General features: G+C 53.9%; 4 protein-coding genes, 1 long non-coding RNA gene and 1 other non-coding gene across 11 annotated transcripts; 3 read left to right on the top strand and 3 right to left on the bottom strand.

Annotated features, from left to right (window-relative positions):
• Window positions 1-3,407: 3,407 nt before the first annotated feature.
• On the top strand, window positions 3,408-14,634 carry Uqcc2 (ubiquinol-cytochrome c reductase complex assembly factor 2). Of its 3 annotated transcripts, none has more exons than NM_001364944.1 (4): window positions 3,408-3,559; window positions 11,368-11,415; window positions 12,083-12,152; window positions 14,459-14,634. In NM_001364944.1, the coding sequence occupies exons 1-4, from the start codon at window positions 3,422-3,424 to the stop codon at window positions 14,584-14,586; spliced, it is 384 nt and encodes a 127-aa protein (NP_001351873.1). In that variant the 5' UTR covers window positions 3,408-3,421; the 3' UTR covers window positions 14,587-14,634. The 3 variants fall into 3 exon arrangements, with proteins under 3 accessions (NP_001351873.1, NP_080339.1, XP_006524884.1); NM_026063.2 differs by having other exon boundaries at window positions 11,341-11,415; XM_006524821.4 differs by lacking the exon at window positions 3,408-3,559 and adding an exon at window positions 3,620-3,909 and having other exon boundaries at window positions 11,341-11,415; window positions 14,459-14,632.
• Window positions 14,635-15,075: 441 nt separating this feature from the next.
• Itpr3 (inositol 1,4,5-triphosphate receptor 3) lies at window positions 15,076-80,297 on the bottom strand. Of its 2 annotated transcripts, NM_080553.3 has the most exons (58): window positions 79,625-79,995; window positions 64,131-64,201; window positions 53,648-53,769; window positions 52,124-52,210; window positions 50,302-50,460; window positions 50,055-50,153; window positions 49,625-49,708; window positions 48,201-48,347; window positions 47,942-48,037; window positions 47,633-47,683; window positions 47,327-47,469; window positions 45,889-45,988; window positions 45,646-45,806; window positions 45,344-45,485; window positions 43,963-44,124; window positions 42,332-42,504; window positions 41,716-41,835; window positions 41,230-41,412; window positions 39,086-39,337; window positions 38,841-38,985; window positions 38,184-38,325; window positions 37,500-37,699; window positions 36,065-36,194; window positions 35,659-35,716; window positions 34,367-34,532; window positions 33,302-33,466; window positions 33,151-33,225; window positions 32,649-32,774; window positions 31,683-31,805; window positions 30,893-31,093; window positions 29,818-30,069; window positions 29,564-29,689; window positions 29,357-29,482; window positions 26,699-26,819; window positions 26,278-26,468; window positions 25,953-26,101; window positions 25,727-25,835; window positions 25,544-25,634; window positions 25,273-25,442; window positions 23,634-23,808; window positions 23,374-23,555; window positions 23,019-23,219; window positions 22,794-22,904; window positions 22,357-22,452; window positions 22,170-22,271; window positions 21,998-22,084; window positions 21,516-21,626; window positions 21,221-21,413; window positions 21,002-21,127; window positions 20,518-20,690; window positions 19,969-20,133; window positions 19,374-19,566; window positions 18,838-18,942; window positions 18,627-18,754; window positions 17,919-18,084; window positions 17,271-17,431; window positions 16,207-16,368; window positions 15,076-15,839 (listed from the first exon to the last, which is right to left on the bottom strand). In NM_080553.3, the coding sequence occupies exons 1-58, from the start codon at window positions 79,711-79,713 to the stop codon at window positions 15,771-15,773; spliced, it is 8,013 nt and encodes a 2,670-aa protein (NP_542120.2). In that variant the 5' UTR covers window positions 79,714-79,995; the 3' UTR covers window positions 15,076-15,770. The 2 variants fall into 2 exon arrangements, with proteins under 2 accessions (NP_542120.2, XP_006523775.1); XM_006523712.4 differs by having other exon boundaries at window positions 23,374-23,808; window positions 79,625-80,297.
• On the top strand, window positions 35,849-37,645 carry Itpr3os (inositol 1,4,5-triphosphate receptor 3, opposite strand). Its single transcript, NR_168269.1, has 2 exons — window positions 35,849-36,155; window positions 37,145-37,645. It is a non-coding gene; the product is annotated as an inositol 1,4,5-triphosphate receptor 3, opposite strand (long non-coding RNA).
• On the bottom strand, window positions 45,988-46,054 carry Mir7677 (microRNA 7677). Its single transcript, NR_106142.1, has one exon. It is a non-coding gene; the product is annotated as a microRNA 7677 (primary transcript).
• Window positions 80,298-100,920: 20,623 nt separating the features above from the next.
• Ggnbp1 (gametogenetin binding protein 1) lies at window positions 100,921-119,264 on the bottom strand. 2 transcript variants are annotated; one of them, NM_001251881.1, is made up of 7 exons: window positions 119,129-119,264; window positions 111,840-111,962; window positions 106,499-106,623; window positions 104,642-104,736; window positions 104,328-104,538; window positions 102,395-102,534; window positions 100,922-101,186 (listed from the first exon to the last, which is right to left on the bottom strand). In NM_001251881.1, exons 1-7 carry the CDS (start codon window positions 119,167-119,169, stop codon window positions 101,133-101,135), a joined length of 789 nt encoding a protein of 262 aa, NP_001238810.1. In that variant the 5' UTR covers window positions 119,170-119,264; the 3' UTR covers window positions 100,922-101,132. The 2 variants fall into 2 exon arrangements, with proteins under 2 accessions (NP_081820.2, NP_001238810.1); NM_027544.2 differs by lacking the exons at window positions 111,840-111,962; window positions 119,129-119,264 and adding an exon at window positions 107,353-108,040 and having other exon boundaries at window positions 100,921-101,186.
• Bak1 (BCL2-antagonist/killer 1) lies at window positions 108,672-117,487 on the top strand. Of its 2 annotated transcripts, NR_149749.1 has the most exons (7): window positions 108,672-108,888; window positions 111,406-111,506; window positions 114,422-114,557; window positions 114,717-114,860; window positions 115,617-115,636; window positions 115,952-116,132; window positions 116,264-117,487. NR_149749.1 is itself a non-coding variant. In NM_007523.3 (6 exons), the coding sequence occupies exons 2-6, from the start codon at window positions 111,443-111,445 to the stop codon at window positions 116,366-116,368; spliced, it is 630 nt and encodes a 209-aa protein (NP_031549.2). In that variant the 5' UTR covers window positions 108,672-108,888; window positions 111,406-111,442; the 3' UTR covers window positions 116,369-117,487. The 2 variants fall into 2 exon arrangements, 1 of the variants encoding a protein (NP_031549.2); NM_007523.3 differs by lacking the exon at window positions 115,617-115,636.
• Window positions 119,265-123,991: the final 4,727 nt, after the last annotated feature.

Genomic DNA, 123,991 nt, shown 5'->3' with positions numbered 1-123,991 from the left:
CATGAGACTGGGTCTCAGAACAAGAAATAAAGGTAAAAGCGTTAGCTGCCATGCCTAAGGAACTCAGTTTGATGTACAGAACCCATGTGGTGGGAGGAGAAATTGGACTCCTGCTAGCAGAGTTCTGACTCCTTGGCTGGTCCTCCCACAAGGCAAACAAAGGAAAAAAGAATCTCAGGGCAACTTAAAAAGCAAAGGGCATAAACACCCAAGGTTGTTTGCGCCGAGTCTCTGCTGCCCCTTTGCCTGGCAGCCTGCCTTAGCCACCCTCAGGTGGTTTCCTGGAGTGACATGGGACTGTGCCAACAACAGCCCCTCGGGGTCCGACCCAATTTCAGAGGTTAATCCGTTATCATCATGGCGGGGCAGATCTGGTAATGAGAGGAGAGCTGAGAGTTCCACATCTCCTCCAGCAAGGCCACACCCCTACTCCTTCTAATCCTTTCAAACAGTTTTACCCCCTGCTGACTAAACACCCTGATATCTGAACCTAGGAGGGGGGGGGGCCCTTCCTATTCAAACTACCACACCCATCTTGACTTTTCCTGAACTTACCACGCACTTTCAGCCTGTGCTTCTAACAAGCTAATATGAGGAGAGTGCCATGGCCAGCGCTGTTTTTATCATAGGTTAGCTTGGTGCTTGCCTGTCTCGTCATACTGTATGAAATGCACAGGGAAGGGGCCTTCAGCTGTCCCCTGTGGCCCATGACAGTGTGTACAGTCACAACCACAACTTCCATATTTATTGATACTGTTTTCTTTGTCTTTATTTTATTTTATTTTTGAGACAGGGTTTCTCCATGTAACCCTGGCTATCCTGAAACTCTCTTCGTAGACCAGGATGGCTTCAAACTCAGAGATCCACCTGCCTCTGCCTCTGGAGCACTGGGATGAAAGGTGTGTGCCACCACTTCCCAGCCTGTCACCATTTAAAAATCCTTGATAACTTAAAAAAAAAAAAAAAAAGTCTTACATTTAGCTCAGCATGGTAGTATGTGCCTTAAACCCCAGCATTCAGGAGGCAGAGGTAGCCAGATCTCTGTGAGTTCAAGGATAGCCTGGTCTACTTTAGTAATCTGCAGTGTGTACCCTGGCAGCTGCACAGCCTTGTATTGCCGTACTTGAGAGGCAGAGGCAGAAGCAGAAGGTTCTCAAGTTTGAGGCCAGCCTGAGCTACATAACCAAAACATGGGGACAGGAAAGGAGATGGAATTGGGCATGGTGGCCCATGCCTTTAATAGCCAGCACTTGGGAGACAAGAACAGGCAGATCTCTGTGAGTTCCAAGCCAGCTGGGTTTACATAGCAAGTCCCAGGACCTCCAGGGCTATACAGAGAGACCCTGTCTCAACCTCCTCCCTTACCACCACCACCAAACCAAACCACATTTAATTCCCTGGCATTCACATGGCCGCTCACAACCACCTATAACTCTCTAAGGGATCTGATGCACCAGGCACACACGTTATACCAGCAGCCAAAACACCTAGACTGATAAATAAGAACAGATTAATAAAGTCAAAATGAAATGGAAGAAAAGAAAGGATGGTTCTCTATACTGCCTAGCCACACATCCCGTGCTAGTGTGTGATCTCTGATGTTCTCCTGGCAAAATTACCAGAGAGCTCTCTTCTCATTTTCCCCACCCCACGGTGGGGAAAGAAGCAGAGCTTGGCTGTGTCAGGCAGCACTGTGGAATACAGAGAAAGAAATATTACCCAGCTGTAGAGGGAAATGGGGGAGGAAGATCAGGGGTGGCTCAGTAGCAATAGGAGGCAGGTCTTGGGCGGAGGTGGGAAGGAGGCGGAGGGAGGGGTTTAATCTGAGCAGATCAGTGGGTGGTTTAAACAGGGAACACTCTCCACAGTTCCCGAGGTAAGGAAAGGGAACCTTGGCTGGAGTGCCATGCCAAGGTGAGGCGCTTGGTAGGCATGCCCCTAGAAAATTTCCCTGATCACCCCATTATGTTCCAAGCCCCAACACAGCCTCACCTTAGCTGTGTTAGCCATGAAGCTGGGTGGCTTTCCTGAGGTTCATTTACTCCCTACTTCCAGGCATTGAGGGCCCCGGGTGGGCTGGAAGCCACAAGGGCCCACCCAGGTATGGCTTTAAAGAGCACTCGCCTGGCCACAGCCAACTTGGGAGTCAGGGGTGGCGAGACCCCTTGCCCTGTCTTGGGCTGTAGGGGGAGTAACTTGATGGCAGCAAATGGTTCTCCCTTCCACCTGAGGTACAAGTGTGGTAAGAGGTTGAGAAAGGTGCCAGGGTGCCAGGGAAAGTTCGTGCCCACTGCCTCCTTCTGTGGTCTCCCTTCCTCTACCGGCTACACTGCAAGGGCTGGCCAGACAGACAGTCCCGTGAGCTGCCCCACCCCCACCCCAGGAATTGCTCCCTAGGTTGTGAATGTTGAGAGACATTAGGGTCTGACAGACCTAGTTTGGAATGTGGCTTTGTTCATTCATTCATTCATTGAGCACTAATTTACAGAGTGAGTTCCAGGACACCTGGGGCTGCACAGAGAAACCTTCTTTCTCAAAAGAAAAATCACACACACACACACACACACACACACACACATATGATACCCATGTGATATATATATTATGTTAAATTTTGCCATAATAAAAACACTCATTCTTAGAGCTAGAGAAATTAGTTATTAAGAGCATTTATTGCTCTTACAGAGAATCAGGTTCGGTCCCCAGAACTGACACATGTACATGGTGCAGGTAAACACTCATACATATTAGAATAAAGAAAACACACTATAAAAAAATTGTTTTAAAGATTTCCAGGCTGCAACAATGTTTTTGGTTCTTCATAAGAAACCGCTCCATGTGGTGAGCAATGTGACCGGGAGGCTGGAGATGTAGCTAAAGAACTCTATCAGAGGTCCATGTGGTAGAGATAAGTACAGGGTGATGAGTGTGAGTGGGGCAGCTGTGTGTGTGTGTGTGTGTGTGTGTGTGTGTGTGTGTGTGTGTGTGTGTGTGTGTACACGACGGACGGTGTGTGTGTGTGTGTGTGTGTATGTGTACACGACGGACGTTAAGATCAAACACATATCCATCCAATAACAACCTGTATTTACATGCAAATGTTTCGTTTATGCAAAACAGCAGAGGTCTCGGGGGAAGCTTTTTCAGTCTCGAGCTTGTGAAGTCATTGAAAACGAAGAGCAAAGCTTTCCCCAGGGTACACCGCGTTAGCTTTGCCCCTGGGAGCTGGGCGAGTACCAGAACCAAGAAGCTGAAGAGCTCAGACCTCGCTCTCAAAGGTGAGCAGCGCCGCTGCCTGGAGGGGTGTGGGCCGTTGGTAGAACTGCGCATGTCCACGGGGAAGGCCAGTGCGCCTTAGTGCGCACGCGCCCTCTGCGGTCTTGACTACTCCCCCCCAGGGGCGGGGCAAGCGGGGCCCAAGATGGCCGCTCTCCGCTACCGGCGTTTCCTTAAGCTCTGTGAGGAATGGCCAGTGGACGAGACCAAACGGGGCCGGGACTTGGGCGCTTACCTGCGGCAGCGGGTAGCGCAGGCCTTCCGGGAGGGAGAGAACACCCAGGTGACCGGAGGGGAGGAGGGTGGGCACGTCGAAGCGATGGGCGGCAAGGGTGGGGGATCTGCGCATGCGTCGGCCGCTGCCAGGCTGCACGTGCGCGAGGTACCCATCTTGCAGTTAGCTGCGGAGTGCGACGCCTTCTGCGCAGTTTCCTTCCTTGTCTGCACAGTGTAGTAGTCAGTGAAGCGGCCCTGAGGTCCAGATGCCACTAAAGAGTCAAATTGTAAGGCGGGGTTGTTTCTTCCTTACCATCGTTAATGTGTCTGCGAGCCCAGCCTATCCCCAGACACCTCCAGCTAAGCCTCACTGCCTTCCGTCACTGTGAAACTGAGTCTCCCACACAGGTCCCTTGTGTGAGTAGTAGACCTTCTCGCCCCACTCAGGTTTAGGTTACCTTACCAAGCACGGCCATGTGCATGCATAGAACTAGGTTAGTTTCCAGGGAAATCGCAGTGAATTAGATGAGGTCTTTCTCCTTTTGCCTTTGGATTCTTATTCAGGACACGAGGAACAAATAGACTCATAAGACAGTTCCAATGAGTACTCTGATCGTGGTAAATGTAACATTAGTCGGGTTCCTGAGGCTTGCCTGAGGAAGTTACACATAGGTCGGTCTCGAGGCAGGGAGACAGTGAACACTGACTGCACTTCGGGAAGGGTGGCCAGGCACTTCAGAGGAAACCAAACTGACATATTACAGAAAAGAAAGCAAGCCTACGGGTAGTGAGTGGCATGTCTACAGCTAAGATTTGAAGCTGAAGGAAGGCAGGAGCCAGGCACAATACAGATTTTTTTTTTTTTTTTTTTACCAACAGATATGTCTCTGTACCCTGTTAATGCAGTGCCCACTGGGGCCAGAGGAGGGCATTGGATCCCCTGGAACTGAAGTTAGAAGTGGTTGTGAGCCACCATGTGGGTACTAGGAATCAAACCTAGGTTCTTTTTAACTGCCCAGCCACCTGCACTAGGGGTCAGATCTTACCAGGAAGCAAGGGAGAAGCCACCGGGGACATTTAGTCAGGGGACTGACGTGCCCTGATTTTCAAAGGTTCCTCTGGTGCTCTGGCATTGGGGAACAAGGAGCTGCAGAGAGCCTGCCGTGGTAGCACCGGAAGAGAGAGATGCCGGTGGTGGTTTGGATAATGGTAGTGGCACAGGAGACAGAAGTAACAGAAAGCAGACCATAATGTGCGGGTCACATCAGCAGCGCGGGTGTCCTGGATGTGGGGTGAAGGAGAGGAACCAAGGACAGCTCCCAGATTTCCCCTTTTCTTTTTTTGGCTTGAGCAGCTGGTTGCTGAAACGGGAAAGACTTAGATGGAGCAGGTGGGGTGTGGGAAGTGCATCGCACATTTGACGTTGGAGGCTTTAAACTCCCAAGTGGAATGTCAAGTAGGCAGGAGGTTATTTGAGCACAGGGCTTAGGTAAGAGGTCAGAGGTGAGGAGTGTGATGCCCAGCACAGGTAGGTGGCCAGATGGATGACCCGTGAGATGGACCACGACCTGCCAAAGCAGGAACCAGCTAAACCAGCCTGCCTCAGGAGTGAGACGCTCCATCAGTGGCCACCTCATGCCTGCACTGCTGATTGTCACATGGATGGCAGGTCAGGCCCAGGGTCCCCACGTTGCGCTGGAGGTCTTCACTGACCCATACCTTACGGATCACAAGGCAAACCCTGTGGGCTTTCTAGGGCTGTGCTCCCTAATTTCCAGTATGAGCTTCCTGCGAACAGAGATGAAGCCCCCACTCTGACTCTCACACCCTGTCTAATGTGGTTCTTGGTACACAAGAGCGTCTCCAGATGTAGAGGAAGTTTCTGGGGCAGTGGTGAGGTGAGAGGGCAGACTGTGCCCTGTGTGGACACCCGCTCCTCACTCACAGTCCTTGGTCCGAAGCGTCTGTGTATGTGCAGTCCCAGGCCCTGCTGACAGAGGCAGGCAGTCCTCGGGCTGGAGTAGCTTAGAGTTGGGCAGCCAGGGGCTAGATGCCAGAGGCGGAGAGACTGGTGCTCACCAATTTGATTGTTAGGGTAAGACAGCCAGCGGGGAGGGGAGAGCTTTTTCTTTGAGAGTTGTCATCCTTTGTCACCACCTAGGGACGCAGTTTCTGATCAGTCGAGGCCCACACAGACTTGAGTCATAGCTGCACCAGAGGTTCTGCAGCGGCTGATGGATGTGTTCGGGGTGGAGTGAGCCAGGGCGTCATGGTGGCAGCGGGCACATTACTCAGGACCTCTGTCGTAGCTCATCCTGATGTCACCTGAAATTGAGCCTGCTTGGGCTTAGTAAATCTTGGTGATAATTTTTGGAAGGAGTAGTCCTTGGCTGGGATGGAGAACAGAGTGAGTCACTCCCTCCACCACCCCCGCATCACTTAGGAAAGACCTTGAGAAGGGAAGGTAGCTCTGAGAGACGCTTCATTAAACCCACAGTCTCGGGATGAGACCAGGGGGTGGCTGATGGCTGTGACCCCCACCTTTCTGCCACTTGTCCAGAAAGTGGAACTGGAGGGGGTGGAGGCTGCTGTGCTGAGCGGCCTTGCTGAGACCTGCATCCTCCTGGCCTCTTGGCTTCCTGTGGCCCAACATCCACCGTACAGTATCCATGTACAAGAGTGTAGAACACTTGGCCCATCTCATCTGATTTTAGCCTTTGGGCCCCCAGGTGAAGAAGCTATCACTGTCCTGATTTTTACAGATATTGAAATTAAATCAGAAAAGTAAAACCTTTGGCTCGGGTTCCTTGACAGTAAGAGACAGTAGACAGCCCAGCCTCTGTGCTGAGGTCTCAGCAGGTGCCCTGTCATCCGGTTCTCTTGAGAGACCTCCTGTTAAGTTTCTTCTGTAAGCATCAAGTCCTCCCTCCCTTGATTCAGACCTTTAGGATCACAGCAGTTGGGGCAAGGAATTAAATACTTGAGGCCCACTTCCTTTTCTGTGCCAGCCACCACCTCCCCAGTGCGACCAGAAGCTAGGTGGCCCTCAGTGGGACACCAGTGCAGAAAGGCCAGGCTTGCTGGGAGGCCAGTTAATAATTCAGACTACAGACCAGAGCACAGAACCCTCTGCCTCCATGTGAGCCAGAGGTTGGCCTCTGGGGCAACTCTCGGCCCACCCTAACCCCAGCAGGAGGGGGTAGCAGTGGGGAGCCGGAACACAGGGAACACCCCTACCACCTCGTGCTTCTTGTTGCCTTTTGAAGTTCATGGCCGTGGGTCTGCTCTATTCTGAATACAGCTTTCTTAAGGGTTCTCACTCCCTGCTGCACCTCCAGCTTCAGTGTGGGGGCAGGGCAAACAGCTGTGCTTATTGACTTAACTGCAGGCAAAGAGCAGATCCCACTAATGAGTTGTCAGGTGCGGGCTGGCTGGCTGAAAGCTCTGCTCTGCCAGCCCAGTCAGCTCCCACCATGGCCCGGTTTGGAAATACTACTGCCTTGGGTGAAGGCTGCCTGTCCAGCCGTGCAGGCGGTGGCCGGTGTGTCTTACAGAGGGTTAGGTGATGGTCCAAGGAGGTTTCTAGCAAGGAACAGTGCCGGCATCTCATAAGGGATCCGAGGTGTGAGTGTAGTCGTCCAGGTGAGGCCTGGGCTCAGCACCTCAGTGGGGCTGCCTGGCAAGTGGCAGCCACAGAGAAGGCATCTCATTGTGACTCAGACTTTGGGGACATGGTCTAAGGACAGCATGTACTCTCTGTATGCTGCAGGCACTACAAAACTGGGGGTGAGGAGAACGGTGTCTAGGATGGGCTGAGTGCCATTGTCGTTCTTACCCTCGCTTTGGAGTGTGTGTGTATAAAAGTGTAGTGCAGCTTGCTCCTCTCAGGCAAATGGCTGCATCCAGTAGTAGTCCCCACTTCGTCAACTCCAGGCCTTCAGTGCCTGCCAACCTTGGTGTCCAGGCCTCCCAGCCTGCCTCAGTACCCTGCTCTGCCCTGTCGGTGTGATTCTCCACCCTCACACCCACACCTGTCCTGTTGAGCTCTGCAATGTTGCCATGCCCTGACTGCCACTCAGCTCCACACAGCTCGAAGCCAGGTTGGTTTTCAGTGTGCTCGTTTCTTGTCCCATCCTTGACTGCTGGCTGCTCCTTTATGTCCCTCACAGTCTGGTTCTCTAGCAGTGCACCTTCCATAGTAGGGGCTGAAGAAATAGACACCTAGTTTCATTGACAGGAAAGCACTCCAGGTCAGCATGGTTCCTGTCGGAAGTTCGTTACGGAGTCCTGGAACCCTGAGCCTCCTGGACCGGATCCAGCCCCGCCTTCATTAGCAGAGCAGTCTGCAGCGCCTCCCCAGTGTGCTCAGGCTTCCCTCGTGCCGCCGGAATAGGGTCCCCAGTACAAATTGCTGTCACCACCAAAAATTCAATTTTGAGAATCGAAATCAGCGCCTGTGGCACCGATGTAGATTTGTATGTATAAAAGTTTAATATGGTAAAGAGAAATTTACTGACGGCTGAGCAGAGAAACACGGAGGGAATGAGATGGAGCTGTGAAGGGCGCTCGTCTCCGAGCCTCCATTTCATTCACGTGTGGGGAACCGCGTTGAATTTTTCATAACGCCCATGTGCAGCTCTTTGTCCCAAAATGTCTTTAATCTCATTAGGTGCAAATGCAAGTCCAGGTAATGTGAAGCTTTGCATGTAGGAATCTTTGCTAAAACCCATAGATTTCATGAGAAATGCTGGTGTCCCAGCTTCCAGAGTATTTGTGCTAGTCTGTGAATGGAGGTAAGGTGTAGGTAGGTACAGGACAAGGCTGGAGTCTCACTGGGAGCAGTCAAGTAGCAAACAAGACTGGAGTTAGATACAACAGGGATCCTGAAATGGGGCTTGTTGCTTGCTGTCTCTCCCTAGGCAGTAAGAATTTACTAGAAATTGGCATGTTGCAAGCTCCCTTTACCTTTGCTGGGCTGCTTTCCAGCCTTTTGTAGACACTTGACCTAGTAGAAAATTAGATGACAGGTAATTTTGCATTGTGTTATCTAGACTCCGAGGCTGACCTTGAACTCGCCACCCTCCTGCTTCCTGAGTTCTGAGATGATAGACCTGTGCCACCATCACTGCCTACAAAGCTCCATGAGCACCGGGGACAGAGAACACCTGTCCTCCGTGCTCATCCTGTGGGGTGGCCTCTGCAGGGGCTCAGGTCTGATTGCTGTGCAGGCTGCCCCTGCTTCGCACTAGGGTGGCAGCCTGATGGTGGGAGGCGGGGTGCAGGTATGAGAATAGCCTTTGGCAGAGCCCCCTGCCTGACCATGGGATGCTTAGTGGCTGCCCAGAGATGTCTAGGTCAGGTCCAGTTCTCACTGCATTGCCTCCGACCCCAGTAGCAGTCCTAGCTGAGTGGCACTAGCCACTCATGCACACTGCTTGGACCTTCCTGGCTGTGTTCCAGCTGGTGTCTGCTGGGATGTTTCTCCAGTCTTCCCTGGCTCCCCTGCACAGGCTACAGCACACCACACACCCAGTGTGCTGTGTTGGTCTGAGCAGTGCTCTCTTACCTGTTTGTATTGAAACGCAGGCCCCAGCACTGTGCTTCATCGCAGCACATGCGGGCTCTGGTACCTCATGGTCCTGGCCAGGAGCGGCCATGCCATCTCCTTCAACTTCACACTATCGCTTCCTTTAAAGTCAGGTTCACCGGTAACCCTATAAAGTGGCAGTGCATGAAAGATGGAAACAGAACGAGGCATAGGATAAAAGGTGACCATGACATAGTACGGTGTACCACAGTGGATGGTGCTCTGCCCTGTGAGGGTTTCCCCAGACAGTGCCCAGGATTGGAACGTGGACACAGATTATTAGACAATGGCATTCTGTTAGCGTTAGCTGTCCTGAATGGTCCCATGAGAGAACATTAGGAATCTCAGCAAACACATAGTCAGATATTCATAAGAGTCCTCTCGTACCAAGGCGGTACAGGCAGGTGCCTTGTGCAGGTTGTGGAGTTTGTAAGTGGACGGTTGGCCCAGTGTGGAGAGCACAAGCAAAAGAAGTGACCTTCCTTTTGGTGTTAGACACCGTGTGACTGCTGTTTGTGAGTGCAGCTGCGTATGTGCAGCTGTGTGTGCATGCACGTCTGCAAGAACACATGCAGAGGACAGCTTCTGCTGTCAGTCCTCAAATACTGTCTACCCTTTTGTTCCTCCCACCCTCCCTCCCTTTTTTAAAAGATAGGTTCTCTCTCTGCCCTGTAGGCTCTAAGTAGGCTGGGCAGGCCAGCCAGTGAGCCAAGGAGCAACTGTCCCCATGTGCCCAGCACTGCAGCTAGGAGTGGGAGCCCCTGTGTCCTGACATTTGAGTGGACATGATGCATTCTGTGTCCGTGGCTGAGAGCTTGGGGTTTGTGTGCTCTGCCTCTGTGCTGTGTGGCTTGTTACCCACACTTGCTCAAGAAGCAGTGTGCTTGGTAGCTCACCTTTAATCCAGCATTCAGAGGGCAGGGGCCGGAGGACTGCAGAGACCCTGACCACACACGCACGCACGCACGAACACACACCTAAAGGAAGCAGCATCAGCAGTGTGCCACACATACCCTCCTTGGAGGACATGGCTGCCACCCTTTGTCCTGCCAGCCCTTGTCAGGGAGATGCCAGCCCCATGCATCTTCCTGTTTTAATGTCTTAGTTATGTAGCTCACCTGTATCAACCCACAGACCCCCCGCCCCCGCTGGCCTCCTGGACAGCCCCTGCCGACCCCGAGCAGGGGGACCATCTGTAGAAAGGCAAACAGGGCTGGGGCTGTGCCGGCTGAGAACTGGGACCTTGTTTGACATGCAGGCAGAAGACACACAGGCTGCCTCGCTGCAATGCTTAACCCCTGATTTATTTATATGCTCACTCTTCAAGAAAGGGCTTAAGTGAGGGAAGCAAAAAGCCGTCGTTTGAATTCTGGGAAAACTATAAAAGATTTTTGTTCTGAGAGCCTTAAGAAATCCTGGCAGAGAAATGTAATGAGGTTCATAGGCAAACGGCAAGGGTGGAGAAAAGGAAGGGCTGAAGAGTAAAGGTCTGAAGGACAGAAAAACCTGGCTTCCCACAGGTTCGTGCGCTTGCTCTGGGCTTTCTTCCTGGTCTTGGCTTTGCAACACCGTCTCCTTTACTCTTGAGCTGTGTATCCACTATAGGCCAGGGTCTGCTGGAGCTCTCTGTGTAGCCCAGGCTGACACCACACTCCATCCTGTCCAAGTGCTGGGGTTGCAGGTGTGTGTTTGTTTTTCTGGTTGGCTCTCTCCCCTGCAGTCTCAGAGCTCCTTGCTTAGAGATGGACGTGCTGCAGGTTCCCTCGGCTCATTTGTTGTTGGGTCTTTCATAAAGAATATTTAATGCACTTCACACTGATCTCGGGTCACAAAGCTTGCTTGCTTTCCGAGCAGGCTTTCTTGTGCCCCTGGGCCTCCATGGCAGCACCTTGTGTCCTTCCCTGGGAGGGCCTTCGTCCCTGACATCACTTGAGCTGCTTTGTGGGTCCCTGGAGCCCACACTGCCCCCAGAATTTCTACCCACGCATGATGTGCTGTTCCCAAGGTGCAAAGAGCTGCTGAACGCTTTTGTTGGTTTGTTGAGGGCTCAGGGATCCTACAGGTCAGGGGCGGGTGAGATGGGGCTTTTCATCCCTGGAGGTGACTTTTTTCTCAAGAGCTACAGGGGGTTTGCTTCCCGCACACCAGGACACCAGTGCCCTCCTCTGAATACATTGTGTGCATAGCCCCCCATCAAAGTATGGGTGCATCGTGGGGGCCCACCTCCTCCGCTCACTTCCCAGGGACACGCTGTCTTTCAGATTGCAGAACCCGAGGCCTGTGATCAGATGTACGAGAGCTTAGCACGACTGCATTCAAACTACTACAAGCACAAGGTGAGTGGGTGCAGGCCTTTGTATCCCAGCCTCCGAGGGGAGGGCCAGGCATAATGGGGGAGACCTGGTTATACAGTGTCTGCAAAGAATTGTGGTTGCCACTTTGAGATGTAACCCAGTACTTTCAGCTAAGCCAACAATGGTGCCCAGCAGAGGCCTTTAAAGGTTCTCTGAATAAAAACCATGCTTGTGTGTGTGCTAGCGCACACTCCTGCTAGTATTTCTCACTCAGTTGGACCTGGTGTGGCACGCTGATCAAGATGGAGTACTAGGACGATCCTGTCACACCAAGGCTCACTCCTCCTCAGCCTTAGCGAGCTTACTGTCCAATTCCACGGAGGGTAGTTCTTCCCAGACTTGAAAAGTATGTCAGGAGCTCCACAAATAGACATGGCCAAATGGAAGAGGCTGTGTGCCGAAGGATTCCTTCCAAACACCAGCTCCCAGACACGAGTGTGTGCTCCACCTGGTCGCTGCTGCTTAGAGCACGGAGGCCTGGGCCTGCTGAGATCGCCACAGCTGTGGCTCCTTCGGGGCCTGGCCTCCAGGTGGCGCTGTTCCCTTCATTGTCGGGTCTCGGGCCTGGGCACCTGGTAAACTGCCTCCATCCAGAGGAAGGCTAGTGTGTGGGAAACTAACATGTCCCTTCTCTCCTCCCCTGTGCCAGTACCCTCGCCCCAGAGACACCAGCTTCAGTGGCCTGTCCGTGGAAGAGTACAAGCTGATCCTGTCCACAGGTATGTAGGCATGGCTGCCCTCTCTGGTTGGTTTGCTTTCACCAGCCAGGATAGAGGCTTGCCTACTAAGACAGTTTTGCATGATGGAAAGCCTTGAGTGGCCCCGAGGAAACCCTGAGTTACAGGGCTCAGATACTTGAGCCACAGAGTATGGGAGGTCAAAGGCATTACTTAGAAGACAAGACCATCTTTAGTGCTTTTAGTTCAAGGCTGCTGGCTGGGAACAGATTAGCCAAATTGGAAGTCATTGGATTCAGTTTGGAAGGAAAATAATTTTATTTTTATGGTCCTAAGGGGGCTTTGTAAACAATGAGGCTTTTAATTAAAACAAAAAGCCATTCAGTGAATGAGTATGGGGATATCCGTCTGTGAGTTATCTGTCCCCGGAGATGTGGTCTGCAGGTTTGATATGCGTCTAACGAGGTCTGTTTGGGAGCCATGGCTAGAACCCAGCTCATAGGAAGGAAGCCCCTGCCAGCCACCCCTCCTCACTTCCCCATTTCTATTGTCACTGAAAGGGTCAGAGCGGGTAGGTACTGGAAAACTGCTATTTTTATTGCCCAAGGATATTGTATATAAAAATAGGCTAACCTTTTCTGGGAGGGTAGGGCCCTAAATGTTGGCTGTCTGGTACTCTAGAAATTTCTCCTTCCTTTTGGCCGTGAAGATTCGACCTTCCAGAATTCTTGTCCTTCTGGGCAGATGGGAATCTGGGAATGTCACCTGGTGTGTCAGTGGAGCAGGTCTTTGAGGTGTTTGTCTCGCTGACATATAATTTACTCCCACACCCCTGAGCATGCATGACCAGCAGTGTCTATGAGGGATAGGAGAGTGGGCTCAGCATGGACTCAGCTTCCCGCCATCTTGTCCTTGCCCCTTCTGCTCAGAAAGCCTCTGGGCGGGCAGCAGGGGACATGGAGACTGTTGGTCTGGCTTCCCGTCAGCCCCGGAAACCCTGACAATGTGTGCACAGCAGGCCTTGTGTTTTTGTTGCAATTGTGTGAAACCAGTACCACCCAAATAAGGCTCTCCACACCCCCAGGAGCAGGCAGGCCTGCAGTGTGGCCCCTGGCCTGTGGACCTTAGTGTAGAGGAGAGAAGAGCAGAGCAGCCATCCCTGTGTGTGACCCTTGGCACCTTGTATGGGAATGTGGACTTGGGAAAGTCCCAGGGTGGGAGGCACTGCTGTGGTGGCCACACGGTGAGTGCTCCAGGCTGGTGTGAGCCACTGCCCACAAACAGTAATTGCAGCTAGCGCTTGTGCTAAAATGGGCCTAAAAGCTAAACGGTATTGTGACAGTGTCTGAGTTTAATATCTAGGGTATAAAACAAGAGGTCTGCTAAGCAATGCCTTGAGCCCACATGCAGGGTAGGGCCGTGTTGGCCTTGGTGAAAAGAGGTGAGAAGGCTGACAGAGGGCCACTCCAGGGGAAAGCACCCAGCCACAGCGTCAGTGTAGGGAAGGGCTGACCATGTCATTGCATGCGTGCAAGGGGAGCTGGGACGTTACAAGGTATTGATTCTCTGCTTAGCCTTGGCCATCTTGGAACTTAACTCTGTAGACCAGGCTGGTCTCAGACTTAGAGATCCACCTGCCTCTGCCTTGAGTGCTGTGATTAAAGGTGTGTGCCACCACCCCCACCTGGCTTGTGTGGTTCTTAAACATGGCTCTCTGCACACATGCATGAACACAGACACCCTGCCACCATGTGAAGGTGTGACCTTTCTTTCCATCTAGTGCTAGCTACATTACCCTGACTGCCACACACCCAGCCTGGGAAGTTTGTAGTCTAATCCTGGTTTCACAGATGAACAGAAGGTTGCAAGGGTTCAGGGATTTGGTGGGGTAGGGTGGGGGTGTCCACGTCCTTCCCCTCCAGCCTACAGGGTCCACACTGCTGACAGCTCCTTATCTCGATGTGCTCCCACAGCCAGGACCTTGCCTCCCTCTACCTGGTTCCTACTGATGTAGACATTAGGAGGCCATTTCTTGGTGTGTGCATATGTGGGGCAGAAAGAGTGCCTTGGCAGTGCTGAGGAGAGCGCAGTCAGGTTGGGAAGGAGAAGGCCATGGCCTTGCAGGTGCATATGGAGTGGGGCAGGAACGTATATATCTGTGGGGTTGAGGGGGGCGGGCAGTAACTCTCGGGCTTGTGCCCTCACCACCAGCCCTGTCACCTATAACCAGAGAGGACCCACTGCCTGGGTCACAGAAAGCAGAGCATGCTCTTTTTGGGGACAGCCCCATGCGGCGTCCCCATGAGCAAGTGTAAGACGACATCTGCCTGTTCTCTCTCCCTGTGCAGACACTTTGGAAGAGTTCCAAGAGATGAATAAGAGCATGTGGAAGAAACTGCAGGAGAAGTTTGCGCCCACCAGGCCTGAGGAGAAGCACAAGGCCTGGACTCGGGTCCTGTCCCGCCCACGGACCTGACCGTGGGGTCTGATACTCATCAATAAAACTGCCTGGTTTCTCCCACCCTCCTGGTTTGGAACTCATTCATCTGCCTCAGGTGCTTCAGCCTGAGCAGGGGTGCTGTAGAGCATACAGCCCAGGGCATCCCTCCCAGCCCCAGGGAGGATTGTCAGCCCCCTGTCGTGTGTGTGTGTGTGTGTGTGTGTGTGTGTGTGTGTGGAGAGGGCATCCTGTGGCCAACAGCAAAGGGAAGGGAGGCCAGCATGAGCACCCTGCCTGGCCCTCCCACTCAGGCTACTCCAGCCCACCACAAACGCACATGCCCAAGTACACAGCCACCTTACTGTAACTGCTTAGAGCCTCACTTCTGTCAGGTGCTCAAATCCCACTGGGATGTCCTACAGGTGAGCAAAGGGACCAAGCAGGGTGCGGTAGGTGACAGGGCCAGCAGGGTGTTGGCCTCTGTGGCCTCCAGCTGTGCGGGAGACAGAAGTATGACCCTGTGGATGGACTTGGAGTCTATTAATTTATTTAAGGCAATTAACACATTAGTCCCCAGGACACAGGACATGTAAAACATTACACCAAAAAGAGAGAAGCTGTCAAAAGCCACTTTCACACAGCCCGGTCCTGTCCCTCGGCTTGTGAGGCTTGCCTACAAAGCCTGGGGAGAGACAAGTCCTGGGAGCAAGGTCCACCCTGAGTCATCAAGCTACTGGGACAGGGCCACACTGTCCCCAGCAGGCGCAGGCACAGGCACTGGGAACTGTGCAGGCACAGCAGGGTGGGACGGCCCCTGGGAATAAGTTAAACATAAAAGCCCTGTGAAGCTACTAACAGCAGGCTACCATCTTCCTGATCCAGGACAGAAGGCGGGCAGGCGGGCAGGGGACAGCCACAATGTAGTGCTCGGAGGTGAGAGGCAGCCCCCCTATAACCACCTGTGAGGACCACTGAGGAATGTCAGTCAGAGGACCTAGCATCCTCTAAGGCACTAAGGTAAACTGAGTCTCTTCAACGGTACTAAGCAGGACTGCTGTGAAGCACTCCTGCTGGCCAGTTTGCCTTGGGGGAGGGAGATTGCCAGCAGAGCTGGAGGTGGGGTGGGCACCTGGCTTCCAGAGGGTGGTGGGCCACCTGACCTGAAGGAAGGGCAGTGCCATCTGCAGCGGACCTCCTGCAGGGGGCCTCGGTGGCTCTGCTCAGCGGCTCATGCAGTTCTGCACATCCACAAAGCCCAGACGCTGCCTCCGTTTCCGCTGCTCCGTCATCTGAGTTAAACAAGACGTCAGGTGGCCTAGCTGCCTTCCCCACAGCCCCGGGAAAGTCTGCATCCTCCCCAAAGGGCCCAGCTACCATTAAGCTCTGATGGCAGATGGTCAGCCCCAGTCGCCCCCAGTCACCCTCAGTTGGCAAGTCAAACGCTTGATCGGGTGCAGTCGGGAGACCACAGCGAGGGGCTAGGGAGCTGCACTGGGTAGCTGCTGCTACAGGCGGAGGAGGTTCCCACCACCGCAGGCCTTGGAGGCTCTTCCAGGCTGCTGCACAAGACTCCACCTGAACCAGGGTTCCCTGTGACTTGGATGGCTCTCACCCTGCATGGTACAGAAGCTTAGGACACTGAGACTGGGAACACACCTGCTCCTTGAGTTCATTGAGCTGGGAGGTGAGGTGCGACACCAGCTTCATGGTGGAGCCGAGCTTCTCCTGCAGGATGCGGATCTCATTCTGCTCCCCCTCCCCCTCGCCGCTCACCAGGGACATGGCACGCATCCGCGGGAACCAGTCCAGGTTCTTGTTCTGGAACAGAGTGCCGCGGTGAGAGAGGGCCATGCCCTTTACCAGACGGCCAGCAGGGGGCGTAACATGGGAAAATCTGAACTGGCTTGGGTCCTCCCAGGTGGGCTGCCTTCCGTGAGATGGCTCCATCCTCCTGTGGGCCATCTGCTCACTCCCCGCCACAGCCACGGAGCAGGAAGGCCAAGACCCAGACTTGCTCCCTTCCTTTCCGCTGCTGCAGACGAGCATGTCCCGTGCTCAGGGAACAGGAGAGTCACACAGATGGCAGTCTGGGAGGGGGAGCCTCTGAAAGAAGGGAAGCCATGCTTCCCGAGATAGAGAAGCAGGGGAGAAGGGCTCGAGCCAAGCAGTTTGCTGGTTCCCTGTCACAACTGTGAATTCTCAGACCAACAGTTAAACCTCTCTAGACCAAACTCGGCACTGCCACAGTGACTAGAAATTAGGAGGATTATGTTTTAATTCCTCTAAGCCTGGTATTTTTAAGCTGCTCCAGGCTTTCTCTCTGACTGGGACAATGTTGACTTTAGGAAGCTGTTCTCCCATGCTGTGCTTTCTAAAAGAGGTCCTGTGGGGAATCTACATCCCTCAGTGGGGTCTCCCCACTCCACTGCCCAACCCCCCAACTGCTGCTGTGCAGGGGTGAGGGGGGAAGCTGGTTCACCACGCTTCTCTGGGGCTGACAGATTCATTGCATGTTTGCTTTCTCCATATAGCAGGAGTGTGGGTCCACCCACGGGTGGTGGTGGCCAGCAGGGCTTTGCACAGTGAGGGCTGGCCCCAGCTGCTCCTCACTCCTTGGCTGACCCCACAAGCCACTGCAGCTGCCACCCCTCAGGCCAAGGCCAGCAGCTGTTGTGCCTCCTCCCAGGTGTCAATGAGCCCGGGCGCACGGACACCCTCACCTTGATCATCTGAGCCACATAGCTCTCGGGGCCGGTGTAGTCTGTCTTGTTCTTGACTCGGACCAGTACAATGAAGTACAGGTAGTTCCACATGTTATGCTCCAGTTTGATGTGCTCCTCGAAGGACACTGTCTTGTTGTCAAACTTGTCCCTCTCCAGACCTGGGGGCAGAAGGAGGGCCACCACTGAGGACCACCATGGGGACTGCTCCTAACAGCTCTCCTGGGTGATGCGGGTCACTGTTCAAGCTCCAATGCTTAGTGGTGGGGACACCACCGCACGTGGCTGCAGCCCTCCTGCAGAGAAAGCGCTAGGGACTCTGGGAACATCAGGATTACCTGAGCCCAGCAGTGACAGTGACAGCTGGGTCAACAGCATGGCCTGCCAGGTGAGCCCTGCTCTCTGGGCCCTGGCCACTGGTGAGGACATGACTGGATTCAGAAGGAGCAATGGACTAAAACCAGAAGCCTGAGACCACAGTGGCATCAAGTTCCTCTCCTGGAAGGCCGAGGGCTCAAAGCAGTGGCTTCTTGGGCCCCAGTGATCCACCTCAGGCCAGGTCAGCAAGGGTGGGACTGGGTGCCATGGCTCAGATGCCTCCAGCCATGCAGTGGGAAGCCAACAGCCGAGCTAGGAAGTGAGCCTCACCACAGATGAAGCACGTGGTCTTAAGGATTTCCTCTTTCTTCTGCTTCTCGCTGCGCAGATCGGCAAAGGTGTCGATGATCACCCCAAAGATGAGGTTCAACACGATGATGATGACGATAAAGAAGAACAGAAGGTCATACACCACTCTGGCTGGGAAGAGCGACTCCTGCAGAGCACGGGGACACCGTGAGGACAGAATCACCGCAAGCCCCCGAGAGAGACAACAGACAACAGTGACCCCCAGCTGCCAACCAGAAAGATGCCACCAGCTAACATTTAGAAACGGCTGACCAGGAGGAAGCCCTTACAAGTTTGTTGCGTGTGGCAAGTCCTGCTACAAAACAGGGCTTGTTTCTGCCTCTAACTTGGTTAAGGGGGATGGGGGGCAGCTGCGAGCTCCCGGATCAGCAGCCCGGATGCCGCGCCTCTCACATTCCAGAACCTTGGTCTAAGCCAGAGATCAGTGATGGACACAGCTTGGCCGCCCAAGCCAAACTGAGGCTCCACCTTGTCCTCCCTCTCTAGGCTGAGGAAGCCACTGACTGCTGATGGCCCACACCTCCCCAAGCCTCAGAGCCAAGACTGGTTGCCGTGGTGACCCTTGTAGCCTCTACAGTGTGCTGGGGTGGGAAGCTGATAGCTCTGGACAGTGTCACAGAAACTGGCTGGGTGTGGGAGCATCCACGGGACGGGTGGGAAGGTGCTCACATCTTTGGAGGGCTTGCGGAGGATGTCGCCCACGCCACCACCGTTCCTCAGTCCGTGGTTCATGACGGTCACGATACACATAAGTAGAGTGTCACAGGCCCGCTCCGTGCTATCGGGCTCCTCGTCCTCTGCGGGTGGTCAGTATGTTCGGACCCGGGGCTGCCCATTCCACCCCACCCACCCCATCCTATCCTGTAGACGCCGGTCTCACCTTCTAGGATCTCAGGCACTGAGACCTCAGAGACACAGTCCATCTTGTCCCCACTACATGTGCCCATAAATGTGGCAGCTCCGTGTGGCATCCCCAGGGGGCTGGCTAGAGAAGACAGCAACAAGGTCACAAGGATCCCAATGTCTGTCTGACCATAGTGTTTCTCTAGTCTGTCCCAGGAAGCCGCTCCTGGCCCTGCTGGCTCACACAGAGACTGTCACACAGATAGTAGGGTCTCTGACTCTGGACCCAACACCCAGGCAGCCCCTGCAGACACCAAGCTCTGCACGAATGACAGATGCAAATCAAGCCAGAGGCTGTCAAGGCTCTGCCCACCCTTCTGACTGCATCGAGCTCACAGGCATGCATGGGGGTGCAGGTTGACGTAGGCTAGACCTCCCCAAAATCCAACAGGAAGAAGGCAGGAGCTTGGAGGACTAAGCACGCCCTGTCGCCCTATCTGGTGTCGCCACCAGTCACCTGTGCGTGTCCACTGTCACCCCACACACCCACCCCAGAAAGGAAGTCCCCAAGACCTCTGGAGTGGTTCCCGGGCAGCCGGTCCACCTCCAGGATGAAGTCGTCCTTGAGGAAGAGGAAGCCCACGATGGAGAAGAGGTACACAAGGATGAGGGCCAGCAGGGCGGTCAGTAGGATGGAGCGGCCATTGCGGGTCACACTCTTGATGACATTAAACAGCGTCTCCTCTCGGTAGATGAGGTCAAAGAGCTGCAAGGATAGCACCTCCATGAGCCAGGCCCCCCGGCAGTGCCCACGAGCTCCGCCGATGGGGCTGGCAGTGCCCAGGCTGCAATGGAGCAAAGAGAGACTTCTAGGAGAACCCGGTCCTGAGACCCGGGGAGGTTCGAGAATTGTCCCAGGAGGATGGACACCAGCCACTCCCAGTGAAGTGTTTTGTACTCTAGCTCCCACCACCCCGGGCTTCGGGCTTCGAGAACATGGAGTCGTCAAGAGGCACAGGGCAGATAAGAAACACGCCTGCAAGCCGTTACACATGAGGGTTCGGGTCGTCCGATCTGGCCGATCTCTCCTCCTGTACCGGAGAGCTGGAGGCTCTCGGGAGACTAGGGTTTAGAAGCCCCCTCGGTCCCAGCCCAGCCACAGGCTCACCAGGATGCTGTAGAAGAGCTCATGGGCAAAGAGGCCCAGGACGCTTGTCAGGATGTAGCCCACATGGTACAGGAACTCCATGTCCATGACCATGGCCTTATAGCCTCGGATGAAGGTGCCACGGTTGCCCACGAAGCTCACCACAAACACGATCTTGTTGGTCAGCTGGGTGGAAAGGGCAGGGCAAGGAGGTTAGCACCCCACCCTCCAACCTGACCCTCAGGCCTGCCAGTCCAGCCCAGGGCAACGAGAGGTATTGATCTCACTCATCCCGAGAGACAGAGAATCAGTGGGACTCAGAGAAGCCCCAGGAGGAACAGAAAAGCCCCCAGCCTTACAGCTCCTGGTTAGGAAAAGATTTCTCTCCCGTATCCCAGGGCACCACCCTGCCCTTGAAGCAGCTCCTTTTTGTTGTCTGAATCCTGGCTGCCTTGGTTGTGGGAGGGAGGAACACAGAACAGGCTCAACCTCTGACTACAAGGAGCTGGGACAGAGAGTGGGAGGGACCGGGAGGTGAGCAGGGTGGCCACAGGGCCCCGCCGCACTCACATTGAGAGCACCCAGGATGTTGAGCGTGGGCCCAATGCCCAGGTAGTAGATGGACCGAAGGATCAGCGCCACGATGAGGGGACGGACGCTGTAGCGCTTGGTGAACAGTGCAGCGATGGAGAAGCAGATGAGGATCCAGAAGAGTAGCGAGATGAGCGGCGAGCCCAGCACGCCTGGGGGCGGCAGGCAGGAGACTCGAGCTTGCACCGGCCCAGTGTGAGTTCCAGAGCCTTCCCCATCCCATCTCCCTTTCCCAGGAGCCTTCCTTAGGGATCTGATGCATCTGCTGCACCCTACCAGCTGCTGCAGACATCTCAAGTGTCTGGATCACATCTGCATGTGTGCGCGCACACACACACTCACTCAGGCTGTCTCCATGAGGCCAGAGTGTGTCTGTCCCTTGACCCCTACAGCATGCATCAAGCCCACAGGGCGGCATAGGGGTGTGTCTCCCCACCAGGCAAGGGCAGGAGGGCAGCCTCACCTGTGGAAGCGCCCTCCACATAGGGGTAGAAGAAGGCAATGATGATATTGATGAACACAGCCAGGTTGAAGGAGATGCTGCCCCACAGCGTCATGCGGCGGGAGAACCAGTAGATGAGCGGCATGCCTGGGTGGGGACACAGAGTGGCATGAGGGGTCCCTGACGAACCCTCTGCCCAGGGGAGCCCAGGAAGGGGAGGAGGCGCCCGCTGGTCCTCACTGCGAAGCCGGCGCTGCCACTCCATCTCGTTGTGCAGGAAGGAGGACTGGTCGAAGAAGTCGCTCACTTTGCTGCCCTGCTCGTCCTGCTCAGTGGTGGTGAAGAGCCGGTGCTTCGTCTCCTCTGTCAGGAACTGGCAGATGGCAGGTACCGGGAACACGATCTGCTCCATGCTTCGGTCTTGCCGCACAATCTGATTGGCCCGGTGACACCCGGTCACACTGGGCAGAGGCCCTCACCGCGCCCCTCCACCCCTGCCCCAGCTCACACCCAGTGAGTGTCTCTCCCACCTCACCTCAATCTGCGAGGTGTGATTCTCATAGTAGGCCAGCGGGTCCTCTTCCTCCTCCTGGGCGGGGGCCGAGGACTTGAGCATCTGGGACAGCTGCTTATTGTTGAGGCTGAGCTGGGGGCGGGGTGGGGCAGGGGGCACTGGGTCAGCCCTGCAGCCAGCCCAGCCCAATCCCACCCAACCAGATCTGCCCAGGTCCTGCTAGAATATTCCAGACCTGCTCCAGACCCAAGAAGGTCTTGCTTTCATTTCTCTGTCAGGGTTCCACCACTGCACCCCAGGCCTGCTGCAACCCCACCCCCAGACCCCAGCTTGTTTCTCAGGTCCCAGCTCACTCGGTGACAGGCTGGCCTCACAGGACAGTGGCTTTCTGTCTCCATCTGTCCTTGCTCACCTCAGATCCCCACAGAGCCCCATTCCTACCCTCGGGTCCCAGCTGCTCCTCCACATCCAACTCCACCCCCGAACTCTCACCCCTGCCGTACCATGGAAGAGATGCCCTCGGCCTCCTCCTCCTGGATGCGCCTCACTGGCTTCAGCAGGTGCTGCAGCTGCTTGTTGTGCCTGGAAAGCTACAGAAGACGGGATGGGAGAGTTCTGGGCACTGCCTCAGGGGGCGTGGCCACAGAGGGGCAGGGCCTCGGGCAGACTGGGTACCTGCAGTGCTAGGATGTAGATGTTGTGGCCCACTTCACGTGGGCTCACTTCTGAATTCTCCCTCTCCTCCTCCTGCAGGTAGGCCTTCTTGATCACGTCCACCTGAGGGGGTGGGGGACAGCATTTGCTGTTACACACTGAGCACCATCTCTGCACTCGACCCCACCTGCTGCCAGCCCGTCCTCACCAGCTCCTGAGGCCGAAGGCTGATGAGGATGCGCTCTGCATTCTCACTGTCATGTCGGCTCTCCATCAGAGCCAGGAGCAGCTTGGAGGCATTGTCCTGGGGGTAGGAGGGGATGCAGGAAGCAAGCCAGGTCTGAGGGCCCCCATGTGACCCTCCAACCTCCTTACGGCTCTGCTATGCTGAGACGCATCCGGTGTGTTAACCCCATAGGCCTACCTCACCTACCCTGCCCGCTACCCGCCAACACACAGAGGAAGTTCTCTCAGGGATACAAGAAGAGGGTGACGTCTTCACACCCATACACCTACATAGCCAGTGCAACCTGCACACCTCACCAAATGCACACGTGCAGAAGAGGCACCATCGAGGACAGCACAACATGGCGGCACACACGCCAAGTACCCTTGTCACTCACGCACATCTCACAGGCTCCCCACCTTGAGCTGCAGCACCAGGTCCATGCGGTACTTGCAAAGCGGGCTGATGTCATTGAGGATCAGCGCCGTGATGATGTCGATGCCGTTGGATTCGTGAGTCACAATGCAGGTCTGACGGGGTGGTGGGAGACACAAGCGCCAGACCTGTCAGTCATGGTGGCCCCGCAGCCCCACTCCCACCAGCTCCGCCTCTGCACAAGCACACGCCATCCTGAGGCTGCTCACCTGGTTCTCATGACATGGGCCCTGGCAGTACTCTGTGAGGGTCTCCAAGGTCTGGATGACCAGGCCCACGTTGTCCTCGTTGATGTAGAGCCCCAGCAGCCCCAGGCCCCCTGTGGTGCTGCCACACATGATGTCCAGGAACTGCAGGGTCTCACACACCAGGTTGTAGTTGGTCTTGTTGTTCTGACAGCGCAGGAAGTTCTGTGGAGCACAGGTGGGGTGGGTGAAACGGAGCACAGTCACACCCACCAGGAGAAGGACACCAGTCCCAGCAGCCGGCCCTGCCCAGTGACAGTCAGGGATGCCAGCTGATCAGATGCGGCAGCGGACAGGCAGGGACGAGCAAGGCGCTCACTTGCAGGTCACGGTTGTGGTTCTCACACAGCAGCTGCAGGAAGCGCAGGATGGGCCGCATGATCAGCACCGAGGTCCCCATCTCGTTGTTCTGCGCCCGCTCGCTCATGTCGTGCCCTCGGTGCAAGCCGAGGCCCAGCAAATAGCGGGAGGAGCTGGGCATGGAGAAGGAGGACACGCGGCCTGTGGGGAGAGCCTTGATGAGGTCGGGGTCACCTGTGAGGTACCCCATACCCTGTATATATCTGCCCGGAGCTCCACCTTTGGTGGCAGGATCTGCCGGCTCCCGGTCCTCACGAGGCTGGCTGCCCAGGTCGCTCATGTTGACAGCGACCGTGGACTTGGTCTCCTGCTGGGCGCGCTTCATGCGGTCATGAAGCACCTTGAAGAAGCGCTCCGACTTCTTGTCACTTGTCATCAGGTTGTAGAAAGACTTCTGGGGAAGGACAGGAGGTGGAGAGCGGTGTCAGCGCCGTGCCTGGCTCTGGGTATGGTTAAGTGGGTGTCACGCTAGCCCTAGGAGGTGGCAGCAGGAGGGTCAAGGATTTAGGGTCATCTTGGCTACAGTTGGAGTTTGAGAACAACACTCAGTGCAGGAAGTCTGGGAGACATATGCACTCCCAGAGGGGCTAGGGATGGGCTTCGAGGCCCAGCAGTTACCTGGAAGGCCAGCCTGCCCTGACCACAATGCTGGGGGTGGGGGTGGGGGTGCTGCCTCTGCCCAGACCCTGCTGGCCACCTGGCCACCGGCTTCAGTAGCTGCTTACACTGCGGCCAGAGGGATCCCTTGGAAACCCAAGTCCTGTCTTCACACTGCAGGAAGCCTTAGGTGGCTCCATCTCCCTTGAGGAAAAGCCTCAGGCGCCCAGTGCCAGGAAGCTACCCGAGAGCCTGCTGCCTAAGACGCCAGCCCCTTCAGGCTGCGCTGCACACTCTTCCCACACAGCTCCAGCATCTACAGGGTCTACGACCCTGTCGCCTAGGCTTGCCCTTTGCGTGTTTGCCATCCCATCTGTGCAGGGATGAAGCCTAAGGCACTGGGAATGCTAAGTGAGTGCCACCACGCCCACCACCAGGAATGGGGCTTATTTTTGTTTTGTTGTTTTTGTTTGTTTTGAGACAGAATCTTTCTACATAGTTCTGGCTGTCCTGAAACTTACCATGTAATAGCAGGCTGGCCTCCAACTCTCGGGAGATCCACCTGCCTCTGCTTCCCAAATGCTGGGATTAAAGGCCTGCCCCACCCCTTCTCTCTTTTTACTAAGACAAGGCGAATGACAGTACCCAAGCTGGCCTTGAACCTGGGATCCCCCAAACCCCGACTTAGCATGCCGAGTGACTGAGACAGCAAACCCAAGTCACGAGGCCAGCCTGTTGCTCCTTTTAACTTATGTGCCCTGCGTTCCTCATCTCTTGTCTTGGATCCCGGTTCCCAGACTGTGTCTATACTCTGCCTATGTCCCTTACAAAACACAGGTATCAAGAGAACAGAGAGCACGTCTGTCTTTCAGAGCTGAGCACTTGGTGCCTACATCATTGTCAGTGACACAGTTTAGTGTTGAGTGCTGATTGGGAAATGTGAATGGAGGAATGAGTGAGTGAGTGAATGAATGAATGAGTGAATGAACAGAATTAATGAGTGAATGAATGAATGAATGAATGGGGAGGTTAGAGGAGTTAGGGCTTTGGAATAATGGAGAGAAGGCAAGGAAGATCAGACTCTGAAATGCCAGAAGAGTAGACCTAGGGGGACAGGACAGAGGGTACAGGGCAGGCACAGGGTCACGGACACGGGCACAGGTATAGAATGTGCAATCACCCGTGGTTCGGCCCCAGTACCACAGCTCCTCGCGAGCAGGTAGTGCCCTGAGCTGGAGGACCTCTGCCCTGACCCCCGCACCTGGATCTCGGTGTTGCCCCCGTCCAGCAGGCGGATGGCCAGGCCAATGCTCTCCTGGAAGATCTTCTCGTTCTTGGTGCTGGTGATAAGATCACACACCAGCTTGGTGGCCCCCTCCTTGTCCAGCCGGCACTGGGTGGCGGCGATGGCTGACCAGTCCTGATCCAGGCCTTGGGGAGAAGCTCGGGTGAGAGACAGCGGTTTGAAGCAAGAGCCAGCCATGCGGGGCAGGGCAGGGTGGGATGGGGTGGGGTGGGGCCGTGGCACTGACCAGAGCCCGTGGGGTCAGTGAGCTCGCCCCGGGCGCCAGACTTGCGGTTCTGGAGATAATTCTGCAGCAGCATTTTCCGCAGCTGGTTGCCCTGGGTGGGTAAGATGAGGCTTTTGGTGAGCAAGGTCCTGCCTGCCTCCCGAGCACCTGCTCTGGCCGTGATGCTATGTGTGGGACACTCACCCGGTCCCCGAACTTGCTCTTCTTCAGCAGCATCTGCTGCAGCGTCCGCAGCACCTTCACGCACAACTTCTCCTCGGACTCCATGAGACCCTTAGTGTGACGGATGAGCCTGGGACAGAAGCGGGGATGTAGGGGGGCCACCTGCCTCGATGTGGCCCCAACCCCTCCCATCTCTGACACCAGGTTACCCTGCCCAGACCCAGGTCACCATGGCTGCCCGGCTCACTTAGACAGGAAGCCCCCGCTCTCGCAGCGCTGGTAGGCCTCACTGCCCTCTGGAAAAAGCAGCTCAGGCCAGTGCAGCATGTCCACAAGGACAGAGAGCTCAGCCTGTACCAGAGGCTTCAGCCGCTCTTCTAGGGCCATGATGATATCCTGGGACAGAGGGCAAGGTCACCACCTGGCCCACGATGGCCAGGGCATGACCATATCCCTCCCACCCACTCAACACTAAACAGTGTCCAACCAAGAAGCAGCAACTCTGCCCCCCGCCCCCAACCCCCAACACCGTGTATCGGGCCTTCCCTAGGTGGCTGGGCAGCCACGCCCACCTGTAACTTCTCAATGATGTTCTTGTAGTCCCACTGGTTGGCAGTGGGGATGACCCGAGGGAAGGTCCTGGTGGCCGTCTTGTAGTTGGCAGCGCTGCGCTGGGCAGCGGCGGAACAGCTGCCCCCACTGCTGAGCAGGGCGCTCATGTGGGCATCCAGATCCATTGGCAGCAAGATGGCTCTACTCTTGGCTGCAAGAGAGGGCAGTGCTGGTACGGGGCAGGGAAGAGATAGGCAGACCAACGGGGACAGGGGTGAGTGCCATCCAAGCCCCTGGTAGGCACACAAGGAATCTAGCACCCGCTTCCTGCCTGATCCTTTGCAGTCAGCAAAAGGAGATGAGACACCAGGAAGGACAGATCACCCCGAGGGACATTCAGGGATAAGGCTGGTGTTCCCCGCAAGCGGCACGGTTACTCACCCACCATGGCGAGGGTGCGGACACAGGCCTCCACGGAGCCCTTATGCTGCTGCTGCAGCCAAGGACACTCGAGCAGCCGCGTGGTGGACTGCAGCAGCTGGACCACAATTGTCTGGTGCGTCTGCAGGAGACACAGAACCCCAGAGGTGGCTCAGCCACCCCAGCCAGGGCATGGGCCCAGGGCCCTCACTACCCACAGCACACCTTTGGTCCAGATAGAAAGTCACTAAGTTTAGCAGTGAACCACCTCCCCTGACTGTACACAGGTCTAGCCTGGGCTCACAGCCACGCTAATCGCCTTTTCCTTCCTTCAGAATGATGTGAGGAAAAGCGTGTTTACACGGTTCAAAAACAAAGTCTGGCTCAGAGCCTAGAGCACTGGCTGTTCTTTGGAGGGCCGGAGTTCAGCTCCTAGCACCCATGTCTGACACATGGCGTGCTTTAACCCCAGCCGCAGGAGACCCAGCACCCTCTTCTTGCCTCCTCAGGTACCCACACACCCACTGAAAATGGTGACCCACATCTGCTCTCAGGAAGCAGAGGCAAGCAGAACTCAGTGAGTTCCAGGCCCATCCATGGCCAGTCAGAGCTACAGAGTGAGATCCAGCCCCCAAAATCAAAATAATAAAGTACAATTTAAAACCAAACAAAAAATAACGAGAGGAAAGGCAGACTTCGGGCCAGCCAGCAAGGGTAACATAAAGGCATGTGTCTCACAAGCCGGCAGCCTCTGTCCAGTTTCTACAATGCAGGGAAGGGTAGACAAAGAAGGGTTTGACTCTGCAACATTGTGTCCCGACCTACACCTGCTCACCCCATGTGTGTGTGTGTGTGTGTGTGTGTGTGTGTGTATGTGTGTGTCTCTCTCTCTCACACACACAACAATGCATTTTAAAGGTTTATTTTAAATTCTACTTTATCCAGTCTGAGGCTGGGGAAATAATTTTTTTTTTTTTTTTTTTGAGACAGGCTGGCCTTGAACTCGGAGAGACCCACCTGCCTCTGCCTCTTCAGGGCTGGGACTACCAGGCCCAGGCCCAGGCACCGATAAAAATTTCCAGAGTCTCCTTGTCCCAAATGTATACAAATGTATATCAAAACAACTCACCCTTCCTAGATCTAACCTTGCATTTTTCCCCCTTTGTTTTTTTTTTTTTTTTTGATGGGGTCTGTACTGGCTGGTTTTGGGTGTCAACTTGACACAGTTGGAGTTATCACAGAGAAAGGAGCTTCAGTTGAGGAAATGCCTCCATGAGATCCAGCTGTAAGGCATTTTCTCAATGAGTGATCAAGGGAGGAGGGCCCCTTGTGGGTGATACCATCCCTGGGCTGGTAGTTCTTGGGTTAAGAAAGCAGTCTGAGCAAGCCAGGGGAAGCCAGCCACTAAGGAACATCCCTCCATGCCCTCTGCATCATCTCCTGCTTCCTGACCTGCTTGAGTTCCAGTCCTGACTTCCTTGGTAATGAACAGCAGTATGGAAGTGTAAGGCGAATAAACCCTTTCCTCCCCAATTTGCTTCTTGGTCATGATGTTTGTGCAGGAATAGAAACCCTGACTAAGCCGGGCGTGGTGGCACACGCCTTTAATCCCAGCACTCGGGAGGCAGAAGCAGGCGGATTTCTGAGTTCGAGGCCAGCCTGGTCTACAAAGTGAGCTCCAGGACAGCCTGGGCTATACAGAGAAACCCTGTCTTGAAAAAAACAAAACAAAAAAACAAAAAAAAAAGAAACCCTGACTAAGACAAATTGGTACCAGGAGTGGTACTATCTCACTATGGAGCTCTGGCTTTGTAGACCAGGCTAGCCTTGAACTCACAGAGATCCACCTGCCTCTAGCTCTGGAGTGCTGGGATTAAAGGCATGCACCACCATGCCAGGTGCACCTAACCTATTTACTCTTCTCAGAGTTAGCCTGGTGCCAGCACTGGCCCGAGCATCCACAGGAGCACTTCTGTTGGTTTCTTCTCCATCTTCTGTATTTATAACTTAGGCAGTGTCTCGGGCTCGGGCCTTCCACAGAGACCTGGGTCTCAAGGCCTGGCTCTCAGTGACCCCGGTCAGGCCCCTGTGAGTCACAGTGCTGCCTGCCCACCCAGCACCTGAGAGCTGTGTAAGGCTCTGCAAAATGTGTGGTCATGCCGGTCATCATGGCTCTGCTGTCCTGGGCAGCTGCCACACCCACCTCACCACCCCAGGACCTGCACACCCGCTAGACGAAGCCTTAATCTTGTCAATCCTATGAGACCTAAGTCAGTGTGGGGTGTGTCTATGAGGGTGTTTCCAGAAAGATAGAAGACCCATCTTACACATACCCTGTACCTGCCCATGGGCCAGGGCCCCAGCATGGATTAAAATAGGAGGAAGTGCACCGAGCACCAGTATTCATTGTTCTGTGACTGACTGTGGATGAAGCGTGACCCTTGCTCCTGCTGTGAGAATGGACTGCACTCCTCAAACAGTAAGCCCCGCCCCCCAGATCCTTAACTTGTTTCTTGTCGGTTACTTTGTATCATTCCCTCAGAAGTTCCGGATCCACATCTGGGGCCGAATGTTATATAGTAGATGACCAATACCCTGTGTTCTGTTGCATCTTCCTGTGCTCATGTAAGCAATTCACCACATGAGCCAGCTAGAGCCATTGACTGTAGGGCTGCTCACCTGTAGGGATGTGCTGTTCTCTGAAAACGGGGAGCTGAAGAAGGCACTGATGGTGTCCAGGACCACGGTGAGCACGTACTTCTCAAGGGTGGGGTCTGACAGGCGCTTCTCCCGCTTGTTACAGACCTACAGAGGAGGAAACTCGTATGGGGAGATCTGTAGGTCCTCCCTCCACCCCAAAAGCCCACCCTGGCCCCCAGGACAGACCAGAGCCATGTCCAGGGTGAAGTTCTCGAAGAGCGTCCAGATGTGGTTGCTGGTGTAGATCTCCTTCATCTCCACCTCCGTGTCTACGTAGCAGTGATTCACGAAGTTCACATAAGCCATTTTAACCTGGGCAGCAGGCACAGAAGAGGCATGTCCACGGGGCCTGCTTCACCCCTGTCATCTTCCCCACTGTGCCTCTGCCTGTCCCCTCCACGTGGCTACACCACAGCCTTCTCCCAGCCGGAGCCACACACCTCCGTGATACAATCCTCGTGGGTGACCACAGTCACCACGTCCTCTAGAGGCAAGAGGGAGGTGCACTTGATCTCTGTGTAGACGTTCTTGCCCTCTGCACAGGCAGCCAGCAGGTCCACCAGGGAGATGTGATACATGAGAGGGCTGTGGTCCTCCACGCCATCTCTGGCTGCCTTCATCATGTCCAACAGATGAGCCAGAGAGGCCTTGTCGTTGTAGAACACCACCACGTCGTCACCTGCATTGGTCAGCTGTGACAGGAGGCAGGCAGGAGTCAGAGCCCTCGTCCAACAGCCCCAGGCACCACCTCTCTCCTAGGCTTGTCAGGAAAAGAAGACCGTGACCCCAGCTAGGACCTCATACCCATGCTTAAAGTTTGGGACTTCTGAAACAGATTCATTCATCAAAATACTGCGTAGCTGAGGATAACCTTGAACTCTTCCTTTAATTATTGGTTTTTATTTTACGTGTACGGGTGTTTTGCTTGCATGTAGGTCTGTTCACGGCACGTGTGCAATACCCATAGAGGTCAGAAGAGGGCATCAGATCCCTTGAACTTAGAGCTATAGATAGTCATGGGCCATTCACAGATGTGAGCCAACACGCCTGAATTCCTGCCTGAGTTTTGGGGTTCCTTGGCTGATGTGTCCTGGCCTCTTCCATCGGAGACCTTGACGCTGGATCCAAAAAGTGTCTGAATGTCCTCAGCCTCCAGAGTGTGCACTGAACCTGAGGTGTGTCCTCCCTTCCTCCCTCTCATAGCCAGCCAATGAATGACACAGGTCAGTGGTGACATGCCCAAGGTGACGGCTGCAGCTGTAGTATCTCCCTGACGTCACTGCCTCTGCCCCCGCCCTCCCCGGCCCTCCCTGAGATGCTCCCAGGAACAGACCTCCTAGACTGCCACTAAGGCTCACCCCACTCTCAGTGTTTTGCAGGTACGGACATTTGTGCATTACCACTGGCCCTAACCAGTTCTATGAGCCCAGCATCCCAAGTCCTCCTGGCTCTCTCCCTTCCCAGGTTCTCCCTGGACCCCACCACCCAGATCCCTGTGGCCCAGGCAGCCCTCACCTCGGTCATAATCATGTCCTGGCACTTCTTCACGTACTTGCCCTCAGCCTTGATGACAGTGTGCAGGAAGTCCAAGTACTGCACATGGCGCCCGTGTGTGGCCAGCAGGTGCACAAAGTGTTGCAACACCGGCTCGCTGATCTCAGAGCACAGCTGGTAGTTGTTGAGGAAAATGTGCTGCATGGTCTCAGCCTCCAGGAGCTGTGGTAGGCAGAGCGGTGGGGGCATCAGTGAGGGTGGGGGCATCAGAGGGGCGGGGCAGAGAGGTGGGGCAAAGAGAGGGGCGGGGCAGAGAGAGGCGGGACAAAGAGAGGGGAGAACATCAGAGAGAGGGGCGGGGCATCAGAGAGAGGAGAGGCCCATCAGAAAGAAGGGCGGGGCAACAGAAAGGGGCAGGGCAAAGAGAGGGGCAGGGCAGAGAGAGGCAGGACAAAGAGGGGAGGGCATCAGAGAGAGGGGCGGGGCATCAGAGAGAGGGGAGGCCCATCAGAAAGAAGGGCGGGGCAACAGAGAGGGGCAGGGCAAAGAGAGGGGCGGGGCAGAGAGAGGAGGGACAAAGAGAGGGGAGGGCATCAGAAAGAGGAGAGGCCCATCAGAAGGGCGGGGCAACAGAGAGGGGCAGGGCAAAGAGAGGGGCGGGGCAGAGAGAGGCGGGACAAAGAGAGGGGAGGGCATCAGAAAAAGGAGAGGCCCATCAGAGAGAGGGTGGGGCATCAGAGAGGGGGTGGGGCATCAGAGAGGGGAGGGGCATCAGAAAGGGCCACTAGGAATCCTGCCCAGTGTGCCTCACCCCAGGCGTGAGGAAGAGCTGCAAGTGTTTGTGCAGAAGGGCCTGGTTGCCAGGGTTCCCAGCACAGAACTTCTGTAGGAACTGGTGTGTGTAGCGCAGTATCTCCAGCATCTTGTTGTCGCTCTGTGTGCAGAGAGAGGTCAATGGGCCAGCAGGGAAGGACAGGCCTGATACACACATACACACACACACACACACACAGAGGCACACACACACATACACACATTAATTAAAAAATCATCTAAGCGTTTAAAGCAGCTCCCAGAAGTTCAGAGCACATGCAGCCCCTGCACGGGACCCAGAATCCACCCATAGCACTCAGACCAGGAGGCTCTCGAGCGCCTATAAATTCTATCTCCAGTCGGACACCCTCTTCTGAACTCTGCACATGCGCAGACAGACGCAAGTACTCAAAAAAAAGAAAAAAGGTCAGTGTCAGGTGAGGGGCTTAGGGTCAAAGGTTGAGAGAGGCTGAACAGAGGGAGGGGATCTAGGGGACAAAGGACAAGGTGCCGTGGACCCACTGGGATAAGGAGCTCAGGGTCAAAGGTCAGAATCTGGATTTCCCCCTCAATGCTTCAACCCTGGAATACAGTTCCTCGTGAATCTTAATGTAAATATCTGTGACCTCTGATGACCTTAGGCGACCTTAGGGTACAGGAGGTCATGACCCACAGGTTAAAAACCTCTGGTCCAGATGGAGCTAACAGGCAAGGTTAGCCCAGGGAGAGGAGGCTGGGTCAAATCAAATTCAAGGGCCGTGTGGCTCAGACAAAGAATGCTTGCTTTGTGTGAGCAGGGCTCTGGGTTCCATGCCCAGCATCACCGTAAGAGAGAGAGATACACAGAGAGAATTACAACATATCCAATTCAAGTCAAATCAATCTGAGCAAGGGGGGGGGGTCAAAGATTGGGGTGCAACGAGGTAGTCTCAAAGAGGAGGTGGGTGCAGATGACACGGGTCACCTTGTCGTAAGGGATCTGCAGTAGGTCCAGCATGACCTTGTGGGCGTCCATGTTCTTCAGCAACCTTTGTTGCTTCTTCCTCATCTGCTCCCCCACCCCACACATCTTGTTCAGCCTCTCCAGGATCTGCAGAGGAGAGGGTATGGATGGGAGCTTATGCCTCCTCCTCAGGGTCCCCTCCCCATCTCTCCCCTGGCCAGTTGCAGCCACACCCGTATCCCACTGGGACCAGAGAGGGGAAAGAGATGGCTGCTGAATCAGGCCGTCCAGGCAAATCAGCGAGGGACTAAAGTCCCATCCCGACCATAAAGTGGAATCTCATTAAACCCCTTCAGCTTTAAAATAACTCTGTCAGGGCCTCAGTGGGGCTGTTTGGGAGATGCTTGGCCAGTGAGAGGCCTGACTGAGTCAGGTCTAAGCCAGTCGCAGAACACCCCTCACCCCCTGCCACTCATGCAGGACACCTCTCACCCGCAGGACAGCCCCCACCCCGGCCACTCACGCCTTTCACAATCTGGTAGTTCTCGCTGCTCTTCTCCCCGTGTGGCTGCAGAAATCCCTCCTCGTCCGAGGGTCTCTGAGGACACAGAAGACAGTGTCATCCATGCACCCTCAATTGGGGCACCCTGTTTGGCTCCCAGAAGCCGGCTCACCTCCTTCTTATCCTTGGTGGCGCCTGCCTCAACCTCCTCGCCCTTGACGCTGCCTTTCTTGTCCACCCACAGCTCTGACTTCTCCACCATCGTCCGCAGTCGGTCCAGCTCTGACTTGATCACCTTGTAGTTCTCCACATCCTGGGCTGAGATCAGCAACTGGACCTGTGCGGGGGTGGGGTAATGGGCTCAAGGAGGCGCACGTCCCCAGATCTGTAGTCATTCGGGGATTGGCAGTGCCCTCCCTGGACCAGAACCCCCACCCCCCACCCGATGTCACTCAGTATTTACAGCCCCTTCCTCCAGGAAGCCCTCCCTGTACACCAGCCCTGAGTCAACACATAACCCAGCTGCAGTCTCAGACTCATGGTGCACTCTGCCACCTGATTGGTCCACTCAGATGCCAAACAGGCACAGAAAGCATGGGAGGGACACTGGACTCTGAGGGAAGGAGCGACCTGAACTCTAAGGAGTAGGGCCTACATGTAGTGCCTCCTTCCTCTCCCCCTCCTCCCCTCTTTCTTCTTCCCTCCTCCCCCTCCTCCTCTTCTCCCTCTCCCTCCCCCTCCCTCCTCCCCTCTCCCTACTTCCTCTCATTGCCTAGGCCTTGTGTCCTCCTCTCACAGGGGGCTGTGAGTGGTGTCACATACTGAGGGAGCTGGGGGAATTCTGGGGAACCAATGCAAGGTGGTGTCAAAAACCAGCACATTGTGGGCACTTGCTAAATACCAGCCCTGATCATCAGGCATCTCACAGGAAGCTGTCAAAGAGACATGATGCCACAGTGAAGACACCCAGTGAGTGAGCCTGTAGGCCACACCTGGTTCAGAATGGTGAGCAAAGGTCGTGCATAGCTGACCACTCTCAAGCATCGCCCACAGTGCAAGAAATGAGTCAGGCCAGGAGGGTGGCAAAGGCAGCAGAGACTAGATCCCTGCCCTGCCCCACCCCCACCCCCAATAAGAAAGGCCTAAGTGAGGCCCAACATCCCTGTCAAGCTGTGAGAGACTAGATCCCCGTATGCCCGGGGCTCCAAGCAGGCCCAAGGCTGTGGGCCCCTCTCACCTGCTTGAAAGTGTGCATGGCTTCCTGGCGCTGGCTGAAGTGTTTGAAGAGCAGCTGCAGCGCACCGGAGACAAGAGACGGGTAGTCGTGCATGGTCAGGTGCAGCAGCACTCGCAGGAACATGCGGCCACCTTCATCGTCCACCTCCAGCATGCTGCTGGTCTTCCTGCCAGCACGGGTGGGCACAAGCGAAAGCCGTGAATGAGGGAGGGCAACTGCACCCAGGGTCCCACTGTGCAGGGAACCACTGCCCCAGATAGTCCTCAGCCGCCAAGCCCCGATGCAGGACCCCTTCATGTGGGATGGGAAGACGCTTGTTCCACAGTGAGGGAACCACGGAGCCTGAGGGCTGTCACCAGTAAAAACCAGACGCATTCACAGCAGCTCCGGTTTGTTAGTGGAAATTGTGAAATGCCATTTACACTTGCCACTAGCTGGAGTCGGGGTGCTAATTACACCCACCCTGCAGCTGCCATCTAATGTGCTAATAAAGAGCCCCATTTGTAGCAGGTTACTTCCGATGTATTTTCTTCAGGGGTTTGATAGCTATTTCAATGCACGGTTTCCCTGTGAGTTTGTGGGCTTTGTCTTACAGGATTTATTCAGTACTTCTCTGTTCTGGTTTATTCTTGAGACAATATCTCATGTAGCCCAAATCGGCCTCGAACTCTCAATGCAGCAAATGACCAGGTACCCTTGAACTCTGACCTTTCTGCCTCCCTCCAGTGCTGGGAGTAGCAGGTGGCCTCTGAGGTTCTGGAGAATCGAACCCAGGACTCATGAATGCTAGATAAGCTGTCTGCTGCCAACTAACCTACATCCCCACTGACCTACACCCCCAGCCCTCCCCAATGTCAAAATTCACAATGGGGTTCTGAGGAGAGACCCCCTGGGTGTGCTAGACACCCAGGAAAGCTGGACACTCCATGGCAGAGAAGAATCTTCCCCTCGGGCACAGAGGGCTGGTGGGGGAGGGACACCATACTACCACCCTCCTCTTCCATGTCTCCTGCTGTGAGACAGGGAACAGTTGCCAGGTCAGCTGCCCCAGCTCTGCTGAGCACAGAGGCACAGCTGCCCTGCACAAAGGTGGGGCAGGAGGAGGAGCATCTGGATTTACTCTCTACTATGAGGGCTGGGCAAGACAGGAAGGGCCAGTGCATGCGCTTGGTGAGGGGCTTCCGGGCGACACAGTGGAGGGCACGGCCAGCCTTCAGCCTTAGGAAACTCAGGTTGTCCAAAGACAGGGTGTGAGCCTTATGTTGACAGCCTGCCCCCAAACCCGGCCTCACCCTACTCCAAACATGGCCTCTGCCTGCTCTCCGATGCGGTCCAGATTCATGGTGGCAGCTGTGGGGAAGCAAGAGTGACAGAGAGATGGGGTAGCCAGAGACTCAAGCAGAGGATGCCCCAGCAAGCCCTCACCTGCCCGGCCTTTGTGAGGACACAGAGCCTCCAGGCTGAGAGCAGGGCAGGGAGCTCAGAAGCTCAGGAAGCTAGGCCCTGGCCAGCTCCTGGTAGGATGTGAGTTTACCCCAGCCCTGGCTTCCCTATGGACCCCATTCCCTGTTGAGGAAGGGTCCCCGCCCTGCTCCTCATGGTGGTGACCAGGGAGACAACAGACATGCTTTTTGGGCGTGGAAAGGACAGGTTAGGGCAGTGGAGTGGTGGCAGTAGATGCTAGGGGTCAAGGCTTACTGGAGGAATCAAAGGCAGGTGCCGTGCCGTCCGCCCCGCTGTCCTGCATGGGAAACACCTCCACAAACTCCTTCTTGAAGACCGACAACAGGTAGGAGATGCGGTAGTCTAAGCGTACGTTCAGGATGAACTAGACAAACAGAGGTGATGTGAAGAACAGTCTCCATCAGGAGCCCTGCTGCTCCAAGATGGGTGAAGGAACCCTTAAATGGGCTCTAGCATCCAGCCACTCAGGATGCTCCAAGGCATTGGAACAAAACAGAACAGTCAGTCCTCTCCCCCCCCCCCCCCCCCCCGGCTCCTGGCCCAGTGATGGTGGCTGGTGCTCCTCTCAGCATAGGCAGTGAGCCCTGCATCTGTGGTTGCCCACCTCCCCCCAACACACCCAGGCTAGACAGTAACAGGAAACGCATAGACTTCCCAGGTCAGCAGGCCAACCTGTCTTTATAGCTACCCTGCCAACAGCCCTCTCCGGGAAGGAAAACTGAGGTGCCTAGAGCCAGAGTTTAGGGACGCCCATAACTAACCTTTATCTTCACAGGACAAAAGTCTCACCTCTGACTTCCCCGTGGTAACTCTGTCACCCTCATGCCCTCTGGACCAATCCCTCTTCAGGATTCCCCCTCCCCCACTAATCCCTCTCCAGGAAGCCGCATGTCTGTGTAGGGCTCTGGTCCCTCCCCCAAGGAGTGTCAGTGGTGCTGCTCCAAGAACCATGAAGGTTGAGCTAGAGAATCTGGCAAAGCCCTGTGACCTTGTGACACCTGTCTTGGGACCTCCCACCCACCTGTCCAACACCTTGCAGCATCTCCAGGATCTCCAGCTGTGACCCTGTGACCCTCCCCGACCCCATACCTCCCACCCACCTGCCCAGCACCTGCAGAATCTCCAGCTGTGACCCCCCCACCCCACCCCAGGACCTCCCACCCATCTGCCCAGCACCTGCAGGATCTCCAAGATCTTTAGCTCTGACCCTAAGATCACCCACCCTGGACCTCCCACCCACCTGCCCAGCACCTGCAGGATCTCAAGCTGTGACCCTGTGACCCCAGCCCTGGAACCTCCTACCCACCTGCCCAGCACCTGCAGGATCTCGAGCTGTGACCCTGTGACCCCAGCCCCAGGACCTCCTACCCACCTGCCCAGCATCTGCAGGATCTCCAAGATCTTCAGCTCTGACCCTAAGATCACCCACCCTGGACCTCCCACCCACCTGCCCAGCACCTGCAGGATCTCGAGCTGTGACCCTGTGACCCCAGCCCCAGGACCTCCTACCCACCTGCCCAGCACCTGCAGGATCTCGAGCTGTGACTCTGTGACCCCGACCCTGGAACCTCCCACCCAGCTGACCAGCACCTGCAGTATCCCAGGATCTCAGCTGTGACCCTGTGACCCCCACCCCCACCCCGGGACCTCCCACCCACCTGACCAGCACCTGCAGAATCTCCAGGATCTTCAGTTTGGTCTCCATCACCACAGTGTGCTCATTGTCCTCAAATTTGCTTCTGTCTAGCTGCTCAGGGACACCCACTCCAGCAGGCAGGCTGGAGGCACCAAATACAGACTGCTTGCGGCTCAGCACCATGGTGGACATCATGTGCCCCACCCCCTGGATGGACCTCCGCACATTCTTGCCTGTGGGTCACAGAAGTGGAGTCACTGAGAGATGCGCACCAGGGGTTCCCAATCTCTGACCTCTGTGAGGCTTGCTGAGAAGGAACAGGGCTAACTCAGGCAGCTTTGCGGGGTGGGAGGGTACAAGCTGGGGGTGGGGTGGGGGGGCGAGCTTTATGCCAAGACTGGGAAAACAACGGACCAAAGGCAAAGCGGGCAGGGAGTGTGGAGAGAGGTGCACATCCTCTGTGGGTAGGCTCTCCAGAATCTGAGGGAAGCTGAATAAGGGATGGAGGGGACCCTGTGCCAGCAATGCTGAAATCAGGGGCCAGACCCCAGCTCAGTTTGGAAGAGCATGGCTTCTTGGGTATCAGGGAGGACTGGAGCCTGACAGCCCTTATCCTTTAAGACAAGCCAGACTCGAGGGCTTCCCAGCCCCTGAGCTACTAGGTTGGAGGGGGCTGAGGCGGGGCCAGGAAGGAACTGAGGAGGGGCCAAGCCTCACCACCAGGCTCCTCATAGGCCTGCAGCATGGCTGCCGGTGCCTGGATGCAGTCTATGATGCCCAGTAGCGTGCGTGTGAGCCTCAGCAGCTCGCTGAAGCTGTAGAACCCGAAGTAGATGAGATTGTGCGCCAGGCTCACCACCTGCAAAGGGGGTGGGCCCAAGGGAAGTGAGTGGGTGGGGCTGACCTACGCAGAGGTGTGGCTGTGAAGGGTGACTGGAGCTGGTAGTGGGATGTGTACGGATGGCACGCATGTGCGCCCTGCTTGGTTTTTGAGGGGGTGGGGGGTGGGGGTGGGACACCAACACATAGAGTTGCAGCTTTGCGGAGTTAGACCAATGTACTTGGTGGGGCCCTAGGTCATGATTGTTCAGGGGGAGACTGAGGCTCTGTTGGGGTCCAAATAGGGCAGAGAAAACCAGGATGAAGGCAGGACCCTGGTTGATGGGTTCAGTGGATTCAGCCAAGTACTGAACCGGGGGAAACTGTCCATTGGGGGAGATCTTAGCTATCTCAAGGATAACTGGGCTGAAGGCACCAGAAAAAGGGGATCATGGATCCTACAATCCATCCCTGACCGACAAGGTCGGGTGGGGAGGTAGGGAGGGGCAGGACCATGGCCCCACTCCCCTCCAGCCCCAAGGATCCACAGCCCACCTCAAAGGTGAGTATGTTCTTCTCGTCGTTGGCAAAGGGCACGGCCTCGCTGACCACGTTGTTGAGGTAATCTTCTACGAACTCCATGGTGCTGGCAAACTTGTTTTTTTTGTCATCTCTCGACGCGTTGAGATTGGAATCATAGCTAAAAATGGAAGCAGGAGGCATGAGGGTCCCCATGCCCCGCCCCGCCCCACCCCACCCCCGCCCCACATTGACTAGCCTCCCACCCTCCAGACTCTCACTCTTTAATGGTGATGGCCGTGGGGATCTCTGTCCAGAGGCGGGCAAACTTGACAGGGGTCACCAGCTCCTGAGGGTCGCGGTCCACGTGCACATGTAGCATCAGATGGCAGAATGAGGCGCGGAGGTCAAAGGGCAGCATCTCGTCAGCCATGCACAGGAAAAGCAGCTCGACACCCAGCTGCTTGGAGATCTCATCAATGGCCAAGTACTGGCGGTCCAGGCACATGCGGGCAAACAGCTTCAACTGGTACCTGTAGGTAGCCCTGAGTCAGAGGCAGCAGGTAACCGGCATGGCCCTGGTGAGGACCAACGCTTCACAGAGAGGATGTGACCCCTCCTGGTAAAGGAGGGTAGATGTTTTCTGGCTGGGCTGGGACAGGTCCTTACAGGAAGCAGGTAGCTGGGAGAGAGGGAAGAGCCAGCTGGTGAAAGGCGTGAGGCTCAGATGAGAGCGATAACAGAGGCTTCTCTGTGAGTGACGTCATGTCTCTCCCTCCTCCACACACTTCAGGGTTACCCATCAGGGTCCTGGAGCCAGGCCACCCTGGGTAGGAACGGTGGCTTAGCCCTGAAACACCAGGCAAGCTCTTCCACTCCATGCTGGTTCCCCAGCTTTGCAGGAGACAGTGTGACCTACTTCCCAGGGTTGCTATGAGGTGTGAGAGAGCTACCTGGAGCACAGCTGTGGTTAGCAAGAGCCTTCTATACAACCCATATAGGACATGTCTCAGCCAGGTGTGGTCACCCACACCCATAATCCCAGCCCTTAGAAGAATGAGGCAGGGGGAGCACCTTGATTTCAAGACTAGCCTGGGCTAAAGTGTGAGAGGCTGCCTCAAAATCAAATAAGCTGGGCAGTGGTGGCATAATCCTTCAATCCCAGCACTCAGGAGGCAGAGGCAGGTGGATCCCTATGAGTTCAAGGCCAGCCTGGTCTACACAGTGGGTTCCAGGACAGCCAGGGCTACACAGAGAAACCCTGTCTCAAACAAACAAACAAACAAAAAAAAAAAAACAAAAACAAACAAAAATCAAAAAACACAAAACCAAACTAAATCAAAACAAAAATAAGAAGTCAGAACAAAACAGAAAACAACTGAGGCCAGCTGTGATGACCCCTGCTGAGGCCACAGCACTGCCGTGACTTAGCAGGCGACTTAGCAGGTGGCCTAGTCTACACAGTGAGATTTTTTTTATATATACTTTTTATTAGGTATTTTCCTCATTTACATTTCCAATGCTATCCCAAAAGTCCCCCATACCCTCCCACCCACTCCCACTTTTTGGCCCTGGTGTTCCCCTGTACTGGGCATATAAAGTTTACAAGTCCAATGGGCCTCTCTTTCCAGTGATGGCTGACTAGGTCATCTTTTGATACATATGCAACTAGAGTCAAGAGCTCCGGGGTACTGGTTAGTTCATAATGTTGTCCCACCTATAGGGTTGCAGATCCCTTTAGCTCCTTGGGTACTTTCTCTAGCTCCTCCATTGGGGGCCCTGTGATCCATCCAATAGCTGACTGTGAGCATCCACTTCTGTGTTTGCTAGGCCCCCACAGTGAGATCTTATCTCAAAAAAAGGGAAGGGGCTGGAGAGAAGGCTCAGTGCTTCAGAATACCAGCTGCTCTTCCAGAGCACCCAGGTTCAAGTCCGAGCACCCACATGATGGCTCACACTGTAACTCCAGTCCCAGGGCATCTGATGCCCTCTTCTGGCCTCTACAGGCAGCGGGCATGCACATGGCGCATCTCTCTCTCTCTCTCCATGTATATATATATAATGTAAAACATCCACACGGGGAAAAAAATAAAAAGTAGACAAGAGTCAGTCAAATGGCTCAGCCAGTAAAGGGCGTTTGCCGCCAAAGCCCTGGGAACCACACCACCACCGTGGGGGGGAAAAAAAATCAACCCTGAGTCATGGCACATACATGGCCATACAAATACATGCACACATGTGTGCACACACAAATACACACATACATGTGCATATACACACACACACTCTCTCTCTCACAAACACACACACACACACACACACACACACGAACACACACGAACACACACGCAAGTATGAGGACAAGGAGCAGGAGGCTGTTGACAACGGTGGGACTCTAGGGGAGGTGGGGAGTGGTCGGGGGCACCTGTAGTAGCTGAGCACGTTCTCATCGTGTGCGTTGCCAGCCCTCGCCTCCTGGGCCAGCTGCCTCACGCTCTTCTCGTGGTGCTCATTGTTCCTGTCCGTCCATGTGAGCCACACCTCCTCCTCTGAGTACTCGATGCTGAGGTACTCGTGAGACTGAGCCATCTCCTTCACTGGCCGCAGCCTGCAGGTGGCAGCAATGTCAGGAGATTGTCCCAGTGCTCCGAGTCTCACTATGGACACACACACACACACACACACACACACACACACACCCCCGGTAGGAGGAGCACAGCCCAGGTCTCTAAGCTGCTGTACTTCCCAGAATGAGGCTGTGGCTCATTTCCCACTCAGTGTCCCCAACCCTCCATCCACCCCACCCCACCCCACTCTTAAAGCTGGGCACTACAGGCACTGCGCACACACCTACAAATAAAAAGAAAGTCAGGACTAACCCGAGCCGCAGCAGGATGGGGCTGCTACTCACTCAGTCTGGATAAGAATGTCACTGTTCTTAGGGTCCAGCACACATTTGCAAATCAGCTCTTGGGTGACAGGGATGGCGATACGGTTGGACACGCACAGGTCGGAGAGGTAGTCCAGGAATCTGGTGAATCAATAGGGCCAGCAACAGACTCAGAAGCTGCCGCAAGCCAGAAGCTTCACCCACCCTCCTTCCCAGATGTCCAGGGGGCAGCAGCTCCTGACACCCCCGTGGGACAGGGCCAAGAGATGGAGTCAGGGGTCAGAGCAGGCACCGGCTCAGTCGCCAGCAGAGGGCTTGGGGCTCACCATGGAATGGGAATTTGCATCTCTTATGGCTACACTGAGCCACATACACACACACACCCCCAAGCACTGGAAAGGAAGCGATACACCATGCAGTTAACAAGCAGCATCAGAAACCCAGCACAGTAGCGCACGCCTTTAATCCTAGCACTCTGGAGGCAGAGGCAGGGGTATCTGTGAATTCGAGGCCAGCCTGGTCTACAAAGTGAGTTTCAGGACAGCCAGGGTTGCACAGTGAGACCCTGTCTCAAAACAAAGCCAGCACCAGAGGCTGGAAGGGGGCAGAGGGCAGGCAGAGAGTGTGCAGCGGGCACCTGGGCTCCCTGTTCTTGCGCACGAGACTGACAAAGGTCTCCACCTCCGTCTTGGTGATGTGTTTCTCTAGAAGCTTCCGGTTGTTGTGCAGCAGGGCAGTGATGGTGTCTTCAGCCAGGATGTCATAGCCAATCTGTGACTGCATCATCCCAAACTGCTTGGCTATGTGCTCCTGGGGGGGAGAGGGGAGCAGGGGGGGGGGGGATGTCACGGGATGGGCCATGGAGCCTTGACCCCAGGTCAGGACCAACACAGTACTAACTGAACCTGGTGATGCTGCTGCCTTCATTCCCGGTCTGTCTCCTATGGAGCTGAGATGACATCTGATCCTCCTGCCCCCTACTTTGAGAATGCTGAGATTACAGGCCATTACCACCCAGGCCCTGTTTAGCTGGCACTTGGGAAAGAACCTAGGGGGTGTCTGTGCATGCTAGGCAAGCAATCTACCAACTGAGTCACATCCCTAGCCTGCCTTGCCTGTCTCCTCTGCGGAGGCTCAGACTCTCACTTGCCTCTCCCCACCTGACCTCTTAGCCTCTGGAGCCATCCTGCAATTCAGGAACACCAGACCCATCTTTGTGACTGGACTGAAAGGGTCCCCAAGCAACAGTGAGCCTGCAGGATAAGGTACCCCCACGATGTTAGCAATCATCTACATGGCTAAGGCTATACCCTAACCAGATGGTCTTGTAGTCTATTGTAGGACCTGGGGTGAGATCCTGGGATGCTTCACTCTGACCCCGTCCCAGTCACTCATCTGTTTAAACCTAGAACACAGGTCGGTGCCCAGAGACAGACTTGGGGGGGGGTCACTAAACCCCATTAAATATCTTTCTTACTAATGAGGCCACATTGAATAAGTGTCTGTCTGTCTGTCTCTCTCTCTTCCCTTCCCTCCCTCTCCCTCTCCTTCCCCCAGCTTTTCACCACTATTGGTGTCTTTAATAATAGAATAGGCGGTTGAACCAAGCATTTCTTCCAGTTAGAGAACTGGACAGAATCTGAGCCAAAGAGGGGTACAGTTAAGGCCATGAGGCCAGGCTTCCGTCCCGTGTTCAGTTATTTTGTGGGCCCAGGAGAGGAGTTTACACTGGAGAGAAAGCAGCCTTGAAAAGCTCACTTCAGGGGGAGATGCAAATGCAGCCGCCAGGGCTAAAGGGCGGCGGCTTTACCTTACACCGATTCCCTTACACAGATTCTAAGCTGTGATCCGGCCCTACCAGGGCCTTGCCTGCTTAGCAAGACTGGCTAAATGGTATAAAATAAATAGTGAAACCTTGGTTCAAAAGTGACGAATTTTACACTAGGAGGTGGCACACACCTTTAATCCCAGCACTCGGGAGGCAGAGACAGGTGGATCTCTCTGTAGTTTGCATAGCGAGTTCCAGGCCAGCCTGGTCTACACCGTGAGACACTCTCAATTCAATGAACCAGAAGAAGATGAGGAGAAAGATGCAGTATTTTAAGATAGTAACACCAGAGCCTAGGGCAGGCTCTGTGCACCCCAGAAATCAGTCCCACCATCTGGTGCCCTCCTGTACTTGGTGCCAGGCTGCCCTCTGTGCCCACAGGGACCCTGCTGAGGAGAAAAGACAGGGCTCACGCCCAGCAGGGACTGCGCAGTGCCCACCTGATTCTTGCGGTAGTCCTCCTGAGAATGCCGCAACACCCGGTAGCAGAGACGGAACATGTACTGGTAGGGGGCGTTCTTCTGGTCAGACAGTTCCTCCAGCCGCACTAGTGGTCCTTCACCCCCCTTGTCACGGAATGGAGCCTTCAGGATGCCAAAGATCTGAGGGGTGTAGAGAGTAAGAGGGACTCTCCCGTCCTGCTGTACCCCTCGTCGTCCCAGGAGTCCTGACCCTAACTCCAGAGCTTCCCTTCACAGAAGCCCGGAGCTGTCTTACTCAGCAGGATCCCAGCCTCTGTGGGCTTCAGGGTCCTCCCTCCATAATGAAGTCCACAGTTCTCCCGCAGGAGGAGTCAAAATGAGGTGAATCCTGCCGGGTACTTAAGGAAGTGCCTGGCACGTGGTCATGGCTCAGATACATTTTCCTCCAATGCTTGGGACAGCACCTCGGCCCCTGCCTTGCTTGCATGCTTGCTGCAACTGCTCTATTCCTGATCTACATCCTTGGCTCCTCATTGGTAGGTTCTCATGTGCTCTACAGTGGACCCAAATCCCTACCTCTACCAATGGCTGGATCTAGGCAAGGACTCTACCCCTGATCCACACCCTGAGCCCCACATTGATCAATTCTAGCATCTATGATTGAGCCATGTTCCCAGACCCCTGATAGAAAATTCTAGGCAGGCATCTACCAGTGATCCATGCCCCTAGCTCTTTACTGATGTATTCTAGGCAGGTACTCTAACCTAGCCATGCCCCAGACCATGCCTGGAGGATTCCAGGAAGGTTATCTCCCACTGAGCCACACCCCCTCCACTACACCTTCAATAAGAGGCCTGAACCCCATTAGAGAACCATGAGCCCCACTGGAGAGCCATGAGCCCCGCTGGAGAGCCATGAGCCCCACTGGAGAGCCATGAACACTGCGGGAGAGCCATGAGTCCCACTGGAGAGCCATGAGCCCCACTGGAGAGCTATGAACACTGCAGGAGAGCCATGAGCCCCGCTGGAGAGCCATGAACACCGCGGGAGAGCCATGAGCCCCACTGGAGAGCCATGAGCCCCACTGGAGAGCCATGAACACTGTGGGAGAGCCATGAGTCCCGCTGGAGAGCCATGAGTCCCTCTGGAGAGCCATGAGCCCCACTGGAGAGCTATGAACACTGCAGGAGAGCCATGAGCCCCGCTGGGGAGCCATGAGCCCCACTGGAGAGCCATGAACACCGCGGGAGAGCCATGAGCCCCACTGGAGAGCCATGAACACTGCGGGAGAGCCATGAGTCCCGCTGGAGAGCCATGAGCCCCACTGGAGAGCTATGAACACTGCAGGAGAGCCATGAGCCCCACTGGAGAGCTATAAGCCCCTGAAGAGCACACACACCTGCTTAAGTATGTTCTGCTCCCGCATCAGCTTCTGCCGCTCCCGGTTGGGCTTGGTGACCATGATGTCCAGGACATTCTGCCCATTGTTGGGAACATCGCTGACAAAAAACACCAAGTCCTCCAACAGCTGGATGACAAACCTGGCGAAGGGTAACACCAGAAGCATGAAGAACTGAGGGGCCAGCTCCCAGGGGGCCTGCCAGCATGTGCTCACATAGGCAGGCAGACTCACTCTGACCCTGCCAGCCTGCCCTCCCTGGACTCCACACTGCCCACAACTCCATCCCTATCCCAGTGCACCTGCGGTCGTTCTGGCTGATGAAGCCTTCGTTGAGTTTCTCCACGGCGCTGGCCAGCATGGAGCTGGCGTCGTTGGCAAAGTCCAGGTCGCGGATCTCCGACACAGGAACCGACACAATGGCAAAGGCCTCTTTGTCCTCCTTGGTGGGGCATGTGCCCAACTGCAGAGACAAGGGTCAGCGGGATGCCAGGGCCATGATGCAGCCTAGGCCCCAGCCCCACATATAGCACAAGGGCTCTCACCATGAGCCGGATAGGCCGTTCCTCCTCCACGTCGATGGGCGCGTTGGTACTCTGGATCCAGGTGTTGGTGCAGAGGTGCCGCAGCCGCACGTAGGAGTTCCTAGGTGAGAGGACACAGCCGGTGAGCGACGGTGCCACACACCGCGGCTGCTTTCTGCTCACCACTCCCCATAGCATCCTCTTCCTCTGCACCCCACACCTCCACAGTATGGGTACCAAGAATGGGGGCCCCGCCTCTACTGCTATGCTCTGAGGCACACAGACCTTGGTGCACCCTTAAACTAATGCTCGCTGGTGTACATGGGGCGAGAATGCACCCGGACAAAGCAAGCCCCAAGAGTGTCAGGTAAGAGACCAGGGGCTAAGAGTTCATGAATTCCCAGGAATCCTAGTGACAGACACTTGATTTACAGATGACAGACCAAGGCAGTGAGGTCTTATGGCTAGAAGACACTAAGGCTAGGATGACACAAAATTCTGTTTTGAGTTATGCACGTGTGTGTGTGTGTGTGTGTGTGTGTGTGTGTGTGTGTGTGTGAGAGAGAGAGAGAGAGAGAGGGAGAGAGAGAGAGAGAGAGAGCATGCGCGTGCATGTGTGTGTACCTGCATGTTCCCACGTGTTCACAGGTATACAGAGATTTGAGTGCATGTATGTGCTCATGGCTGGGGGCTGGCATTGGGTCACTTCCTCCATTGCCCTCCACCTTGTATAGAGAGGCAGGGTCTCTGTTGAACTAGGAACTTAACACACTGCAGCGTCTAGTTAGCCATGCTGGCCACAAAAGTTCCCAGTCTCTGCCCCATGCTGGGCGGCAGGCCCCCCCCTCCCACCTGGCTTTCGAGTGCGTTCTGAAACATCCAGACAGATGTTCATCCTTGGACAGAAAATGGTTCATTTGCAGAATCATCTTCGCAACCCTGTTATATTTCCTTTCCTTTATTTCTTTCTACGTAAAGACAAAGTCTCCTGAAGGCCTGGCTGGCTTCACATTCACTACGCAGTGGAGGATAACCTCCACCTCCTGCGTGCTGGAATTGCAGGCATGAGCCACCTCCCTGGCTTACATACTGATAGATATGGAACCCAGACCTTTGTGCCTGAAGCCCAAGCACTCTACCAAGCAAGCTGCAGCTCTAGGTGTGATATCCTACATTCTTGGGTTGGCGGGACCTTACAGGCATAGGACTCTGACCTCCCCAGCCAGTGTCTGGGTTCTCCAGGCCGCCTGGCTGAGAACAAACGTTCACGCCTTGTGCCTGAGCACCTAGCTGGGCCGGGCCAAGAGGCTGAGAAACATCTGTATAATAAGCACAGGGCAGACCTGGGGGCAGCCCACGGAGCTGGTCCTGCACACAGGCCAGCTGGGAATGGATCTCAAAACTGAGGCTCCCAGGGGCCCCAGAGACAAATGGCCTCAGGCAGGCGGCACACACCCACCGGGGCACGAAGGAGTCGGTTTTCTGCAGCGTGGTGGGGTCCAGCTCGAAGAGAGACGCGATGTCATTCCCATGTGGCACAGCCACCAGACGGTACTTGATCTTCTCGCCTGCGTTCCTGCGGCCAGTGCGGCCCTGGGCCCCCTGGGATGAGGCCACCATGTCAGACTAGGTCCAGTCCTTCCTTTCAGGCCCCAGAGCAGCCTTCTCCCTCCACTCTACCTATTTCCCAGGTTCCTTGGCCTCCCTTCCGGTCTCCACACCACTTCCTCCCCATCCTCTCAAGCCCCTTGGCCCTGCTCCTTACCAGTCCAGCTGCCTTAGGATCTGAGACATCACCCTTGTAGCTGGGGTTTTCCTAAACAGGTGTACAAGGTGAGGGGTGGTTACCAGACACTATCAGCACACACACACACACACACACACCAACCAAACACAGGGTCACCCCAGAAGGTATTTTCCAACAAGGTGTCTACCCCAGTCCACATGACTCCCAGGAGAACTGTACAGGGGAGCCCACCATGGTCCCTTCTTTATAGGCCCATGCATGAGCAAGCATACACGAGTGAGCTGCGTCCCCTGCACACACAGATGCCCCATGCACCGCCCCACTCACCTCAGCGGCCAGATAGTTGCCCGTGGCCAGGTGCTTGAACCTGTACAGACCGTTCCAGTGTCCGGCTCCCCCGCGGCAGGGGTCGTGGTGGACCACCTGGGGGCACGCAAGATTGAGGAGGAGAAGAAAGACCCCAGGAGGCCTGTGGGGGTCAAAGTGCCCGGGTCCTCCCTGGCCATTTGGCTATAGAGGGTTCTCTAGGATGCTGGGAGAGGGGGTTGGTGGAGGGATGGTGGTGGTGGTGGGGCACTGTTCTCACCTCCACCTCCCAGAGTGCGTTGGAGCTGGTGGCCGAGGTGGCGGACTGGCGGAGCGTGGTCCGCAGGAACACCTGCAGCTTGCCCCTGTACTCATCACAGGTCAGGAACTTCTCCTGCTCCGCGTGGAACAGTCGCACCACGTCTCCCTGAGGGTGGGTGGGGTTAGAACATGGAGTCAGATGTTCACAGATATACCTTTAGGCACAGGGACCCTGATCCCTCAGACGTGGCCGGCAGCACTCCTGTTGCTTATCCAGGAAGGTGAGCAGAGAGGGAGAAACTTCTGGCCACAGGACAGCAGGGTGCTGTGATAGCCCTCTATGCCAGCTTCCCAAATTCCAACCTGCCTGGCACCTCCCACCCTTACCAACTTCCAAGCCCCTCTAATAACCAAGTCCAGGAAGGTGGCATGGACTCTCCTTCCCCCTCCTCCTCCTCCTCCTTCTTCTTCTTTTTTTTAACATTCTCTCTCTCTTCTTTTTTAAGATTTATTTATTTTATGTATATGAGTACACTGTAGCTGTCTTCAGACACATCAGAAGAGGGAATCAGATCCCATTACAGATGGTTGTGAGCCACCATGTGGTTGCTGGGAATTGAACTCAGGATCTCTGGAAGAACAGTGGACATGGCACAGAGCTGAGCCTGAGGGCTGGTTTTATTTGTGCTGAAATGCGCCACAGGGAGGCTTTGGGGGGGGGGGGGATGGGGAGTTCTGACTGATGCTGGGACAATATGAAGGCCTAGTGGACAGAGAGGGGAAGCACTTGAACAACACAGTCTGCTGGGCAGAGCTGGGACCATCAGAGGGACAAGGGAGGCAGACCCCTGGAACCACAACCAGGAAAAAGCAAACTGTGTGCCTGCGGCTTCTGGGCAGGATGGCCCCCCCTCAAGGAACCTGCTTTGAGGCCCAGCATCCTCAGGGATCCCCAGACTAATCCAACTGGAGTGCCTCACACTCTACCCTACCCCTAACCTGCCTCTCCACCAGAAACTTGGGTTTTAGGCTTCATAAACATCCCCTGCCTCAATATGTATTCACTGCAGGTGTAGCAAGCTGCCCTCCCCCAGCCCTTCCTCCTCTCCCAAGTGCACATACTGGCCTGTCGCCTGTTGGGGACAGAGAAGAGGCCCTGACCCCTGACGGCAGGCAGGAGCAGCCTCTCCCTGCCAAAGCTCAGGGCACAACGTGGGGCCCACAGAACAAAAACTAGAGACAGGAAAGGCTGCTCAAGGGATCTGGGCACCCTGAGGTGGAGGACTGGGCAGGGAGGACTCCGAAGAAGAAAATGAGGCAGAAGAGACAGCGGGGACACGTTGGGACGTGCTGGAGGTAGAGGGAAGCTGAAGGGGTTACACAGCTGAGGTGGTCATTTCCCGGAAGAGGAAGGGGCCTGAGGGGGAGGGGCTCCGGACTTACCCCCTTCAGCACCTCCTCCAGGTGGTCCCGGAACTGCATGAATAAGTTGATCTTCCAGCTGGTGTTGCAGTTGACAGAGTTGACCTGCGGGGGGCAGCAGGCTGGTGGCACGGCTGGCAGAGCCAGTTGCCTACTGTGGACAGTGCTGAAGACCAAGGAGGGGAAGGGCGAAAGGGGAAGCCATCCCAGCTTCCTGTCGTAGGTGGCTCAGGGTGCTCCCCGCAGCCAAGGTTAGGCCAGACCCTTGTGGCAGCCAGAGAGTGGGGCAAAGATGAAATCAAACACACCCACCCCCAGGTCAGGGGCAAGGTTGGGAAACAGTGAGGCTCAGGGTCCCGGAACATTTGAGGGAGGGGCACCCACACAGCCAGGGGTCTGTGACCAGCCCTCAGCCCCAGGACCTGCCCCACACACCCCCAACCCCACTCACCTCTTTGCAGCCAGCATTATCACTAAGCTCATAGTTGCTGGCATGTAAGGGCTGCCCGGCATTGACAGGATTCAGGATCACCTTGTCCCCCACGACCACCTTTGGGGGACAGACGGGCCATGGTAAGGTGAGAACAGAGGCACATTTCCTTCCAGGGTCTTCTTCCTCTGCTCTGTGTCCCTTCTAAGAAAAGACTAGAACCTCTGGAGTATGGTCCACACCTCCGCCCGGGCCCCTCTGTGCTCACATTATCCCCATTGCTCCGAAGCTTCCAGAAGGGCTGGATGAAGAGCCAGGAGCCCTCATTGCCCGTAGCATCCAGCGTCACCCGCATGGCATTCTTCTCCAGCAGGGCTGGCAGCCGCTTGTTCACAGTTAAGTATTTGTTGCTCTTCATATGCAGAAGCTAAGGCACAGGTGGGGCTGGAGTGAGGTCACCAGGCCTGAGAGGCCAGGCCCTTGGGGAGGAGAAGGACACTGGGCCCTTGGTCACACAGGGTATCAGACATATTATCACAGGAGGATACACGGCATCACAAACAGTCACAAGCACGCACACCTTGTCACAGGGGAGCAGTCAGTCTCAACACTGCACACCAGGTCTGGGTGCAGCTCAGCGGGAGACGACCTGCCAAGCATGCACAGGTTCTGGCTCATCCTGCACCTCCACGAAGAAACACAAATTATGCACACCTTAGCTCCTGTCATCTTGTCCCCAAACATAGTCCAGGATGACCCGAGACTTCTCACCCTCCTCCCCACACTTCCTGAGCGAGCGCTGGGATCACAGGCGAGTACCACCTGGCCTATTTATGAGATGCTAGGGATAAGCCCAGTGCTTTGCATACACCAGGCAAGCACTCTACCCATTAAACTACATCCCCAGCCCTGATTAATCAAACACAGAATCTTCCAACAATCCCCAGGGGCAAGGGTTAAAGCCTTAGGTGGGCTAAGAAGCTTTGCCCTGGAAAGTTGACTCCATAGATAATGCTGGTGGGCTGCTAGGGTTCAGAAGCTTCTAGTCAGAGGATGGACTATCTCCGAGAAGCATCTCTGAGGTGGCAGGGGAACGGACCCACTAAAGCCCTAAGCACGCCACATGTCTCCTTCCTGAAAGACTTAAGATTGCTCTTATTAAAGCAACAATTATGCTTCTGAAGATGCCTGTCTGCCTTCATTCCCACATCACCTCCATCAAACCTGATCTAGCAAATGCTATCACTAGCTGGCTTTAAGATTTATTTTCACTTTATGTGTATAAAGGTTTTTCTTGCATGGATGTATGGCCACTGTGTGCATGCAGTACCCACAGCAGCCAGAAGGGGGCAGTGGATCCCCTGGAACTTGAGTTACAGATACTTGTAAGCAGTTCTATGTGAGCTGCTGGAAGGGTCCTTTGAAAGAGCAGCAAGTGCTCTTAGGCACGGAGCCATCTCTCCAGTCCCTGCTGGGTGGCTTACAAATGAGTAAATGAGGCATAGGGAGTTAAGGAATTTGTCTGAGGTCACAGCACTTTAGGAATGGCAGGGCCACACTGAGATGAGACCCTAGCTACGTATGAGCTTATGACCCCTAAGCTAAAAACACTCCCCTGGGCACAATACCAAAGTGCAGTCAGAGATACAAACACCACACACACACACACACACACACACACACACACACACAGGTGAGCACACCCATACACATATATACATGCATACCCAGACACACACATACATGTACATGCACACCCAGACACATACACACGACATGTACACATACACACACACATATACATACACACACACAAATAGCATGCATACACACTCACACATGCACACACACATACATACATTCATGCACACATACACACATACACGCACATGCACACCCACAGACACATATACACACATGTACACATACACAGACACACACATAGCATACATACACACGCACACACATACATGCACACGGACATACACAGACACATGCACATACGCATGCACACATACACACATGCATGCACATGCACACGAACACACACACACAAAGGTAGGGAGTGGCGCTCTGCGCCAAGGCCACACCTGAATCACGCTGCCGTACTTCACCACGTCCCCGTGCACCTTCTTGTTCTCTGTGTCATTTTGCTTCTGCTCCATCTGGGCTGCGTGCTGCAGACACACGGGGCAGGGAAGGCTCAGAAGCTGCTCCTCTCAGAGGGAGATGCCTTTATGTACACGCTAAATGCGTGTGCATGCACGCGCGCACTCACACACACACTGAGGCTCACATTCACCTTGGACCCGTCTCAAGTGCTGCAACCAGGAGGCCCTTCATGGGGTGACAAAATCCCTCCCACTAAAGCAATGGCCTAGAAGCAGAGAGCAGCCAGTGGCCTGACCTGTCGGGCACGGTCCCACAGGACCCTGAGCCTCATGCCTCTGACACATCCAGCTACCTAAAACCTGAACGTGCTCCCTACCCCACCCCATCCCACCCCGTTCTCCAGGATACCTCCACTTCAGGCTAAGCAGGGCAAAGGCCACTTCCCACTCCTTCCTTGACCCCTCCAGAGAGTCCCTTCCCTTCCTTGATGCTGCACCAGCTCAGGTGGCCTCAGGGTTGAGCGCCATTACCTCTCAGGGGAGTCTCATAATCTGCCATCCACCCAGGACCTCCCCGAGGGGAGGCCTCCTCCATCAGACAAGCACACCCTGAGCACAGTGGTCCCCCTGTGCTTCCTGCCCCTCAGTGCTAAAACCAGGCCAGGGAGGGCTACAGTGGCTGCCGCAGGGCCTTGCATTTGCCACACGTCCCTCCACAAAGCTACAGTGTGGGGCTCTGACCCTGTGGCTCAGATGTGAGCCATCAGCTCAGCCTGAGGAATGGCCCCACCCTGGGACCAGAGCTTGGGCAGCCCTTCCAGGCCTCCCTCCATGGACAGGTCACAGCTACAGGGAGGGATCCACCCAGACCCTATATTAGTCCCACAACCACAGGACAAGGGGCTCAGAGGCACACACAAGCTGCTGACCCTAGTCCAAGTTTCCCATGGCCAATGTCAAGACCGGGGCTAGACCTGAGCGTTGTTAGGAGAAACTCAGGATGTGAGCTGAGTCTCCACTCACAGGAGCCCGTGCCCCTTCATCACCAGGCCCAGTACCTCAGCTGTATACATGTAACCAAGAAACACAAGAGACATCAAAGACCTAGGGATTGCCTTAGCTGGACTCCAGACTCACTGTGTGAGCTGACCAGTCCTGTTGAGGAGCTCTGAGCTCCAGGTCTATAAAGCAAATGGGACCTAAGGCTAGACCCACGGCTCTCAAATTAGGTTCCCTGGAGACATACCTCCAGGAGTCACTCGAAAGCCTGAGTGGCTGTCTGGGTAGCTCATATCTAATCGTTGAGTCATGTGCCCTGACTCAGGGCAGGAAGGACTTGCACAGACTCTAGGTGCCTAGATGGGCACTTCTCTTCCTGTTTGTCCTGACTCATGGCCCTTTACAGCAGCCGCACCGCTCAGTGTTTTTGAGACTCTCCTCGCATGCACGAGGCCTGCAGTAGCCCTGACGAGCAGAGGCCCTACTGTGCAGCCGCATGCATACCTGCAGCTTCTGCAGCAATACCACATCAGCAATCTTCTCTTTGTCCTGTTTAGTCTGCTTGGCTTTCCAGTACTGTTTCTGTGCAGAGTAGCGGTTCATGGGGCACACTTTGAAGAGGCAATCTGGGTGGGATAGGAAGAGATAAGGGCCCAGTCAGAGCTCAGAGCTTCCTGACAGAACCCCGGTGCCTCCACCTCTCCCAGCCTCCTGCCCACTAGGTAGAACAGGACAGAAGAGGGTAGAAGCTGATGCCTCAGGGGCTGAAGAGATGGCTCAGTGCTTAGGATCCTTGACTGAGCAGTCATGTGGCAATGTAACCCAGCATCCATGTAACAAACGGAGGCAGGGGGGCATCCACACAACACTGTTACCCCAGCCCCGAGGGGAATGGAAGAGTGGGGCTTAGGCCTTTCAGCTTCGCTGAAGCAGAAGCTCCTGGAACACACACACACATACACACACACACACCACACACACACACACACACACACACACACACACACACACTGGGGTCTCAGGAAACAGGGTAGGAAGAGAAGGTGTCACGTGGGGGAGGACAGACGCCCTTCTCCCTCTAGCAAGGTGACCACAGGTTCTTGGCCTCACTCTGCAGATGTGAGTTCACACCTGCCTCATTCCTTAACAGACCTCCCCACTTCCCCGGTTTGTCTTCATCTCTTGGATGACTCAGATATCTAACAGTAAGGCTAGATCATCCCCGAAGGCCAGACTGTTTTCCTAACACAGCCTGCTCAGTTTCTCCCTCCGCCCTACGGACAGATACCAGCACTACCGGCTCCCTCGAGACCCTGGCTCAGCAAGCTCTGCCTCTCAGCCTCTGGATTCCAGTCAGGACAAACTCACGGTCCAGAAACACAAACTGCTACTGAAATTTTCATTTTGACCAAGAAGCAAAATACCTGTCATTCCTGTAAGAAATCTTACTAGGATACATCCCAAAGGCATGATCCAAGTTATGTATTCTTTCCCTAAGTCATCCTTCCTATATTCACCAACTGCTACTGATGCCAGGCTCCTGGGATTCTTTGACAGATGAATCCGTTGACTGGAGGAATGCAAGTGTACTCAGAAGTATGCCTCACTGACCTCAGGTCTTTTGTAACCTAAGAAAATTGATAATCAAATATAACCACGACATATGACAAAAGTTCAGTTATTTACTATAAACCTAACCATATTATCATAGTCTAAGTAACTTTCACATAAAGATCATATTTGCACCATGAGAGTGCTTAGGGCTTCATAAGAATTATTAATTATTCATTTTTCTCATTTTTATAATTACTAACATCTCTCTAAGTGAGCTTAAGCTATTTACATTTGATTAATTATTGGAATATTTACATTTTATCTTGGTATTTTTCATTTTTCGGTTCTTTCTGAGATTGAAACTTTCATTTTCTTTTCCTATCCATCACTTCGTGGCATTTTTGAGTATAGGGCTGACTTTTAATTTCTGAATGTTACTACTGACCTTGTAATGTAGGTGTGTGACGTTAAACTTTAACTGGTATGGTCTATATGCAGCTTCCTTATTTGAGAAATGATTACACAATCCACTGTGCTACCATATCAGAAATAAATCTCTAAATGTAGACACACTGGGGGAGGGGGGAAGCTTGTCACTTTTGTAAGCCCAAACTTCACAAAAAAAAACGGTATCCTGAATTTCTGTTTAAGCCAAAGGAGGCCTCAGTTGGAAAAGCCTAAAGTCTGATGGAAAGGAAGAACGCTCTCCAGGGGCTGTGTGTGTGAGCAGGTGTGAGCACCCCAAGGTCTGAAAGAGCGAGCAGCCTGTGCACTGTGAGCACCCCAACATGGGAAGAGCCTCGGCCTCAGGGAAGCAGCTGATCATCAGACCACAAACTCTGGGGGCGCCAGGAGATTTTTACCAGGAAAGCGCGGGGCATGGGGGCAGGGAACATGAAGAAGTCACAAGGACAGGACCCTCCTCCTAGAGTCCCACCATGTTCTCCCTAAGGTCATGTCCCTCTCGAGGTCAGAGCTGGCTATCAGGCCCTGGGAATCTAAAACAGATATGTTCTCCCATCAGCCTATGGGGTTCAGAGGTCCCGAACTATTGAGGGGAGAAGTAGAGAAAGGCTAGTTTCATGGAGGAGGGGGAGGGGAGAGGAAGGGGGAGAGGAGGAAAAGAAAGAGGGGGAGGGGGAGAGGAGGAGGAAGAAGAGGAAGGAGGGGGAGGAGGGGAGGAGGAAAGAGGGGGATGGGAAGAGGGGGAGAGGGAGGAGGAGGGAAGAGGGGATAGAAGGCTGGGGAGGAGGGAAGAGGGAGAGAAGGAAGGAGGAGGAGAAGGAGAAGGGAAGAGGGGGAGGGGGGAGGAGGGGGAGGAGGAGAAGGGAAGAGGGGGAGGGAGGAGGAGGAGGAAGAGGGGAGGGGGAGGGGGAAGTGGAAGGGAAGAAGGAGGAGAAGGAGGAGGAAGGGGAGGAGGGAGGGGCAAGCAGCAATTCCTTAAGCAAAGAAGACTTCAGGGCCCCATACCAAGCCCACCTCTCTCCCACCCCCAGCATGCAGGCAGCCCTTCTACTAAGATGCACCCCACATATAGGAGCGCTCACCCCTCAGGACACAGCTGTATGTCTGTCCTCCTACTTCCCAGGTCCTGAGTTTCCACCTCACCCCCAGGCCCTCTGCTGTCAAGGTTGGTGGTAAACACCTCTCCTCAGTTATTCCCCAGCCTCCCGCTGTCTACCCAACTTAGTTTTGTAAGACTTCATTTTAAATTATGTGTGTGGTGGGGGGGGGGGTGTACACATGTGGGTACAGGTACCTGAGGCCAGAAGAGGCTGTCAGCTCCCCAGGAGCTGCAGTTACAGGCAACTGTGAGCTGCCTGACACAGGAACTGAACTCTGATCCTCCACAAGAGAGGTGTGCCCGGGCCCCTTACACTCAACTCTGAAGGCAGGCTGGCCCCATGGAAGGAACGTCACATGTCACTGAAGAGTCAGACCTTGGATGGACAGGAACCATCTTCACACCCGAGAGAGGAGGAGGATGTGAGACACCTTCCTGCCCCGGTCCTGAATCTTCCTGGAAACTCCCAGAACATGTCAGATCCATCTGCTTGCCCTGCAGAGACCCTCCCTTAGCCCTAGCCACACACGGTGTCTGTGAGGTCTTATGGGATAGCAGTATCTTGCGCTGTGCAATGTGCTTTGGCCAAAGGCAGCTGTGTCAGATCTCTAGGATCCAGAACCTTCTCCACAAACTTCAGGGACGAAGGGAGACAGGAAGTGGGCAAGGAAGCCAAGAACTCACATATCACAGGCCAGGAGGAAAAGCTGAGGAGTTTCCTGGAGACCCAGGGCAAGAGCTGCCACAGAAGCCCAGTCACTGACTGCGAGAAGCCCGGGCAGGGCTGGGCATGGGGATCAGATGGGAGAGCGCTTTCACGGCATGCATGAAAGTTCCGGGTTCCATCGACACAGCCCTCAGGAAGTGGAAGATGAGAGGCCACGGGGACTCTAGCTATCTGTGCCACCCCCAGGGTGAGTGACAAGCACTAGAGGTGGTCACAGACACCCCTCAGATGAGAAACCTCCCAGGCACTACAGGTCTCAGCAGGTCTCAGAGAAAACCTAGAAATACACTTTTCTGTGATGTCTCTTAGTACTGGGATGGAACCCAGAGCCTCACATCCTCAGCCCTAGAGATTAGCATATTTTAGACATTTATTTTCATATATATACACACACACACACACATACATGCATGCCACATGGTTGGAACACTGGATACCCTAATGATGGCGTTAGGGGCAACGGGTGTTAGAATCTCAACTCAGATCCTCTGCAAAAGGCAGCAAGCCCACCCCCAACCACTGAGCCATCTCTGCAGCTGCAGAATGAGTAGGTTTTAAAGGTGCTTAGCTGGGGGCTGAAGAGGTGGCTCGAGGGCTGAGAACACTTGTTGCTCTTGCAGAGGACCTGGTTTTGACTCCCACCCCCTCACATGGTGACCTGGTGGCTTGCAATTATTGATAACTCCAGTTCCAGGGGATTCAAAAACAGTAATAATAAAATATATATTAAAAAGAGCAAGCCGGGCATGGTGGCGCACGCCTTTAATCCCAGCACTCAGGAGGCAGAGGCAGGTGGATTTCTGAGTTCAAGGCCAGCCTGGTCTACAGAATGAGTTCCAGGACAGTCAGGGCTATACAGAGAAACCCTGTCTCGAAAAACCAAAAAAAAAAACAAAAACAAAAACAAAACAAACAAACAAAAAAAAAAAACCAAAAAAAAAAAACAAAGGGAAAAAAAAAGTCACATTGTCACATCTGAAGACACAGGGAAGCCACACTCCAGGAAGGAAGGGGGCTGCAGGTGACACTGTTACTGTCCAGCCTATGTAATAAACCATACAGAGGGAAGGGGGAGGGAGGGAAGGAGGGGGGAGGGAGGGAAAGAGGGGAGGAAAAGGGAGGGGAGGGGAGGGGAGGGCCCGGCTGAAGCAGTGCACAGTGGGGCCCTGATACCAGCAGCTGGTAGGTTGAGGCAGGAAGGCTGCTGCCAAGCTGGAGGGAAGCCTGGGCTGAACAGTGAGTTCAAGACCAGCTAGGGATTAGGCCCTGTCTGGAAACAAACAGACAGAACCAGAATGAAGCTGGGGGCGGGGCGGGAGTGGAGAGAGAGACAGACAGAGACAAAGACAGAGAAACAGAGACAGACAGATACACAGAGGTTGATTTCCTGACACTCAACATACACACAACATGTATGCACCTTGAGGACTTTACCCCAGCTGTCCAGACCAGGCAGGAAAGGACACACCGTTTCCACTGACAGGAATTTCCTAAAAGGCCAGAGTCACAGACACTAAAAGCAGGAGGAGGAGGTGGGTAACAGAACAATGGCTGCACAAGGACCTCAGAACACCACAGAGATGAACGCTGGATAACGGTGAGGACAGGTGGGAATGAAAGGTCGGGAGTTCAAGGCCACCCTGACCTTCTCAGTGTGTGTGTGTGTGTGTGTGTGTGTGAGTGAGAGAGAGAGGGGGGGATCTTTCTTTTTCTTTAAGAGATTTGTTTTTTTACTGTTAATCGTGGTATGGACCTGTGCACAAGACCGTGGGTGCCTTCAGAGGCTAGGAGAGACTTGCAGGCCCCTGGAGCTGAAATCACACCATGTTGACTCCCCAGTGTGGGTGCTAGAAAGCCAAATCCGGCCCTTTGTAGAGCAGCCAGTGCTCTTAACTGCATAGCCGTCTCTCCAACCCCAGCGAGGAAGAGTGTTTTGTTAAGTATATTTCACCACAATTAAAAATAAGTAATTTTTTCTAAATAATTAAAACCATGGAATTTTAAAAAACACTAATATTCACATCATTTTCCAAGATATGGGACACATTTTTAAAAAGGAATTTTTAAATGAAAAAGAGAAAACAGAGCCTGGAGAGATGGCTCGGCAGTTATGAGCTCTGGCTGCTCTTGCGGGGACTCTAGGACTGAGTCTCAATCTGGAACTCCAGCTCCGGGTGCTCTGGCGCCCTCTTCTGGCCTCCAAGGGGACTGCACACACATAGTGCACAGACATGCATGGAGTTTTGCCTCATAGACAAAAGCAAAGCCATAGAAGCACACACTTAAATCCCAGCACGTGGCAGGAGAGGCCCGTGGCTCTCTGTGAGTTAAAGCCAGCCTGGTTTACATAGAAAGTTCCAGGCCAGCCAAGACTACATAATGAGATTCTGTCTCATAAAAATTAAGTAAATAAGCCAATAACAGTAGTAATAAAGTAAATATTTAAGAGGAGAGGATGAACTTGTAGGAGTTGAACCCAGGGTCTCACAAATGTCAGGCAAGCAGCTATGCAGCCGTGGAATTCTGGGAGCTGGCCCGGTGTGTCAGGGCTTCGACACAATCGTGAGGACCTGGGTTCAATCCTCGGTACCCACAGTCAGGGGCAGCAGCAGGCGCCTGTAACCCCAGCTGTGAGGAGGAGACAGCGTGAGCCTCGGGATGTGCCAGCCATCCAGACTAGCTAAGTCGATTACCTCCAGACTCAGTGAGACCCTGCCTCAGAAACCAAGGTGGAGAGCAGTTAAGGATGACACCCAGTATTGACCTGTGGGCTCCCCGAGTGCATGCACATACAGACACTTTAAAACGCTCAGCCTCACTAGACATCTGGAATACAGACCAAAGCACTGTGCTCGCAGCCACTGCACGAACACCAATGGCCTCCTAGCAAGGAGTGATGGAGATGGGCTATGCACAGAGGCCTCCGTGGCCAACGGAAAGCCAGCTGTCCACAAACCGCCCATAGTGGACACAACACAATATCACACTCTGCAAGAGTGTGCCCTCTACTGGTGAGGTGAAGAAACTACACAGGTACTGAGACAGCCCAGGCAAGCAGACATGTTGGTCACAACACACCTGTGATCTCAACACAAGGGAGGAAGAGGCTGGAAGCCTGCAAGGTCCGGGTCAGTGGGAGAGACCATGTCTCAAAACAAGAGTCCACAGAACTGATTCAAAACTCCTCATCCGTGCACGAGTCCGTGGGTGTAAAGGTGGTGTCGTCCACGAATGGGAACTGAGCTCAGCGCCCATCAAGAGGTAAGCCAGTGAATAGACTTGCAACGGACACTCTACAGTAATTAGGGTCCAGCCACAGGCAGCAGGGGTAATTCTCACAGGACAGCATGACAGGACAATGATTCTACACACAGGCTATCTCTGTAACACAGGTCAAAACCGCCCTCATGTTCCTGGCTCTGTCCCTAGGTCAGAATGGCAACAAGCAGTTTAAACCAGGACCCTGAATGACAGAACCAACTTCTCCTGTGTGTGTATGCACGCGCATGTGTGTCTGTATATGTCTATGTTTGTGTCTCTGTGTGTGTGCTTGTCTGCTTGTCTGCATGTGTGCATACTGGTGTGTGTATCTGCATGTATGTCTGTTTGTGTGTCTGTGTGTATATCTGTGTCTCTGTGTCTGAATGTGTGTCTGTACGCCTGTGTGTATCTGTGTGTGTCTGTGTATGTGTCTGTGTGTCTTGTGTTTGCCTGTGTGTTTATCTGTGTGTATCTGTGTGTGTGTGTGTGTGTGTGTGTATCTGTATGTTTGTGTGTTGTCTGTCTGTCTGTGTTTTCACCTGCACATGTGGCAGCCAGAAGCTAATTTCCGGTGTCTTCCTTGATCCCTCTCCTTTTTGGTTTTTGGTTGGGTTTGGTTTTTCAGACTCGGTCTCACTGTGCAGCTCTGGCTGGTCTAGAACTTGCTATGTAGACCAGGAAATCCGGAGCTCCGCCTACCTCTGCCTTCAGTGCTGGGATTAAAAGCGTGTAGAGCCCATGGTCCACTGATCTTAACTACCTGACCACCAGGATTACAGACATGAGTCACCTCACCTGGCTCCAAAGTATGTTTTTGTTTGTTTTTGTGACACAGCTCCCTGCAAACTAGGCAAGAGCTCTACCACAGAGCTCCTCCACCAGAGCTTGGGGAGCACTCTGGAAGAGCAGGGGTAAATGCTGGAGGAAGAGCACCCCTCTATGGAAGCAGAGGAAGGCAACCTCATGCTCCTCCTCTCACTGGTCTGAGCCATAAGATGACCTCAACCCACTGAGTCCAGGTGTCTGTGCCTGAAGGAGTGCGCTCTGAGCTTCCTGAACGTCCCCTAATGCAAGGCTGCCGAGCCCTCCCCCACCGGTGCCCCCTCCCTCACGGGAGGAAAAGGGGAATGGGCTAAGGAAGGGAGGTACCACGTGGATCAACACCCGTAGCACAGAGTGGGCACCAGGGGGCTGAGCTGGTAGACGGCACCTCTAGCACCAGCAGCCTGGGCATCCCTTGCCAAGACTGGAAAGAATTCCCTGGACAAGCTGAGGCTTGGGGTGATGCAAGCGGTGGCTGGAGCTGAAAGAACACACGAGGAGCCAAAGCAGACGGGGCTTTACCGGTCCCACTGAAGAACCTAGAAGTCAGCAGGGACCTGGGTGGGAGCTCAAAGGGCACAGTGAACAATGAGCTGTGGGCAACAAGAGTCCTCTGCGGTGACAGGTCTCACCCCAAGACGGGAGGGCAGAACACCCGGGGCTCCCTGAACAGTCTGATAACCACCTGACAACTTCTAAATGTCTGCCTCGACACCCCCCCACACACACACACACATCCCACAGCGGTGCTAAAACCACAAATGGCAGGCCTCAGGCAAGTGAGGTGTTTCAGTCTCAGGTTGGAGCCCTGAGTCTGGTCCTGAGTTCTAATGCCGAGACTTGCACCTGCCCTCTGGGAGCTGCGGAGAACAGACCCTGTCCAAGACCAGAATCCTTCGGGCTCAGCAGGACCAAGTGGAGCCTGGGTCCCTGCCATGCTCGGCTGTACAGGCCAAGCCAGGGACGCCAGGAGGATCTCAGGAGTCCCTGTTCCCAAGCCCTGGGAAGTGACAGAGATGGAGGTGTGGGAAAGAAACCAGGCAAGGGGGTGTTTGTTCTTCTAAGTGGCCTTCTTGTTGTCAAAAGCTGGCCCCAGATTGTCTGCTGGAAGCCAAGGGCGTATCTTCCCCTACCGCACCCACTTCTCTGTCACCTTCCTGTCACTCCATAGGCCGATGACGGTACACACCTCTGTGCACAGTCCTTCCCTGTGCTGGCAGCAGCCAGGGGCCCCAGGGGACCTTCATTTTTTTCTGCTCTCTCCCACATTCCTCTCTCTTTTCTTCTTCCTCCCTCCCTCCCTTCCTTTCCCCACTTGCCCAAAGAGCTAGGAGACTGAAATTGCCAATAAAACCAGAAACACAAAAAGCCAGACTAAAATCCTGTCCCTGCAGAGCCAATGTTCTAGTAAGGGACACAAATGACAAACCAGAACACCAGAGGCTGGGTAGCTCAGCGGGCGACAGAGCTTAACTTACAAGCCTGGCTGGAGTTCAATCCCCAGACCAGAAGAGAAAGATTCCCTGAAAGTCATCCCCAGACCTCCACACGTGCCCTGTGACCTGCAGTGACGCCCATACACGGTAAAAAAATGTCAGCACCGGGATGCATCAGAAGTTCAGAACCATCTCGGCTTCGCAGTTAAATCTGAACTCACCCAGCTAAAAGCCTGAGAGAAATGGGCTTTGAGAGAGAAGGAGAAGTGAGTTACACAGAACACAGAGCATGCTGGGCTCAACTGATGCAGAAAACTAAACAGAAGAGGAACAGAAGTCAGAGAAAGCCACACCAGAGCCAGGGACCTTGAGCCAGGAGGAAGCTGAGCATAGTGAGAGGTGGGGGCAAGCAGGGCAGAGGGGACAGACAGCAAGTGAGGGGGTGAGGGCTGGCTCGTCACTAAGTGGAGGAGGCTGGTGTAGCCGGAGGGAGAGTGGACAATGTAGAACCAGGTATGACTGTAGTCGGGGCAGAGGAAGGCTGGTGGGGGTAGGGGGGAGGGCTCAAGGCTCACTCCCACACAGCTGCTGAGGCACACTTCAACCCAGGACATCGACTTAGACAAAGCCCTGACACAGCAGTGCAGTGATAGACACATGCGTGGGGGAAGAACTGCCTCGGGGCCCTCTGCAGGCCAGGGTCTCCAGGAGCAAGCAGCCAAAGGATGGAGTCCACCCCTGGCCAGAAGAGCAACTGCTCTGCAGACCCGGTGGCGTCACACTGGCGTGTTCCTGCCTGCTCGCACCACGCCCAGGCACCAGCTGTCTGGCGCATGGCAGCCTCAGCCCTTTAGGTAATCCACTGCTTGGCCCAAGAACAACCAGGTGATCCCTGTGTCCAACCCTGCCACTGCCAGGGCTGTGTTGCCTTCTACCATGGAGGATAGGAGGCCCCTTGAGGGACAACACTTGACCAGGCCACAGAATGAAGCCATGCTTGGGCCCTGGGGTTTTACCCAGGAGGAGACACACACACACACACACACACACACACACACACACACACACACACACCGCCAGAGGCAGGTGGATATTCAGAGTTGGCGAACACCTTTAATCCCAGCACTCGGGAGGCAGAGGCAGGCGGATTTCTGAGTTCGAGGCCAGCCTGGTCTACAAAGTGAGCTCCAGGACAGCCAGGGCTAAAAGTCCAGTCCCTTCACCTCACACATGGGGAAACTGAGGCACAGGAAAGAGTTCTCCTTTGAGCCTCTGAGGCCTAAGCAATTGTCTTTCCCAGCTTCTTTATTCCCTTTGAGAGAGAGAGAGAGAGAGAGAGAGAGACAGACAGACAGACAGACAGACAGACAAAGAAAACCCTGTAGACTTGTAAGGGTGAGTGGCAGGGAATTCGGGAAAGATTGGGCCCCTGGCCAGAAGTGGGTGTGCCAGGAAAGGGGGTGTGGTCTTGGATGGAAAAGCAGAAATGTACCACACTGAGTCAATGCAGTTGGGGTCGACACGGATCACAGAGGATGGTCTCAGGCAGACTGGTGTCAACAGACCTGGTACTAGGACCCTGTGGCCCGGGAGGGATGCTCACAGCTGGAGTGGAGGTCTTACCTCGGAACTTCTTGGGGGGGTTGTCCAGGTCCCCAGCTGCAGGTTCCACCACACAACGGTCATCCACCAGCCTAGGAGATAGAGCAGCCGGGTTAGAGGGAGGGAAGAAACTCATGTCCCTTGGAGCAGGGAACAGCAAATGGGATGAAAAACGACAGACAGACAGACAGACAGACAGACAGACAGACAGACAGGACAATAAAGTTCATACTTCCCAGTCTCAGCTAGGACCCAAGCTAGGGTCTGAAATTCCTTCTTCTAGCCATGGCTGGGAACTGAATCCTGCATCCCTGGAGGGTATCCATCCATGTCCCCTTCCCCACCTTCTGCCCATACACCCACCCAGGCAGGCATCGATCAATCAATCCGTCACCTATACTTGCACCTACCCATCCGTGCATCCATCCCTGCAACCACACATCCATTCATCCATGCACCCACCCACCCATCTCCCCATTTACCCATCCACCCACATGCCTCGGTCCATCTACCCATCCCTGCACCCACCCGTTTCAGGCCCTCTACCCCAGTCTCCAGGAGAGATGATCGCGAACCACTGTCAAGACCAGCTCTAAGCTCATCCCTGTGTAGCAACTGCTCCTGATTTCCTGCCAACTTCCCAGCAAAGCACTGGCCGTTGGCGGCATTTTACCAAGGAGAAGACTGCACATGCTTTGCCTGAAGTCACAAAGCAAGTATCAAAGCCCACGCCACTTCTGCACTCTTTGTGTTGGCTAACCAGGCCTTGAGGTGTGACCTCCACAAACTCTCTCCATGGCGTAGGATCCTTGCAAAGCCTCCAGTTGATCCCAGCATCCCTGGGTACTTTCATCTCTCCAGATGTGGTCACTGTACCCGTTGATGCCTTCAAACCACCATGTGGCCACAAGCTATAAACACACACACACACACACACACACACACACACACACACACACACAGCATCACCAAGCATCCAGGCAAGCACCTTTACCAGCTAAGCCTGCTGAGTTCTATGAGCCGTCTGTAGCAGGTCTCCCATGTGAATCATGTTATAGGGTCCCTGAATTCATGAATTGCGAATCATGTTATAGGGTCCCTGAATTCTGATTGACATTTGTCAATCAGAAATACCAGAGAGAGGCTGGTGACTGGCACCGCGAGTGGGAGGCTGGGCCCTTAGCCTGTGTCATTGTTGTCTGGCACTAACTCCATGCAGATGATATTGGAGTTCGGTTGGAACCGCCCCCTGGTGGCCAGCCTGAGGAGCTGGAAGGCTGCCTGATGTTTGCATATACTATTTAATTTTCTAAAACCACTTTGCTACTGTTTCCATTTTGCTAGCAGGGAGCCAGAGCCGGGAAAGGTTAACATCACAAGGCTGGACTTGGAAGGCAGGCTGCCCAGTGCTAGCAGGTGCTTCAAAGACCTCCACAGTGACAGATGGAGAAGGGGCCAGAGCATCCTCCACCTCCAAGCCTCCAGAGCTCTCTCCCTCCCCATCTGTGCACCTGTCACAAGTCGTGCTGGCCACACGAACAGCCCCAGAGGGCTTCTCATGTTCCCTGGTAACACCTACCTACACTCCTGACCAAAGGATGCTCTCTTTGGAAATCAAATGCTTTGGGAGCAATATCAGCCCAGCTGGGCTCCTGTTCTTCCACAACGGTCTTCATACAGTCCCCACCCCAGTCCATGACAACCCTGCTCTTACAAACACTTCGGCTAAAACTTCAAATTAATCCTCAGCCCCTCTCTTCCACCAGCTTCGGCTCTACGGTAGGGTCAAGGCTAGCCCGTGTTATATGAAGAGTCCCTGTCTCGGTGGGTGGAGAGGACTGGGGAGGTATCTCGGTTGGCTGAGTATTTACCCGGCATGCCTGGGTTCAACCCAGCACTGAATCAAACTGGGCACGGTGATGTATATCTGCAATCCTGGCAGGCAGATACATGTACGAGGGTCAGAATCAGGTCATCCTCTGCTACACAGTGAATTCTGGGTCAGCCTGGGCTACGTGAGACCCTGCCTCAGACAACAAGGAATGCTGAACCTAGCCTTCGCTCATCACTTCTGGCGCCAGGCCAGACAGGCCCTTCCTCTCTCAGCTGAACACCACTAACTGTCTCCTCTGCCTCCTCCCCAGCTAGCCTGCTCCCTACAGGAACCAAGGGAAACCAAGGTCTGGAGTGCCCCTGCTTAGCATACAGAGGTCCTGGGCCCCCTCGGCAGCATCGGAAACTGGTACAAAAAAATTAAAGCAGAAGTTTAGGCATGGTGACTCGTGCTTTAAATCCCAGCTCTCGGGAGGCAGAGGCAGGCGGATCTCTGAGTTCAAGGCCAGCCTGGTCTACAGAGTGAGTTCCAGGACAGCCAGGGCTACACAGAGGAATCCCGTCTACTCAGAATCCCCCAGAACCATCAAGCAAACAGGAAGAGGGGACAAGATGGCTCGATGGACAAAGGTGACTGCGGCCACACCTGACTGCCTGAGTTGGATCCACAGGACAAGCATGGTCGGAAAATCAGCTTCCTCAAGTTGTGCCCACATCTGCAGGAACATGCGTGTTTCTGACTTTACCCAGGCCTGCTCTGGTTCAGCCCCACAGCCTCCTGCGGGCTCCTCGAAGCTCCTAGGGCTTCACCCAGCCTCTTCCTCTCCTAGGCCTCCCTGCTCCCAGTCCCCTCACTTCCTGCAAGTCTCAGCTCAAAGGACCCACGCCTACAGAAGACCCATTCCTTTTAAAACTGTAGCCAGGTTTGGTGGCATACACCTCTAATTCCACTTCTTAGGAAGTAGAGGCCGGAGGATCAGGAGTCCCAGGTTATCCCTCACTACATAGTAAGCTGAAGGCCAGCCTGGGCTACATAATACAGGACTACCCCATAAATAAACAATATAATCTGTGCACTGCTTCATGGCAGGCTGCCCTCACCTTCCTTTGTTCTGGTTCCAACCTGGCACTCACTGCCATGATAGATGCGTAGATTCCACAAGGATGGGGGTATGTACTTTGCCCTCTGCATCCCCTGTGCCCAGACCTGCAGAGCAGGCCGCACAGAACGCATACTGAGTAGGTGAAATAATCCATTCTACCAGCAGTGGAGAGAAGAACATGAGACAGAAAGCAGGGTCCCTGACTCAGGGAGTTAAAGTCTCATTGAGAAGACGAGTCACACACTGAGAATAACAAGAGGAAGATAAAGCGTTGGCCCCAGCGGCGGTACCAGGGTGGTGGGTTTTGTCTGGATTTAGGATGGGAAAGGTCAGAGCGTAGCCTATCAGACCAGGTGTGCAAGAGCCCTGGAGCCGCTGAGGTCTTGAATAATGCATAGAATTTCCTGTAAGACATTCATGAATCACAGCAGCTGGCAGGCTCTCGGCAAAGCCAGAAAAGAGGGGACACAGACATTGTGCCGGGGGAGGGGAGAGACACTGACCAGGACCTACGAAAACCCCTGCCAAGGGTGTCAGAGCCTTCAGAAAACATGGAAGTCACAGAAGAGGAGGATACAGAGGCGCTTCCCAGCTTCCCACTGCCGGTATGCAAGGCCTCGTGGGACAGGAGGGAAGGAAAGGTTAGAATCCCCTTCCCAGGACCCTGCCCAGCATCCCTTGAGACCCTTTCCAGGTCACTCTTACAGGCCATGCAAATAAGCATACACATGGTTGCCTGCCCACGCAAGCCAGCCTGGTCTACTCAGGGCTATCTCTCTGTTCCCGCCCTCACTGGCTTAGCCTGACACCCATGTCCACACAGCCTAGGGTCTTCAGAGCAGGGAGGCCACATGGAGCTGCTCAGAGAGGAACCAGAGCCACACAGGTGCAAAGAGAAGCAGCCCTGAACTACAGGGCACAGAGCCAGCGGCAGCCATGGGAGCAGCTGCCCCCGCCCCTGAGAGCATGGAGGCAGAAAAAGGGGCGGGGGGGGGGGGAGGGACCTTCAGGGCACCTCACTGGTTCCATCCAATGACCTTCTGGAGCCTGTCTCAGGGATGAGACCCTGCTGCCTTTCTTTTTTTTGTTTGTTTGTTTTTTGTTTTTTTCAAGACAGGATTTCCCTGTATAGCCCTGGCTATCCTAGAGCTCACTCTGTAGACCAGGCTGGCCTCGAACTCAGAAATCAGCCTGCCTCTGCTTCCGGAGTGCTGGGATTAAAGGCATGCACCACCACCGCCCGGCTCCTGCTGCCTTTCTTTTAAGATTTATTTTATTCATTAGAGAGATGACTCAGTGGCTGCTCTTCCAGAGGACCCAGGTTTGATTCCCAGCTCCCACGTGGTGGCTCACGACCCCAAAGTACCCAGTGCCCTCTTCTGGCCTCCACGGGCACCAGGCACACAAGTGCTACACAGACACATACATGAAAATAAGTATTAAAAAATAATAAAATTGTCAGGCAGTGGTTGTACACACTTTTAATCCCAGTACTCAGGAGGCAGAGGCAGGTGGAGCTCTGGGAGTTTGAGGCCAGCCTGGTCTGCAGAGTGAGTTCTAGAACAGCCAGGGCTACGCAGAGAAACCCTGTCTTGAAAAACAGAAAGGAAGAAAGGAAGAAAGGAAGAAAGGAAGAAAGGAAGAAAGGAAGAAAGGAAGAAAGGAAGGAAGAAAGAAAGAAAGAAAGAAAGAAAGAAAGAAAGAAAGAAAGAAAGAAAGGAAGGAAGGAAGAAGGAGAAGGAAAAGGGGAGAAAGAAAGAAAGAGAGAAAGAAAAAAGGAAGGAAGGAAGGAAGGAAGGAAGGAAGGAAGGAAGGAAGAGAGAGGGGCTGGTGAGATGGCTCAGTGGGTAAGAGAGCTGACTGCTCTTCCGAAGGTCATGAGTTCAAATCCCAGCAACCACATCAGGTGGCTCACAACCACCCATAATGAGATCTGATGCCCTCTTCTCATGTGTCTGAAGACAGCTACAGTGTACTTATGTATAATAATAAATAAATCTTTAAAAAAAAAAAAGGAAAGAAGGAAGGAAGAAAAAAAAGAGAGAGAGAGCCAGGTGGTGGTGGCGCATGCCTTTAATTCCAGCACTTGGGAGGCAGAGACAGGCGGATTTCTGAATTCGAGGCCAGCCTGGTCTACAGAGTGAGTTCCAGGACAGCCAGAGCTACACAGAGAAACCCTGTCTCGAAAAAAAAAAAACAATAAATAAATAAATATAAATTAAAAGAAAGAAAGAGGGCTGGAGAGATGGCTCAGCGGTTAAGAGCGCCGACTGCTCTTCCAAGGTCCTGAGTTCAAACCCCAGCAACCACATGGTGGCTTACAACCATCCATAACAAAATCTGATGCCCTCTTCTGGAGTGTCTGAAGACAGCTACAGTGTATATAATAAATATTTAAATAAATAATTATAAAAAAAAAAAAAAAAAAAAAAGAAAGAAAGAAAGAAAGAAAGAAGGAGAAAGAAAGAGTGCCGGGCGTGGTGGCGCATACCTTTAATCCCATCACTCAGGAGGCAGAGGCCGGCCTGGTCTACAAAGTGAGTTCCAGGAGAGCCAGGGCTATACAGAGAAACCCTGTCTCGAAAAACCAAAAAAAGAAGAAAAAAAGAGAGAAAGAAGAAAGAAACAAAGAGTAATAATAAACTCATGTTATATGTGCAGGTGCCCGTGGAGCCCACAGGGGACATTAAGCCTTGGAGGAGGTTGTGAGCCTCCCTGTACTCCTGTTGAAAACTAAGTTCCCATCCTCTGTCCTCGGCAAAAGGAATATTTGCTTTTAACCACTGCTGAGCCCTCTCTCCACTCTAGCCATGCCCCTTTTGCTTAAATAGCATCTACAGGATCCAGGGTACCCCAACATGTCTCTCAAGTCTCCCTTCCACCACTCCTGAGCATTACAACTGAAGCAGCCCTGACCATGCTGCGCGACCTGATGAGGTGTGGGGGAGGGGAGGGATACCATGAACAGATAATGGGAAAGCCCTTATCAGATGGGCTGCCGGGGATACTGGGGACCAGAGACAGAGCCTGAAAGCACCAGACAGGTAAGTTACGGTGACAGCCTAGAAAAGTGTCCCCAGATTGCCAGCTGGGCCTTAGTCCCACAGACCCCACCCAGCCGCAAAGTGAAACTCCCTACATCCAACCACCCACTATCACCAAGGGAGGTGAGCACTGCCTCGCCCTGGCCTGCCTCAGCAGCTATGGCTGGAACACTGAGCCTGGGCCAGATGCCCAGGGTGGGTGGAAACCCACAAAGGCACCCCTACTCCTCCCCACCCAGTGGGACCGCATCTCTGGGTGTAGCTTTCCTATCCTCTCCCAGGTGGACAGCCACGTGTGCACACCTGGCATCCGAACCCAAGCCAACTGTAAAGCTACCTTCCCCTCTCTGGTCTTACCCTTCCACTAGGGTCCCTCCGTCTGAGGTCCCACCGTGCACCCTGGTCTTATTGTCAGTTCCCCTCATCTGCTCTGAAGAGCTTCACCCAAAGGCAGGAGCCACCTGGGCCACACAGCTAGTCAGACACATGACGGCCCTGACCCCAGTCAGGCTCAACAAAGCTTCTGTGGGATCCATGATATGCTGGGTGTGGCCTAGTCTCAGGGAGCCCATGCTCACCCTGCTAAATGCCCAGGGCGTAGGATCGTCGGGTCTACACCTGCCCACCAGGCCCCAGCCACACAGAAGCCCTAAAGACAGGCCCTGTGGCTAGCCTGCACTGCACAGCACAGGATGGAGGGATGGGGATCCTAGCAGGAGGAGTCCAAGGGAGAAACCAGCTTGCTCTGGAAAGCCATGAAGTCTCCCCTGGAATGTTCAAGGAGTCTGTACCCCACGACCTCGGGCTAAGAGAGGAAGATTGCATCCCAAGACCTGTGTGGGTGGCCCACTTGGCGCATGGTGGACTTTGAGACCCAGGTAGAGCCATGGGAAAGGCACTGGGGTAGGTTGGAGCTGGCTGGAGATTAGATAAGGAGACCGAAAGGCTCTAGATAAAAGCGGGGTAGTGACTTCTGCGGAACCTGACTCAAAGCCTACACCAACCAGCTCGGCCACCAATAGCATGGGACAGCAGGGAAACCCCCAGGAGTCCCCCTTCATCTACACTGGCCCTGGATAAGAGAACTATAACCAGTTCTGCACATGAGAGTATGCACAGTGGCTGTTCCCAGCCCAGGTCTCCTGACCTCAGCCAGTGACCCTGGGGAAGCCTTCCCAGTAGGCTAAGACCAGAGGGAGGAGTTAGAGGGGTCGGGGAGGTCATGGATGCACCTGCTGATAGGATCTGAATGTTAGAAAAAGAACCCAGGCTCATTGGCTAGGCTCTCCGGCTGTCATGTCCAAAAAGCACCCCTTTCTTACCTATGCCTTTCTGCACCAAGAAGCCACCCGTGGCATCCGATGGGCCAGGCAGCCTATGGGACATACAGAATTCAATAGCAGCATAGCCCATGGCTTCTAGGAGCTCAGAAGCAAGAGGGAACAATAAGACCTTGGCCTCAGTGAGGGAAACAAAGATGACAGAGCTTGGTCCAGCAGCCTGGGTACCAGCTCTGAGAGCTCTGCCTGAAGGCCTGGGTTCCTGGCTCAGGATCAGGTGGGCAGCTGTGTGCACGGAAAGACACATCTATAAGGGCCAAGGAGAAGAGAGACAAGGGGCAGGTAGTGGAAGAAGAAAGAAGGGATCGCTGTGCAGGAAAGATCCTTGGGTGCAGCCTTCCTCTCTTAGACCAAGGTCGTGGGGTGTAGACTCCTTGAGAATTCCAGGGGAGACTTCATGGCTTTCCAGAGCAAGCTGGTTCCTCCCTTGGGCTCCTCCTGCTAGGATCCCTATCCCTCCATCCAGTGCTGTGTAGTGCAGGCTAGCCACAGGGCCTTCCTAGCCCTTCAGGCCTGCGATCCGTCACTCAGACTCAATGCTCCGCTCCCCCGACAGTGACCAAGGCTGAGAAGCCTCAGCAGGGCAGAACTTCAGGCCCAGCACCCCACCTCCAGACTACCTCAGAATTCTCAGGGAAACTGAGTGGGTGACATGGAGTCCTCAAAACAGAAGCTGAGGACCAGACATCAAGTGGGAAAGCAAGAGCAGGGAACAAGCCCTGGATTTGGATACAAGGCTTCAGAGGCCAAACACTGGCCATTGTTGGACCATGAAGTCCAAGGCACAGTGAGGCCACTGGGCTACAGACTGAGCACATAGGATGCTGTTAGGGGCCGGCACTGTGGGAACACGCAAGCTTGCTCCTTTCTTTTGAGAAATGGTCTCACCATATAGCCCTGGCTGGCCTGGAACTCACAGAAATCCACCTGCTTCTGCCTCCTGAGTGCTGGGATTAAATGCATACACAGATGGATTTGGGGATTTGTTTGTTTGTTTGAGACAGGGTCTCTTGTAACACAGACTAGCCAAAAACAACCTAGGCAGCTGAGGCTGACCTAGAACCCATAATCTTCCTGCCTCTGTCTCACAAGTGCTGGGTCTACAGGTGTGGGCCAGCCACCATGGATGCAGGGCTTCATGCATGCCAGCTAAGCATTCTCCCCAATTGAGCCCCACTCCCCAGTCCCCAGTGGCCCCTACAGGTATCTTTTCCTGAAATGTAGATGATTCAAGAGATTCAAGGGTCAGCAGAGCCTATAGCGACTGACCGGTCTAGGACCACAGTCATAGCCATCCCTATCATTACCCAGAGATATTTGATTCTCCTCTTCTGCACCCATGTCACCAAGAAGTGTCCTATTGGACACCTGGAGACTGGCTGCAGCAAACACCACAAAGAGGAAGGGCTGATGGCCAGCTGACGGGGAGAGATGAGGGCCAAGATTTGCTAACCAAATAAACACCTGCTGCAGCTGGGGCTGAGATTTGTGTTTGCTGACCCTCAGCTCTGCCCACCTGCCAGCCGAGAGCCTCTGTACAGATGAGATCAGGCAGCAAGTCCCTCCTGTCACCTCAAGGACAAGCCCTAGCAACAGGAGTGCTACTCAGCCAACACCCTCCACCATTTAGGGGGACAACAGCAGACTGTACCAACTCCTCTCTTGCAGGCTCTGCGGCCTCCTCTGGTTCCTATCCCAGGCTCTCAAGTGTTGGGAAGCTCGGTGCCAACTCGGAGCAGCCTGGCCCTGGGATAGGCAGCCTGCCCGCTCTAGGGGCCTCAGAGTTCACACACCCACCCAGAGATGAAGCAGAAGAAATTCTTCTCCCTCCCTCCCCCCACCCCAGCCCCTGTTCCCAGGGAGGGGCCCCAGCTGTACATTCGATGCAGTCTAGAGGGCAGGGCTGGAAGTGGCCAGCCACACGGAGATCCCAGCTGTGTTGTGTGTACAAGATTATCGAAACCCAGAAACCTGCCCCCAGGCTGAGAGCAGAAAGCTGGTGTGTCCCCACCCTGCGACCCAGCTTCTCTCCCCACCCCCAACCCAAGCCACCACCCATCAGGCCAAGCTAGGGAGGGGACACAGGGTCAAGAATGTAGGGCAAGGCGGTGTGTGGGCAGCTGACTGAAGCAGGATTCAAGGCCAAATTGCTGGATTCAGCCTGAGACCCTAGAGTCCTGAGGCAGAAGGTGAGACTGGTTCTGTCCCCTGCAGACCCCTATGGTGCCCCTCTCTCTGTTCGAGTCACAACACGGGGACATCACACCCATGTGCCGCTGCATGGGACCTGTACCACGCCCAACCAAAAGGGTGGAGGCTCTCATTCCCACCAGCGAGCAACACTCATAAGCATGTGACATGAACTGGGTCAGACCCTCTTTGGCACAGTCCTGCCTCCACCAGCAGGGAGAAAGCATGGCCTGAACCTGGGAGCCAACGCTAGGTGAAAAGTAGGCCTTGCCTTCTCTGGTCTCCATCCCAACAACTAACCAGGTGTCTGGACCTGTGAGCTTCAGGATGCTGGGGTAGAAGTCTGAAGTTTGCCAGGCAGCCCGCATAGCGGGCAGGTACCAGGAGTGCTTTCGTGAGTCACAGAGCCTGCTACCATGTGATTCTATGCCACCACAACAGGGTGTCAGCTCAGGAGAGGGCGGACATGTCCTCGAGACAGGACACAAACAGGGGCTCAGCTTGGTTTGTTTGTAAAGGCTTCTGTGAGTGCTCACAAGGCTGGTGGCCCAGAAAAGACATCCCTTAGCCACAGCCGTGCCACCACAGACATTACTTGAGCTGTTTTGTATTTCCTCCAGGAAACATATTATGCTGTTGTTGCTGTTGTTGTTGTTGTTGTTGTTGTTTTAAATCAGGAAAAAAAATACAAGTTTTCAAAACCTGAGTCTGGCAAGCACAGGACTAGCTGAGGCTAACCCACTGCCTAGGGCTAAAGAACACAAGTGTAGCACCTCCTTCCACTGACATCACAATGACGCCAAGACCAATCTCAAACACACCTGGCAGGCAAGGTTCCCGAGCTGTACAACACAGTAGGACTCCGTCCAGAAACGATACCTGGCACCCAGTAGGTACTTCATGAAAGTTTGCTGACTGACTCGGGCCGATCAAGCAGACAGGCTTCCTCACCGCCTGCTTAGGGACCCAAGCCCTGGGTGCATACATGTGCTAAGGAGACCGAGCAGGACAGCACATACCCGTGACCCCATCCTGTGGGTCCCCAAGGCAAGAAGAACCATAGTTTTGAAGTCAGCCAGGGTTACAAAGCACGGCTGTCTCAAAAGCCCAGAAAGCTTAGTCTAAGAGGGGGTCTCGCCTTTGCTACACTCTTCAGTGATACGACCCAGAAAAGGCTTCAAAAATAATAATAATAATGCATACATGAGTTTAAAAAAATAATAAGTAACTTCAGGAGTCTTAAGACAATAGTCGGTGCTCTCCAGAGCTGAGTATCTGGAACTGGGAGACGTGCAATACAGTGCTAGAAGCTGAACCCGGGTCTTCAGCACGCAACAAGCTGTCCGCTACCAAGCTACATCTCCAGCCCTCTCTTCCGAGTATCACCCAGTCGCTTTGGTTGCCCTTAAACTTCCTCTGTAGCCCAGACAGATCTTGACCTTGCACGCTTCCTCTCAGTCTCCTGGGTAGCTAGGTTGGCAAACCTGGGCCACACACCCACCTGGGAACTACATTTTGTTTGGTTTGTTTGCTTGTTTTATATTAGCTAATAAATTTTTTTTTAGGATATCCTACATCCAAGACATTCCTAGGTACAGCTTGAGCACTTTAGAATAAGGTACAGGAGAGGTCTGAAGAGAGGGCTCAGCAGTTAAAACTATGTATGACTCATTATAAAGGACCCCAGTTCAGTTCACAGCACTCATATTAAGAGTGCTCAGAGTCACCTCTAACTCCAGCACCAGGGGACTCAGCGCCCCCTTCTGGTCTCCATGAGTACCCGCACTTACATGCACACACACACTCACTCACTCAGACACTAATGATTAAATCTTTTTTTTTCCCCTTAGAGGGGGTCTCACTATGTAGCCCTGGTTGTCCTGGGACTCACTCTGTAGACCAGGCTGGTCATGAACTCAGAGATCCGCCTGCCTCTGCCTCCTGAGTGCTGGGATTAAAGGCGTGAGCCACTATATCCAGCATTAAATCTTTCTTAAAAAGAGAGCATATGGCAGAGCATGGTGGCACACGTCCCAGCATTGGGGGGGGGGGGGGCAGAGGCAGGCAGATCTCTGAGTTCGAGGCCAGCCTGGTCTACAAAGTGAGCTCCAGGACAGCCAGGGCTATACAGAGAAACCCTGTCTCAAAAAAAAAAAAAGAGAGAGAGAGAGAGAAAGCCCTAGGTTTGATCCCAGAAAGGGGGGGGGGCAGTTACTCTGAGATAGCAGAGTTGTGGAAATATTCAGTTAGTGATGGAGTAGGAGCCAGAGAGTACGCTCCTGAGGCTCCTGGACCAGGGATCCTCATCTGGGAAACCAAGGCTTCCCACATACTTCGCCCCATACTTAGGGTCTTCACCTCCAGCGCCAACCCTCCCAAGATAGATAAGGACAGAAGGACAGAGAATGCCACAGGAGAGGCCAGGGTCCTCTTGATCCTGTGTGCTGACTGCCCATGGTAGGGTGACGCAGGTCCAGGAGTGCACATCCCCCTAAAAGTGATCCCAGGCCTATTAACGGCAGCAAAGTCTCCCTGACAGATACTTCTTCAAAACTGAGTTCACCTGCACCCCCAACTCAATTCCTGGGGGTCTGCAGCCACTCCGGGGACACTAAAAGGTCTCCAGGGGACCAGATGGGACCTAACAGGTCCACCCTGTGTTCGTTCCTGTGAGAGAGAGCTGGCCACAAGCCACAACCACCTTCCCCCCTCTTCCTCCCCAGTCTGCAGCGCCAGCTCTGGCCTCTTATGCCTCCACCTGGGTGAGGGGCGAGGCCAGCCGCGGCCACGCTTCCCTGCCAAGAACAGGTGTGGGCCTGCTAGATTCACTCCCCAGACCCCTCCCAGCCTCCCAACCCAGTTAATATACAATCTTCACGGGACCTCTAATTACCTGAGAGGCTTTGACTGTCTGTCTCCTTAAGTGCTCTGGCTTCAAGCCTCAAGCTGCTACACCTCCCAACTCAACCAGAGCCCCCTTCCAATCTCCCCAGCTGGACAAGCCTTCTGCCCACTAAGGCTGCCTGTCTTCAACAAATTCTCTAACTGAATGCCAGACACTGGGCACCAAGACAGGCCAGACGCTCCACCACATCAGGCCCAGAGTTCACGACCCTGGGCACCAACAGCCCCAGGAAAGGCTGCAGGAGCAGAGTTAAGGGTGAGGGGCAAGACAGACGTGAGTAAGAAGAGCAGAGACTCATAGAGCCATGCTCCTGGCCCTGGGGACTGTAATGATAATGCAGCATTGAAGGCTGAGGGTATAGCTCAGAGACAGTGCACAGGAACCGTACCTATGTGTACGGTTAGCATGCCTCAAACCAGGGTCCCGCTCCCAGCTCTGCAGAAAGGAAACAGAAGCATGGAGATTTTGGTTCAGTCAGATTGAGTATGCAGTCTCTTAGACTATGTGAAGACAAGTACCTTTGTAGCCCAGGCTAACCTTCAACTCCTTATATAGCAGAGGCTACCCTTCAATTTTGCCCTTCAATTAGTGATCCACCAGCCACTGCCTCCCAAGTGCTGGGATTACAGACCCCACTCCACAGGATCTACAGAATTCCTAAGGGACACGGTAAACGAACTGTCAATCCCTCTTCATCGGCTCTAAGCAAGAAGCAGGAAGCCCACGCCCACACATCCCCCATACAGTGCAGCCTCCATGGTCAACTCTGACTATAGGATGGGCACAGCTAGTTCATCAACTCTGCAAGTGTGCAGCATTAGCTGGGCCTACAGGGAGCCCACAGAGCCTGGTTTGCACCAAAGAAGAGTTTGAAAAAAAAAATGGTCACAGAAAACAAAAAACCAAAACAGGATTAATTCTGCCCTGGAAGGTGGGGTCTCAGCTCTTTCAAAAGAGGCTACTTGGGGCCAGGTCTCAGGGGGTGGGGCAGATTTACTCAGGGAGTCACAGGGGAGCAAAGGTAAAGAGAGCAGGGGGAGGCTCCAGGAAGCACACCTGAACTTTTGGTGTGTGAGAAAATGAGGTGAACAAAGATGAGGTCGAGGCCTGCACGCTGGGACCAGGCTGGGAAAGCACCTGCCAGTTTTCGAGGGGGAGTGGGGTTGGTACATAGGAAGGGGTAGCCTGGGGTCAAGGGCTCTCAGATGTCCCTGAGATCTGCCCTGAGGTCCAGGTGGACTAAAAATAGCAGCTCCTGAGGCAGGAAGGACCAAGAGGAAGAAAGTGTCCTGAGAACAGGGAGCTGGAGACGTGGATCGGTGCTTTAGAGCATCGGCCTCTCTAGCACAGGACCTGGGTTCATCCCCAACACCCACAAGGTGGCTCACACCCTTCTATAACTGCAGTCTCGGGAGAGCCAATGCACTCTCTGGCCTCTAAAGCCACGCAGCACCAACATGGTACACAGACATACATGCCTGCAAAACACATATACATGAGAGAGAGAGAGAGAGAGAGAGAAAGCGCCAGCAGAGGGATTCCCAGACAATGGAGGCTGCCTGGGGACAGGAAAAGGGACCTTAGATCCTTGGCTCTGTCAATCCTCAAGGTGATTAAATAGCATCTACCCTGTGTTCAGCCCTGAGCCAGACACATCAACAAAATGTGACTACTTCTGAGAATCTGCAGAGTTGGGGGGAGTCTGGGCTCCCACCTTTGGCTTTGCCACTCCCTCCCCAACACACACCCCATCCCAAGACAGCATGTTTAGTGCTGACTGCGCAGTTCCCCTGTAGCTCCCCAAGAAGGGCCCTGCCTGGCAGGGCTCTGAGCCAGGCCTGCAAAGATGCTGGCCCAGACGAGGCTCCACGCCTCAACTCTGGGCAACTTCAGAAGAGAAATCTGATGGGGAGATGTGTGTGTAGAAATTTCCATCTGACCCGGGAGGTGTGTAGGAGAGCCTGGAGGATGCTTGGAGAAGAGAGGGATGCTGGAACTCCCATCTCAGCCTCCTCAGGCAGAGAGGCCCTGGAGGTTTCTCCTCCCTACAGCACATTGAATTTCAACCACCAAGAGGAGAGAGCAAGGGAGCCAGGAGCCTCCCACCTGCAGGGCTAACTTTGAAAGAATTCCTGACACACTTCCAAAGCCCCCAGAGAGGAGTCACCCTGCCAGCAGCTGGATGGTGCTGACAACGTGAGATACCAGAACATTAGCCACTACCACCCCACCTGCCCGAAAATGGGACAGAAAGACCAGATCCGGGCTTGTGCGCTTCCTCCATCCCTGCAGCAACGAGGTGCTCAGGGTCTATCCAAAAAGATACTGGGATTCTAACCTCTCCCAGCTACCGGCCTGGCACCAGCATGGGATGGAATCAATTCCCTGCTTATCCAGCCCAGACCCCGGGGGGTGACAGCCAGAATTAATTAATGTTTGTAAAGTGCTCTAGAGAACCTGGGACCAGGGACCCAGGGGCGCCAGAGTAGCTACACAGGAAATTGACAAGGAGGGGGTGGCGGTGAGAGGGGGGCCAGCTGGCCAAGACCTGGACTGCCTGGACAGGGAGGGTAAAGAAAACACTCTGAAGAGGAGATGGGGCACAAGGAGAGTGAAAAGATGCTACCTCTCCAAATAAATAAATTAAATGATTAATTAAATAATTAAATAAACCGATTCAAGATGGGGCTATAGAGGTGAGTGCCAGGCTTCAGGCTGAGCCAACCCTAGCACCCCACCCCGAATCCCAAACAAGAACACCCAGGCCCTCTCCAACTCAGGCCCCAGCCACCTGCATAACCCGAGGACCACTTGCAGAGGAAGTCCGAACCCCTCAGCCATGAGTTAAGAAAAAGAGTGTGCCAGAAGTGGCGGGCTTCGTGGGCGCTGACGCCTTCTAGAACTCCCCAGGGCACCCGACTACTACCTGAGCAAACAACGCACTTCCTTTCTCTAAGAGAGGGGTGCCAGCGTCCCTTCGCTTCTGGAGACTGGGCTGTCCAAGCAAGCCTCTATCAAGGGCTCAGGGGACTGAACATTGGCAAACAAGCAGCTGGTACCGTGGTCCCGATGCCCCTCTCTTTGCCCTAGGCTCACTCACCCCAAAGTGCTGATGAAGCCATTGACAGAGCCCTCGGCGTACAGGGACACAATGTCCCCGATGTGAAGAAAGCTGGACATTTCATTCATGGCTTCGGCCCTCCGGGGCTCGAGGCGACGAGGTCGCCCTGAAGCGAGCTGCCAGGCTCGGTGCAGAGGACTGAGGCGCGCTGGGCGGAGAGGGGCGCAGTGCCACCTCGCAGCCCGGCGACCCGGACGATCGGGACGGCAGGAGTAGGCTGACTGCCACCAGAGAGCGAGGAGGCGCGGCGCGACCCGGGTCCGGGTGAGGAGGTGCCTGCGTCTCTGCGCGCTCGCAGCCCTCCAGCCCGGCCGGGCCCGCGCGTACCTGCAGCCTGGAAGGAGCAGGAAGTCTGGGGCCGCCACACACATGCAAATCCCGCCTGGGAGGCGGGGAGGCCACACCCCACCCCGCCCCCGCCGCGGCTCCCACGTGCACCCGCGCCCCAGGCTCGGCCTCTTCTACACCGCGCGCGTGCACGCCTGCACCCCCTAAAGCGCCCAGCTTGCCACCGGACGACCCCCAGGCTCTAGGGCGTTCTCTAGACGGCTTGTCCACCAGCACCGCGCTGCACTTCGGGGCTCTCCACCCTCGGAGATCCCCAGCTCGCCTAGCCTGCGGCCCACGCGTGGCTGAGCACACCGGGAACTTGGCCACGGTCACCCTGCGGCAACCGCGCCCAGCTGAGAACCGTCTTGCGCCTGGATGCGCGCTCAAGCCCTTAGCGTTGCAAATCAGGATTCATTTCTCTCAACATGAAAAGTCTTTTCATTGCACAATAGAAAGTGCTTTGACTTGGAGGGGAAATGAAGCAATGGGGTGGGTTTGGGTTTTTTTTTGTTTTTTGTTTTTTAATTGTCCTTGTTGGGGTTTCTCTCTCTCACTCTCTTTCTCCCCACATTCCTGTGTACAAAGAGATCCAACTTCCGAATCAGTTCAGCCGCTCCCTCTCCAGGAGGAATTGGCTCCAGTTTCTCTTGGCTCCTTCTGTCTTTGCTTTAAAATAAATAAATAATACTGGGAGGGGGAGAGCATTACCTCCTCTAGTTAATAGTGCACCCCAGCGCCCACTGAAACAAGTTCTCGTAGCGGGCCCTTGCTCACAAAGTTCAGCCCTCAAACTCATCGCCAAGTTGACTACTTTCTGTTCTGCGCCACGGAGGCTGGGCGTTTGCTTCCTCCTAGAGCTTTGGTTTGAACTCCTGAGATAAGAATGCGCCACCACCACCCCCTTTGGTCACGTTTGCTCCCTCCCACCCAGCCCCCCTTATTTCCTGAGGGGCGGGGATGGGGGCGTTTGTCCCTGGGAGAAAAGGAGGAGGGGACTGGAGACAGAAGCAGGAAGAGACCCAGGAGGGGTGGAGACAGCCGCCAGCCGTGAGACAGCTGCTGACCTGCACCGAGAGTTCTTGAGTGCAGGGGATTTTTACCAAGACCCTTAGAACTGGTGGTAGTGGTTAGCCAAGCCTTTAATGGGGAAGTAGAGGCAGGAGGACTGGGAGTTAAAGGTCGCATAGTAAGTTCGAGGTTTACCTAGGGCACGTGAGAGTCTGCCTCAAATAAATGTAAGAATGGGCTGGAGAGATGGCTGAGTGGTTAAGAGCATTGCCTACACTTCCAGAGGATCCAAGTTCAATTCCCACCACCCACATGGCAACTCACAACTGTCTGTAACTCCAGTTCCAGGAGGTCTGATGGTCTCACACAGATATACATGCAGGTAAAACATCAATGCACATAAAATAAAAATTAATTAATTAATTTAAAAAATCAAAACAGGGGCTGGTGAGATGGCTCAGTGGGTAAGAGCACCCGACTGCTCTTCCAAAGGTCCGGAGTTCAAATCCCAGCAACCACATGGTGGCTCACAACCATCTGTAACAAGATCTGACGCCCTCTTCTGGAGTGTCTGAAGACAGCTACAGTGTACTTACATATAATAAATAAATAAATCTTTTAAAAAAAGGGCCTGAAGAGGTGGCTCAGCAGTTAAGAGCACTGGCTTCTCTTCCAGAGAGCAGGGATTTGATTCCCAGCACCCACGTGGCAGCTCACAAGCATCTGTAATTCCTCTGCAGGCACTGGGGACATTCCTGGTGCCAGATATACAAGCAAGCAAAGCACCCACACACATAAAATAAATAAACCAAAGTCCTTAAAGACCCCCAAGAACATGGATCAAGTGAACTCCTACCAACTGAGTGACATCCCCAACCCTAAAAAAAATGTATAGTCCTCCTTTGCTCTCAATAGCTGTGATAAAACACCATTATCAAGAAGCGATCTGGGAGCCGGGCGTGGTGGTGCACGCCTTTAATCCCAGCACTTGGGAGGCGGAGGCAGAGGCAGGAGGATTTCTGAGTTCAAGGCCAGCCTGGTCTACAAAGTGAGTTCCAGGACAGCCAGGGCTATACAGAGAAGCCTTCTCTCGAAAAAAAAAAAAAAAAGAGTCGATTTTGGGAGGAGAGGATTTATTTGGCTCGAAGGTTCCAGTTGATCATAGGACTGCCTAGGCAGGAGCCGGGCAGCAGGAGCTGAAGCAAAGACCAAGACCACGGAGGAAGCCGCCTACTGGCTTGCTCAGTCTGTTTTCTTTTACAACCCAGTCCCACCTTCCCAGGGGTGGCATTGCCCACAGTGTTCACATCCATCATCAACCAAGAAACTGTTCCATACGTTTACCCATAGGCCAGGCTGATTAAGGTGTCTTCTGAGCTGAGGAGGGTCCTAATCCCAGATGGCCCTGGCTGTGTCAAGTTGTCAAAAAAAAACTGTATGGCATGTGCATCCAATAAGCTGCAAACTATTATTTAAAAGAAAAAAAAAATCTTGCCAAGCAGTGGTAGCACACACCTTTAATGACAGCACTCAAGAGGCAGAGGCAGGCAGATCTTTGTGAGTTCAAAGCCAGCCTGGTCTATAGAGGGAGTTCCAGAACAGCCAGGGCTACACAGAGAAACCTTGTCTCAAGCAAAAAAAATAAATTAATTAATTAATTAATTTAATTTAAAAATTCTTATCTAGTAAACTCTCCCAAAAAGAGATGACCACAGCCCAGAGAACCACCACCAGACAGTCCTGTCACCCACCAGGTTTCTGGGAACTGGAGTTAAAACTGAGACCCAGCACTCTCTAGTATGAGAGACAGTCAGGGTGTCTGGGTTCTCAGACGGTGGCATCAATGGCAAAAGGGCCAGACCCCAGGACAGATCCTCTTGTCTCTCATCCTTCCCTGGGGTTCCAGAGGGGCACACACATGCATTCCAGAAGCATCTACTGAAGTCCTACTGTGGCAGTTTGAATAAAAATGGCCCAATAAGCTCATATATTTGAAAATTTACCAGTGGATCTCTCAGGATTAGAAGGATTAGGAGGCATGGCCTTGTTGGAGGAAGTGTGTCACTGGGGGTGGGCTTTGATGGTTCAAAAGCCCAAGCAAGGCTCAGTATCCCACCACCACCACCCACCTCCCACCCGCACCCTCCTCCCATGCTTACCTACCTGACTGCCCGTCAGGGTGTAGCTTTCAGCTCCTCCAGCACCATGTCTGCTATGCCTACTGCCATGGTGATAATGACCCTCTGTAACTGTAAGGGAACCCTCCATTAAATGCTTTCTTTCATGGAGTTGCTCTGGTCATGGTTTCTCTGCACAGTAACAGGAGAGTAGTTAAGACGCCTGCTATGTGCAGGGCCTCTGCTCCTCCCCACTGTCTGATCAGACCTGCCTACTTCTCCTTCCCAGAGCTCGGAGGGTTGAACATTGGCTCTCTGGTGACTACTGCCACCGCCGCCAACTGTCTGGTCCTCCTGTGTCACCACACTCAGGCATGTCTCAGAGCCAGGCGGAGGAAGTCCCTCCACTCTGGGCCTGGATGCTCTGGGCCTCTGTGTCTCTGTCAACCAGGAAAAACTCAGAGGTAGGGAGCACACCTCCCATCCTGCTGAGAAGTCCAAAGAGGGAGGTCCATTGCCAGCCCCCTGCCACACCTACGGCCCCTAGGAACTCTGGAACAGGAGGCTGTTTGCACAGGCACAACCCAGGGATCAGGCCAGGCACCTGGTCCTGCCAAGCCAGCTCCACCATGAGTCCTTTCCTGAGTTCTGAGGTGGTGTTGGTTTAAAAAAAAGGAAAGCCAGGTTTTTGTTGTTGTTGTTTTTCATACAAGAGAGGTGGGGTCAGAGTGCAGTTGAGTAGTAGGGTGTGCTAACCATCTGAGAGCCTAGCCCTCACCCCTACTTCCAGCCCTGCCAAGAACCCTCTTTAAAGGAAAACCAGATGAATTATGGCTAACTCGGTCCATGGCCCTGCAGCTTGAAGCTCTCCGGGAGCTCCCTGCTGCCCACAGGACAGGATCTGCAGAACCCAGCCCAATGGGCCAGACCTAAAACTGTCTCTCCCTCCCCGATCTTGTATCCTCTGCAGATATCCAGGTGGCTTTCAAGAGGACACATACTGGGGCCCAGTCCAGAGTCCATGAATAATAGTTCTGGGGATGTGGCTCAGTCAATAGAGAGCTTGCCTAGGGGGTTCCATCCCCTGCATCACATTAGTCAACCTTGGTGTAATCTCAGCACACAGGAGGAGGTAGAGGCAGGAGACCAGAAGTTCCTCAGCGACAGAGGAAGTCCAAGACCAGCCAAGGCTTCCAGAGACACTGTCTTAAGACAGAGGAGGAAAGCCAGAGTCCGGGAGAGCCATGTGGCACACACTTCTACCCAACATTCTTGAAGCAAAAACAAGGATGCCTATGAGTTTTGGTCCAGCCTGGGCTACATGGTAAGATTCTGTCTCAAAAATATCAATACATGGGCTAGAGAGATGGCTCGGCAGTTAAGAGCACTGACTGCTCTTCCAGAGGTCCTGAGTTCAAATCCCAACAACCACATGGTGGCTCACAACCATCTGTAATGAGATCTGATGTCCTCTTCTGGTATTGTCTGAGGACAGCTTCAATGTACTCACATAAATAAAATAATCCCCAGCACTTGGGAAGTAGAGGCAGGCAAATTTCTGAGTTCAAGGCCAGCCTGGTCTACAGAGTGAGTTCCAGGACAGCCAGGGCTACACAGAGAAACCCTGTCTCGATTAAAACAAAAACAAAAAACAAAGCAAACAAACAAACAACTTCATACTTTCAGACAGAATCTTGCTTGTGCTGCCCGGGCTAACCCTCAACCTGGTCTGTAGCCCAGGTAGACCTCAAACCTGTGTGTGACCCTTCTCCAATCAGATTCTAGAGCCTCAGAGACTGCAGGCCGACGTTACCACACCCGGCAGTTTCACGCTGTCCTTCTTTTTTCATCTTTTTTTTATTCCAGACAATGTGAGTGCAGAGCTTGCAGCCAAAGCAGGACAATGTTCAGAAATCACACCAGAGGGTGCCCACAGGCAGACCCAGCAGGAGGCCACTTCCCGCTGCAGTTCAGGTAGAGATGACAATGGGGGAGGGGAGCTCAGACTATTCCCCGAGTTCTGAAGGGGTGGGGCAGTCTGGAACCCAAGTTCCCTCAACCCACACATACTCCTGGAGACCTAACTGGGCTCTGCTGTGTGGTATTGTAAAAAGTGCAGAACCCTCCGGGATCCAGGGTCTTCGTGGTAAATAGGTTTCAGGTCACCAGCACCATGGCCTGGCTTGTCTCTCAGGGCCCCTCTGATTGCAACTGGGAAGGTTGAGAACACACCACCACCACCACCACCACCACCACCACAACGCCCCCCCCCCCCCACACACACACACATTGTTGCTTTGAGACAGATGACAATCCTCAAGGGTCTCTTCTATCCTTTACTGCAGCGTCAGGAGAGGGGGAGGAGCCTGGAGGGGGCGGGACCGGGATGGGTGAAACCAGGAAGGGGGCGGGTCCCAGCCCTGGCTGACTCAAAGTGGCAGCCAGCAGCTGGGTCACCCCCGTGGGTGGGGTGCCAGTCCAGGCCCGCTGGGTTCCCAGAGAATTCCTTCCCAATGCCATCAGCTGCCCTGGTCGGGCACCCCACCCACAGCAGGGAGCCTCTCAGGCACAGCTGAGGGTGTGCAGGATCCCCGGGAGCCGGCACACTCCCTTGTGCAAGGCACTTTCACTCATGCCGTTCCCCACAGATGGAAATCCACGCTCAGTGTCTTGAGAATCCAAGAGCTGAGACTAGACTTGCGTTTTCCGTACCTCATGCCCTCATTGAAGTATCTATTTCTTCCAGACGTTGGGTGACCACCTACCCCATACACAGGAACTCAGAAGACAGGACCACAAGCTGTGGGTCCAGGAACATTAGAGGTAAGAGACCAAGGGCTGGGATTCGCTGTTGGTTATGGAAGACAGCCCCCACCCCACCCTACCCCACCAGCAGGCCTTCTTAAGAGCATAAACTCTGGTTCTGCAAGCCCCAAATCAGATGGCCTCTATGCTAGGCCTCCCCCCACAATGCCTGACCCTGAACTTTCCCATGTAGGGCCCGTCTCAGACACAGTGAACACCAAGCCTGGAGTCAGGTCACAGGATCAGCGGCAGCCACTCACTGTTGCAAAGAAAAGCCTTTTCGTGTCTCAATATCCCTGGAGAAACCATAGAGTGTCACTAGTCAGACACTGACATAAAGCAGCCACACACGGCCAGGACTGATTCAAGAGAGGTTAGGACTTGCCAGGCCTGCAGAGGCACAGACATGGTGAAGGGGTAACCAAAATGGAGGCGGGGTTCCCTGGAGCTGGCCACTTAAAGGCTACTCTCCTCCCTAGGAAGAGGCTCCCAAGAGCCAGGCCTAGCCATTGCCAGCCTGGGTGTGGCAGACAGAGAACAAACACCTCCACATCTTTTTCTTCCCGCCTCTCACAAACTGCAGGCAGCCCAAGGGGAGCTGGGTAGCTCCGCAGCATAGCCCCCTTCAGTGGGGGGAGCGAAAGGAGCTCAAAGCCAGTGCGCAGGTGTGGGCAGGGGGTCTAGAGAGCCAAATAAGACCGGCTAGTGGAAGTGATTGTTCTGCAGATTGGGGCAGTCTGCACTCTCTCCCCTGGGTGTGGTGGCACATCCCTGTAATTACAGTAGTGGGAGGCAGAGGAGCCACAAGGTGGAGCCCAGCCTGGGTGACACACCAAGACCCTGTCTCAAAGAAATGACAGGGTCTCCAAGTCTGCCTATGGGTGTTCCATCCCCAGAAACAACCCTCATGGTGGCAGGACAGACATCAGCTCCTGTATGTTGACCTCTGACCTCCACGTGCATGGTGTGACACATTGTGCCCCCCACACACACACATACACATACACACACACACACAAAAGCAAATAAATAAACAAAATTAGTTGCTCAATTACAGGCCAGGACTTATCTCAAAAAAAAAAAAAAAAATCAAAAGAAAAGGAAGGAAGAAATAAATGGCAATCTAGGGTCTAGGGAGAAGGCTCAGAGGGTCCAGTGCATGCTAGGTCCTAGCACCATAGGAAGCTAGGCATGGTGGTGTGAGCCTGTGACCCTGGCCTTGGTGGGCCACAGGAGGATCTGTCAGGCGATCCATTGCATCAACTAGCTCCATAGTCAGTGGAAAATCTTGTCTCCAGATCTAAGGTGGGGAGCCATACAGGAAGACACCTGACTCAGCCTCCAGGCCTCTAGCATGCACATGCATACAAATACACGCACATGCAGACATGCACACATAAGCACACACATACATACATAAACACATGTGTACACACACATACATACATCTTCATGCACTCACACATGTACATAAATGCACACATATACACAAACACATATGCATACACAAATATACATATACACAAATATACACATATACACACACATACACACAAATATACAAATATATACATACATGCAAAAATATACACATGAACACATGCACACAAACACACAAATACATGTGTACGTAAAAATACATACAATATATACATGCACACAAAACACACACGTACTCAAATACACATGTACATGAATCACACATACATGCAGAGGCACACAAACACACATTGCAATCTAACCATGGGATTTGGGTTGTACCAATGGCCAAGGATGGAGCTTTTGAGCCCCACAGGGCTGGTGCTCAGCGGTTAAGAGCACTGACTGTTCTTCCGAAGGTCCTGAATTCAATTCCCAGCAACCACATGGTGGCTCACAACCATCTGTAATGGGATCTGATGCCCTCTTCTGGTGTGTCTGAAGAGAGCAATGGTGTACTCATCATATAAATAAAAAATAAACCTTTAAAAAAAAAAAAAAAAAAAGAGCTCCACAAGCCAGGCCCCAAATCCCCTAGATCACTGAGTAACGAGTCTGGGATGTTGACACCTTGAGTCAAGTGTCTGGGTTGAGGCGTGGAGGGGATTGGGTCCTGGTCACCCTCAGCCTGATACCCAGATGGGCTTGAAGGGAGCTCCCCGGGGAGGGGGGCCACACAGGCATCTGTGGATCTGTCCAGGTCTCTGTCCGGGTCTCTGTGCCTCACTGCCAAGGAGTCAGAAGACATGGACCCTGGGCCTGGGAAATTTGTAGCTAAGGAAAACTACCTGGAGAACTTCCCAGGGCCTGGTTGGGCAGGACCAGGCCTTGATTGACAGGAGGCAAAACACTGATGCCAAGTCTACCTGGGATTGGCTCTGGCCTCCAGCTGCGCCCACACCTCCCTTGGCAGGAAGGAAGTGTTCAAGCCAGCCTTGCCCAAACAGCCTGGCCTGGCCTGAAAACTGTTAAAACATGCGTGGACATCCACTCAACGGGTCCTCTCCCACACCAAGTTGCCTGGCCTGTTTCTAGATCCTTTATAAATCAGGGGAGGGAGGACATGAGCAGGGTATGCCATGCCCTCCTAAAGGGGCAGGAATGGGTCACAGCCCAGGCACTCTTAGTGGAGAGAGGAAGAGAAAGGCCTGCTGTTTGTCCAGGAGCTGAGCAGACACTGGGGCCCTTGTCCTGGGGCAGCGGAGGAGGCCTCGGGCCAGATGGAGAACAGCCGGCCTCTTCCTCCCACACCCCCGTCCAGCTCCCGGGCCTTCATGAGAAGAACAGAGACTTCCCTGCAAGGCCTGGTGAAGTGCGGCCTGACCCCAGCCAGACACGGGAGCTGTAAGATCTTCAGGGAGCTGGGACGCGGAGGCACAGGCTGCCTTGCCAGACTTCAGGCCTGAGGAGTTGGTGAACCCTTCTCAGCAACGGGCTCTCTGGCTACAGAAAACAACCCCAACTTTGGACTATGGGGCTAAGAGTCTTGGGGGGAAGGGGGGCTGCAATGTGTGCTGGCCGCTCAAGGAAGTGCCGAGCGCACAGGGATCCTGTGAGCATACACCCTCTTGGAATTGGGGTTCTGGTGCAGATCCGGGCCACTCCCCTAAATTACATGCAGTTTTACTGTGTGCCGTGAAAGTATGGGTGTGGTGACACGTGACTCGGGCTCCCAGAGAGGCTGGAGCTATGGGGGATGGGCAGGGAGAAGCCTAGGCTTCCCGGAGAAGCTGAGGCTTTAACGGACAAGCCAGACAGAGCAAATGTCATGTGCAAGGATCCTGGGGCAGGAAGGAGTGGAAAAAATCCAAAAAAAGGAGCTGGAAGGAGAGAGCATTGGAGCTGCACGAGGAGTTGAGAGAAGATTCCTGGGCCAGGCAGGGCTGGGGCTAGGGAGATGGCAAAGCAGTTAAAACCACTGGCCATAGCTGCCCATAATCCGGTTCCAGGTAGAACTAGCGCCCTCTTCTGGCCTCTGAGCGAACTGCATGCTCATGGTTCACAGCCATCTGTACAAGCAAACACCCATACACATACAGTAAACATTATTTTTTGGTTTTGTTTTTGTTTTGAGACAGGGTCCTACTATGTAGCACTGGCTATGTAGCACTGTGTTCACTAGCACTGAAACTCGCTTTGTAGACCAGGCTTGCCTCAGCCTCAAACTTACTATGTAGCTGAGGATGACCTATCTTCCCATCCTAAGTGCCGGGATTACAGGCCTCCAAAGCCCAGCCTTGTCTTTGTTTTTAGAACATTTTAAGGTTCCAGGAACCCCAAATGGTGGCTAAGAAGGCTGATCAGTTGGCAGGGTGCTTATCTGGCATGCAGGAAACCCTGGCTTCATCTTCAGCACTGTTTAAACTGGGTCGGGGATACATGCCTGTATCCAAGTACCGGGAGGTAGAGGCAGGGGATCAGAGTCCAAGTTCATCCTTGGCTACATAGTGGATTGGAGGCCAGTCTGGGCTATGTGAGTACCCCTCACAGTACCTCACAGATGCTCCCCTGCCCTGGGAGAGCAATCTCAGTGCCCAATCCATAGGGACTTCCCCCCTGTCTGGCTGTGGGCACCATTAAGGTTTTTTTTGGTGGGGTGGGGTGGGGTGGGGGGAGTGAGGAGAACTCAGCCCAGAGAAGTTAGCTGTTCAGTCTGACAGAGTCTCAAAGTGAGAGACAGTGGCCTGGGATCTCATTTCATCCAAATTCCCCCGAATCACACCCTAAGGCTATGTCTTGGGGAATGGTTTATGCTGGAGACCTCGAGAAGCTCAGGCCCAGTGGAGCCCTGGGACTTGCGCCATTGGCTGGCAGCGCTCAGCCTGTGAGGGAGTCTGATTGTCCCATCCAGGGGTGGAGAAGCCTGCAGGGTCCTTATCCTCTCACCTGCCTGCCCTGGGTTAGTGCCAGCCTGGGGACTTTAATCCCAGCCTGTCTGTCTGCTTGTGCGGAGTGTGGAAGCCCTGGGGCAGGGAAGATTCTAGAAGGTTTCTAAGAAGGAACTAACTGTAGCACTGGGCCAATGGCCAGTCCAGGTCTTCTGGCTTCTCCTCTAGCACTCTCCAGTTAGTCATTTGTCCCACATGCCTGCTGGGCCCCAGCCCTCTGCCCAGCCTGACTCGCAGTGTCACCGAGCTACAGGAAACAGAAGAGCTCAAAATCTTGGGGCCTCTGGAATAGATCATGCAAGGTGGCCAGCCTGCTTGAGGCCTTAAAGGTATAGTCTTAGGGAGGACAGAGATGGTTTCCACAGAGCACTGTGCCCCTCAACCTGCAATCGAAGGTTAGCCGGTTCCAGAGGACACCGGAACCACCATCTCAGCTGAGACTGTATTCTCTCCACTCAGTTAAAGTATCCAGCTTGCTGTGACTCTCAGCCACAGCCCTGTCCTGACATTGGCCTTTGACAAGCAGGGCCTCCTGTAGCCCAGGCTTGCCTCAAACTATCTTCATCTTCGGGTTCAACCTTACTTTTTTTTTTTTTTTTTTGGTTTTTTGAGTCAGGGTTTCTCTGTATAGCTTTGGCTATCCTGGAACTCACTTTGTAGACCAGGCTGGCCTCAAACTCAGAAATCTGCCTGCCTCTGCCTCCTGAGTGCTGGGATTAAAGGCACGCGCCACCACGCCCAGCTAGGGTTCAACCTTCCTAATTCTGTGACTCTTTGATACAGCTCCTCATGTTGTGGTGACCCCCAACCATAAAATTATTTTCAGTGCTAATTCATAACTGTGACTGCGCTTTTATGAATCATAATGTATCTGATATGCAGAATATCTGATGGGTGACCCCTATGGAAAGGTCATTTTACCGCCAAGAGAGCATGACCCACAGGTTGAGAAACATTGATCTATAGGGTCTCCTGGACTAGTTGGGCCCCAGTAGGGCAGCTGACAGAGGAATTTGTCCTCATGGTAGCTGAGAGAAGCCCCAAATCGGGACACGAACCCCACCAATATCTGTGTTCCCAGTTCCTCCCTCAATAGCCAGATCTCTGCTTTGGTTCCATCTTTCTATAGGGGCCCAGACAGCTTCCTCCTCCTTAGCTCTGGACTTCTTTAATTCAGGTGCTTCTCTTTGGGTACCAGTCTGTGGATCACATACTGGACCTACTGCCCTGGTTCCACGAGACTCTAGGGTCCAGTACAGTCGTTCCTGCCACCATGGATAGAGCATAGTAGTCAAAGGGGTCAGACAACAGGAAGAACTTCCTGGTAGACAGAAGCAGATCAGTAGCAGCATCAGAGGATCAAGATTAACCTTGGGCCGGGCATGGTGGTGCACGCCTTTAATCCCAGCACTCGGGAGGCAGAGGCAGGCGGATTTCTGAGTTCGAGGCCAGCCTGGTCTACAAAGTGAGTTCCAGGACAGCTAGGGCTACACAGAGAAACCCTGTCTCAAAAAAAAAAAACAAAACAAACCAAGATTAACCTTGCAAAGTTAAGACCAAGCTGGGCTACATGAGACCCTGTCTCAAGAAACACACACACACACTGAGACAGGGGAGGAGGCGGCACCCATGATCTGCAGCAAGCCCAGATGCGTCACCAGCTTCTGATTGGTCACTGCTTAAGCCCGGCTTCTAGATTTCAGACACTCCTTGGAACCACCAACTGGGCCTGATGGTTGTGCCCAGCCACCCTCTCATGCTAGAGCAACGCCTTTCTCAAATGGCTGTTACAGATGGGGAAGAGAGAGAGAATGAGGGGTGGCGTGGTCTCAATGGCCTCCGAGTCACAGCCCCCTGCTGGAATCCCACAGTCCCCATCCCGTGTGTCCCCGCTCAGAGGTGGTTTATCCCCTGCATCAGGGTGAGTCCAGAATATCCTGCTACCCCAAAGGAGCTGCCTACCAGCTCTCTGTCCTCACTTTCAGGACACAAGAAGCTGTCTCCTGGCTTTGGGTCCAGCCCAGGAGTGGTTCCAACTGGCAGACAAGGTGGGCCGGAAACAGAGGACTACCGAGGGCTTTGAGGGCAACGTTCCCATGGCAACTGCTGCATTAAAAAATATGCAGAGGGGGGCTGGTGAGATGGCTCAGTGGGTAAGAGCACCCGACTGCTCTTCCGAAGGTCCAGAGTTCAAATCCCAGCAACCACATGGTGGCTCACAACCATCCGTAACGAGATCTGACTCCCTCTTCTGGAGTGTCTGAAGACAGCTACAATGTACTTACATATAATAAATAAATAAATCTTAAAAAAAAAAAAATATGCAGAGGGCTGGTGAGATGGCTCAGTGGTTAAGAGTGCCGACTGCTCTTCCAAAGGTCCTGAGTTCAAATCCCAGCAACCACATGGTGATTCACAACCATCCGTAACGAGATCTGATGCTCTCTTCTGCAGTGCCTGAAGACAGCTACAGTGTACTTACATATAATAAATAAATAAATATTTTTTTTTAAATATGCAGAACTTAAGGGTGGGAGACCACCAGTTTCTTTTTGCACAAACTTCTGTACATCAGGAGGTCTGGAAGGGCCTGCCTAGGGTGCTTCTTGCTGGGGGGCGCTATGTCACATGGTCAGCAGCCAGTGAGGCTCAGAGCCAGCCTACAAGCACAGTTGGACTGGGTATGCACCAAGCCCACAGCTGGCTAGTGGTTCTGGTCTGGGCTGGGAGCTGAGACAGAGCCTAAAGCCTGTTTAGCTCCTGCAGCTTTGGAAGCTCATGGCAGCCTGATGGCTTTTGGGGACAGGATCTCGTGTAGCCCTTGAACTTCTGGCTCTCCAGCCTCCTGGGCGCTGGAGTTGCTGGTGTGTGCCAGTACTACCATGAAGCTACAACGGTGAGGGTTGTGGATTCTACCCAGGGCTTTATGCATGCCAGCTAGACAAAACACCCTACCCACGGAGCAGATAGGAACACAGACCCAATCTCTGGATGCTAAAGATGCCGGGAGGGATGTGTGTCTCCCCTCCCCTCCCCTCTCCTCCCCTCCCCTCCCCCCCGTCTGTTTGTCTGTCTCTCTCTCTTGTGCCCAGACTGTCCCGGAACTCCTTTAGCCTCAGCCTCCCAGTACTGTGAGTCACCACAGGTGTGCATTACCACATCTCACTTAGGGGCTGGGTTTTATGGGGGGTTTTTTGTTCTTGTTTTTGTTTTTTTGTTTTTGAGACACGGTTTCTCTGTGTAGCCCTGGCTGTCCTGGACCAGGACTCACTCTCTAGACCAGGCTGGCCTCGAACTCAGAAATCCACCTGCCTCTGCCTCCCGAGTGCTGAGATTAAAGGCATGTGCCACCAATGCCCAGCTTGGGACTGTTTTAAAACCATCATGGCTGACATCTCTAACGGGTCTTTCCCCTGCACGAAGGCCTATCACTCAGCACTACCCCGATTCAGATCCCAAGATAGGGTGGAGTGAGGGACACTAGAGTGCACTGGGCCTGTCCTGTGAGCAGAGGACAGTGAGGACCACGAAGGGAAGGTTCCCGAGGCCCGTGGGGGAGGTGCTGGCATGCTCTCACCTGCTCTCAGACTCAGAGTCATTAAAGTCATTGACAGCTTCTTGGTGGCACGTGGCCAGCCACAGGGACACCCTCTGAATCAGGGAGCAAGGAGAGGGCAAGCCCAGTGAATAGCCCAGCTGGCTACCAGGGGCACACTCAGAGGAGTGAGGGGCAGAGAGCCTGGGGTGAGTCTGGACCTGCCCTACCCTGCCTCTTCCCTCCCTCCTCTGTGCAGAACCGCCAGACCATCAGTTATGGCCTGGCCTAGCCCTGTGGCCACTCCCAAGATCCACCGGGCCCTCAGGCACTTCCTGAGCAGCGGGGTTCATCCTGTACTTCAGCTGCAGATGGGAGCTGTGTGTATCCCACATCTGAGAGGAAGAGCTACTTTGTTCAGGCCTGGTGCCCTGCCCAGCTGGAGCTGCCACAGCCAGGGCCGAGTGAGCAGGGCAGAGTCCAGTGAGGGACCTGGGAAATCAGGGTAGAAAGGCCTGGGAAGGGTATGACTTTGTGTCCTGGGCCATGAACCCTTTCTGGCTTCCTTCCCTCTTATGGTTTCACTTCCTTCTTCCATTCATGATTTTTGTCTCTCCTTCCGCCCATCCATCTGCCAACTGCCCTCCGCTCATGTGCTCACCCACCATCCATCCATCCATCCATCCATCCATCTATCCAGTCGGACTAAGTTCTAAGACCACCTTGTCTGGAGGAAGAGGCAGAGGTAGGCAGATAGCTGTGTGTTTGAGGCCAGCCTCATCTACAAAGCAAGTTCCAGGCCAGCCAGAGTTACAGAAAGACCCTGTCTCAAAGAGGAGGAGAAGGAAGAGGAGGAGAGACAGACAGACATACAGACATGTTGTCTGTGTCAGCTAGGCTGGTTCGAGGTTCAGGAACCACAGCAGTCAAAACAGGCAACATATGCTCCCAGGAAACTGGGGTTCCAACAGAGACAGACAGTATGCCATCAGTTAGGAGATGACAGTGATTAAATACAGCCAGGCAGGGCAGAACACAAAAACCAAAAATAACAGACAGCAGGGTGGGAGGCAGAGGATCACTGCAACTCCGAGGCTAGCCTGGGCTACAAAGTGAGTTATGGGCCAGCCAGGGCTCCACAGTGTGACTCTGCCTCTAATGTAATGTGGAGAGGCACAAGGGCTTGCTTTTATGTAGAGCAGTTTTTAAAAGGAAAAAAATAATAAAATAAAAATAAAACTGAGCCGGGTGTGGTGGCGCATGCCTGTAATCCCAGCACTTGGGAGGCAGAGGCAGGCAGATTTCTGAGTTTGAGGCCAGCCTGGTCTACAGAGTGAGTTCCAGGACAGCCAGAGATACACAGAGAATCCCTGTCTCGAAACAAACAAACAAACAACCCTGAAAAATACCTCCACCTCAAGGTGGTATATCAGGCAGATCATTTATCAAGCATGTGTAAAATCCTGAGTTCCTTTCCCAATGAGGGAGAGCAGAAATGAGGGAGGGAGGCGGCAGAGCAGAAACTTCAGAGATCTCTGGGAGTCACACAGATCCCTAGAGGCAGAACCTCCAAGGGAGAAGTGTGAACAGCAGGTGCAAAGGCCCTGGGGTAGGGGCAGGAGTGGGCTAAGTGTAGTCATATAACAGCACAGTATGCTGAGCACCAGGCAAGTATAACCACCGGAGATAGGGTTGAAGACACAGGAAGAGGCAGGGGCCTTGCCAGCCTTGGGAGTACTCTGGTGAGAGGGACAATGGGGCCAGGGCTCTGAACAGGGGATTGTAGGTTCAAACAACAGTAGTCTCCTGTTACAACAAAGCCTGTGTGTGTTAGCCCCTTCTCTGCTCTGGCTTGCGTGGAGGTCTCTAGTAACCTGTGAGGGACAGGAAACCGGATGTCTAGGGCAAGTGAAGTGACCGACCGCCCGGTGTTGTCCCACAGCTGATCTACACAGGCAGCTGGCCTCCCAGAGCTCAGGGTGAGTACTTCAACTCCTTGACACAGTAGGGAGCTCTGAGACTCATTCAACCCAGCCCTGTCCTCAGACTCTTCCCAGAGAATGACCTTGAACTCTCAACCCTCCCCCTCCCCCTACCTCCTTACCACTGGGATTAGACTGCACCTGGCTACCCTGCTGCCTTGTGCATTGTGCATCTCGCCCTGCCAGTCTCCCTGATGTCGTACACCCCTCTATAGCTCCTTCCGCCCGGGAACATGCCAGCTGAGTCACCTAGGTTGGCTTAGGCAGTGCTGTAAAATCTGGATGCAGTTGTGAGGAGGTTAGCCAAGTGGTTAACCCGACAGATTCACTCTCCCCATACACTCCTATCCCAGAATGCCCCCTAGGACCACCCACCAAGCCTGCCTGGTGCCATGGAAACAGCCCCCCCCCCGCCCCGGCCCCCCCCCCCCCCCCGGGCAATTGCTGTGGATCCTGACAGCCCTGGAGCCTGCCAGGGAGCCCAGGACTTCATGTACAGCAAGAACAGGGGAACACATTCAGGACCTGTGTTACCCTGACCTCACGGGAGCAGAGGATCCTGGGCTGGGCCGGCCAGTTCCACGGGTAGTTTGAGGACTCTGGAGTAAGGAAGGGCCCTGTCCAGACTCTTAAGGTGGCCACACAAGGGTCTAACCATCCCCTGAAGGAACTGAATGAGGATGCCTAAGATACACACTTGGTCAGGAAAGCGGCTGGCTTGGAGATCCTCATTGCCCCAGCATTTGGGAGGCAGAGGCAGATCAATGCCATCAGATCCAAGGAAGGGGAAAGTGACTCTGGGGAACAGAGACCATCGCTTTCGGCCCCATGGATAGGCCTTGCTCCCCACCTTCCCAGTCTCAGTTCCTGCTGCCTCCTCCTGGACAACCCCTCCCCCACCCCTGTGGCTCAGGACTCTTGCCTGGGAACTTCATTCACAGACGGGAGCTCCTGCAATCTATTAACAGGCTTGTGTTCATCTGTGCCTTGGGCACCGGAAGCTCTGAGCAGAAACTTGCACGGTTGGGTAGACTCGGCTGCTCTGGCGCACAGGCGTCTCCCTAGCTGCTGTGTGGCCTGCACCCTCCCGCCGCTCGCTCTCCAGCTGTGGGTGCCCTTCCCGCGTGCAACCTTCCCGGTACCTCACAGCCAGGCTTTGTGGTGCTGTGCGTTCTGCAGGGGGAGGGGCGCCACCTAAGGCACTAGGATCGCTTCACGGAGTACAGCCCAGGGGCACCCCTCAGAGTCCACACCTTCAGAGGGAAACCAAACCTAACTCATCCTCTCATCCGTTTGGAGCAGGGGCAGAGACAGGGTCTAGCAGAGCAGGTAGCCCAGGCTGGCCTCCAACTCCTGGGTTTACAGGTGTGCTGCCCCATGTCCAGCCAAAGGGGGAAGCCCTTGCGCTGGGTCTTGCTCCATAGCTCAGTGCTTAAACAGAGCGGGGACGGTGGTGATTATGAACGGACTGGTTCCGAGTTCCTTCTGGAACTTACTGCCATTCTCTTTTTGTTTTGTTGTGTTCTTCATTTTGAAATACTTGTTCATTTTGGAGTCAGGATCTCAGGGAGCCCGGGCAGGCCTCAACTCACTTGGTATCCAAGAGTGACCTTGAACTTCTGACCCTCCTGCTTCCACCTCCCAGGGTGTCCCTGCATCACTTGGGCTTGGGGCCCCCAACCCAGGGCCATGTGCATAGGAGGCAAGCTCTCTTCTTTTAAGGGTGCTCTGTGAGCGTGCAGGATGGTTTTTTTTTTTGTTTTGTTTTGTTTTGGATTTTTTTTTTTTTTGGCTTTTCACCAGCCTACATGAGGAGTCTGTGGTTTTCCCATTTCACGCCTCCTACAACGGGGGTGGGGGGGTGGGGGTGTGGAAGGCTAGTCTGAGGTCATGTGAGTTGTTACAGCGGGAGTGGCTTCCAGCCTGATGTGTCCTGTCCTGTTGTCCTGTCCCCCCACCCCACTCCCCATCCTCAATTCCTCCTCCTCTCCAGCTGGAGAGGATTCTGCTGCAGGTGGCTGCTCACTCCCCAGCCTAGGCTGGCAGAGCCTGGGGCAGCAGCTCACCTGGAGGTCCCGCATTCCTGCCAGGGCCCTGGCTCCCAAGCACCCCCCAACCTGAGGCCTGCCCTGAGTTCCAGATCATCCCTCGGCGTGGACCTGGAGCTGCTTTAATTACCTTCCACCTCCACAGCACAACCTGAGACACGTGTAGCCTGCCCTGCTGCCCCGTCTGAGACAAGCACAGGCAGACACCTGGATCCCCGCAGATAGGCAAACCCTAGTTTGATGGACCCAGCACCCTGTCCCTAACAGCCCCGTGCTGCGGACCTGACCGTGGCCACTCTCCCCCCCAACCCCCCACGTCGGTTCAAGTGAGCAAACTGGAGGTTCCTCCCTGCCTGGTGGGCTGAGCCTGGCAGTTGGGAGTTCAGATCTGATGGATTCTCTTCTCATCCACCACAGGAGCCTGCGCCGGTGATGCCTAAAGGCTTCCTGGCTCTCATAACAGAGGTGGAGACGCTCCAGTCTCCAGATCAGACCCAGAGGTGTCTGTGGGCTTCCACTCACTGCTGGGGACCCCTCCTTCCACTGAAGCTCCTTGTTTAGAATGTGTGACATCATCACCTTGTCTGCCAAGCCAGGCCTCCCGCAGAAGCCAGCCCTGGATGCCCCCGCCCCCACCCCCCGCCCCGGGCTGGGGAGAGGCCTCGTGCCTGCATTGACACACACACACAACACACACACACACACACCCCTCTCCCTCTCTCCCTGCCCCCAGACAGCAACAGCACCCATATTCCTTCCCCCTCGGTCTCTGTGGTTCACAGGAATCCTGAAGTAGATTGAGCTGTGAGGCTAGCCCACAGACATGGAAGAGAGGAATGGGCCAACCGCAGACGGAACCAAGCCTTCGGCCCCCCGGGGGTGGGGTGGGGGTGGAGAATCTACACATCCCAAAAAACACTGCCTCTGCCTGCCTGCCTAGGCCCCGCCCTTCCCAGCAGCACCCCGACTTGAAGGAAGTGATTAGCAGAGCAAACTGGGCACAGGTGAGTCACCAGGTCACAAGGCCTGGCTGACTCAGGACAGCCGGCCCCTCCACCAGCCTCCTGCTCTAGACTCTGAGTCAAGGCCTCCACGGGCCAGGACCAGGAAGCCTCGGAGAGAGCTCCTGCTCTCCCCCAACCCCAAAGTGTCCCTAATTGTCTCCAACCACCCCCTGCACCCCCCCACAACGATGGCAGGGGGGTGGGTAGGGAAGATGGGGAGCCTGTTATGCCTTCTTCAGTGAGCTAGGCTGGTCTATAGTGAGTTCTGCAGCGTACGTTCCACCACTCCAAGGTGATGGCTCCTCACCGGGCACCGGCCAACAGTGGCTACCATCACTATGATCAGTCACTGCCAACCCAGTCACTGGCCAACCCAGGCACCGTGGCACTCACCTGTAATCCCAGAACTCAGAAGCAGAGCCTGGCAGAGAGGGAGATGGGGACCAGAGCTGCCTCCGAAGACAATCAATCAATCCGACCTGATAGAGACCTGCAGGCTCTCTAGCCCAGCCGGCTGAAAACCAGATGTGTGGGTAGCACAAGGCAAGCTTCCCCCCACCCCCCATAAGCCTTCAGGGAGGCTTGGAGTCCAGGTCCAGGAGAGGAACAGGCCCTGCTGAGATAGCAGAGACCGCCTGGACCACAGCACTTCCTGGTGTCCCAGGAAACCTTGCTGAAGGCCACTCCTCCACACTCAAGTTCCCTTTGCCTCTGGATTTAGGCCTTTGCATCCACATAGTACCCCTTTAACACACACCCCCAACCTCTACCTGGGACCTCTGAAATACCCAGCCGTGACCAGCATCTAGTCTGGGAGAGCCGTTCTCCTGAACTTTCTTTCTTTTTTTTTTTTTTTTTAAAGATTTATTTATTATTATATCTAAGTACACTGTAGCTGTCTTCAGATGCACCAGAAGAGGGCATCAGATCTCACTACAGATGGTTGTGAGCCACCATGTGGTTGCTGGGATTTGAACTCAGGACCTTCGGAAGAGCAGTCGGTGCTCTTAACCACTGAGCCATCTCTCCAGCCCCTCTCCTGAACTTTCACATCTTCAGCTGTCAATTTGGCACATCTGGGAAGAGAGTGTTAACTCAAGGATTGCCTCCATTAGATTAGCCCTCGGTGTGCTTGTCCTCCTTCTCTTGATTGCTAACCGTTGCCAGGGGGCCCCAGCCTGTTGTGGGCGGTGCTATCCTAGGGCAGGTGGTCCCTGTGCTCTACAGAAAGGCAGCTGAAGGGCAGAGGACCCGGGTTTGGTTCCCAGCCGCCACATTGGGCGACTTACACTTGTCTATAACACCTGTTCTAGGAATCTGATACACTCTTCTGGATGCTGAGGTCACCGGTACTTAACACACACATGCGCTCTTGAGACACACACACACACACACACACACACACACACGATTTAAAGTAAATCTTAAAAAAAGAAAAAAGGTGGCTGAACAAGCCAGGGGAGAGAAACCAGTAAGCTTTGCCCTCCATGACCGTCTTGCCCTCCACGGCCACTGCTTCTGTTCTTGGCTTGAGTTCTGGTCCTGACTTCTCTCCACCATGAACTGACTGTAAGCTGTAAGATGAAATAAACCCTTTCCTCTCCAACTTGCTCTTGGCCGGAGCTTTATCACAGCGACAGAAAGGCAAACTAGAACGTACACCAGCTTCAGGGAACCCTTCCTCGCCTGTCCCCATCCCACCCCCAGCAGCCCTCACTGGTGCCCACAGCTCAGGGCCCCTTTCCTGGCTTTGTCCCTGAGCTGCCTGGGCAGGAGCTTCCTGCCCCGGAGAATTCCCGGATCCTCCAAGCCAGGACACAGTGTAGCCTGGGAACTCTGGGAGAGAGGGCAGTTGGGAGCTCTCCTCCTTGCTGGCAGACAGCACCTCCAAGTTAGCCTAAATCCCCTTCCTTCCTTCCTTCCTTCCTTCCTTCCTTTCCTTCCTTCCCTGCCCTGGAGCCCATTGGAGGCCCCCACACTAGCTGATCCGTGAGCACAAATTGGAGGCTGGAGACCCTAATGATCCGGCTCATTCCAGGAGTGAGGGAGGGAATGGTACGGGGACAGACAGCCCAGGAGGTGAATGCCAAACTAAGCTTTTATTAATAACGTCATCTGCAGGAGTCTGACGGGTAGGGACAGTGCCAGGCAGGCCAACCGCACACACACAGGATGCTACTCATCCCAAAACCCAGGGCCCCAGGGACTCCTTGCATGTGTCCCAAGAAGAGGCACACGCCAGACTGGGGTCCCAGGAGTGTGGGCACGGTGGGCTCCTGCCGGCACGGGCCTCAATCTGGAGGGGGCCAGTTTCCCATCTCGTCCATCTCCTCCAGGAGCAGGTGCTGCGAGCAGACATGGGTCAAAGAAGATAGTCCCTGCTCTGCCTTCTGGAACCTTCCCATCTACTCTCCCCCTTCACTCCTTCTGTACCCCATGCCATCACCTTTTCCAGACCTTCCCCACCACCCCAGAGCTGACCCAGGTTTGCTGACACTGAGCCGACTACCCCCCCCATGACGTAGGAACGCTTCTCCTTAGACTTCTGGGTTCCTTGGAAGCTGGAGGCCCTGGCTGTTCCTCTCTTCCCTTTTGCCTCTGCTCTTCTGCAGACTTTCTTCTAGCCGAATGGCCCTTCGACTGCCTTAATGAGCATTCATTCCCCCAGGGCCCTGGCATTCCCCAAAAGCTGAGGAGCCTGTTCTGTCCCCCTTAGCCCGTGGTCCTAAGGGCTGAGGAGGAGGAAGTGGTGGGGAGACGTGGGACTCTGAAACACTTGCTACCGGAGAGGCCAGGGGTGGGGTGCGCTGGGGTGGGGTGGGGTGGGGCAAACGCGTTATCCAGAAACTCCCAGTCTCTTAGTGCTGTCAGTGCTAGACCACGACTGACCGTGAGCCCAGGATGTCAAGGATGGGCAGGCTCACGAGGTCCTGGAGGAGGACGGGCCCTGGGGCTGGAGCCCCTCAGTATGACAGGAAAATTAAATTCCCACACGGGTTTAGTGGCTAGGGATGTGGGGGTATCCTGGGGCATGGGCGGGCATGTGGGCAGGTTTAGTGCAGCCTCAGCCCAGCAGGTGTGAATTCCTGGTGGAGTCACACCGGTGTACTCCACTGGAGTCCTGCTGCCCTGCCAAGACCCAAGTGAAGATGACGCAGCAGGAAGGCCTGGCTAAACTCTGGTTGTGAACCCAGGCCTCTTCCCTTCTGCGAACCACGGACCATCAGGGCAGAGAGAAGTGACGGAATGGACAGAAGTGGCCTCGGAACTGGCGTGGACGATATGTGGGGTCACCCCCAGAGCCTGTGTGCGTCTGTATGTCTGCAAGCTTTGGTGCAAATAAGGCAAAACAGAAGAAGAGCCACATTCTTCAAGGGCTCGCCCAGCCTGACAAACCTCCCTAGCTGTAATTCCAGCGCTGAGGAGGGTAGAGACAGGAGGGACAGAAGCCCAAGGCCAGCCTGGGCTACATATTGAGGCTAGCCTGAGCTACAAACAAAAACAAAACAAAACAGGGGCAATACTGTTTCGTGTGTGTCTGTGTGGGACATACCTGGCCGTCCACCATGCCAGCCTCCTCCAGTGTGATGTCTGGCTGGGTCAGCAGCTCCCGGCCCTCGGGGTTGCCCACCTTCCAGAGGCGAGCCTCTCGTTGCACTGACAGAATCTTCTTCAGCTCCGACTCCACAAAACCTTCAAGGCAAAGAGATGGGCTGTGGGCCGTGGGGACAGGGGGGGTCTCTGCTCCTCTTCCTGGCCTATCGCCTCTGGCACCCACAGACCATCAGAGCCACCAGGTTTCCTGTAGTGCTGATGACAACCAACTCCTCTGCAGGCAGCACCAGGGGAGGCTGGTGGTTGGAAAAACTGGGACATAATGGGGGGGGGCACGACTTTCGGTTCGAGAGGTTGAGGTTTGAGAGGTTGAGGCAGGAGGATCATGACTAGTTCAGGACTAGCCAGACAACTTAGTGAGTATGCTTAAAACAATAAAAAATAGATCCCTCAAACCCTAAACTCCGTGAGGTTCTCAAACAAGTTATCTGGGCAGGAGGAGGGTCGCAGAACCCTGACTACAGAAGCTCAGGCAGTTCCCTAAGCTTGGGATCAGAGTCTAAAGAAGAGGACAGCGTGGGACCCTGGTGCCATCTCCACTAAGCTGTGTCTCCATGCTGAATAGGAGGGCTCTGGCACCCGGGAATCTGCATTGCCGGTCAGCTAGCTGGTGTGTGGGTAAATGAGGCCCCACAGTAAACATGACTGAGCGTTCAGGAGAGATGGAGTGTTTGTTTGTTTGTTTGTTTGTTTTTGAGACAGGGTTTCTCTGTGTAGCCCTGGCTGTCCTGGAACTCACTCTGTAGACCAGGCTGGCCTCGAACTCAGAAATCCGCCTGCCTCTGCCTCCCCAGTGCTGGGATTAAAGGTGTGCGCCACCACTGCCCAGCGAGATGGAGTTTTCAATCCCAGCGTTTCCAGAGTGTGGGGCAGGCAGAGCCCAGGAAGTCCCTGGCATACGCCAACCACTCCTAGACTCTGCGATCTGGGTCAGGTGTGCAAAGCCTTCAGGTGCCTGATGCCAGCCAGCTGCAGCCTCTCACACTTCATTTTTCCTAGGCAGGACATGTCAGGGAAGGTATGCCACAGACCGTCTGAGATGGAGTCCCAGCTCTGTCATTAGTGGCTATGTTATCTGGGCAAGTTACCCAACCTCTCTGTGCTTCAGTTCCCATGCTGTCGGTGGAGTTATTAATGGCAGCCACTTCAGAAGTGTCCATTCACGTTTTTAAAAGAATAGCCCCCAGCCACGGCCGTATAAACATAAACAGTATTTTGGGGGATAATTTTGCTACTATTGTTTTTACTGTTTTTCTTTTTTTCTAATGAGTGTATCTGTGCACGTCTGCCTAAGGAAGCCAGAAGAGGTTGCCGGATCATCTGAAGCTGGAGTTACAGGCAGTGGGGAGAAACCCAGCATGGGTGCTGAGAACTGAAGGTTAAGAGAGGTCTCTGCTGTTGCTCCGTTAAGAGCAACAGCAGAGCCCTGCGTGGTGGTGCACGCCTTTAATCCCAGCACTCAGGAGGCAGAGCAGGCGGATTTCTGAATTCAAAGCCAGCCTGGTCTACAAAGTGAGTTCCAGGACAGCCAGGGCTACACAGAGAAACCCTGTCTCAGGGGAGGGGTGGGGGGGGGAGCAACAGCAGAGACCTCTCCACCTCTCCAGGCCTAAGGAGCCTGCTATTGTCTGGTGCTAAGCAAAAGACAGCCTTGAAGGACACCTTCTCTTCAAGCAGCCAGAAGCCTTGGTTCTCTGCTTGGAGCTGGGTGGGGCCGGGGTGAGGGGTCCCAGACAGTTGAGATCAACAGTCCAGCCGGTCTAAAGCCAGTCATCGTGTGTGTTCTGCTGCCACCTGGTGGTCAATGCTTGCATTTCTTCCCTAAGCCACGGGTCAAAGCCGGGCTTCCAGTGGGTCGATACACCACTTACCCACTGTATCTGTAGACCTAAACTTCTTTTGCAGCGGCGACTGGTAGGTGGAGGCACGCGGGGCACACCACTTGGGACAGCTCTCGTCGCTAGAGGCGCGAGGGGCACACCACTTGGGACAGCTCTCATCCACCGCTTCTTCTCTCTCCCCTTTCTCCTCGTGGGGCAAGCCATCCTTGAGAGCCAACTGAGGCGCAGCTGGTCTCTGAGCCTGTGCGGGGGTGGGGGGTGGGGTGGTCAGGACTCTTGGTCTGTGTCCCCTCCTCCCAAAACCAGAAAGAAAGGAAGACAGGAGGGGACCTGACCCCACTGACCTTGGCCATGGCTGACTTCTGGAGCTGCTTGTACAAGCCAAGGAGATAGTTCCACGGGGTGGACCCCACCTTGCAAGAGGACGGCTTGAGGTCTCCTGTGAAGGTAGTGACATCTGAGGTTGACAGAAAGTTGATGGGCGGCCGGTCTCGGAGGGAGGGGGAGGGGAGAGGCACATAGCTCAGCACGGGTATGTGAACAGGAGTTCTCACTCTCCACCACTCAAGTCCAGGGAAGCCAGCTCAGGTCTCAAGCTTGGCAGTAGTGTTCTTTACCTAAAGACCGATGGTGTGTCCCCTGGTCTCATTACTTTCTGTGATTTTGTTGTTGCTGTTCTGTGTTCTTGAGATACCTCACTGAAGGCTGGCCTTGAACTCCTGACCTTCCTCCTCTGCCCCCTGGGATCCCAGATGTGGGCTGCTATGCTTAGCTTTGTTATGGCCATTACTTTCTTTCTTTTAAAAGTAACTTCTTTTTTTTTTAAGATTTATTTATTTATTTATTTATTTATGTATTTATTTATTTATTATATGTAAGTACACTGTAGCTGTCTTCAGACACACCAGAAGAGGGCATCAGATCTCATTATGGGTGGTTGTGAGCCACCATGTGGTTGCTGGGATTTGAACTTCAGACCTTCGGAAGAGCACTCGGGTGCTCTTACCCACTGAGCCATCTCACCAGCCCCTAAAAGTAACTTCTGTTCTTCTGATGTAACTGTCCTCTCCAAGGCTTACTGCCTCCATTGGCTAACATAGGCTTAGTCCTCTGTACAGTCTAATCTAGGCCTAGGATGTTTTCAGCCTCTGAGACTTGCTCACCCTTTCTAGTCCTTTCTGAGCTCTGGCTGGCCAGTCAACTCAGCTGTTCTGGCTCAAACTCCTCTCCAAGATGACTGATCCAATCTGGCTTCTCTCTCAGCCTCTGACTTCTTTCTTCCTGGGCTCAAAATATGGCCATCTGTTCTAATCTTCCGGTTCCTTCTCATTCTCTGGTCTGTCTGTCTGTCTGTCTGTCTGTCTTCACTTCAGTCTGGCTTGTTCTCTCTTCAACCTGTCTCTGCACAACTCTCCCAGTTAAAAATGCCTCCTTCTCTCTCTCCACTGCCCCTCAAGTAGCTTCCCTTTCTTCTCTCTTCTCTGAGTTGGGCAGATCCCATTCTGTCAAATCTTTCTCTGATTCATCACTTTGTCTGCCACTCAATGAGACATCACTTTCAAACATGGCTGCTTCCTTCTACAAACTCACTTTACCTTCACTGTTTGGGAGTAAAGGCCTGTGCTGAGGATATGTCTGTATTGCACTCAGAGGGAGTAAAGGTATGTACTAAGGTGTTGTCTGTATCCCAGCCAGAGGGATTAAAGATGTGTGCTACAACTGAGTCACACCACAACCAGAACCAGGTTTTTTTAAAGCTCAGTAAATAAAACAATCTTGGGGTTCATGGTGTGATCAAATATCCTGCAGCACAGCACCTTGAAGAAGCTGGGCTAGGCTTGAACTCAGTTCTCTTGGGCCCCTTTAAGTGCTGGGATTAGAATGAGTCGCAGCACGGTGCCTACTGTGTACCAGGCCCTACTGTGTGCTCAGCCTTCATCTAGCCCTTGATACCTCACTGATCTTTAGATGCCTCAGAGGCCCTTGTTGCCCATGTCCATTTTATGGGTGAGGAGAGTAGGCAGAGATACCCAGCAATGCTCCTCTGTCACATGACACGGCGTGGAGCAAGTGGGGTTCCAACCTCAGATTCTGCCTCATGCCCTGCTGGGCTCCTGCCCCACCCCCACCCCCAGAAGTCTTAGAGGAGAGGCATCCATTTCTGCTCCCCTCCCCTCTGCCCCTCCCACCTGCATCCTTACCAAACTCAATTGGGCAGTGTTCATCCTCTTCCTCCTTGATGAAGGCCCCAGGGGTGAGCGCCAGTGGTCCCGGAACCCACTGTAAGCATCCTTGTTCTGTCTCCAGGGCCTGGCCAAAATGCTCCCTAAACCCAAAGCCACAGTCAGGTGGGGTCAGGGGACACCCACAAATGTGGCCTGACTCTACCTTGAGTCTCTCCACGGACCTGCTCTGTTCCCTGGGATAGCTAACAGAGGGGTTTCCCTACCACCTCTGGGGGACATAGGATGTGGGGAGCTAGGCACCTTCCAGACAGGGAACTGCTGCTAAGACCAGTGGGAGAGAAAGCCAGGCAGGAAAGTAGGGGTACAGGCTGGAGCAGAGCCTACTTCAGCGTACTTCTGTCCAGACTCTAGTGCACCCTTCCTAGCCTCTAGGATATTTTCTTTGGTTGTTCTTTGTTTTTTCAAGACAAGATACCCCTCGGTGTGGCCCTAGCTGTAGACCAGGCTGGCCTCAAATGCAGAGATCTGCCTGCCTCTGCCTCCTGAGTGCTGGGATGAAAGATGTGTGCCACCAATGTGTTTTGTTGTGCTGGGGACTAAACCCAGGCCTGGACCGTGCTAGGCAGGCGGTACTCCACTCTGAAGCCACACCTCAGTTCCCAGCCACTCCTCACACAGCCCTGTTTGCTGACCCTCCCTCCCTTGGGACCCTTAACTGTCCCTCATGGCTTTCACTATTCAGGACCCCTTACCCCAGCCCATTACAGCTGTGGGCTTCTAGTCATGGCCCTCATGCCTGCATCCTCCTTCTGTTCTAGCTAGATCAGGCTACCCCACCAGCCCTAGCACCAGCAGCACCAGCCCCTCACCTGTCTGAGGCCCCGGAGACCTCCCCTACTGGCTCCTCCTCCTCTCCTTTCTTCTCAGGTAGCTGCTCCAGAACCTCCCAGGTTCCTCTGAGAGGAACTGATGTTACCTCAACACCCTGGGCCCTTAGCTTCGGGACATCCTTGGAGGTGAGGGTCTGGGACCCTGAGTCCCCAGTGCCCAGCTCAAAGGCATCATGCCTCGGGTTGGAGGGAGCTGCAGAGAGAACCCTGGGCGGGGGCTCCCTCTTCCCATTAGAGGAAGCTGCAGAGTGGACCTTGGCCCGGGGCTCCTTCCTCCCACGACCTCCCTGGTGGCCCATCATTGGGGAGACAACATCTTGCTCCCATGAGGAGCTGGGCTGGCTCCTGGTCAGGGGCTTGTTAGTGCTCTTAGAACCGCCCTTACTCCCCACCAGGTTTCGGAGAAAGCGCAGCATGGAGGAGCAGCCTAAGATCCGTGACCGAGGGGTCCGCGCCGGGGCTGCCATCCTGAGTGGGACCCCGACTCAGGGAGAAGCCATGGCAGCCAGCCCAGGACCAACTGCTAGCAGAAACCTCCAGTTGGAAACTTCCAGAAGTTCTAGAAGGCAAAGAGGAGGTGGGGGTGGGGGGAGGCTATAACTGGAGGCTGGTGGGGGGGGGTCTACTGGAAGGAAAGCGGGTAGAGGGGTAGAGGGAGCTAGCCAGGGTCCAGCTCAGCAGGTCTCAGAGGAAGGCTGGAGATTGAGGGATGGTGAGACATAACACAACAGCACCCACAGGCTGTGGAAGCCTGGCTGAAGGCAGATAGGGCGGCCGGGGGGGGGGGGGAGGAGGGTGCACACGCTGAGAACAGGACATCATATGCTCCTGTCTATCCATAAACTCCTGTTTACTCTGGGTTTGAGATCAGTCCCTGCAGCTGCCAGGCTGCAGGGATCTAGGACAGCACAAATTCTGAGCTGCCCCTCCTCCTCCTCTTCTTCCTCCCCTTCCCCCTCCTCCTCCTCTCTTTTAGGGTGTTAGTAGCACAGGCTGGCCTCTATTTCATGATCCTCCTGCTTCAGCCTCTTGAACGCTGGGACTGCAGGTCAGCTCATCCTGGTTTTTGTTGTTGTCTGTGGTTTGCTTTTCACTAGAGGGAGAAGATGGAAGAGGAGGCCCGGGAATCAGAGACAGGAAAGGCAGAAAACAGAACGCTTTTCCCCTTGGCTGGGACAGGGCAGGCAGGGGAGGCTGTAGCTGCTTCCAAGCCCGGCCGAGGACCTTCCCCTAAGCAGCAGCCTCCCTGAGCGCCTGCATCCGGCGGCCACCGAGAACTTCCTCTAGAGGGAGCTGGTCATTGCCGGGAGCTGGGACCTCCTCTATGGTCACAAAGTCGCGAGGTTTCCTGGGCCAAGAGGCAACCCGAGGCGGCATCCAGCACCATGAATCCACTGATACCAGTTCCTGCCAGTCAGGCCTGAAACCTTGGCCCCTGGAAGCAGCCAGCAAGCCCTTCGGGGTCTTCGTCTTTGCACGGCTGAGCCATCCCACATCTGGAGCAGAGTCATTCAGGTACACGGGCAGCCAGTGCCAAATCCCACCGTCCTAATCCTGGGCAATTCTGGCCCAGGGTGGGGCAGAAACCTCCATCGGCAACCCGGTGAGGAGGGAGGCCTTGATGTGGCTTCCCTGGGAGGTTCTGAAAGGGAAGCTGCAGGCATGGTTCACACAGGGCCTCTGGCTATACATCAGAAGCGCCCCTTCCTGCCCGGTTCTGGTGGCCCTGGACTTTTATGTGGAAGGAGGGGAGGGTCAAGGTCATGAACAGAGACAGAAATTATACGGTTGATACTCCCTGCTGTACCAGGACACGGACAGTCCTCCCCCAGAATGATTCTAGGTACAGCCTAGTGGTCGGTTGTGAGGAACATGCATCCTGGGCCCAGCCAGTGGACATAATGGGAAGTCAAGGCGACTTGGATGGGGGCCAGGTGGGCCAGGGCAGCACTGGCTGTGGAGGGCTTTTCTGAGACTCTTCCTGCTCTCTAACAGTAAGCCTCCAGGGTGGTGTTATTATTACTATTATTATTTTGAGAGAGAGAGATGTGGATGAAGTCAGCGTCCCCTGGCCCTGCTGGCCTGGGATTACAAGGTACCAGGAAGAGCACCCTATCCCGGAAGGAGCCGTTGGGTAGACTATGCCCAGCAGAGGGTTGTCTTGATGAGGCCTGGCTCTCAGGGATGGCAAGAGGAGGGTCTGTCTGCTCACCCTGTCTCCATCAATGAAGAGGGAGGTGAAGGGGAGCCGGCCCTCCCCCACCCCTTTTCAAAGAGTGCTTCCTGCAGTGATGGAGGTGGCCCACATAGGGGTGGGAACTCTTGAAAGGGTGCAAACTGAAAGTGAAAGGTCTTGCCTCAGGAACTAACCGAACTCTGAGACAGGTCAAAGAGGAAAACGGGCTTGGGTGTGGCTATAACACCAGCCAGCCAATGGCTGAGTCAGGAGGATCAGGGATACAAGACTTTCCTCAGGCTGCCTAGAGGGAACCTGTCTGAAATGAACAAATAGACAGGTAGGTAGGTAGATAAATAAACCAATAACCAAAGAAGACAGCACCAAAGAGTATGGTGTGATTTGGCACACTGTGTGCTGTAGCAGTGAGGTACACTGGGGAGACTGTGAGAGACCCCAGCTCACTTCCAAGCAGTGGTTGGAAGGAGAGGTGCCCTGGGGACAAACTGTGAAATAAGCCCTGAGACTTTGTCTCAAAAATAAAAAATTCTGGGCCAGTGAGATAGCTCAGCAAATGAAGGGGCTTGCAGCCAAGTGTAACAACCCAGGTTCTATCTCTGGAACCCACATGGTGGAAGGAGAGAACCCATTCCCGAGAACTGACCAACTACCCCTAACCTTCACACACGTTCACACACACACACAAAACCAACCATATGAGGTCCTCTGGCCAGCAGAGCCAGGGGACGCTGACTCCACCCAGATCTCTCTCTCTCTTAATAATAATAATAGGAATATCAATAATAATACCACCCTGGAGGCTTACTGTTGGAGAGCAGGTAGAGTAGTACATATGTAGTGTGTGTGTGTTTAATATATATGTTAAAAACAAAACAATCATTCTGCCAGACAAATGTCTTTCTCTGGCCACGTGGCCCAGGTAACCATTTCTTTCTGCTCCTATTTTTCCAATCTGTAAAGCAGGCACAGGCACTGGCCATACCTGTGTTATGAGTATTTTCTTTTGTTCCTTCTTTCCTTTTTTTCTTTTTTTGAGACTATATCTCACTACCTAGCCTTGGCTGGCCTGGGACTCCATATGTAGACCAAACTGCCAGGATTCTCCCAAACACTAGAATCAAACCATGTCCCATCACACCCAGCACGAACGGGAATTTTCAACACACAACACACAGCAAAGTTCTCCTAAGTGGCCAGAGTCCATGGTAGAGTTTGCTGCCCAGAGGCCCTGTTGGAAAACATTCATGTCCCACCTGGGAGGTGCCAGGCTGAGGAAGGGACCGGCAGCCTCAGAAACCCCAGGAAGAAGGACAACACACACACACGCACACGCACACGCACACGCACACGCACACGCACACACACACACACACACACATACCAGTCTCTGAAAGCAGCTTCATGCTGTCCGGGAGTGACTGGAAAGAGCTGTGTCTATGTCGCAGCCTTCTCAAGACCTTGACCTCGCCTGGTCTCTGCCTAGCTGCCTCAATGGTCCTTGTGTTTCCCCTGAAGGGGTGCAACCAGGTGCTGAATTCAAATTGCTCCCAGGAGATACCACCAGGCCCTCAAGGTGGCAGAACTTTAGTCCCAGAGGATTGCAAGGTCTTCCTGTCAGTTGAGGAAGTGGGGTGCCCTGCTCTGTGGTAACCAGGGCAACACTCTGGGGTTAGTCTCCATTTTTCCTCCTTGAGACAGGGTCTCACTGTATAGCCTTGGCTATCCTCTCTGGAAGACCAGGTTGGCTTGCCTGCCTCTGCCTCTTAAGTACTGGGATTAAGGTCACACATCACTACCCGCGCCTCACCTCTGCTTTCTCTCACCTGTCTCTGCAGGTGACAAGTGACGGTGGTCTCCACCAAGACCTGAAAAATGGCATCTGGACAAGGACCAGGTCCCCCGAAGGTGGGCTGCGATGAGTCCCCGTCCCCTTCTGGTAAGAGCCTCCTGCCCCTCAGAACCTCATTAAGTACAAGACTTAGAAGTACACTGGACTGGTGTGCGCACATGCGCATGGTGTGTGTGCGCATGCATGCGCATGGTGTGTGTGCGCATGCATGCGCGTGTGTGTGTGTGTGTGTGTGTGTGTGTGTGTATGTGTCACAGGGGCAGGCAGAGGGAGGGAGGGAGGGAGGGAGGGAGGGTTAGAAGAACCCCGCCTGGCTGCCGCAGTGGAAGAAAGGAGGAAGTGACCTGGCTTCTTACAGTCAGGTCTGTGGACAGGGAATGGCATTATCATGAACTCTGGAGAGGAAGTGAAATGGCTGACCTTTCTCTTCTCTGAAGTGGTTGGGCGTGGAGATCAGGCTGGTCCCTGGACTTGGGGTTCACATCCCAGGTCTGTGTGAGCCGGGTGTGGTAGCTCATGTCTGCAATCCCAGGTCGGTCAGTCCTACAGAACGAATTCCAGGTCAGCCTGGGCTTGAGTGAGGCAGACTAAGACCCTGCCTCAGAACAAAACCACCAATCCCTACAGTGCTTGTGGGCGCACACCTTTATTCCCAACGCCAGGGAGGTGTGGGAGGAGGATCTCTATGAATTTGAGGCCAGCCTGGTCAAGGCTAGCCCATCAAGTTCCAGGCTGGCCAGGGCTACGTAGAAGAACCTTGTCTCAAAACAGTGAAAAACAAGCTATTCTCCTTTGACTTTTGAGGCAAAGACTCCCCAATTTCAACTTGGTTCCTCCCATTTCCTATACTCCAAGGCCTCGGGTCCACATCCCACCCAGACAGCTCAGGAGCCCTGCAGTGAGAATTCTGGTTTCTTACAAAATCCAGTTATAGCTGGGCAGTGGTGGCGCACGTCTTTAATCCCAGCACTGGGAGGCAGAGGCAGGCGGATTTCTGAGTTCAAGTCCAGCCTGGTCTACAGAGTGAGTTCCAGGACAGCCAGGGCTACATAGAGAAACCCTGTCTCAAAAAACCAAAAACAAACAAACAAACAAAAAACCCAAAAAGACAAAAAACAAAAACCCAGTTACGTGGGTCGGAGAGATGGCTCAGTGTTTAAGGGCACTGGCTGCTCTCAGAGGTCCTGAGTTCAGTTCCTAGCAACCACATGGTGGCTCACAACTCTCTGTAATGGGATCCAATGCCCTCTTCTATCGTGAAGGCATATGCGCAAACAGAGTACTCATATATATGAACATAAATCTTGAAATTCATTTTTTTAAAGTTATGTTATGTGAATATGTTTTCATTTGAATCCCAGGTGTAGGATAAGGGGCTGCTTCACTCCGTCCCTAGCTGCTAACTAGGATTGTCTTGTGCTCTGGGGAGATGTGATTTTTGCCAGCTGCAGATAGTTTAGTTCTGGGGACTCTGGAGAGGTTATAAATTCGAGAGTTCTGCAAGAGAGTCTGTGGCGGCGGCGGCAGCTGCCCCCCTTGTTACTGCATTTGCTACTGTTGGACTGCTGGATATTCAAACAAGGAAGATTGGACCTGCCCCAAGAAACCCACTGACCCTAATCAGTTTGAAGTAACCTATAGAAGGCTACATCCCTTTCCACCCTAATTCCTTTCAACCCTCCAACATTAGGTAGGAGAGAAAGAAAGTTAGACAAGAAAGGGGGCATAGACCTCTTTCAGTCAACAAAATACACTACTTCCTGCTGGTCAGGGTGGTTGGGTTCCTTGGGGAAAGGCCAATCTTTGTCGTCAGGATATCCAGCAGTCCAGGGGTAGCAAACGCAATGAACCAGCAGCAGCTGCCACAGGCCCTCTTGGGGCTCTCCAGAGTCCCCAAAATTCATCTATCTTCAGCTGGCACAAGTCATGCCCCACTAGAGCAGGAAACTTCATGGTCAGCTGCTGTGGACAGTCTGAAGAAGCCGCCCATCCCACGCCTGGATTAAAACACAAGCATCCATAGAGCCCAACTCGGGGGTTAAAGAAACCAGAACTCCCACCACAGAGCCCAGTTCTGGGCTGTCATTCTGCAACAGGCTCTTCCGAAGAGCAGAACCGAGAGCGGGCAGAGATGACAAGGGGACTTGTTTGATTAGGATCCTGGCCGGGCCCGAGCTGTCCAGCGAAGGCCATCTACATGCTGGGGTGGCCAAGAACCTGGCAGCTGCTTGGTCACAAGGCACAAACCCCAGAAGTCCCAGTCTGGTGTCAAAGCCCTGAAGGGTTCCTGGACAGCCCTGGGTCTCTGCACAGCAGAAGGCTGGGGCAGCTGGGTGCTGATAACAAGGAAAGCAGCAACAGCGAGATGCAGTACTTACCCACAGGCAGTGGGGTGGATGGGCATGGGGGAGGGCAGGCAGTGGGGGAGGGCAGGAAGTGAGTGTAGACAGGTATGTTTGGGGAGGGCAGGCAGTGACTGTGGACAGGCAGTAGGGCAGTGACTGTGGACAGGCAGTAGGGGAGGGCAAGCATTGGGGGAGGGCAGTAAGTGTGGGCAAGTGGGTGGGGGAGGGCAGGCAGTGAGGGAGGGGAGGCAGTGGGGGAGGGCAGGCAGCGGGGGAGGGCAGGCAGTGGGGGAGGGCAGGCAGCGGCACTGCAACTGGAAGGTGCGCTCACTGTGAGGAAGGCCCTCCCTTCTTCAGTCTTTCTGGCAAACACAGTAGGACCTGCCCAGAGGTGACTCTTACCAAGCTGACAACCAAGACAACAAACAATTCCTCCCAGTTGTCCAGGCCGCATGACCCCTGTATACATGGCTTAGCCCCCCACCCCCACCCCCGTGCCTCAGTTTCCCCATCTGTAGGCTGGAGCTCCCTCATGTGCCAGGACTAACTCTCATGCGGGCTGAATGCTCACATGGGGGTGAGAGTGGGGGTGGGGATGCGTCCAAGGAGGGTGCTTGGGACAGCTTGCCTTTGCTGACCCCCAGTTCTGATCTGCAGAACAGCAGGTTGCCCAGGACACAGAGGAGGTCTTTCGAAGCTACGTTTTTTACCTCCACCAGCAGGAACAGGAGACCCAGGGGGCGGCCGCCCCTGCCAACCCCGAGATGGACAACTTGCCCCTGGAACCCAACAGGTAAGCTCCAGCCTTGGGGTACAAGTCCTGGGAGCCCTATCAGACCTTCAGACAGGGCTAGGTGGAAAGTCTGCCCCCACCCCATGGAGGCGCCCCTCTGCCCTGAGCCCGGTTCCCAGTGCAGAATTCCAGCTCTCTGACTGATGCTCATCCCTACAGCATCTTGGGTCAGGTGGGTCGGCAGCTTGCTCTCATCGGAGATGATATTAACCGGCGCTACGACACAGAGTTCCAGAATTTACTAGAACAGCTTCAGCCCACAGCCGGGAATGCCTACGAACTCTTCACCAAGATCGCCTCCAGGTACCAGCCCATCCTCCACCCCGCAGACGCATGACGCAGACTCAGACGCTCCATAGGATGGGCTCCCCAGCTGAGGAATGGTGTCAGGGTGAACATACCAACTTCCGCCAGCCCAATTGCAACTGGATGGCTTCTAAGAGGCCACCTGATACCGCATCCCAGCCTGCCATAGGCTACCACTGTGAAACCTAGGGAACAGGGAAAGGACCGGAAGTCAGTGTCCCTGCTTTGACGCCACATCCAAGTTGGCTTGAGTTCTGTTGTCTGATCTTTATCTTCTGTGTCTGGGTGTTTAGCGTGCATGTATATGTGCGCACCAACCTGCGTGCCTAGTGCCCAATGGGGCCAGAAGGCTGGAGCTAGAGTTTACAGACCGTCATGAGCCACCATGTGGGTGCTGAGAATTGAAACCAGGTCTTCTGAAAGAGCAGCCAGTATTGCTAACCGCTGAGCCAGCTCTCCAGCCCCATTAAGTCTCATGTAGCCCTGGCTGGCCTTGAACTCTTATCATCCAGCTTCGGCCTTGCAAGTGCTAGGATCAATCATGTGCCACCGAGCAATGTCCTTTCCTTACACCAGGGAGTCAGCGTCAGGGTAGATCTCAAGGTGGTAGTTGATGTAGAAGCAGGCGGCAAGTTTAAGTACAGAGGTGGCACATCCTGTCCCTGTCCTCAGGCCCCACTCCGTCCCCTGTGATTTGGGGATCTGTCGTAATCTCTTCTGTCCTTTTCTCTCTGCTGTCCCTCGGGCTGCCAGGCCAGCAGCAACATGCACAGGTAATCTCCCTGTCACCTCATCTGGTCGCTCTTCCCTCTCAGCTCCCCCCACCCTTCCTTCTCCCCCCCCCCCTCGCCATGCAGCCAGCTCATCACATCACCCCTCCCTCACTAGGCTGTCTCCTTTCCTAGAAAGCCAGGCTCTTCCTGACGGGCAGCCAGGCCAAGGCAGACTTTCTGACCTGTCCTGGCAGCTTAGCCGTGTAGCTTCCCATCTGGTGGTGGAGGGGTGGAGGTCGGGTAGAGGAAGAAGGAAAGGACCGGGTCTCCCAAGGCAGGCTCTCCGTGACTTATGAAAAAACTCTTTGCCCACAGCCTATTTAAGAGTGGCATCAGCTGGGGCCGCGTGGTGGCTCTCCTGGGCTTTGGCTACCGTCTGGCCCTGTACGTCTACCAGCGTGGTTTGACCGGCTTCCTGGGCCAGGTGACCTGCTTTTTGGCTGATATCATACTGCATCATTACATCGCCAGATGGATCGCACAGAGAGGCGGTTGGGTGAGTGCCTGGGCTTGGGATGTCCCACCCCCCACCCCCCATCACACCCCCTACCCCCACCCCCCACCCCCCTGCTGCAGGGGCTGCCCGGCCAGGCCACTATAACCCACCCTGTTTTTTTTTCCTGACAGGTGGCAGCCCTGAATTTTCGTAGAGACCCCATCCTGACCGTAATGGTGATTTTTGGTGTGGTTCTGTTGGGCCAATTCGTGGTACACAGATTCTTCAGATCATGACTCCCGGGGAGCCCCACTGGGGCCCCAGCCACGTGCCTGGCTGGACTAAACCTCTCTCCCTACCCCACCCCCTACCCCCCACCCCAACAGTCCTCTCCTTCCTCCCCAGGGCAAAGACGCTTTAGCAAACAGGCACCCCTGATTTGGAGAGCCACCGCCCAGGGGTCATCAATACCCCAACATTGCATGGTGCTACTGAACCCCATCCTGTCTCAGAGGCACTGACTGACGCACTGGGGGGGGTGGGTGGGGGATGGAGAGGCTGGGCCACTAATTCCCAGAAAACTAGGTTTGTTTTTATACTACCCTTTAGATACAATCCACCCTTTTTCTCCACTGTGCCCAAAGTCAGAACATGGAGGGCTTGGGGACTGGTGGTTCGAACCTGTGTTCCCAACACTCCTGCTACTTTGGAAGGTCAGCCCTTGAGAAGAGACCTGAGCACAATCCTTGCCCTCCCTACATTGGCTCCCAAGACCAACTGTAGGAGACTGCATGACCTACTTCACCCCCACCTCATCGTCCATTTCCCCAACCCTACCCCCCACACCCCCTCCCCTCCTATCTCCTACCCCAATCCATCCATTTTTGCCTTGGCGGCTGGACTCTCAGGGATTCTGAGCCCAGAGTGAGGGCAGAGGTGAGAGTTCAGACCACAGCTGTCTGAACACATCCATCAGGCTCTCCAATCCTGTGTCCTTCCTGACCCGTGCTCCCAACCTAGTGGGTAGGGGAAGACGCCACTTTCTCCCCAGGGCTCTCAGGTGAGCCTGCCTGCTGGGGCGGAGGCCTTCCTGACAGACGGACGGACAGAGCCTCAGACTCAGCCACTATGACAGGGGAGGGGGTGGGCACTCTTTGGAGGTGTCCACACTAGAGAACTACTCCAGCAGAAGCAACTGTGGACCTGGGTGCAGTTCCTCCCCGGAACCTATGATTACTTGAACCCCACCTTCACTCCTTGTCTGCCTAGGTCCTCCTCGGGTTGGGTGGGGTGGGTGTTTTTCTCTGTCTTGCACAACATAGGGGTGAGAAGTTTTGATTAAGCCAAATGTATCGGGGAAGAGGGGGAGGCAGAGGGTGCTCTGTGTCTGGAAATAAACTGTGCAATGCCCCCAACACCTCGCCTGGCATCTTTACACTCCACTGACTGTCCTATGTTAGACTGCAGGAAGCTGGACACACTGCTGTAATCCCAGCTCCGCGCTACATAGGTTCTCATGCCGAGATCGCAAGATCCTGAAGTATGAAGCTGCAGTTGGGGCTGGAGAGACGGCTCAGCAGTTAAGAGCACTGACTGCTCTTAAATCTTTGGGCTGGAGTGAGCGGGGCCAAAGTGAGAAGTTAAAAAAAAATAGAAAAAAAAGATCCTGGGTTATGAATCTGCAGATGGTTGGAAAACCAGGACAAATCCCAACCAATCCTTTGTAATGACCCCGGCTCTTCACCCCTTACATCAGTTATTTATTTATTTATTTAGGTTTTTTGAGACAGGGTTTCTCTGTATAGCCCTGGCTGTCCTGGAGCTCACTTTGTAGACCAGGCTGGCCTCGAACTCAGAAATCTGCCTATCTCTGCCTCCCGAGTGCTGGGATTAAAGGTGTGCACTACTACGCCTGCCTTATTTATTTATTTAATGTAAGTACACTAGCTGTCTTCAGACACACCAGAAGAGGGCATCAGATCTCATTATAAATGGTTGTGAGCCACCATGTGGTTGCTGGAATTTGAACTAGGGACCTCAGGAAGAGCAGTCAGTGCTCTTAACTGCTGAGCCATCTCTCCAGTCCCATGTAATTCCTTTTTTTTTTTTTTCTGTGCACGTATGGTAGGGCTACACGTGCCACTGTGTGTGTGTGTGTGTGTGTGTGTGTGTGTGTGTGTGTGTAGTCAGATGGCACTGAGTGGAAATCAGTAAATCAGTTCTCTCCTACCATTTGGGACCTGGAAAGCAAACTCGTTGCCAGGCCCGCTAAACATCTCATGGCTCTCTTATTTCTTTGTAGTCCAGGCAGCTTCTGACCGCAAGGAAAGTCAGGGATCCCTTGGCTGGGGAGCTGAATGGGAAAGTGCACCACTCCAGGGACCCCAAAGGCTACCTCTCTACAGGAGCCACAGCCCACGCCGGCCCTTAAGGCCCCTTTTCACACTCTGCCTGGGACATAATGTTCCAGATCCAGATTCCCTATGTCCCTACAGACACACACACACACACACACACACACACACACACACACACACACGCTGGGCTTTTTTGATCCTAGGAGTTTTGATGTTGCATGGGAGCCCCTACAGAGAGGCAGCCGGGGGTGGGGGTGGGGGTGGATAAAAATAACAAGCTGGGGGCGTTAAAACGTTCCGAAATTCACAAAGATTCCTTTTTCTCTTTAGCCCTGGGCACCCCGGTTTGTGTTTCTGACACCCTCCCCAGCCCATCACAAGACCTGCCGGTCCAAGGGGCCTGGTGAAGCTGCACTTCCACTGGGCTGGGTTGGCTCTGACCTCTCCCTGCCTTCTGTGTGCCCACAGGTACTGGGGGCTGGAAAAATGTTTGGAACCGCCATGCTGAGCTCAAAGCTAACACTTAAGGCGCCGTGTACTATGGTGTATACTGAGAACTTTTTGATACTGGAATGATATGTGATGGGTGGGTGCGTTAGACTCCCACCTCCTAGAAAGGCAAGTGCCTTTTTAGAGTCACGTGGTTAACAAAAGCATCGAGCTAGAACTTTCCATAAGGTTACTAGCTCGAGGTTTTACCTGGAGGCAGGACGAGAGGGTCGCCGGGCTCGTGAGCACATGCCCGCCACGGATTTAGGTGAACAACGTCGAGGCAACTCTCTGGTCTTCCCCGTTGAGACCACAGTCTGAAGGTGAGTGGGCTGCCCGAGTTCAAGGTGGCCGGTGAGGCTTCACACGCATGCGCGCATGCGTGCCCCTTTGTGGGCGGAGCCAGGGAGCTAAGTTGTTCTAGCCATTCTCGAATTTGGAAACCAAAGGTTAGGAGTCAGTCATCTCCATCTGCAAAGAAGGTGAGCCCCAGGTTTGGAGCTTTGACTTCTCTGGCCCCCTCCACACCTAACAAGATGAGGTTACCCCAAACCTGGCCCCCAGTTACTTTCTGGAGCTGCCCAAACCAGAGGGCGATTGAAGTTAGGAGAGGCAGCGTAAGAAAGAAGCTGAGAGGCTGAGAGGCTGCTGGGCGCAGATGGACCCTGCAGGTGCCGCGGTTAAATCTAGAGCACACACTCCTACGCTTCAACATTTGTGGGTCTCCTGAAATTGTACCTTCTTTACACCAAATACATCTGGATTTCATAGCGAGTTTGAGGTCAGCCTAAGCTACGCTGAGAGCCCCGTCTCAAAAAAAAGGGGGGGGGGCACATTTTAGGTCATTGGGTATCTATCCCAACAGTTTAATTGGAAAATGCCCTCCCTTCCCCCAAATTACTCAGAGTCCTCTACATCCACCCACTACTGTATATACTTAAAATGTAGAGGATTCCAGCCCAAGGACTGAAAAGGTAAAGAACTAGATACTAATGCAAGTGCTTGGTGGGTGTGAGTCCCTGTTTCAAAAAGGCCGTAGCTGCAGAGATGACCCAGCAGTTATGAGCAGTGACTGCTCTGGCAGAGATCTGAGTTCAGTTCCCAGCGCCCACAACAGGCAGCTTATAGCAGTCTCTAGTTCCAACTCGACTGGATCCGATGCCCTCTCTCTGGATTCCAAGGACATCTGCTTTGTGTGCACATACCAGACCACCAAGCACGCATGTATACGTAATTAAAAAATAAAATTAGGGCCGGTAAAGACGCCCGCTGGAGAGCACAATGCCCTGAGACCCACCCCTGGGAACCACAGGATTCTCCATAATTGCCCTCTGACCTCCACACGTGCAGCTCACACCACGTATACATAAACTAAACAGCGAATGATAGAGTTCTTTGAAAATGTTTCAGTGCCTAAAACTTTTTCTCATTTGACTTGTAAATGTGTCCCGTGAGGGATGTGTGCTTGGAAAATAAAATCAAGTATGTTAAATTTGTAAACAGAGTTTAAATATTTACAAGAACCTAATTAGCTAAGTTTGTAAATGATGTGGGTGATGTTCAAGCAAATTCGTATGTCGGCCCACAGGCTAACTGAACACCAATCAAAGGACAAGTTATACCTCTTTCATTACACAAATGGTATATGTTAGTATACAAAATGTATGAGAATTCTAAATAGGACATCAGCATATGCAAGTTAAACTTAAGAATTTATGAAAGTATGACTTTAAATTTATAATTTATATATATATATATCAGGAGAGAGAGAGAACAGGGTACAATGTGGCCTTGAACTTGCTGTGTCAAAAATGATCTTGAATTCTTTATCTTCTTGCCTCTACCTCTAAGTACTGGGAATTGAGACTTTAGACAGGTCCAGCCTTGGAAACAGATTTTTTTTGTTTACATTTTTATTTGTTTGTTTATTTTGGAGACAGGATCTTAGATTAAAGGCATGGCCCACCAGGCTCTGCCAAGATTTTTTTCTCAATGTTGGGGAATTCCACACAGGGTCTCATGAATACTAGAAAAATGTTTTACTGTTGTCTGGCGGTGGTGACCCAAAACTTTCATCCCAGCACTCAAGATGCAGAGGCAGGCAGATCTCTGAGTTGGAGTCCTGGTTTATTGTGATAGTTCCAATAGAGGCAAGGCTACACAAAGAAACCCTGACTCAAAAGACCAAAACCAACAAAATAAAAACCAAAAGAAAAAAAAAATTAAGACCATCATTCAACTGTGTAGGCTATATCCGCAGCTGTTTCACTGTTGGTGACGGTGATGGTGCTCACTTTTGAGACAGGGCCTCACTGTGTGGACTGTATAATGATGTACACTAGCCTGGCCTTGAACTCATAGAGATCTGTGTGTTCCTGCCGGCTGGGACTGAGTGCTGGGATTAAAGGCATGTGCCATCACACCCGACTATGGTCTGATTTTTTTTTAATTAAGCACATATGAGTGTGTGTGTGTGTGTGTGTGTGTGTGTGTGTTGGTGTAGAAGAGGGCATCAGATCTCCTGGAACTGGCTCTAAACTGCCCAACATGGGTACTGGGAACCTAACTGAAGTTCTTTCCAAGATTAGCAAATGCCTTTAACCTCTGAACCATCTGTCCAGCCCTGAGAAACTGTCCTTTTAACATGTCACACCAGCCGGGCAATGGAGGTGCACGCCTTTGATCCCAACACTTGGGAGGCAGAGGCAGGCGGATTTCTGAGTTCGAGGCCAGCCTGGTCTACAAGAGTGAGTTCCAGGACAGCCAGGGCTACACAGAGAAACCCTGTCTCAGAAAACCAAGCTAACAAAAATGTCACATCAACAGCTACTTACATAACTTCGATAATTTTAAAGTTGTATTCTTCAAAGGATCAAATAAAAAGTTGTTATATGTATCACTTACAGGGGAGACATACATGCAATCAAGACATGTGGAAGTCAAAGGACACCTTTCTTTCCATTACTCGGTATCAGAGTATGGTGTGCAGTTTCTACAGCTGGTGCCTCTATCCACTGAGCATGTCAGCCCTCAACAGGATTCTTTTTTTTTTTTTTTTTCTTTTTTGGTTTTTCGAGTTAGGGTTTCTCTGTATAGCCCTGGCTGTCCTGGAACTCACTTTGTAGACCAGGCTGGCCTCGAACACAGAAATCCACTTGCCTCTGCCTCCTGAGTGCTGGGATTAAAGGCATGCGCCACCACTGCCTAGCTTTAACAGGATTCTTAATCTTTTTCTCTTTGTTTTTGATACAGGGTCTCTATGTAGACCAGGCTGACCTTGAACTCATAGAAATCCACCTGCCTCTGCCTCTTAGTGCAGGGGTTAAAGTAATCCTGTTTGCCTGTTTATGAGATTCTCTTTATCTGTCACTGTTTAGGTGGCTTTCCCTTCCCATGTCCTCATTTTTCCTTCCTCTCCTGCCTCAGTTTCTTCCTTTGCCATTGGAATGGAACTAATAGTGTTAATAGTGGTGACTTTCTATTAGGACAAAGCTAGACTGGTCGTCGTCGTCGTCGTCGTCATCATCATCGTTGTCATCATTGTCATCGTTGTCAAACACAACAGGGCTTTATGCTACTCAATCCGGCTGTGAACTGATTACATAGTCAAAGCTGGTGTGGCACTCCTGGTCCTGCCTCTAGTCTCTCACCCAGGAATAGATATGCGGGGTGGCACAAGGGACCCCAAAAGCTGGGACACCAAACCCAGCCTACTAATTTATTTTTGGTTAAGACATGGTTTCACACTGTAATCCAAACTATTCCGGAAAGTCATGGCAGTCCTTCTGCCTCAGTTTTCCAAACACTGAGGTGACAGGTGTAAGCCAGCACACCTCCCTATAGATTTTCTGAAGTGCTGGCTCCCATGTTAATTAACATCGACCGTGTAACACAGTGACCTGGGGAACTTACCCTGAAGTCTGTCCCTTTATCCCTGCATTTCCTCTGAGAGCCATAACACACATGGTTCCAGAGTGTTAGAGTCATGGCGAGGGAACGCCATGGCAGTACATCTGGCAGCACACCTGGCAGCAGGTGTGGGATTGCGGCAGCAGCTGAGTGCTCACACCTTATCCATAAACAGGAGGCTGAGAGGGGGCTAACTGAGAATGCTGTGGGCTTTGAAAGTTCAAAAGCCCAGGTCAGTGAGGAGGCCACCCTGCTAATCCTTCCCAACAATTCCACTAGCTAAGGGCCAAGCCCATGGCGGGGGGGGGGGGGGCGGCAGGACATCTTCATTCAAGCCTCCACAGCTCTCCTCCCCCTCATCAGTCCCTGGCAAGAGCCCTCCATCCACCTCTGGCTACTCTGGATCCTTCCCATGAGAGAGCTGCATAGTATAGCCCACTTTACATGAGTGGCAGGTCAGGTCGCACCAGGGTCTCACCTCAGTCCCAGAACTCTCAGTACAGAGCTGGCCAGGGTACATCTATAAATCCTCATTTGTGATCTCAGCTTTGGAGAGTGAGGCAGGAAGATCAGGAGCTCAAGGCCAGCCTTGGTGACAAAGTACATCCCAAAGAAAAGGAAGAGGAGGAGGAGGAGGACAAAGAGGAGGATGCTCAGTGACACAGTAAGGCCCGGGAAGAGGGCAAAGGCCTGTGCATTCCCGGTGCCCACCAGGAGCAGGAGAGATGGCTGACAGCACTTGACCCTGCAGAGCACCTAAGTTGGGTTCCCAACTACCTGTAACTACAGCTCCAGGGGATCTAACACACTTCTGGCCTGCTCAGGCATGGTCACACACCTGCAGATACCCACAGATATAAATACATCTTTAAAAAGAAAGAAAGCTGGACATGGTGGTGCATGACTTTAATCCCAACACTCAGAAGCCAAATGCAGGCAAATCTCTGAGTTCAAGGCCAGGCTGGTCTACATATACATAGTGAGCCCTAGGCCAGCCAAGCCAACACCACATAGTGAGACCCTGTCTCATAAACAGAAAGGATGAAAGGAAGGGAAGAAGGGAGGGAGGGAGGGAGGGAGGGAGGAAGGAAGGAAGGAAGGAAGGAAGGAAGGAAGGAAGGAAGGAAGGAAGGAAGGATGCTAGCCTGTTATTTGAGAGACTGA

The sequence above is a fragment of the Mus musculus genome, chromosome 17 (genome assembly GCF_000001635.26).
Source record: "Mus musculus strain C57BL/6J chromosome 17, GRCm38.p6 C57BL/6J".
NCBI classification, from domain to species: Eukaryota; Metazoa; Chordata; class Mammalia; order Rodentia; family Muridae; genus Mus; species Mus musculus.
Note: the sequence above shows the minus strand (reverse complement) of the source record. Positions and strands in the feature narration are given on the sequence as shown.

Bases quoted from the DNA above. Each gene is read 5' to 3' on its own strand.
- Uqcc2 (NM_026063.2), top strand. From the start codon at position 3,422: ATGGCCGCTCTCCGCTACCGGCGTTTCCTTAAGCTCTGTGAGGAATGG. The intron at 11,416-12,082 runs GTGAGTGGGTGC...CCCCTGTGCCAG, and splicing joins CAAACTACTACAAGCACAAG to TACCCTCGCCCCAGAGACAC. The intron at 12,153-14,458 runs GTATGTAGGCAT...CTCCCTGTGCAG, and splicing joins CAAGCTGATCCTGTCCACAG to ACACTTTGGAAGAGTTCCAA.
- Itpr3 (XM_006523712.4), bottom strand. From the start codon at position 80,016: ATGTGTGTGGCGGCCCCAGACTTCCTGCTCCTTCCAGGCTGCAGGTAC. The intron at 36,195-37,499 runs GTGCTGGTCAGG...CTGTTTGTCTAG, and splicing joins AGATCCTGGAGATTCTGCAG to TTCATCCTGAACGTACGCTT. The intron at 25,443-25,543 runs GTCAGTGCCACG...CTTCTCCCCAAG, and splicing joins CACTGACCCCACGGGCTCTG to GCCTGGATCAGGACTGGTCA.
- Ggnbp1 (NM_027544.2), bottom strand. From the start codon at position 107,840: ATGGCAGCCCCGGCGCGGACCCCTCGGTCACGGATCTTAGGCTGCTCC. The intron at 106,624-107,352 runs GTGAGGGGCTGG...CTTTGGGTTTAG, and splicing joins GTCTCCGGGGCCTCAGACAG to GGAGCATTTTGGCCAGGCCC. The intron at 104,539-104,641 runs GTCAGTGGGGTC...ACCCCCGCACAG, and splicing joins AGAAGTCAGCCATGGCCAAG to GCTCAGAGACCAGCTGCGCC.
- Bak1 (NM_007523.3), top strand. From the start codon at position 111,443: ATGGCATCTGGACAAGGACCAGGTCCCCCGAAGGTGGGCTGCGATGAG. The intron at 111,507-114,421 runs GTAAGAGCCTCC...TCTGATCTGCAG, and splicing joins TGAGTCCCCGTCCCCTTCTG to AACAGCAGGTTGCCCAGGAC. The intron at 116,133-116,263 runs GTGAGTGCCTGG...TTTTCCTGACAG, and splicing joins TCGCACAGAGAGGCGGTTGG to GTGGCAGCCCTGAATTTTCG.